This window comes from Pithys albifrons, chromosome 5, assembly GCF_047495875.1.
Source record: "Pithys albifrons albifrons isolate INPA30051 chromosome 5, PitAlb_v1, whole genome shotgun sequence".
NCBI classification, from domain to species: Eukaryota; Metazoa; Chordata; class Aves; order Passeriformes; family Thamnophilidae; genus Pithys; species Pithys albifrons.
In genome coordinates this window covers 36043739-36174328 of record NC_092462.1, presented here as the reverse complement: position 1 = coordinate 36174328, position 130590 = coordinate 36043739, and the positions used below count along the sequence as shown (strand labels likewise).

The 130590-nt window shown below is 37.7% G+C and overlaps 3 protein-coding genes across 3 annotated transcripts; 1 reads left to right on the top strand and 2 right to left on the bottom strand.

The window, feature by feature from the left end:
* Nucleotides 1–11801: 11801 nt before the first annotated feature.
* Nucleotides 11802–56402, top strand: LOC139672348 (probable ATP-dependent RNA helicase DDX60). The gene is made up of 40 exons (XM_071556212.1): nt 11802–11897; nt 12301–12357; nt 13030–13147; nt 13613–13961; nt 14522–14591; nt 16207–16384; nt 16528–16869; nt 17360–17467; nt 18827–18988; nt 19902–20060; nt 22268–22409; nt 23536–23700; nt 25065–25176; nt 25896–26011; nt 28150–28301; nt 29292–29544; nt 30384–30547; nt 32597–32749; nt 33042–33191; nt 33914–34033; nt 35418–35513; nt 36213–36328; nt 36829–36971; nt 37175–37284; nt 37392–37496; nt 37616–37744; nt 38501–38628; nt 40027–40182; nt 41428–41572; nt 42314–42466; nt 44388–44492; nt 45797–45997; nt 47023–47127; nt 48395–48533; nt 49191–49312; nt 50850–50997; nt 52089–52231; nt 53177–53328; nt 54650–54712; nt 54809–56402. The coding sequence occupies exons 4-40, from the start codon at nt 13628–13630 to the stop codon at nt 54909–54911; spliced, it is 5442 nt and encodes a 1813-aa protein (XP_071412313.1). The 5' UTR covers nt 11802–11897; nt 12301–12357; nt 13030–13147; nt 13613–13627; the 3' UTR covers nt 54912–56402.
* On the bottom strand, nt 56222–67961 carry LOC139672347 (uncharacterized). Its single transcript, XM_071556211.1, has 8 exons — nt 67259–67961; nt 65975–66061; nt 65556–65789; nt 63521–63543; nt 62527–62672; nt 61874–61965; nt 61677–61772; nt 56222–60234 (listed from the first exon to the last, which is right to left on the bottom strand). Exons 1-8 carry the CDS (start codon nt 67781–67783, stop codon nt 58483–58485), a joined length of 2955 nt encoding a protein of 984 aa, XP_071412312.1. The 5' UTR covers nt 67784–67961; the 3' UTR covers nt 56222–58482.
* A 1297-nt stretch (nt 67962–69258) lies between these two features.
* ANXA10 (annexin A10) lies at nt 69259–99051 on the bottom strand. The gene is made up of 12 exons (XM_071555169.1): nt 99034–99051; nt 89050–89131; nt 86541–86635; nt 81715–81828; nt 78763–78853; nt 78260–78339; nt 75495–75548; nt 75277–75370; nt 73758–73853; nt 73057–73115; nt 70856–70978; nt 69259–69990 (listed from the first exon to the last, which is right to left on the bottom strand). The coding sequence occupies exons 1-12, from the start codon at nt 99049–99051 to the stop codon at nt 69922–69924; spliced, it is 975 nt and encodes a 324-aa protein (XP_071411270.1). The 3' UTR covers nt 69259–69921.
* Between the last annotated feature and the right edge of the window lie 31539 nt (nt 99052–130590).

The window sequence follows — 130590 nt, the reverse complement described above, 5'->3', positions numbered from 1 at the left end:
AGTTTGTTTTGTCTCATTTACCCTACAAGGATGCAAATTTGTGTGCAAATATCTTTCAGCTGTCCTAATGGCTTTCTGAGTTGCTTTGAAGGCCAAAAAGTATACACTTTTTGAATTCATTTGCATTTTTTTATGTTTATCTCCCTAAAGAATACAGTATCCATATTTCAGAAAAGTACAAAGCTTGTGACTGAAATCCTTAACTGATAAATTCTGATATATTAATACGTGGATTATGTTGTTGCCACATCTTGTTCTTTAATCCATTCACTTTGTGCTGAGACATCACAAAAAGGTTTTTCATCCAGGGTGTGGCTGGGCACTGGAACAGGCTCCCCAGGGAAGTGGTCACAGCATCAAGCCTGACAGAGTTCAAGAAGTGTTTGGATGATACTTTCAGGGACATGGTGTGACCCTTGGGGTGTCCTGTACAGGTCTAGGAGTTGGACTTGATGATCCTGATCGGTTCCTTTCAACTCATCATATTGTGTGAATCTATGATTCTATAATATTGATACAAACTTCTCTGACATATCTTTAGGCCAATAGTTATTTCAATAGGCTCAACAAAAGAAAAAAGTGAAGGTGATATGTACTTTCTCATTTCAGTATTGTTTAAGTGAGCAAACTCTCAAGGATCATGGAATTGGATTAAAAATAATTATATAAAAGGAATTAAAAACAAATTAATTTATTATTTTTATTCTATTCAGAACTCTGGGATAAATCTAGATTATATATTGTTTGGGTGTTTTGTTTTGTTTTTAAAGTCAATTACAGAAGTAAAGAGATAGTGGCAAAATGCTGAGAAGAAAGAAGAAATCTCCAGTTTCTTGAGAGGCTCCAAACATCAGAAGGAGAAAATAGAAAACTACCAAGACAGTAAATAATACATAGGTAGGGGAAAATAAACATCTTTAACTCAAATATCAGTATCTTTTAGAATACATTTATATTTCTAAATATAAGCATCTAAGTTGAGGCACTTGGTTCTGTATTTGATATTTAGTGTCATGTTTGTCTGCATCCTCAGTCTCTTCAGTTACCATTGTTATAAATGGGAAGTAAGCATCTTAGCAAAGATGGAGATTTCTGAAGACTGCCATCAGAGTCTCTGAGCCAAGACATTCTGGCAGTTTGCTAGGACAAACAAAGTTCACCCTAGTTGTGCTTCTCCCCTTTGCCATTCTTTCTCCTGTCCCAGCTATGTGAGCTACCTCATCTCATGCTGTCTGTGGTACTTGTTTGGCTGCCCCGTGGGTGAATTTATAAAGACAATGCAGGAGAGAACTATCCCAAGAAAGATGTGAATAGTTTTCTACCATCTTAGTGACTTCAATCTGCAAATGAGTGGCAGAAACAAAACTAAAAAAGGGATGATGCTGCGTAGTTGTGAGTGGGAAATGTGTGGAAAGGGAGTGAAAGAAAAGAGCTGAAGTAGAGGTGTTATGAAAAGGAAATACTCCCGGCAGCTGCAATGAACTGTCATCAGCTCACATCACACTAACTTGTACTTCACTGTAAAATACATTGTGTGCAGTAAGATATATTGTGGCTTTTCCTCCCTCTGCTGCTCATCACCTGCAAGTGTAACTGTACTTGTACTGATGCTTGTATCAGTATGAGACTGTGGAGATGGAACACTGATGAGTTCAGGCTAAAAAAATTGCTATCCTTTTGGCTGCTTATATTTAACTTTTTTGTTCAGTGATCCATGTCAGAGCAAAGCCCAAGAAGTGCATTCTAGGCATAACCAAGAAGATGATAATCTGTAGCTTTAAGCATGCCTGTATTCAAATGCTGGCTTTTAATATTCTAATATTTTTAAAAATGTGTTTACGCTGCACTAGGAAGAGAAATACAGTGATTTGGCAAACTATATATGTTTCTTGGAGAAAGGTAATTTTGTTATCCATCACTACCATTTATATGCTGCATTTAGCTGTGAAGGATGTAGGTTAAATAGAAAGGAAAATGGAATTAAAATGTAAAAAAGGTTACAAAATTTATTTTTAAGTAGTTTCATGACCAAAATAGGTTTTCTGCTTATTGGATGCAGGAATGTTATCTAAAAAAGTAATTGAGATTCTAAATGATGAATATCTCCATATCATTTGGAAGAGTGTTCAAAATCAGAATATTTTGATAGATATAAGCACTAAATAGAATTTTTCTCTCTTTATTAATTTAAGGTATTGCTGAATTGCAGGTATCAAAGCCAAAGATATAAATATCAGAGTAGAAAAAATTTCTTAAGACATATGAGTGAAAAAAATTGCAAGAGCAGAAAATAATTCTGTTCCTTCTTGTTGTTGTTTCTGTGAAACAGTAGATTGAAAATAAGGCTTCCCTTCAGACCTTGTTTTGCCATCACAGGAAAGTCTGTTATTATATGTTGCAATGGGAAAAGTCAGGAAACATTGGCCAAGGCCCCACATAGGTACTCACTGCTATTACTGCTACAGCTGTTGATTCCTGTGAGAATCTTCTTCAAGTTAAACCAGAAAGCTGAATTTCATATAAAATCATGAAGTCTACTTCTCCCAGCAATGAAGTTCATCCACAAAATCTTTCCCCCTAAACAATTTCTCATTCCTGCTAATTTTAAGGTTTTGTACCTTGATGACAATCTTTCTTAAATGCACAGAATTGTACAGAATGTACTTGCTTAGTTTGTGAATGATAAAGTTGCCAATATTTTTTTATTGAGGTTTTAAACTGATACATCATAACAAGAGAGATCAGAAAATACATCACAGTAGGACTGTGCAATCATGTTATATAGATAAAGAAGCTAACTAATTTCAGCGATTTCAAGAAGCATGATTTTACTTTATGATGAGTTCTGTAGGATTAATGATTATTACAATAAATTTGCCTTTTGGAATCCTGAAACACTTGGATTTATTGTGCATCTCCTTTTATCTTATATTCTTCTCCTTTATATTTTTAAAAAATAATTTCAAAATCTCTTTATTATAAGATTGTAAAGAACTCATTTTCCTTTCCAGGGTTGAAGATGAGTATATGAGAAGGAGGTTTGTTTTAGATGAAGGAGCACACGGAATCCTTGAAAAACTCATGAAGTAGATTCTGCATTGTTGTCTTCAACTATTTCTTTTGTTTATAGGCTACAAAAGTGCTGGACTTGTTACAACCTTGTGATAATGAATATTAAAAAAATGGAAGTTGATTTTCCAATTTTTGTTGAAAAGCTGTGGAAATTAATAAATTCTTTGTATTACTTTTTAAGTTTTTCAATCAGTAGCTTTCTCAAGTAAGTGTTCAAGCTCATAATCATATTGACTTTGTATAGTGTCATGAAAAGGATAAACAGCAAAACTGAAAAAAACAGCAAAACATGCAGCAAACACCTGAGAGTTCCTAGAATTCTTTCTTATTGCACATATGGAAACTGCTAAGCTGCCAATACAGAAGTGAGAAAAAAAAGTCTATTCTTTCTTTTTGTATTACATGAAGACTTTGCAAAAAAATTTATTTTACATATGTTTTCTATTGTTATTACTGCCTCAATGTCTCCTGTCAGGTTCTGGTACTGGTATAGAAATAATATCTCTCACATGCAATAACAATTTTTCTCTCCTCTTTACAAGAAAAAAAAATTAAAAAAAGAAGTGCCCAGAGTAGTATTCCAGCTCTGTAGTTTTTTTGACAATGTCTATACTTTGCTATGTGTTTCTCCTCTCTACAGTAAGACAGAAAAAATAACAAATTGTAAATATAATTGAGGAGTTTATGACACTCCTTGGCTTCTTTGACACCCTGGCAAAGGTTTTCTGTTCACCATCCATACTGATACACTGTAAAGTACTGCTGTGTCTTGTAAGCCATGGTCCTTAAGGTCATTTAAAATAATTTTTATATTTTGGCACCAAGCTTGCAAATGTATGGGAAAAGACCATATATTTTAATTATTATTTATCTTAGGGTCTGCAGAAATCAATTGATTGAACACAGTCAATGAAAAAAATCCAAATCACAATTGGTACATATGCTGTTCAGAAAAGGGTTTATACAGCTCTTTTCAAAGATTTTATGCACATGAAGACAATTGTGATAGGCTGTCTTACATCTCTCTCTCTCTCTTTTTTTTTTTCTAACTGGTAATTGGAAAGGGTTTATTAAATGCAATAAGGGGGGTTTTATTGACTGGTGAGGTAGTCCAGTAACCTTTAGTACTATGGAACAAGCACACTTCATTTAAAAAAAAAATCTTTAACTGATGCTGGAAAAGAGACAGTGCCAACTGTTTTACTCAAAGCTCGAGAGTGATTGCTCTGTTGTCGTCAAGCGGAGTATGTACAAATGTTTATTGTGCCAAAGAAGGTGATAAAGCTGATTTTGCTATTGGAAAGAGCAATACAAAGAATAAATGAAGGCTAGAATATGCATTATATATTGCTTAACAGTCTGTTTAGTCCAGTGTTTCAGTAGTATTTCAGTCAACTAACTTGCACTTTCTCCCGTGATGTCAGAACTGACTTGCCCCTGAATATCCTTTGACCTTACAATTCACCTATGATGTAAATACATATTACCCTTAGATAGATCCATGGATGTGCACATGCTATTAAATATATAAAATGTGTAAATGAAAAATATAGAACTATGGCAATGTAAACCTTTACTGAATTGGTATCTCTGCATAATTTCACAAATTGACACCATTTCAGAAAGGTAAATAGTCTTAACTTAAATTCATCCCTGCTCCATTACACTATCCTTTTTCCATCTGACAGGGATTTGCATCCAAATCCAAGGTTCTGACGACCCACACCTTCTTATTTCTCCAATAATCACACCTCTATCATTTCATGATTGCTGTATTCAAGACCGCCTCTGCTGTGATTTAACCTCAGCCAGCAACCAAATACCATGCAGACACTAGCACACTTCCCCATCATGGGATGAGGGAAAGAATTGGAAGGAATTGGGAGAAAATTCATGGTTAAACACAGTTTAATATGGAAAGAAAAATCATGCACATAAGCAAAGCCAAACAAGGAATTTACTCACTCCTTCTGTTGGTGCAGTCATCTCCAGGAGAGCAGGATTCTATTCCACCTAACAGCAACTTGGGGAGAAAAACACCATCAGTCCAAATGTCACACCCTTCTTGCTTCTTCCCCAACTTTATATCCTGAGGATAATATCCTATGGTCTGGAATATCCCTTTGGTCAGTTGGGATCACCTGTCCTAACTGCATCTCTTCCCAACTTCCCATGCACCCCCAGCCTCCTCAGCAGCGTTGGCAGTATCAAAAGCTCAGTGTGAGCCCTGCTCAGCAATAACAGAAACATCCCTATATTATCAACCCTGTGTTCAGCACAACACCAAAACATCACCCACCAATCCTTCTCTGTTCATGAGCAACAGGCCCAGAGGACACTTTCCCTGGTTGGCTCCCTCACCAGCTGTGTCAGGAAGTTATCTTCAACACACTCCAGGTACCTCCTAGACTATCTTCTGTATTGGATTTCCAGCAGACATCTGGCAAGTTGAAGTCCCCACAAGTAAAAGGGCCAGCAATTGCAAGACTAATCCCTTCTGCTTAGAGGATATTTCATATGTCTCCTAATCCTGGTTGGGTGGTCTGTAACAGACTCACACCAGGATATCTGCCCTGTTGGCCTGGCTCTGATTTACCCATAAACACTTGACCCTATCATCACCATCACCAAGCTCTAGACCATCAAAATGTGCCCTAACATGCAGTCGTGGGACTGCTGTTGCCTGGGCTGCCCTGCATTGCCAGCGTGGCCATCAGCTGGGAGTGGTCCTGTGTCTCCTGCTCCCCAGGAGCTGCACGGATAGATTACTGTGACTGTATCATAATGAACTGCAATTACAGTGTTTGATTTGATTATAAAGTTTCATATTTTCTTCTAGCTGCTTAGAAACATAAATGTTAATTGTGGGTTTCTCCAGGTACTTCATAGTGATCTCCCGGAAGATTTTGCTGCTGCCTAAAATGACCTTAACAGCAAAACATGGGTGAACTTTGACTAGTTCCTACTGACTGATTCTAGAATGGCTGATATGAAACAAGGAAATCGACTTTCCTTTTTAGGAATTGGTAGGTAAACATTCTATTTTTATAAGCAGATATACAGTGTAGTTTCAACAAACTGTTGTATGGATTGCAGGAAGATTCAGAGGACTATCTGTGTTTGCGTGTGTGAAAATATAATCTCACATAATATCAGGCTTGCAGTGTCCCCATTCTCTTACCATGGCTGTTCTTTCTCTTATCAAAACCTATTTGCTTCTTGAATCCCCACCCAGTGCACCAATAAGCGTTTTGCTGCTGTTGCTGTGTTTGCATCCCTTTGACATTATGAAACTGAAAGAAAGAGAAATGCACTTTCAGTGTGGTTAGTTTATGCACGTAATCCATATGTAGTATAAGAGTAATCAGAGATTTCTGTAGGCTGCTGCAAATAATCTGTACTGAATTTGCACAATTATATTTACCAATGGATAGAACTTAGCCCAAATCTCTATGAACTTTCTTAAGGACCTAAAATACATAGCTCTAATGAAAAATTAATTTAAATTTTTCTGCCTTATATCGTGCACTACATAGATTTTTCAACTGGCTCATGCCACCAAGGAAAGAATCTACCACACAAAGCATAGAATTATAAAGGTATATATTTATTCATGCATCTGAGGCATCCCAGTCACTGGGGCACACTGATTTCAATTTTGCACAGAGTTCCCCACTCTTCAAGTGCTTGGATACAACACAATTGACTAATCACTAATAAACACATACACTCCTTACTACTAATCACAGCAAAAATTTTACCCTGAGCTGGAGGGCCATGACTGCGAGAATGATCAACTCCCAGCTGACCCTGAAATTGTGCAGGATCTGCTGCTCCAGGTGGATCCCTACAAGCCTATGGGGCTTGATTGGATTCATCCCAGTATCCTCAAATTGCTGGCTGATGTCATCACAAAACCTCTCTTGATAATTTTTGAGTGGTCTTGGGAATCCAGAGAGGTCCCAGATGACTGGAAGATGGAGAACATTGTCACAATTTTCAAGAAGCACAAGAATCATGACCCCAGAAAGTACAGGCCTGTCAGTCTCATTTCAGTGTCTGGTAAAGTTATGGAGAAGATTATTCTGGGAAGTACTGAAAAACACCGGGAGGACAATACAGTCACTGGTCACAACCAGCATGACTTCATGAGAGGAAAGTCCTGCTGATACAACTGATTTCCTCCTATGACAAGGTAACCCACATAGCTGATCAAGGGAAGCCAGCTGATTGAATCTTTTTTGATTTCAGAAAAGCTTTCAATACTGTCTCTCACAGTATCCTTCTGGACAGCAAAATGTCCAGCACACAGCTGGATAAACACATCATGTGGTGAGTGAGCAACTGGCTCACAGGTTGAGCACAGATGGTAACAGTGAATGGGGTAACATCAGATTGGTGACCTGTCCCTATTGGGGTTCCACAGGGCTCCATCTTAGGCTCTGTGCTCTTCAGCATCTTCATAAAGGGATTGCACATAGGAGTGGAAGGGATAGTAAGCAAGTTTGTAGATGACACAGAACTGGGAGGACCTTCTGACTCCCTCAAAGACAGAGGCCCTGCAGAGAGACCTCGGCAAATCAGAGGACTTCACAATTACCAACCATGTGAAGTTCAAAAAAGGGAAGTGCCAGATTCTGCACCTGGAATGGGGCAACCCTGGATGTTTTTACAGATTGAGGAATAAGATGCTGGAAAGCAGTGCCATGGAAAGGGACCTCGGGGTCCTGGTCAATGGCAAGCTGGATATGAGTCAGCAAAGCCATGGTAGCCAGGAGGGCCAACCATGTCCTGGGGGGCATCAGGCACAGCATCACCAGCAGGTCGAGGGAGGGGATTGTCTCTCTCTGCTGTGCCCTGGGACAGCCTCACCTTGAATATTGTGTGCAGTTTGGGGTACCACAATATAGGACAAACATCAAGCTCTTAGAGAGCATCCAAAGGAGGGTGATGAAGATGGTGAAGAGGCAGCTATAGGAGAAGCAGCTGAGGTCACTTGGTCTGTTCAGCCTGGAGAACAGAAGACTGAGGGGAGCCCTCATTGAAGTTTACAACTTTCTTGTGAGAGGAAAAGGAGAGGCAGGAACATCTCTTTTCTGTGGTGACTAGTGACAGGACTTGAGGGAATGGCCTCAAGTTGTGTCAGGGGATGTTTAGGCTGGGTATTAGAAAAAGATTCTTCACCCTTGGCAGGATGGTTGGGCACTGGAAAGGCTCGCCAGGGAAGTGGTCACAGCACCAAACCTGACAGAGTTCAAGAAGCATTTGGATGATATTCTCTGGCCCATGGTGTGGTTTTTGGGGATGGTCATGTGCAGAGCTAAGTGTTGGACTCAATGATCCTTGTGGGTTCCTTTCAACTCAGCATTTTCTGTGATTCTGTGATCACTAATAAAAATGATTGAGTAACTTGGAATTGTTCCTAATTTACAACTTTAGCTTGTTCATAGTAACTCTATCTTAACCCTAAGCAAAGCATTGTCTACATAAAAGCATGTGCTCATTTCCTATCCTTTCCTTTTCCAATGTTTCTTTAAGTGACCACTGAGAAATGTGATGCAAGTTCTATGCCTGGTGTTACACCAGGCAAGCAGAGGATTCCTTATAGCATGGCCTTTACACTTACTATTTAGAATCAAAGCATTACCAGATTTCTTATCACTACTTTTGTACTTTGTGTTGGTACAATAAGGTTAATGGAAAAAAAAATATTCATATATTTAGTTTAATCTTTGGAGAAAAATTTTCTTCCATGCAGATATATACTGGGCTTCCCACCACCTATGCAGAATGTAGGACTGGATTCCAAAACCAGCTGAGACACAACTTATGCAAAATATGAATTTACGCGTATATTTTAATGAAGAGAGTTTAGCTTAGGTGGCTCCTGACAGCTTCAACTGAGTGTTGGGGAATTTTTACTCTACCATTTGAGGCAAATTAAATACACATTGATGCTTAAGTAAAAAGTTATTTAATGAACAATACATTGGACAGAGTCCTACCACAGTAAGCGATTCTACAGGGAGCCTGCAAAGATGTGGCATGAGCCAACTCCTTATACACACCTGTGCCAACACCAGTCGTATAATTTCTAATCAATGCTGTCGCATTTTCTATTTTATCAGCAAGGGAATTTGTTCCCCCTTATTTAGAGTTGTTTCACTTCTTGCATTCCTGTTTCTATTGTTTAACCTGGTTCTGGAGTTATGCTTTCCCACTGCCAGGATCAAGTAATTCCTTGGTCTTAAATTACCATTGCTGAGCAGTTATAATTTGAATTTCAACTTCATAAGGTTTCCCAAGTAAAACTTTCTCCAGCTGTTTTTCTATACCAAATAGCTATTGCCAACTGCTCCATGATTTTAGGCACTCTGATTAACGCTTGAAAGAATGACTGTTGTGGATCCTTATCTCAAGAAAATACCTGTACTGGTCTCTCTCTGCATTATGTAGAGCTTTACTTTATGTAGATCTAAAAGCCTGTGGTGCATTGATCTTGGCCAACTGCCAGATGCTCACTTATCTCCCACAAAAGGAGGGGCAAGAAAATTGGATGGAAAAGCTTGTGGGTCAACATAGAGATGGGGAGACTGCTTACCACTCCCCACCATGAGCAAACCAAACTCAGCTAGGGAAAAAGTAATTCAATCTATTACCAATTGAAACAGATTTTGTTAGTGAGAAACAAAAATAAAATTTTAAACAACTTTTTGCATTGTGTTCCCCCTGCCTCTGTTCAGGACAACTTCACTTCATTCCTGACTCCTCTAACCCTTTCCCATCCCCTGTGCAGTAGAGGGGAGGATGAGGGTTGCAAGAGTTAGTCAGGACATAACAGGGTTTTTTTGACATGTTACATCTTCTCCACTGTGAGTTGACTCCATGGGCTGCAGCCCTTCAGAATAAGTCTCCTCCATTGTGAGCTTTCCACAGGCTGTGCTTCTTTCAAACCATAACTCCCTGTTCCAGCAGAGGTTCCTTCATGGGGGTACTAAACTTCTGTGTTTGCACTAGTGTTTCTTGCTTTTTTTCCTTTTTTCTTTCCCCCCAACTTGAAGTCGAGAAACCTCAGAATAAGGAACTGCTTATAGACAATTTATCTTAAAGCAGCAAAGATATTTATTGTGGCACCAGGAGCTAGCCAGCTCTTGCTGGACACACTAGCCCAACTTGAGGATGCAAAGCAAGCCATTTTATACATTCTAGAGGCATGGTTACAACACTGAATTATACATATTAACAAATTCTTTACTTTTCTGTGTTTGCTGATTTAGCTGCTTCAAGCATACAAAGTCCTGGCTCTAAGCTCCCTATATCTAGTTTAAACATCTAAGTTATCTGATTCATAGCCCAGTGGTCTCTTGTATAATACTCAATATTTTCTATAATGAGAAGACTTTGGTCCAAAGACTTTGGTCCAGGTAACTAAAACAGAACAAATTATTAACTAGTGTTTGTACAGTGTATTTCAGCAAAATAGGCAGAACAAATATTAGGCTTATTATCTCCTTCCAACTCAGCAGGGCAAGGTGCGTCAACTAAGTCATCGTTACCTTTTCTTGTTATCAGACTCCTCACTCCTATGCTTGAGTGTTTTTTTACTCTTCCTTAAGTATTTTTCATGGAGATGGCACCAGCTTCCTCAAGAAAGGAGTAAATAGCAAACCTAAAGTACACTTTCCTGAACCAAATGCATCTCTCAAAAGGATGGAGACTTGAGTTTAAAGGTCCATCTTCAAGACCTAAGTTATACTAAAAATTTGTTGAAGCACTGGGGGAAAGATCATTTTTCATTTAATTTGAGCAAAGGAAGTAAAGAGTTCCAATTGTTTTCCAGATTTCTACCTATCAAAGAAAAGGGAAACTTGCTGAGAGGAGGGAGCAGATGCTTATCTTGGCTAGTTAAACAAAACAATTCTGATATGCTGGAGGACTGCAGGTGTGTCACTGCGCTGTAAAATATATCAGTCTCATGAATTTCTGGAATATTATACAGGTAGAAAATAGAGAGTGGGAAAGACCTTTGATGTGCTTACATGGAAAGTGTCATGTCTGCAAGGGAGGCTGTTGCAAGACTGACCTGGAGTCTTGGGGAGTTTGGTTACATATGTAACCCCAGCAGTTTTTGGTGCTGTATCCTGCCCCAGTGTCTGATCCAAGGAGAAGCAGGGCTTTTCACTTCTTGCCAAGACAATTGGATATGTAAACTCCGGTTTCCTAAATGTTATTTCAATAATATTGGGTAGCCAGATGCTTTTGCAAATTACAGCTTCACTATTTTAAACTGATAGGGGACCAGTAGTGTTACTGTTAAAGGATTTGCTAAAAAGGAAATGCTAAAAAGGTGTGCAGAGTGTATCTCTTAAGTCAATTTTTGTATGGAATTTCCTACTTTAAGAAACGAGACTGGTACGAAAATAGATTGTAGTGACTAAAGGGGCAGAAATAGGAATTAGTGTTTTCTTCAATGTATATGCAACCTGTATTAACAATACGCTTAAGCAATGCAAGCTGAACGTCTCTAGGACCATTCGCTGAAGCCGTCTTGACCGAAAAAGCATAACCTGATGGTATTTAAACTCGCAGCTCTTCCCGGGCCGCAGAAATGAAACCAAAACTCGCTGGCAGGTTCCCTCGGGAATGGAAACCGAAAGCTGTCGAGCCGGGCGGGGCCGGCGGTGCCGCCGCAGGCACCTCAGAGGCGGGGCCGGGCCGGGTGCGGAGCATCCGCGGCAGCAGGACTTGTGCCAGTCGGGGCTTGCCTACAGCTTGTGGCTGGATTTGCCTTTGGAGTGGGGTCTGGGACTGAATCTGGGCCTGGGGTTAGTTCTGAGTGGGTCGTGGCTGGGTGTAGTCCTGTGCTGGGAGCGGGGGATTGGGGTTTGGGGATTGGGGTTTGGGGTAAAAGGGGGTTTAGATTTGGTTTAGGACTGGACAGCATGCTGGGGAGGAACGAACACCTGGGACTTTGTGAGGACTAGGGAGATCCTCGCAGGGTGAAGGGGGAACAGGAGCCCTGGCAGGGTGTCAAAGTCATCTGTTTTCCTCTGCCCGCACTGTAGCCCCAGGCACCCCAGATGCCAGTGTGTGCACTGCAGAAAAGTATGAAGTAGCAAAATATTTAAGCCTTGTTTGTTTTCTTTCTAGAAGGAATATAGTAGTTCATACATGAGTATGTACAGATACAGCTTTTCTTTCTTTGAATGGCTGACTTTACATTTTCAGACACGAAAAGGCGCTCTTGCTCAGAAGATTGCTGAAGTAGTGATGGCCATTTTCTAGGTAAGTGACAATTTCAGCATGCAGAAATACATGATTCACCCCAGCATAGTGTACCGAAGCCTTTGATGTAACTTTTCCAATTTTGATAACGACATGGAGAAAAGTCTCACGTTTATTGCTGCTTTCACAAAAAGTATGTGTGCAGGTACACAGAAGGTGATTTTGTGTAGCTGTATGAACAGCTGACATTTGGTGAAAGTGGGTATTACAGTTCAAGTTACCTTAAGCACACCCCTGCAATATAGCACACTGTGCACAGTATTTTACAAGTAGATTAAAAAAATGTAGTTTTGTTTCATTTTTCTGCAACTTCTGCGAGGAGTTTATACTAATGGAAGGTGAAAACAAAAGAAAACGGGCTTAGTTTTGTGTTTGTGAAATCTGAAACTTTCTTTTATTATTTTTAAGAAAGGTTTTAAGAAAAGCTGTAAGACTAAATATGACATCTAAAGATCATATAGTCCTTTTATAGTCTCAGGAAAATGAAGGGTAGCCATATCTAAGGCATATGAATATAGGTTGTACTTGATGATTTCAGAGATCTTTTCCAACCTGATTGATTGTGTGACTGTTGCAACTATAAGTACTGCCTGAGGCTGTCACCTGAGTGGAAACTAGAGAAAATTGAAGGGACTGTGCAATGTTATCCCAAGCTGCTTGTTTGTTCTTTAGCTCAAAGGAACTGAACATTGTAAGCTCGCGAAGTGGGGAGTTACCCTAAGCCTTACAGTTCAATGCTCACTCAAGAAGTCAGGAAAAGACCCTTCGAGAAGAAAAAAGAAGAGAAAAGGTAAAACTGAATTACAAACTAAGATTGATACCAAACCGTGATTGCTCCCATCATGCAATGAGGATGTTGTGGCATGTGTACTTGTGACTGGACTAGCATCAACAATGTGGGTACAAGTTACTTGAATCCGGAAAGATGAATCATTTCCTTAGAATGTGCCATGCAGCCATAGCTAATACAGCAAATTCCATCTAATGTACCCAAGGGTCTCTTCATGGAAAATGCAAAACGATTATGTAATGCTCCTCTTTAGTACATTTTAAGAAATACAAAAGTGATGTTTTCTTTGTTGTTCATAAAAATATTTATTGTTTTTAAAATGAAAATATGTCTCTCAGGGATGTTCACAAAATGCTTCCTGATTTTTCTTAATATTTATTCCAGTGTGATTAAAAAATAGGTAATTTAATGGTTAAAGCTGCAGAGCATGCAATATTTCCTGAAAATTACCTCTTCATTCCTCAGAGTTTTCTTATTTGGATGCCAGAATCAAGATCTGTGATGGATTCTGCAGAAGATAATTTCAAGAAAGTTGTTCATGTAGATGCAAATGAGAGTAATGGCAGTGGGTGTAGTGGCCATAAGAAAATAGGCTTCATTGCAACAAAGGAAGATGAAGACGGAGGGAGTACAAGTGACAGTGATGAGATGCATAAGATCAGTAACAAAATGGAAACCACTGTTCTTCGGATGTTTAAGGAAGAGGAGGATAGAGAAAAAGAAGTCAAAGACATAGATACCAGTACCATTGAAGAAGTGACACAGCAACCATCACAAACTGAAGACAAAGATTTCAGAATTGTCCAGTGTCGGGGTATGTTGGGGGTCGCCATTTATTGGCGTAGCCCTTAGTCCCGAGTAAGGGGGCAGTGTGAATGACGGTCAGAAGAGCTCAGACACAGCAGGCATCAGAAGGCTTTTGATCAGAAAGCTTACAAGAGTTTATTCAAGACAGTTTCACAGTTTCCTCGTAGCTCATAGTAGTAGTAGAAGTAGTAGTCATAGTAGAAGTAGCTATATTCTCAGTAACACCCACACCTTTTATATCCTCTCACATCCAACATGGCATGACGTTATTGGCTAGCCCATTCACCTCACGTTCACCAAAGCCTCTCATTGGTCACAGGACCATGCACACACACTACGGGTAGCTCTCTTTAAGGGAGAACTCTAAACTGGTTACCTTAAGGGAGGCACTCACAGGCACCCCTACAGTCCAGCATGAACATGAATCGCAAAGACCTGGTGAGGAGCTGTTAGTAGCATGAGCTCTGTGGCTTTTGTTGCATTATCTTAAAATTTGGCTCGTTTGTAATTAATTGAGGAGTTATGGTTGTATGTTTCTGTCAATAACCATTTATGTGATTATTTTAGACATGAGAAAATATCTTGGATTTCTGAAGTGCTTGAGGCTAAACATTTGGACGTTCCTATCAAAAGCTCAGTAAGTACAGTGGGATTTGTGGAAAAAAGTGCAATAAATGGTAATAAAAATAGTTTCTTTGAACTAAATAGACCTCACAGTGCAACACACCTTAGAGAAAGAAGCTATATGCTTATCACCTAGGTTTGTGGTAAACCTGGCGACATAAGGCATGCTTACAATTTCATATGTCCTCCAGACACATGAAGGAAGATTCCTAGTATAATAGAAAGTCTGCCCAAAGAGTAGGTGATTGTCTGCATGTTTTGGGAACTGATCTACAATTTTAACTATTGCAATTCATTATTTTCAAATTCTTTGTCATGCTTTTTTGAGTGCTTTTCCTCACATGTTTTAAGGCTACTACTTTTACTTCATCTAAAGCAGTTTGCCTACAAAATTTTCATTTTCAAATATACCTTCTGTTGTTTTGCATGTCAACTCTCATGCATGATCTTCTGCTTCTCCAGATTTGGATTCCTTTCCCTGCTTGACATGGGAAAGAATTAGCAGTATTGCCATTCACATTGATGATGAAGTGTGTCCTCTGGACTCTTTAGCTCACATAAGAGATTAATATTACAGGTAGACAATTTGAATGTGTAAGACAGAAGTTTTTGTTCATGGAAGGCTACTCATTGCATCAGATAGCAAACTGGGACTGTGAACCAGAGGCTGTTGATCCCCACTAGAAAGGAAAGCTAGGTCTTCTCAGGTATGGAACTAAGGTGAGTATCTGGCATTTTTGACAGCTTTGAAGAAAAAAAGCACATTTGTACTATGAGAGTAGGGATATTCTCATACTATACATTAGCACTGTAATATATAATAAACAATGTAGTATGTAATAGACAAACATGATAGCAGAGAACCTTTACTAGAAGGGTTTGTCTCTCTCCCTATGAATGTACAAAAGTTGTTCTGACTCCTTGGTCCGTCCTGGGTAACATATCATGGCGCTTGATTCTCATGGATTCTTGAAGGCTGAAGAATGCTGTCAATTCCTAAAATATATTAAAAACTAATGCTTATACTTGCCATCTTCAGGTGCAAGGGATTTGTGTAAATTTTGACCTAAAATTCACGAATGAAAATTTTATCAACTCATCTGAAATAGGAACCAGATGCAGAATTTTTTTAATTCTTTAGTAACTTGAAGGAATGTATTGTGATTGGATTGCATGTGCTGCTAAGGTATTTTTCTGCAATAGACATTCCTTGGATGACAGACGTAGTTGTTATTGTCATAATAGTTGTTGATAACTCACTTTTCTTAGCAGAAAACTCAGGCAGAGTGTCTCTCAAAATATATTTTGTGACTATCTCCTGGTAGGGTACTTCTTTTAGAAGAGATAACACTTCCTGGACAAGCAGACATGGGCAAGGGGTGCTGCATAACTCACCAAAAAACTCAGATGCTACAAAAGTATCTGGAATTGTAAAGGAGACAATTGCTAATACATTCAGTAATTGACAGGATTGCAAGCTATTTAGGAGTTAGATCCAACAGATGATTTGGTATTGATTTAATTTATATATTTAATGTTTAATGTATTAGTAAGCAAATTTCTTCTCTCCCATGTCCCCAGCTTTTCTTGGAGTAATGTTATGTACATATATTTTCTTTTTCTTTCAGATATGTCAGTCTGTTAAAAGACGTTGTTGAGTCTGAATTCTTTGTGATAGATGGGGATTCCATGCTACTTATGTTTATAGATAAGAAAACACAGTATCTAAACTTCTTCTACCAAATTGAATGCTTTCTGCAGGATTTCACTGAAAAAGGAGCAAAATACGTCATTACTTTCTTCAAGGTACTGAACAAATAACTTTTTTTTCCTGCTTAAACCATTGCATTGCTTCTAAACCAACCTGCTTGATGCTAATCAGGATTAGGAAACTGTTCATTGTGTCAAAAAATGTAACTGAATAATTTTATTGTTTTTATTTCCCACAGGATGCAGAACAGATGTACTTTCAGTATCCTCATTTTCTTTTCTTACGTACTGCATTGATCGAACACCTCAGACGTAATACAAGCATCACTGTTCATACAGAATTTTTCAATTGTTTGTCATCCAAATGGGAGATTTTCCTGAAGGAAAGCTATCCTTACTTCATCATTGTATCTGACACAGGACTGACCCCTTGCCAAAGAGACTTTTTGTCTATTTTAATTGCTCATTCATTGTCAAAGAAAATCAATGTTGTGCTTGCTTCAGGACTGGAGTATGATATCATTAGAGTTTATGGATATCATGTTCAGAATGCATATGAACACAGACTGTTTTTTCAAAAGGTAAGATATACCACTTGGTTGTTGGTTTGCAATAACAATGTCAATTTTACTTAGAAGATTTATTAAAATATCTGAATATGAGTATTTTAATTTACATATTAAAATTAAAGAATTGATATGTGGGTCATTTTCTTTTTTTTTTTTTTTTTGATCTACTGGTCTTGAAATCCGTAACAAGTAAACTTTGTGATTGGTGACAAATTCCTGCCTTGTTCTCTATAATCACATTTCACATTCTTTCTCCCTTTTGATATGATAGTCCCTAATACAGCCGTTCCCTTCACTATCATTTGTCTTAGTTCACTTATATTATAATATACCAGACAAAGACCAGCGTTTAGGCCAGTGATGGGATTTTAAAAAATTTATTCAGTTGTTTTTGGAGGCTGAGATTTGACTTCTATCTGAATGGTTTTTGTTGAGGCTAGTAATCCCTAATACACTGTATCTATTGACTTTTGCACATAACTTTGATTTCTGCATTTTTTAGTATGAACAAGATCTGCAATGCGCCTGTGAAAACCTAGTCAGGTACAAAGAACCGCTCATATGTCTATATGAACATCTCAAACTGAACCTGAAAAGCATACAAAAAGAGGTAACTTGACCTCTTTGATCCTTTTTCTTTTTTTTTTTTTCCTAACCAGAACTGGGACCTCTCTTCCTTATCCTGAAATGACTCCTCAGGTCTGAGAAGGTCTCCTCTGTGACCACTCTTCACAGCAGCTTGAAACTGTTCCTTTTTCAGAGTTTACTGTAGTAGAATGATTCAGGTGGAAGCTGATCAGTGGGATGTCACTGAAGGGATATTTCCATCTGAGCAAAACCTTTGTCTTGAAGAAGGTAGAAACCAGCCCCCTGAGTATGAAACATCATCAGTGGTATAATTATACCCTCAACCACTGTGGGGGCTGCGGCTACTACCTTCTGGGTGCACTGTGGCCATTGCCCCATCCTCATGGCAGCAGCAGTGGGCCAGAGTTAGTGCTGCTGTCGGCAGAAACCTCTCTTGGAGGGAGATGTCTCAAAATCTAGACCTCACTATTCCAGCTGCTAAGGTTTGCATACTCAGTTGACTATTCACAATCTGGGATTTTTTTTAATAGCTTGATTAGAGTTGTAAGAATCTGTGCTTGCATGGTTAAAGCAGTGGTTTTACAATATTTTAACTTCAAAAAAATTGCTATTTTTATGGTTCCATAGTCACCCTTAATGCTTAATATACTCTTTCCATTTTCCTGAGCATAAAGTTATAATGCATGTTGTGACCCTACTTCTGCTCCTGCAGATAACAACAGCAAGGCTTCCTTAGACTTCAGTGGTTGCGATACTAGTCTAGCAAGGTGATTTTTTCCACCCAGAAAAAACATGGTGTTACTCAGCATTTTAAAGCCTGGCTACTGTGTTTATTATGATTATCTTTTTCTGAAGCACAGTCAGTATTTGAATACCCCAGAAGCAGAAACCCATCAGGATGCAGAAAGGGCAGGGGCTGCTCCCTCAGGCTGTGGGAGGTCTCCTGTGGGGCAGGGCAGGGCCTGTGAGTCATGGCCTGTGCCACTGTCCCAGTCAAAAGCAGCACAGCTGGGGATAGCTGCAGCCCTGGGCATCAGGCACCTGCAGGTTGTCAGCCTGCAGGACTATGAGGAGCTGGAGACAGCAGTGCTGCTGCATTGCTGGGGCAGGACTGACAGCCCGAAAGGGGCTGAGGTGGGGTCTTGGGAAGGTGGGAGGAGGCTCCAGAGTTCAGACAGGGACAGTCAGGGCTGTTGGTGCCCTCAGGGACATGACAAAAAAGTGCAATTTTTACTAATGATTGTGCCTGCTTTTCATTCTGCAGTTTTTAAATCCTTTTTTCCCTCTTCTCTGAGGTAACTCTGTGCAGCATAAGAGTTGTCCTTTTTTTTATTTTTAATTATGGCAATAATTTATGCTATTCATGATGTTGTGACTACAGGTTTGCCAGGCTATTCATTTGTTGAAACAACTGTGGCCCGGAGGATCTGACATTCGCCGTGTGGTCTGTGTTCTTGCTTGTGCTGTGGGATTAAAAATATACAACACCATGCTGGGAGATGCAGATACTCCCATCGAAGCTAATGGAGTGAAATCAGCAAGAGTAAGAATGTTTTTAAGTATCTTCTCAGCATGGTGACCCTAAGCATTTTGCTAACAGGAAAGATAGCTATCCTTCTAGAGCTAAAGCTGGAGAGACCCAGATGCCTCCTTTGTGATTACACTCTAAGTGGTTCAGGTCAGATAATTGCTACGGCCACAACTTTTCAAAGGAGCATGGTGTCTTTGTGGGTGGCACTGGCGCCCCTGTCACAGTGGCTGTTCCTGGGAAAAGTTTTACCTTAGGAACGATTACTTTCATAAAAAGTTTCACCTTAAGAAGGTAGTTGTGCTCATTATTTTTCTTTTCCTAACCCTCAGTGTCATAGTAGCTTTTCAGCAGAATATGCTTTTCCTCAAGTTAGTGAGACATTTCAGTATAAAGGTTTCTTTCTACATGTTGTAATTTTTGTGACCATACTACAAGCCTTGTATTTTCATCACGTTGACACAGATGCAACGTATCAGTAATATTTTATGATACACATGTTCAGTAGACTAGATACCTACAAGTAGTTAGTGGAGCTCAATTTCTGTACTGAGTTTTTGCAGTGCAGCTGAGAAAAAAAGCATAGGCCTATATGTAGATATTAACTTTTCCTCTTAAAATAATAACATTTCTAACCAGGCACACTGATAATTGTTTCTAAGTTTTGTCTTGGTTTTCATAGTCATGTTCCTTTTTGGAAAAGAGGTCTTTTTTTTTTTTAATGTTATAACTGATCTGCATCTTCCAGCACTACAGTAATGTTCATTTTGAAATATGTGTCCACAAATAATTAAAATGCTCAGATTGTTTGCACAGATCCAAATTATTAGCTGCTTTAACAAAGTACATATCACTGAATTAAGTAGTGGTGAACACAATTATTTTACTGAAGGGCGTGGTCAATGTTTTATCTGTCATCTCTCAACAGAGAAGAAGTGAACCCCTATCTGCAGAAGAAGCAGCTGACCTTTGCAGAATGCAATGTCTTGCAGTGACATTTCTTCTTCATATGCCTCTTTCCCAGAGAGCTCAGATTAGGAACATGAAATTCTGCTGGACGAAGCAAGTTTTACCACTGGTAAAAATGGTATGTGTGGGACTGTCTCAGCTTCCCTGACATAAGGTGCAATTGTCATTTCAAATTTAATTTTCCTTTATATACCGCTTTGGTCTTTCAATGGATTTAAAGAACATAATGTACCTGCTGGAAGCAAACCCTTTGTTTGTTTCTGAAACTGAAATACTGAATGCTTTCTTTGCTTCAGTCTTCACTGTCAAGGCTTGCCCTCAGAAATACCTGACCCAGCTGACCATGGAAAAAGTCTGGAGGAATGAAGACTTTACCTTGGTTGAGGAGGTTTGGGTTAGAGACCATTTAGTCAAACTTGTCATCTACAAGTTTGCGGGCCATGATGGGATGTACGCACAAGTGCTAAGGGAACAGGCAGACATCATTGCTAGGCTACTCTCAATCATCTTTGAGAGGTCATGGCAGTCTGGAGAAGGTACTTGAGGACTGGAAAAACGCAAATGTCACCTCAGTCTTCAAAAAGGACAAGAAGGAGGACATAGGGAACTACATGCCAGTCAACCTCACCTCAGTCTCTGGAAAGGTGATGGAGCACGTCCTCCTGGAAGACATCTCTATGCATGTGAAAAACAAGAAGAGGAGAGAACTAGTCAGCATGGATTCACCAAAGGGAAATTATGCTTAACCAACCTGATTGCCTTCTGTGATGTGACAACTGTCTGGATAGATGAAGGGAGAGCAGAGGATGTTGTTTACTTGAACTTCAGTAAGGCTTTGACACTGCCTCCCATGACATCCTCATAGGCAAGCTTGCAAAGTGTAGGCTGAATGAGTGGAGAGTGAGGTTGATTGAGAACTGACAGAATGGCAGTTTAGTGTGGTTAGAGGGTTGTGGTCAGTGGCACAGGGTCTAGGTGGAGGCCTGTTACTAAGGGTGTCCTCCTGGGTTCAATACTGGTCCCAATTTAACTTATCCATCAGTGACTTCAATGTAGGGGCTCATGCCTCCTCAGATAATTCACTGATGACACAAAGCGGAGTGGAGTGCCAGTAACCCAGAGGGCTGTGCAGCCCTTCTGAGGGACCTCAACAAGTTTGAGATGTGCAGAGAAGAACTGTCTGAAGTTGAACAAAGGCAAATTTGGGGTCTTGTACCTGGGGAGGAATAACCCCAGGCATCAGTAGAGGTTGGGGGCCAAGCTGCTGAAAAGCAGTTCTGTGGAGAAGGAACTGGGGGTCCTGGTGGACAGCAAGCTGTCCATGAGCTGGCAGTGTGTCCCTATGAATAAGAAGGCCAAGGGTCTCCTGGGGTACATTAGAAAGAGCATTGCCAGCAGTTGAGGGAGGTGATCCTGCCCCTCAACTCAGCTTTATTGAGGCCACATCTGGAGTGTTTTGTCCAGTTCTGGGCTCCTCAGTATAAGAAAGACATGGAGATCTTGGGGCAGGTACAGCAGATGTTGATAAAAATGATTAGGGTACTGGAGCAGCTCTGTTATGATGACAAGCTGAGGGAGCTGGGCCTGTGAGCCTTGAGAAGAAATGACTGAGAGGAGACCTTGTTAAAGTTTATAATTATCTGAAAGGGGGTGTCAAGAGGATGGGGCCAGGCTCTTCTTGGTGCTGCCAAGCAATAGAACATGAGGCAATGGGCAGAAACTGATGCACAGGAAGTTCCATCTGAATATGAGGAAGAATTTCTTTGCTGTGAGGGTGACCAAGCACTGAAACAGATTACCCAGAGAAGTTGTGGTGTCTCCCTCATGGGAGATATGCAAGAACTGTCTGGACACAATCCTGTGCCATGTGTTCTAGGATGGCCCTGCTTGACCAGGGAGGTTGGACCAGATGACCCACTGTGGTCCCTTCCAGCCTTACCCATTCTGTGATTTTGAGAAACCTTTCCTGGTTCAGGAATCTTCTGAGCCACAAAGGAATACCACTAGGAGAATGTCTGGGGCAAAATATCAATACCTGACTTCTTGGACATCTCCAGTTAGTCAGTGTTGTTGTTAGGGTACTGGGCTAGATGGACTTTATAGTCTCATCCAGTACTGAAAGTTTGATGTCAGGCCCTTTTATAGTTTAAAATTATTATTGTAAATAAGAACTGTGAAGGTAGTTTTCTGATCACAGAGAAGTCAAGTAAAAGTGTGTTGTTTTTCGTGTCATTAAATATGTGGTAGTTAACCTTCCTTTGGAGATGCTTTGATACACCCACATATAAAGGTGCTCCATAAAAATTGTCTGCTTTATTTTAACAGCAACAGTTGTGTATGCATTTTGCCCTGGTAGAGCTGTGTGATACAAAAGATTGGAAACTGGATTTAACTTGCCTGCCTGATTTAAATGATGATTCACTGGTCATAAATCTTGCACATTACTATGAAGTCGAATACACTAAAGGTATTAATCATTGTTGAACCGTTTGCTTTCTTATATTTTTTTACTTTATTAAGCTGCGAAATGGGAATGAACCTGCTTGTATGAGCAGAAATGAGCAGTTTTCTAATGACCCATATAGCAATGGTTACATTTTATGGAATAATAAGGAAACATTTTTTCTGTAACCAAGTTTAGAAAATCACATATGCAAGTGTCTTACACCAGTACTCATTCAGAATAATTTAGCATGTCATGATGTACCACCTGTACTAATACACAGAATAGTAATATAACAATAGATAGCAAGAGTTCTGAGTCACTGTTACTGGGTATTCTCAATTCTGTTTGATTTTCAGGCGGGTTTTTATTAATTTGATTTTGTCCTAGTGCAACACTGTCAGACACTAGATTCAATCCCTACTGTTACTGTGACATTGAATAAACTTTTAATTTCATATGAGATTGATTCAGGCATTATCACATATTGTCTTAAAAATACATTAATTTGGGAGCTGGAGCTTTATGGACACCATCAGATGTGTTAAGATTAACACAAAAAGTTATCAAAGCTGACAGAAAAAGAAAATATGGAAAAAGATTTGTAGCAAAGGTTCTTTCAGAGTAATTGCCTGTGGGAAATCCTCTGCCATGAGTCTGTCTCTGTGATAATAAACGAGAACACTTTATTAATCTAGTCACAAGGAGTCCTATATGCACCTCAGTAAAGCAAGTGTAGAGGAGTTTTTAAAGAAAATATAAATTAGGAATATGAAACATTTGTTTTTATATTGATACTTATTATTGGGCACTAAAAGAAATAAATTCAAGATTCTGCCTTGCAGGAGGTGAAGGTGAGAGAAATTCTTCTTTAGCTGTAAAGCTTGCCAACGTCCACAGACAGTCTAAATCTGATGGTCTTTTCCAAAACTCATATTCTCAGGTCATTTAGTTATTTACACTGGAAATGTACAGCATTCTGTTCCAATTTGTTCTAGCAACCAAACCCTTATATAAAAGTGAAGTTTTTGGGCCTGATGCTGCATAGGTGAATATATATATTTTCAACTTGAGTAAACTCAATTTTAAAGCATCTTTCCTTTTTTTTTTTTGCCTCTTTTTTTTTTCTTCTTCTTCCTTTCTTGTGCAGGATTAGAATTCCAAAAGGATTTGGGGAAAGAAGTGGAGAATGACTACCAACTTTTGTGGGCCACTGTAAAGAAATTGTCTGCGATATACAGTTTTGGAGATGCTTTCCCAGTACGAAAAACATCCCAAGTATTTCTTGAACAGGAGCGGACTGTTGCCAGCAGAGGTACTGGCAACTCCACACGTTAGAGTCTTAAAAGTATGATCCTCATTGCTGTCACTAAAAGGGCTAGAAGTACTGGTCTGATTTTTATTTTGATCACAAATCTAATTCATGCTTCATGGATATTGTCCGCCACCCTTTCAGCCTACTGGCAAAACTTGCAGCTGATGCCAAAAGAAGGCTGACCTGGCCTTACTGGTGACATTCTGACTCCACTGAGGACAGCACAAGTATTGTTATTAACTTCGTGGGGAATTGGGTTTAGTTTCATGGCTACTACCCCAAATCTAATGTATGTGTTGTAAAAACATGTTACAAGTAGTGTAATACAAGTCATAGTTAAAAAAAGCATACTAAGTACTCATATTTAATTATGCTACAGGAAGACTGTCTCTGAGGAGCATCTTTGACATAACATTATGCAAATACTGGGCATGGGAGCAGCAAATTAAGCAAATTTATTATTGTTGCCTTAGTGATAGAGAGTCCAGCCATCACTGTAGCTCACAGTGCAGTTCTTCAAAGTTTTAGGAATATGACTCATCCATGAGCGTCTTAAGTGACACTGTCATCCTGTAGCCCATAATTGGGGAAAGGCATGATTGGCTCAGCAATCGTTTTCTTCCCTCTCTTACAAGATCTGTTCTGAATATCTGGAAGGATTAGGTAGAATTTTTTGCCTGATACCTGACATTGCTTGAGAACTGGCTTTGTTACAACCTTCAAGTATTTGTTTCAAACTTATGAAATGGTATAAATCTCTAGAAGAGACAGTTGGTAAGAAACTCAGTAATGGCTGGAATTCTACTTAAATTTGTGGGTGTTCTTCAGGTGGTTTCAAAGATGTCAAGTGGGCAAAGTGGGTTCTAGCAGGCAAAAAAGTGAGTTTCTTTGTTTTGTGTAGAATATTAGGGCATCTTTTGGCAATTGTATTTCCTACTTCTGTATCTCCTTTGGCCATCCTGAAGACTGAAATTGTGGCTAGACTTTCACCATAGGAAGGATGTGCAATGTTACTTGCAGTCTTTAGTCATGCAGTTTGAAACTGCATATTCAGAAGACTGTGATCTTCATAGAACCAGTGCAGAAATGCAGATGGATGTGAGATGGGATAGTTTGTAGCATTCAAAAAGCTACCACAGGTGTCTAAAATGGATCCGGAGAACAACTACTTGAAAGCAATACTGATGACTGCTTCATTCTTCTTTCCATGTTTGAGAAGAAAAAGTGAAGCTAGTGAACTGCTGATTCCTTTTAATTGCTGATTAGTTTTAATTTACAGAATTTAATTTATAATGTAACTTGGCAGAATTTTAAGCATGATATGCAATTATATATATTCTTAATTAAACAATTATTTTTTTCAGACTGTAAAGTCTATGAAGAAGAAATTCCTAACATTGGACTAATCCCAGTGAAATCTGATCTTGTTCAAATTTATGCTGGAGATGTTTTGAAAGACCTACCTGTTTTAAAATGGTACCTGTATGCTTTTTTCCTAATACAGTAACACTATATGGGCTTATTTTCTACTCCCTTGCACTTTGCATCCATACTATGCTAAATTTTTACAAATGTAGAAATGTTTTTTGTTATGCCTGGGTAAAATTTTAGGTATACATTTATATGTATTGGTATGAATATTAACAGAAAGGTCAGAACAAGAATGGTTGAGTCCGTCTGTCCATATTTTCTCATGCTGTTATTTGTTTGCATTATATCTTTGATTGTTAGTCTGCATTCTACAACTGTTTTTCTAAATGTAAAATTTGTGTTTGAAAGGCCTTGTCCTAACTTGAAAAGCTCTGACTGATTTCAGGAAAAGAAAAATATTAAATAAAAATACTGAAAAAAGTAAGAAGAGGTTATCCTTTACATTTGCTCTGCTATTTATGGAAGTGGGTTTTGTGCTATGCAATGAGTATTTTATAGCCAGTGTGTGAATTATGTAGTTACATTGCCTTCTGTGATTAATCTATTTGAAAATAAATGAAAAATGGGGTTTTACTTTGTTAGTATTTCTTTCTGAAAAATTGAGGCTATCTTGACATACTATATTTGGGGTAAAATTAAACCCTTTATTGGTTTTCTGCCACAATATAACTGTGTTTTGATAAAGACCCAATTTTCAAATGGTTCATTGCAGATGCTAGAAAACACTTTTAATTTCTGCTCTGTTTAATATTTATGTATTTCAGCAATGACCCTGCAATTACTTCACTTACTAAAACCAAGGAATATGATGAACTTCATCACTGGCATTCTGACAGACCTTTGACTGAGGAATATGAGCGAGTATCACACAGTGCTAATGGTAAGAATAACTAACACAAAGCCCATGGGCCGGTATTGCCTAGAACAGTATTGTAAAGGTTATCGTGGGTTTGCAGAAAAATGTTTCAGACAATGTTGGCAGCTGTACAAGTACCTGCCGAACTGGAGCTACTGCAATAGCCAAATTACACTGAAACTGATGTGCCTGTGCATTATGTGTGTGAATTTTGTATTATCTTACATAGATCTGAATATAACAGAATGAGTACTTATGGTCAGATGTTCATCGTGTATTCCCTTTTGCCTGCAAAATGCTTCAAATATTTATACAAACAAACTATGTATACGTGAAGTTTAATGTGTAAATATGTAGTTTGGATAATGGTTAGTAAGCACATTCATGCATGTGGAAAATTTGCTCAAATGGTTGAATAGTGTATGCATAACCAATCTTTGTGAACAGAATTAAAAGAAGAAGTAAAAGAGGTTGTCATGGTTTTACCCCAGTCAGCAGCTAAGCATCAGGCAGCCACTCATTCACTTTCCCCAGAGTGGGGGAGAAAATCAGAAGGGTGGAAGTGAGAAAACTTGGGAATTGAGATAAAGACCATTTCATAGGTAGAGCAAAGGCCATGCACGTGAGCAAAGCAAAACAAGGAATTCACCACTTCCCATGGGCAGGCGGGTGTTGAGTCATCTCCAAGAAAGCAGGGCTCTGTCACACACAACAGTTACTTGGGAAGACAAAACGTCATTGCTCCAAACATCTACCCATTCCTTCTTTCCCAGACTTTATTGCTGAGCATGACACTGTATGGTATGGAATATCCCACTTGTCAGCTGGGACCAGTTGTCCCAGCTGCATCTTATCCCAACTTCTTGTGCACTCCCACCCCCCTCACCAGCAGAAAAGGTCAGGATTCTGTGCCAGGACTGCTCAGCAATAACATACCTGATTTATCAACACTGTTTCCAGCACAAATCTAAAATACAGCCCATACCAGCTACTATGAAGAAAGGGAACCCTATTCCACTAAAACCAGCAAGAAGTAAATTTTAGTTTCTATTATTATTGATATTATGCATTATAATTTCCTATTAAATTTTTCCAGTTTGCAATACTAAGGGAAACAAGCCATGGACTTAGCTTTGAACTTATATTTACATTGGTAAATGTAAACTATATTGACTATATGATACTGGATGTAGCAGCAATTACACAAAAATTTCTCAGAAAGATATTCCTATCATCTGTTGCATCATGCAGTGAATGAAACTGTGAAAAACCTACCAGAAGTAGAGAATTCATAGATTACCATCAGTACTTCTAATGTTGATTATGGTTTTTATTCCGTGACTTAGAAATACTGTTTCCTGAGTGGGTATTTGTAGTACTTGGCCTATGAAACCAAAATTCAATCTGCTCTTCTTTTTGACTGGATGATTTTTGGCATTCTTCTGTGCACTGTGATTTCACTGGGAAGTTTGGAGAACATCACCTGCAGAATAGTAGCTAGAGCAGCTTTCATAATGTTGGAGCTGAAGGTTTATGACCAATCCGGAGGAGAAGAGGGCCCTCTCTCTTGCATGCCTTCCATGAATACTCCCACCTCCTGAGATGGGTCTTCACATTTAGAAGCAGAATTATTGTTTTGATTTTAGGACAGAGAAAGACAGATGCTTGAGTGTGGAAGTATTCATGTGTTCAGTTCAATATCTTCCATTCCCTAGCAAAAGTGTTGTTCCAGCAGATTTATTTATTTCTGTACTGATGGCAGACTCTTATTTTCCTGGGGAAGAAGTATCTTCTGATCATTTGACTTTCCTTCAGAAGACACCTTCCTATTTTCATGGACTGTGTGAGAAGCCTAGGCATTTTTGTGAAACTGTAGTAACTTTCAGACATCCTACTTTTTGTTTTCTAGTATTTTTAATGTGTGTCTAAAGTAGTTTCAATTTGGCTCTGTTGCCTGTTTCTCAAATAGTTCAAAGTACTGTTGGATTTCAGTGAGTCTTGGTAACCAGCCTCTTTCAAAATGTGGTTTTGTCCTTTAGGTCAGTGAGGAGTTTTTAGGAAATTTGTCCATTAACCAGGTATCTTTGCTTGTAACAGATTAGTCTGGAATTATATCAGAGACTTTTTTAATCAATTATATTTGTTTGTAACAAAATCCAAAGATCCAAAAGAAAGAAGAGAACTACAGAAGTTACAGACTTTTCGCTACCTTTATGGAAGCACTCTGGATAACAGTCCTTCAAAACTTATTGTATGTCAAGCAGATGTGTCAGGGAATGCTAAAGCTGCAGTCAAAAAGGCACAAAAAAAGCATGTGAGTATATTCAAGTTGGTCTTTCCAAAGATTTTTTCTACTATCCAGGAAAAGATTTCTTCTATGAGTCCCACAGTGGAAGTTTTGTATTCTGAATGCACTAGTAGTCCACAGTTGAAGAAATTTAAATTGTTTTTGTGCTTCAAATCTAATTAGCTAATTGATAAATATGTTTTTGTTCCTAGTTAAGCATCCTGATGTGTGATTATATTTTCACAGGCACAAGTAAAAAAAAAAAAAAAACAAACTATGAACTTTGTAAAGGTTAAGAGTTTTTGGCTCATGACCAGTGTTATAATGTGGAGTGAGGGAAACTGGATTTCATGAGTTTAATTTTACTTTAAGAAACTGTTGAGAAATACTGGAAAAGCCCCCACAATTCACTTATGTATTTCCCTGCACTGTTTGGAAACATTGTCGTGAAAGATCCTGTAGGTATTGCAATTAATCCTAACTATGTGACCATTGTCAGACATCACAGGGTATGTAGCATGTACTTACAGACAATACTGAGCAATGGTAATTTGAGCAATATTTCATAATAACCTGTAGTATGGATTACAGATTACGGGCTGTTGAATTACTACTAAAACTCTATATATAACTTTAACTTCAAGTAACTTTAAACTTACTTAACTTACTGAAAAGCATCCTAATATGATCAGAATTACTATTCGTTATATATGAAATAAAAGCTTGACATTTAACGTTTAGACATCTGCTATTGTGTTTTTCTACATTTGTCCTTTTATACTATTTGTGAAGCTTTATACTGAAGTTTAGGGAAGCTCTTTTGAGCAACATGTATGTTGGATTCATTATGTCTCCTTCAAAACGAAGTACTATTTAAAAAAATTCCCAAAACACAATGCGTCATACACATTAATTGAAAACTATAAAGCATCTGCTGTAATGAAGTGAGTAGCTTTCTGTAGATGATGCTTGGACAGAGTGATGATTATTTCTAAATATATTCATTTTATTGAATAGAAAAGTAAAGCGGAAATAATTACAGAGGAAAACAAAAGGCGGCTAGAAGCTAAGGAAGAGGAAAAAGAACAGGAAAAGTGGCAAGCTTTATGTGAGACAACTGTAAAGAAAATAAAAGAAAACCAGACTGTTGGAATAAATGCTTTGGAGAAGTTTCTCAAGACCCTTAAAAGTAGATCTGTGAAGTTCAGTGTAGAAATGACAGCACTATCAGCCTGTTTACAAGCGTGGAAGGAACACTGCAGAGAACAAGGTATGATAGCCAAATTCATTTTAGTAGTCAGCTTCCACTCACTGGACATTCTCATCTGTAATAATGACATGTAAATACAGCCCTGATTCAGAATCATGAAAGGTGTCTTTAAGTATTTACAGGCTCTGGTCCCCTTTTGCAATTTCAAGATCCTTTGGGTCAGATACTAAGCATCCAGTGAAATCAGATTGTAGCTATTTTCCTGTGTTGTTTGTAAACATTGCATACATAAATAATTTATTTAATTTACAGATCTTTAATAATTATGCAGCATGCACAGTAAAATGTATCTATATATATATATCATGGATTGTTCAATAGGCTGAGGTGGTTAGCTTGCAGTTTGAATGATGACAATCTGCACAAGAAATCTGCGTTACTATGATTAGTGACCTCCTGTTTCACCAGAATTAAGTTGTTCAGTCCATACCCTCAGTTAGGAGAGTCCAAACACACACTGCTCTAAACATGTTGAGAAGTATTGTAAACATTGGAGTGAAGTATGTTGCTAATAAGATTGAACAACAAATTTGTGCATCAGGAAAGTGGTATGGAGGAGGTCAGTTATTGCATAGATGTCAGAAATATGATTTCTTTTTATAAATAAAGAGTGTGCAGAAGCAGATAGACTTATTTGAGTTGTTAGTCTTCAGTAGCACTCATTATAGAGGTAAAAGGAGTGTGGCTCGTCTTTGTTTAGTTGTCTTTAAATAAAATTAATTCTTTTAAATATTGTGAGTTTGATTGGATGGCTAAGGTCTGCTCTAAAAATACCTAATATCAGAAGACTCTCAATGATACAATCAGCTCTCAGATAATGGTAGGCTTTTTTTTTAAAGGAAACAAATCTAAAGATTTAAGTAAAGCTGTTCAAGCCATGAGGAGAATTCATATCCTCCTTGAAAAATATCGAGATCTAATGGAGGAACCACATCTGCAAAAGCTGACTAAGTATTTGAAACTCCTTGGATTTGAGAATCTGGCATGCTCTCTCTCTGGCCAGGTAACTTTATAGTCTGTAATAATCCTACTGTGACTGGATCTGTAGCTGAATTTCAATGATGATTTTTTAAGCAATGAATAGTGTGTAGAACATCAATATTGAGCTTATTTTATTTTACGTTGTGGCATAAGATTTGAAACTGTCTATTCTTGCTTCAGGTATTAATCTTCTTTAGGTTCATGTATAATTTCTCTGATTGATTTGAGGGCTAGCTGCCAAAATAAACCACGTCCTCTTGAGTAAATTGAACTTCATATGGTTGGAAAGATACCCTTTGAAACAGACATCAAAATTAATTTGCTCTAGTTATGTCTCTCTGAGGCCTTAGACATGTCTGAGAGGTACCTGAAGTTCAGTCCGTCACATCCATTGAGCTTTGCATCTTAAAAATTAATATTAGAAGCTAAACAATGAGCAGCTGCTCTGTAACAGGTCCAAATGTTCTTCTTCAGAAAATGGAAATTTTTTGAGACCGTAAAGATGGATGAAAACTATTCAGTTTGATGTTATGGTATTCCTGATCACTTCTGAAGGAAACAGTTTCCGATACTGAATTGCTTGTCCTTATTAGCACAGTGGAGACCATCAGTAGCTGTACTGAAATTGGCCTGAAGTAATTTCTCCAAGGATTGACCTTATGCTTTTCTGCATGTTAGCAACCTGTCCACTGGCTGATTTAAGAGAGTTTCGTATCTTTATGTGTGGATGGTATGTTATTAGGGAAGGGGATACTAGAAGAAGGAGGCAGAAGAGGGAGTATGTCACTCGGACAGGAGAGAGGGTATGTAACTCAGCTTGGAAGAATATGAAGTCAATAGCAAAAGGAAGGAAGGTTATCTGAATTGTAAAACTAGTATCAGTCACTTCAGCATCTCATTTTTCAGGCTCAGTGGAGTTAGGAATTTTTGGAAGCTTATTTTTGGAGACTGTTTATCATCCTTCCTTGTGGTTCAGGATAGAGGTGAGGGAGCAAGTGAATCTTTTGTAAGAAATTTTCTTTCCTGTCAGAGTGGAAATTATTTGTCTTGTTTTCTGTATGAATTCAACTGGTACATGATGACTGCTTGTTCTATGCTACATAATTATTTTAAAGGTGTTTGCTGTTTCACATAAGGTATATTACATTTTAGGAAGTAGAATGGAAACATCCAAGGATGTCAAAAGTTTGTTATCAAGGTTTGTGATGCTAGAAGAAATATGTTGTCAAATTTATGTCTGGCTCAGAAGGGTTCTACATCAGTTGATGCTTTTTGGAGTTATTTTTACTTTTGCAAAGTTGGAGAAACTTTAGGAATAACTGAAATTTTCAGGAATAACTGAAAATATTTCTTTCAAGAAATTAAAGTTTTGAAATCTCCGTCCTTGGAGACAGAAAAAAAATTGGCTGAATACAGCCCTGAGTGACCCAGCTTAAAAGCAACTGTTTCTGTCATTGAGTTGTATTGACATCCAGATATACATAGAATTCTTAAGGTTGGAAAAGACCTCCAAGATCATCAAGTCCAAGCATTGACAACCTAAATTATTCAGTGATTTTCTGAGCTTCTAGTGTATGTTATACACATAGTACTTTTCTATACAGCCCTCAGGGTCACATGTTGTAACCAGATGCATCCATGAACATTAAATTTGATATGTCTTAGGGTACCCAGGCAGTGTTATTGAATTTTGTTTTGACAATGTGATTCGTTGCACAAGGGATCAGAGCAGAGTGAAGAGGAGAGACATAAATATATGATGAGAAGGCTCTGGCAGGCAATAGCTTGGAGCTTTTGACTGCTAGCCAGTTTTCAAAACCAACACCAACACCAATACTGGTTATGGAAGACATAGAAGTTTCAGAAGATCATCCCCTTTGAAAAGCAGTAAGTGTAATGCTGATGTAAGACTGTATGGTGTAGATTTCTGTGAGAAATTATTAAAAAATTGTCTGCACTTTTCATATATTTTCAAAGCTTGCAGAATTCAGCAGAGCAGAAGATGTGCAGAAGAGATTCTTAGTCTCTTTCTGCCTTTGAAACCAACTTGAATTTTCTTTTGACCTTATAGACAGGAGAAAGTAGTAAACAGAATAGAAGCAAATATGCTATCAAAGTGGGTTCAGCTCGCTTTCAGCTACAATACATGGATTGTTACTTGCTCAGAGAAGAGAGAAATGATCCAGATCCCCGAGTGCAACATTTCATACCAGATGCATGGCAGGTAATGAGACACAAACTCTTTGCATAAATTTAATGGAAATTATATTCTTTTTGTCTGTCAGACCAAATAATTGCAACAGACAAGTTATAATTTGTAGTTTCTTTTTTTCATGACTAACAATTTAAGAGGAAAGAATGCAATCATAAAACAAGCAGGTAAACTCTGACTTTCTGTACTGTAAAATCTGTATATAAAGTCTATATGCAGAAATAAAAGATGTTTTCACAGAAAGAGCACTCAATATAAACTTAATGACAAGAGACTTTGACATAAGTATCTGCTTTTCTCTTAGCGAGAACTTCTTGATGCTGTAGATAATAATGAGTCTGCGGTGATTGTTGCTCCCACTTCCTCAGGGAAAACATATGCATCATATTATTGCATGGAAAAAGTTCTGAAAATGAGCAATGAAGCAGTACTTGTGTATGTTGCTCCTACAAAGGTAAGGCCGCATCCTACTACATACTCTGTATACATGACTATGATATTTCTCAAGATGATTTGGAAACTGTTTGGGGTAACATGTTAGGCAATTTTATTCGATATGTATGTTTTATTAGCAACAGAATATTTACATTCTGTTTTATATTTACATTTATAAAAGCATGATTACAAAAATATCTTCAAAATATTTCAGCTCACATAGAGTTTTTGTATATTAATATCTGTATAGCTAGGGTCAGAAACATTAATACATACAAAAGTTCTGTAAGTAGCATGTTAGGTAAATGATGACAGTACCAAAAGTCTACCAGTATGATGAAAGTAGTGTTAGAAAACGTCAATGACTAAGCAAGTCATGTTTTTCTGATTGAGTTCACCTTTAGATTCTTCAAGGGGAAATTTATGAAACTGTAGATAGTGGGTTATTTTTTAGTGAGAATTCTATCCTAATAGTTAAAAACTGATTTAAGTGCTGACATACAATGTTTTGATTTCTTCCAAAACTTATTTTAATGTTCAGTGATATGATTTTTGGGTAGTGAATTGCATATGCTGTTATTCAAGAACAACCTCTATGGATTATTTTCTGTAAGTAAAATTAAAATTGTTTGTATTTGTACTCTGGTTGGGTATCAAAATAATCTTTTCATTTAAGCATCAGTCTGGATGCAGAAATGTATTTTAAACATGCAGTTTTGTTAATGATCTGCTTTGTTTAAGGCCCTTGTAAACCAAGTGGCGGGAACCGTATACAGTCGATTCACCAAGAGTCTTCCAGATGGATTGGCACTGTGTGGAGTCTTCACACGAGATTATCACAATGATGTCCTGAATTCTCAGGTATATATTTGTGGGTGTTTTAACATGTATTAATAATAACTACTTCTGTATTTCATCTGGCTTCTGAAAATGTTAATTCTAGTTAGAACAATGGAGCCATTACTTAATACAAAGTTCAGGAAAAATCTATGGGTATCTGTACTTAAGTATGTAAGTCTATGGCATACAACCTCACCTATTCATTCTTAGTGGACATGCAGGTGATTGCTTGCTCTGGTTAAAAGAAAAACCATTTTACTCCTTTGGTTACCAGCATACAGCAGATGCCTTACAGAAATCCAGACAGAACACATCAGTGTCTTTTCCCTTGTGCACTGGTGTAGTCACTCCACTATGAAAGGCCACTAGGCTGGTCTTACTGGTACTGGGGAGCCCAGAACTGAACACAGGACTTCAGGTGTGGCCTCATCAGTGCTGAGTAGAGGCGAAACATACCTCTGTGATTTACTGGCAAAACTGCTCCTAGTGCAGTCCAGGAAATCATTAGCCTTCTTTGCCACCAGGGTACTCTGCTTCCTTGTGCTTAACCTGTGTCTACTGACAACTTCAGGTCCTTTTCTGAAGTTGCTTCCCAGCTGGACAGCCCCCAGCATATACTGGGACATGGGCTTGCTGCTCCCCAGATAAAGAATTTTGTGCAGCTCCCTGTTGAACTTCATGAGGTTCCTGTCACCCCACTTCTCCAGCCTTTGGGTGACAGCACAACCCTCTGGCATGTCAACCACTCCTCCCAGTTTGGTGGCATTAGCAGACCTGCTGAGGATACCCTTTTCCCCATCAACCAGACTGTTAATGAAGATGTTGAACAGGATCAGACCCACTGTTGATCCCTGGGCTACACCACTGGTTACTGGCCTCAGATAGACTTTGTATCACTAATCATCAGCCTCTAGGCCTTGTCTTCCAACCAGTTTTTTAATCCACTCACTGTCTGGTTATCTGGCCCATACTTCAACAGCTACAACATACTTCAACAGCTTGTGGGAAATGCTGTTTAAAGCCTTACTTAAGACAATATCTACTGTTATCCCCACATCTACCAAGCCAGTCTTTTCATCCTACAATTTAGTGAAGCATGACTTCCCCATGATGAATTCATGCTGGAATACTCCTGATGTCTTTCTTATTCTGTGTTTGCTTGGAAATGATTTCCAAGATTAGTTGCCCCATCACCTTCCCAGGATGGAAGTGAGTAACGAGCCTGTACTTTCCTGTGTCTTCTTTCTCTCTTTCTTGAAGACAGCAGTGACAAATCACGCATTCATTCTTGCTTACCTTGAAATCACATACATATATATTAAGTGCTTTTTAAATATAGAATCTACTAATCAGTTTGGTTAATCAGTTTGCTTGAAAATAATGCTTTGCAAACTTTTCTTCTTAGATACTAGTGACAGTGCCTCAATGCTTAGAAATCTTGATGCTGTCTCCTCGTTGCCAGAAATGGACCCAACGAATAAAATATGTTATTTTTGATGAGGTAGGCATCTTTTAATAGCAATTAATTTAACAAATATAAGAAAAACCTTGAGCAAAAATGATGGTCACCTTTTTTTTAATTACATCCATTATTACTGGTAAAAAAACAGCTTTCAAAAGTACTGTTTCAGACTGGCTTTTCCCTGTTTGCTGATAGTGTTTATGTCATCCAGTGAAAGAACTTAAAATTCTGTTAGTCTTCAAGAGGACATACAATTCAATCAAAATTACCAGGAACTTCCTTTATGTCTCCCAAGCCAGTCAGCTGAAAAACTAAAAGCCACCACTGTAGTCTCCATGGCACAAATAGACCATTCCAGATTGGGATCATATACATTTCACATCACAAAGTATTTATCAGGCTTTCCAGGAAAAAGTCCATGATTAATCTTGTTAAAATTCCTCCTGTATTCTTTCTTGTAGATAGAGTTAATTGCTACTGATGCCAATGAGTATGTAAGGTACAAACAGTCAAAGTAGTGTTGAAATTTAGACTAATTTGCTATCTAGTTAAGTCTGAAGAGGGATTTACTGAACATTTGATTTGGATCTGTGGTCATTTGCTACAACATAAGGATTATTCACTTCTGATCTTGCCAAACTTCCAATTTTTGCAAAACACAAAATAAATCCTGTTATGAGTACATATTCATGATGAACATTTCTTCTTTTCTTTTAACCCTTTTTCTTCAAAACCTAGATCCATTGTCTTGGCGGTGAAATTGGAGCAGAGGTTTGGGAACATCTTCTGGTAACAATTCGATGTCCATTTTTGGCCCTCTCTGCTACTGTCAGTGACCCAGAACACCTAACTGAGTGCGTGTGGAATTTTATGGCCCATGGGAGCATATTTAAATTAGATATGAGCTGTTTTAGATAGACAGATCAGTTAGTATTGGAAAGACAACTGATTTGGAGTTACAGTGTTACACATATTTTGCTACCCTCACTCCCTAACTGACACAAAACAATACCATAATTCTTGCCTTTGTAATGAGAACACACACTTCTTATTCCTTCAGACCCCGGAACTAAGCTGTGCAGAGGAATTCAGCAGGCTTTTACATCTATTTGAATTGCCAAAGCACACTTATCCATCATCATTCAGGGAAAACACCTGTACTATATAATAAGGGTGCCATTTCACTTTTTTTTTTGCACCCTGGGATAAGCTGGAGAAAATTGCACTGAAGTTGGTGAGAAGGGACTGGAAATTCTAAAGGAGAAATTAAGCAGATTGTAGTAATCCATCTATTATAGCTGTACTGATTTTCTTAAAATATTTTTACTTTTTTTGTTTTATGTTTGCACTGTAGGTGGTTACAATCTGTGAAAAGGTATTGGCAACTTGCTGAGAATAAAATAGAAAGAAGCTCTACAAACTCTGAAAACTTTACAAAAAAATGTAAAGCGAAATCTAAAGTACAAGAACAAAAGAAATCGTATCGTGTTAGACTAGGTGTGTATCGCAGTATTCTGAGACTAAGAAATAAACTTTAGTGTGTTCTGTAAAAACTTTAATCATGGTATGTAAACGTAAGTGTATTGTGTTTTGTTTTGTTGTTTTTTTTTTCTTTTAAATAAGAACAAATCTTACAGGATTAAATACTTGCTTTTTCAAACAACGAAGTGCAACATGACAGCATTTTTGTCTCTTTGCAGTCTTGTATGAAGAAAGATGCAATGATTTGGAAAAGTACGTGTGTTCTCTAAAGGGCAGTGATTTTACAATTGAACATTATCATCCATGTGGTGCATTAACAGTCAATCATGTAAGCATAATCCTGGTGTCAGCATTGTTTATCAACTGTTACATTTAGGCAACATAGATTCTCTCAAAATTACTTCTGTAATTTGCTTTTGTTTAAACTCCTTGCAGATGGAGAACTACGGTATTCCTTCAGATCTTTCTCTATCTCCACGAGAGAGCATCCAGCTTTATGACACAATGGCAAAAGTCTGGCAACAGTGGCCAAGGGCACAGGTGTGTATACACAGCTGTGGGCAAAATATATCAAAATAAATAGATGACCAAGGACTAGAGTAAGAAAGTAAGAGATTAACAACTCTTTATAATAAGTTTAAATATTAATATTGTTCCAGGAGCTAGATCCTGAGGAGTTTCTCTCTTTCAAGAATAAAGTAGTAATAAAAAAGACAGATGCAAGGAAATATGAACAGGAACTGAAGAAAGAACTGAGCAAATGGATTGCGCTTGGCCAAAGACAGAAGGTAACAGTTTATAGAGGGCACCTTCTTAAGACAGTGTATGGTTTTAATGGAATAGTAATTATATCAATATATCAATATATTATGGGAGTTTGCTGCTTTACTTGAAAGATAAGCATTATTTGTAGCATTCCCGTAAGCATTTTCAAGGTGATATTTTCATAAGCATCTCTTAGAATCAGACTTCTGATACTGCTGTGAGATATCAATTCATGATTCCTTAGGGTACCTCCTAAAATTGGTGAGAATGTGGTACCCTTGTTCTGCTTTTTTAGTCTACCTCTTGTTTGTTGCTTGTATGAAACCTTCTGTGTAACCACAGACATTATATATGTTCCCATGTAAAAGACAGAAATTCAAGCAATTAGCTGGAAACCTACTCCTTGTTTGGAGACCACCTATTCCTATATCATAGAAAGGAATTTGAAACTGTGATTAATTGACAAGGAAAAAAAAAAATATCTGAGAAACCCACAAAATTCTTAAAATATGACACTTAGATGTAAATATATTTCATAATCAGTGTTAGTGATACTTTATTATTTGCACAGTGACGGTAGCAATGAATTCTATTTTGAGCTCTTGCCAAAGTCAGTTGATAACTTTCAGACCTTTTAGTCTGTAAACTATAAGTGACTATTCCAGTTCTGAATGATTTCAAAAAATCTGAAGTGATAGAATTTGACAGAGGAAAATGGAGTATTCATATTTGTTAGCCTCCAGCTGGAAGTAACCTCCACAAAATACTACTTTGATCAGGTAAACGAAGTACTGGAGCACCTTAAACCAAAGCCTGTGGAATTCTCAGAACAGGACAAGTGGAAGCATTTTGCAAACTTTGTTGAGAAATTACATGAGATGGATAAGTTGCCTGCCATATTTTTTATGTAAGTATATACATTTCATGTATTATACATGTGTTGCCTATATTTAGAAAACTGGAGACAAGCACTGATATGGCTTGGCAAATGCCATTTACGTGATGTGTAATACCTTCGCTTTAAAAATGAAGGTCTACGAGCTGTAACAACCCATGTATCTTTATGGCACTAAAGGTTTAGCTGAAATAAAACCGTGAGCATTTAATGACTGTGTGGAAAGAGTAGAATCCATGCACAATGTCTGCAAAAATTACAAGTAATTTAATCACATTAAAGTCAGGTTCTCAGTTGCTTTGCTCCAGTGTAGTCAGTAAAATTTGTGGAAAGTGTATGCGATCTGCTTAGAGGTAGAAATTATTTGTGTAAGGTCAGATTTGGCAGGGGAAAGGGTGAAATGTGGTCCTGTTAATGTATTAATTTGCTACATGATGAGGGTTCCACTGCATAGCCTCTAAAAATCTCATCTTACATCCAGTGACAATGAATCAGTCAACCTGGTTTGCATATGAGATGTAATTACCTAATATCAAACACACACAACTTAGATCCTACCAACAGTACCATTATTGTCAGTGATATTGCTAATATTAGTACATTAGGCATGTACTTCAATGCTGAACTTAATAAAAATAAGCTACTTATCAGTAAATAGCTGTCTAGTGCATATTCTTGCTGTAATAATGCATCAGAACAACAGTGAATATGGAAAGTTTGCTATCTCTGTCTGAAGCCTTGCCTGTCCTTGCATTAGACACAAAGATTAACATGTTCACTGCTATTTCGGTTCTCACATGCTGTGTGGGAAGGTGAAAATTTTGCTCCCGATCTTGGTGTCTGACAGATTTGAATGTGAATATTTTAATGGGTTTGGATGCAACCTCATTATATGCGTCGCTAGCATCATGTATGGTTTTAGTTAACATCATCTGCTTGCTGCAAGAGGAATGAAAGAAATTATTTTTGAGAGTGAAGCTGGAGAAGTCTTTGTCTCAGTTAAAATCCAAACAGTCCAATACTGAAAAAGCTATGAGGAAGAACAGCCATCTAGATGAAGAAAGATAGGCACTGATTCTCAGTTGGGTAGTTGAGAGGAATTAAAGCTACAGTTTACTTTATCTGTGTGTCCAAGTGTCTATCTCAGGGAAACATAGAGTTGAACACACTTCCTATGGATAACACTTCCTATGGTAGAACCGTTTTACCACTCAGTTTCGTACTAATAGCCATTTGAAAGTGAATGTGGACTATGAGTTGGACATGGAAAAAGGACAAGCTTCTAATGTTCAGATTCTAATTATCATCAGATGATAAGTTCACTGAACACTATTGTAATAGCATTACATATAAATTAAAACCTAACAGAGTTCACCTAATTGATGTATATTATATATTGTTTACTTCAAGATTAAACATCCATTCAGTGGAACATGCAGCTCTGACTGTATTCTTCAATTTGCTGAAAAAACAAAAAACTGTACACAGTCCAGATCCTGGAAGGGAAAAAGAACATTTCAGGGAAGAACTAAGAAAAGTGACCAAAATGCTAAAAAAATACCCTGAGTAAGTATTATGTGTTATTAAAAAGCTTGTGTATTATGACAGAGCATAATTTTGTAATAACTTGTTTCTGGGGATTGCACCTTTCAGCAGCATATTATTCCAGCTTGCAGTACAGTAGTCCTGTTCTTTGTGCTCTAATGCCCCGCCCTGTAGGAGCAGCTGAGAGGTGGGTATCAGTCAGCAGTACCTGCTGCAGAGCCAGGCAGCAGCAAGACTCCAGTGCTCTTGACACTGGGTGAGGTTCTGGCGCTACAACAGAAGACTCAAAGAGAGAGACCTGAGTATATGAGATTGGTCAGTTTGGAATAATTAACTATTCAGATACCAACCACATCAGAACAGCTCTTTTTCCAAACAGTAACTTTAGTCATGCAACTCTTAAAAACAGTGTAGCATTTGACTCTCATACTGGGTCAGCCGCTATGGGAATATATTTTCATAGTTCAGCTCCACCAGGGTCGTGGATCTGTGGAATACAGGTTCACTTAACTGGTGAGATCCTATTTGAATATTTGTCAGCCTTTTGCTTGGATTGTACTGTATTTTTTTCCCCCTTAACCTTTAATTTTATTGATTTATGATCATAGAGTATAGATTTTTGTAAGAGACTTGGCAATGAAATATGGCTATAGTTACCAGGAATGTCAGGAACCTAAAACATCATAGTTTTGTCCTCTTAATGATGACAATTTATGGCGCGTTCTTTGGACATAATACCATGGAAAAATGAACTTAGCTGACTTTAATATTAGAAAGTAAGAATTTGAAAATCCAGTAGGAATTTAGACACATATTTAGACACATATTTAGACATCGATGTTCCTTGGAAAGCTGCCTTTAAATAGTTTGCCCTCCCCTCTCATCCTCAAATCTTGACCTAAATCCTTACAGTCCATTACGTTATTGGCAGTAAACTCATCACATTTCTCTTTTAATTCTTTTATGAAACCTTTGCTAGCTTACAAATTTACTAATTTAATTGTAGTCTCTATCTTCCTTAATTTTAGTATATCACCATATCTCCTCCTCCCTACTTCCCTCCAAGTTACTTGTAGTTTTTCATATGAGCCACAACATGAAGCTGTTAGCATTATGAGTGGATTTACATTAACAGATCTACCTACAAGTTTGAGCCTACAGTTTAAAAGAGAATGAGCCTGCATCTTTCAGTATCCAAATATTGTGAAGTTGAGAAATGTATGTTGATTACAAAAAATAATGGTTTTAATTGTATATTATATACAGGGATACCAAAAAGTTGAGCCCTGGTAAAATGCAAAACATGGAACTTCTTATGACTAAAAAGAAACAGTTAGAAATGAGACTTAAAAAACTAACTACTATCCCTTCTGTGTGTACTTATGCTGATTATAAAGCAGTGGATGAAGATGTAAGTAGTAATTCTAACATGGTTTTATTTTTGTATGTCTAAAATGCATGCATTCATGCATAAATGAGTAAAAAGCTTATAATGATGCAACAATATTCATTGACTTCAAGAAATATCTGAATATTTCCATTTAAATGTGATTCCAACCTTAGATAACTTTATTTTTAAGATGTATGGATAACTTTCATTCTGCTAGATAAAAAGATGTTGACTTGTTCTTGTGATAGGAGTCCTGGGATGTATAATACAGTTAATTAATTTCCATGAACTACCAGTAATGCAGTTCTATTACTTGGTGATTTGACTCCTATTTGTCTGACTGAGTCATTAGTATAATGTATATGGCACGTTTTTGTACTTAACAAAATATTTTTGAGCCCTTCATATCGTAAAATACTAAATAACAATTATTTTTAGACTAAGTCTTAAAGTTCTGGTCCTCACAAAGCAAAATTTTCTTTGCTTTTCAATATGTTTATAGTAGTATATAAAAGTGTACTGAAGAGCTTGGATTTGTCACGATAATGAAGCTACTGATGGTATCCATCCACTTATGAAGACCTTGGTCTTCAGGGTCACTGAAGATCATGAACAGCTATATTTCCCTGTAGTGCTAGAACATTAGAGAAGATTCTTTTTGTTGTTGTTTCTTTTTGTTTTTCTTTTTTTTTTTAATTAAAAACACCTGGTTATGCTTCATACTTGTTGTGGTTAATAATTAACATTTCTTTTTATTTGTAGACTTTGAGTAAGATTTTTCATCGTCTTAGATTTGAGAGAAGAGGTTATCTGCAGCAAATGATGGCACGGAGGGGAATTGGTTATCATCATGGATCTATGACTACTAAAGAAAGACAAACAGTGGAGATGCTTTTCAGGCTGGGATATATCAAGGTTGGTGAATTCATATCAATTTTTTTTGTGTGTGTGTGTCTTAGTTTCTCTATATGTTTAATTTAAAAATATAGTGAAACTTTCACCAGTGGTAAAATATATTGCGTTGACATAAATGTTTTCAAACAAATGAAATAAACTAATTGAATAGATAGCTGTAGAACTTTATGTCTAACTAAGAATTCCTGTCCTTCAGATTAGAATATCATAGAATCATTTCACTTGGAGAATACCTTTAAGATCACTGAATCCAACTGTTATCCTAATATTTCCAAGTCCACCACTAAACCATGTCCTTAAGCACCACATCTACATAAGTTTTAAATACCTCCAGGAATAGTGACAACCACTTTCTTGGACAACCTGTCTCAATGCTTCACAAATGTTCCAGTGAAGAATTTTTTTCTAATACCCAGTCTAAACCTTCCCTGATGCAACCTGAGGCCATTCCTTCTTGTCCTATTTCTTGCCGCTTGAGAGAGGAAACCAACCTTCACCTTGCCCTCAACCTCCTTTCTGGTAGCTGTAGACACCAATAACTTCTCCTGTCAGTCTTGTTTTCTCCAGACTGAACAATCCCAGCTTCTTCAGCCACTCTTTATCAGGCTTGTTCTCCAGACCCTTAACCAGCTCTCCATTGCCCTTCTCTGAGCACACTCCAGCACCTCAAGGTCCTTCTTGAAGTGAGGGGCCTGGAACTGAACATAGGACTTGAGGTATGGCCTCACCATTGCTGAATAGAGAGGGTCAAGCACTTCTCTGGTCCTTCTGGACACACTATTTCTGATCCAGGGTGCCATTGGCCTTCTTGGCCACTTGGGCACACACTGGCTCATGTTCAGCCAGCAGTCAACCAGCACCCACAGGGCCTTTTTGACCAGGCAGCTTTCCAGGCACTATTCCTCCAGCCTGTAGCACTATATGGGGTTGTTGTGACCCTAGGGCAGGACCCTGCACTTTGCCTTGTTGAACCTTATACAATGGCCTTGGCCCATTGATCCAGCCTATTCAGATCCCTCTGCAGAGTCTACCTACCTTCCAGCATTCCTGCCCAACATGATGTCCTCTGCAATCTGACTGAAGGTGCACTCAAGCCCCTTGTTAAAGATATTAAACTGGGCTGGCCCAAATACTGAGCCCTGGGGAACAACCAACAGTAACCAGACACCAACTGGATTTAATTCTATTCACCACCACTCTCTGAGCTCAGCCAGTTTTTTCACTCAGCAAACAGTGCACTCATCCAACCCATAAGAAGTCAATTTATCCAGGAGAATGCTGCGGGAAACAGTGTAAAAGGCTTTACTAAAGTCTAGGTAGATAAGCTCTACAACCTTTCCCTCATCTTCTAAGTGGTGATGTCATCTCTCTTAGCAGGTGACACCTCTCTATACATGGTCTTACTATTAAAGACTGAAGCAAAGAAGCATTAAGTGCCTCAGCCTTTTCCTCATTCTTTGCTTTCGTGTTTCCCTTCCATTCAGTAAAAGATGGAGATCCTTGTTAGTCCTCCTTTTGTTTCTAATGTATTTATAGAAACAGTTTTGGTCTTTTACTGCAGCACCAACCAAGTGTGCTTTAGTTAAATGATCTCTATAGGATTATTATAGATTGTACTCTTTTCATGAAATATTTCAATTTGTGTTCAATTTCAGTATTATTTCAGTTTATTATTTATTTCAATTTTCATAATAGATGTGGTATACTTTCAGGATACAGAAGTTTAATATGCAAACGTAATAACAATATGAATTACACAAAAGAGCGAAATTCCTGTATGTTCATAGCTTTGGGAAATTCAGAAAATTATATGAGAAATTACAGTAAAATTCCTGTTGATTGAAGTTGGATATTACAAGTGTTGGACTTTTTTTTAACTTGGATATTGCCATTTCTAATAGATATGATTGATATTTTATAGGTAGTCACAGCTACTTCATCCCTTGCTCTAGGAATCAACATGCCATGTAAATCTGTTGTCTTTGCTGAAGATTCTGTCTTTTTAGATGCCTTAAATTACAGACAGGTATGGAAATAGAACACCCACTTTTTATCACAGGAACAGTATACAGGTACCTCTCATCATACACAAATTCAGAAAAAAACCCATCTTTTTTGCATATACTTCTAGATATGTTCTGAGTTTTAGCTGTTCATTTTGGTAATAATAATAGTTTAGCTAAGGTGATTTGGTAATGTTTCAGAACTGCCAGCCCACAAATAATGTATGTAATCAAATGACCTATTTCAGCAATTAAAACATTGCAACCGCCAAGTGAAGTAAAGGCATATATTTGGCTTTTAGTTGGAAAGACAAAAGCTGTTTTGTTCTAGTCAGTGTTTTACAGAATGTGAAAAATACGCTGTAAGAACATACAGTGTGGATGTAACAATGAAAGGAAAGATTATTGACTTGATTAATGGGGACATTTGAGTTCCTTCCATCTTTGGAAGTGGCACTCCACACAATCCGACGCAGCAATGTGTAGATGAGGTTGCAAATGCAATAAAGCAGAATGTCTGTTCTCACGGCACAACTTACTGGGTGGGCTGAGAGACTCTAACCTCTTCATTAGAACTTGTTTCCTGCTCTTGTGCTACTTTTGAAACCTGTATTTTCATGAATTGCTGCCAGTTTGCTTTATGATCAAGAGGCCATATAGGCCCTGTACTGTAGATGGCCTAACCTAGAAGGTAGCTCTCGATCTGTGCAATACCTGGTCCTGTGTGCATCTCTCTTCTCTTGCACATATATATACACACACACACACACACACACACACACATATATATATATATATGTGGCTCCAGCTTTGTCACATCATCCAGAATGAGGTGCAAGTCCCTACAATGGACCAGACAAAGAGGTGATCCAAGCAAGAGTATACATCCATAGAAAGGTTCTCCCTACTCTATATTCTCTGCTCTTTATTCATTCTGAGACTTCCTCTGCTCCAAATCTACTCAGACATTATTCAGAACTAAATGTAACTTGAAATCAAAGTTGGTGTGTAGATATAAATAAAGTTAAAACTTACTTTGGAAAAAAATAAATGTTAAAATGATATTTGAGAGAATGTAAATATCCTGGCCAGTGTTTAAGTCTTCTATCAAATTTGGATGTTCATACTGAAAAAAGTAAAGAAACACACCGTATTTGTAAACCATCTAGATTTGAGGTACAACATATTTTGCACACATTATTTTAATAATTCTGCATAAGTGCTTTATTAGGACTTTACAGATGGTATATACAAGTTAGGTATGTTTTATTAAAAATTAACAATAATATTGTATTCATAATATAATTAATAAATATTTTGGTTTTAGATGTCAGGACGTGCTGGAAGACGGGGACAAGATATTATTGGAAATGTGTTCTTCTATGACATCCCATTGCCCAAAGTTGAAAGACTTATCAAATCCAACATACCTCAGCTGAAAGGCCAGTTTCCTCTGACTATTTCCTTAATATTGAGACTCATGCTGTTGGCTGCAAAGGCTGATGACAGAGCAGATGCTAAAGCAAAGGTTTAATATTTTTTCTTAACTTCAATATAATGAAATTATAGTTTCCTTAAAATGAGTAGAAAATTATGCACTTCAGAAGTAAACAGCCTGCCCCACATGAAATTGTACGCTTTGCTATACTGCTTCTAGTACCTGTGCCATCTTCTCCACAGTATTCTACTGTCCATTGTCATGCATTTATTCTTTGCAATAAATTTTATCATCAGAAAGAATGCCACTAGCAGGAAGGTAGTTTTATTGACTGCTGTTCAATGCAATATTTGTATTAAACTGGAGAAACAGCAAGTCTTCCAATATTTAAAATTTTAGCTGTATTTGAAGAAAAGATGTGAACATATATTTCCATAGGCAAGATGGGTGCTGTGAAATGCTATCTCAGTTAAAAAAATGAGGAAATTCTATATATTACTCACTTTTTTAAAATATACATACTAAGTATCTGTAATCAAAGAATTCTTATTCTTGCCATTTAATGCACTAATTTAAGTAAACCCATGATAATTACAAATTGGCCAGAGATCTCCTCTTGTAAGTTTTAAGGAACTTTTACCTCCAGATGATCTGGTTTTTACATCCACTTTGGCATATAGAAAGTTATTTTCAAGAACTCACTAAATGAATTCAGACCCAAGTCTTAAGTCAACAAAGGAAATTGGTAAACTTCTGTGTTAAATCCTTATTATGTTAAAAAGGCATTATAGTGAAAGGTGCAATTTAAAAACTTCATAGGTTTAGTTTAATGATATTTAAATCCTCGTATTTTAGATCTCTATATGAATTTAATGTAATTAACTTTACAAGCCTCGGCATAAATTTGAAAATAAGCACACATTTGACAGAGGATAGACTTTTTCCAAGCATATCCAAAACTTAGGCATTCAGTTTACATACATTTTATATAACCCTCATACCGATTGATGAAATAAAGCATAAAAGCTGGATATTCATTTTTTTCCTTTGCAATATCAACATTCTGTTGGATTTCTGATTTCCGTTTTGCTTTCTTTTTCTTTTTTATTGACCAGGCTTTGTCAGTGTTGAAGCATTCATTGATGTCATTCGGAAAAAAAAGACATGCTGAAATGTTAAAAATTTATTTTATGTTTTCCTTGCAATTTCTTATCAAAGAGGTAAGTTTTGACTTCTTCCCATGAAGAATAGTTCTTAAATCTACAGATTCTTGTTTGTGTTAGTATGCTTTCATTTAAAGAACAACATATTTTTTATTCCATAGCAATATACTTTTTTTTTCTGTTAAAAATTTAAGGAAACAAAATTTGAATCCCTTCAGTTTGAGGTTAATTCTGAGCTACTGATGTTACGGAATAAATTCAATAGCACAGTCTATCAAATTACAAATGTGTTAGGAAAGTTAAGAGCTGTGCATTTATATTATATATGAAAATGCACGCATGTGAAGTGATAGGGGTTTAAATATACTAAGGATGACATGATTTCCAAAAAGCTGAGAGAAATTATATCTCTAACAAAAATTTAGGAAGTAGGCCTTAGATAAGACTGAAAATTAGTTGTACATCTCTCCGTAGTAATAGTTTCAGTTTGATGGATACCATTTTGGAAAATTGTTATGCAAGACTCCATTTTGGCTTACAGCAGTAAGAGGCATCAGTAATGTGATTACATTAACAAACCATCTGTGCCTAGGTTTCCCAGTTCTGCTCTTAGTAAGAGTCCTAACCAATATTTCTGTCTCCTCTTCTGGGTTTCTGCTATGTGTAACATCAGGAGCCTGATGCTTCTGTTGAAGAGAAGAATCTGATCATTGTGCAGGATAGATTAGCAATGGTTCCATAAAGTTACTGTTAGCATAAGAACTGGACAAAGCTGTCTCATATAGCTAGTATCCTGTCTCCAATAATAAGTGTCTTAAAAGAAGACAACTGTATAGCGATGATTCTCTGGATACTCCATGCTTTCTTACAGGAAGGACTGCAGAGTGATCTCTGATGGGAGTGCTGTCCTGGAATTTAGAGCCTTTAAAGGAGTTTTACTCCATGAGCTTGTCCTGTTGCTTTTTAAAACTATATAAGCCTCTAGCATCCAAACATCTTGCAGCAAAATATTTGACAGGTCACAGCTTGCTGTGCTTTAATCCTGTCAAACATTTAGGTTAATACTTTTTTCTTTAACGCAAGTTACATCAAGTCTTACTTTGATGACTGTATGCCCATTTCATTTGCAACATGATCTAAATCTTTGAGGTAAAAATCTATACTTGGAGAAATTTTTGCTGTTCACTGTAAATTCAATAGTCTTAATAGGTACCTTTGTATTAGGTTAAAAGGCTGTTCTTCTGAATATTCCAATTTTATATTTTTGTCATATCTAATTTCATCTTTTACAACTAAACTATTTTTTTGCTTTCAAATTAAACAGGGCTACTTAGATCAAGAATGTAACCCCAGAGGATTTGCTGGACTTGTGACACACTTGCACTATTATGAACCTTCAAATTTTGTTTTAGTGAGCTTTCTTGTGAAAGGTTTATTCCACAAATTGTGCAAGCCAATTAAAGGTGAATAATACTCCATGCATTGGAATTGCAATCTATGGCAGGCTCCATAACTGCAGTGATTCTTGGTGCCTTCTTGTTGCTGCCCCCTTTTGCTTGCCCCACCTTCCTCTTCAGATCCTTGGCCTCTTGCCTCTACACTGCATATGCTTATATTTCTGCCTGAGAAGGCCAAGGTACCACAGTGCTGATATCATGAACTTATATTTGCTGTTTGTGAAACATTCTTATGAGGTAAAAAGTAATGCCATACATAGAAAAATCAAGAATTCTGACTCCAGAGTAAGATTTGAGTTTTATATAGCAAATTAAATGGATGACTACTCTGAATATCAACAAAATAAAGTACCACTACTGTCTCATTATTTGAGTTAAATCCATTTTATGCACTGAGATATGGTACAATATGTGAACATACGGGATACAGTAATGATTTGTACATAGTATTAGTTGCTAAATTATCTACCATGATCTACTACTACCGGTTTTAGATCTAACGAATTGATCTTTATCCAATATAGTTTTGCATAACCTCTGTCATGACAGTGGCAGCTGTTGAAAAAACTCCTAAATGGGCATTGTTTATCGTAAGCAAAACCAAAAACAATATTTTTTTTTACACTTTCATATTTAATGCAAGTACTTTCTGTTTTGCCATAGGCTCAACTGTTTTTTCAGAAGATGTCCTGGAAAAGCTAGTTCTCATTCTAGCAAACTTATTTGGGAGAAAGTATCTTCCAGCCTGTGCAATGAAATACAAATTCAAATTTTCCCAGTCAAAGGTAGAGAAAGCATTTGTCTTTACTGCAATTTGTGTTGTGTACCACTTCAAAGAACTTGTTTCCTTTTGTCAGTTAGGCTAGTGTCATTATGGAAGTACAGGAACCTGGTGCTGCCCACCCAGATGCTTCCTTACTCCTCTATCTCAGCAGGTTGTGGGAGAAAATAGTATGGAGGAGCTCGTGGATTGAGACAAGAAACAGGGAGATTGCTTACCAGTTATGCTCAAGGGCACACCAGCCTTAACTCATGGAAAATGAAATCAAGTTGCTGCCAACTAAAATGGATCTTGGTAGTGAGAAACAAAGAATAAATTCAGTACCACCTTTCCCTGCCTCTGACATCCCCAGGCTTAACTTCACTCCTTCATTACCGACTCCTTTATCTCTCTCTTACCCCAAGCAGTGATGGCTGATGGGAAATGAGAGATGAGTTGTGATCTATTCTTAGCAGCTTTCTCTGCCACTCCTTCCTCATCCCATGTCATACCATCTTTAGTGTGAGTCCTGTCTGTGGGCTGCAGTCCTTCAGGATAAACCTGCTCTAGTGTGGGCTCTCCCTGGGCTTTAGTTCTTTCAGAAAACATTCAGCAGGTCTGATGTGAGGTTCTTCACCAGCTGCAGTGTGGGCATGTGCTCTGGCATGGTCCTCTCCCCAGAGATGGCTGCAGGGGAATCTCTCGTCCACTGTGCTCTCTACAGGCTGCAAGGGAATCCCTGCTTCATCACCTGGAGTACCTCTTCTACCTTCTCATTCTGCTAGAATTTTGTCTCCATCTAGGGAGATGAAGCTTTTTGTGACACCTACTAATAAACAAGAAGCACACCAGTATGCTCTGTGGTACATGAATTAGTGCTTTTTCAAAGAATGGGACAGTATGAGTAGGATGAGCATTACCATTAGTTCTGCAAAAAGTTAACTCACCATGGGTGCAGGCAGAAAAATGAAATATTTGCAATGTGCTCCTGTTGGCTCTTCTATGCAAATGTTGGAGGACACAGCTATGGCTGGAACAGCAAAGGGAACTTCTTCCATATTAAACTGTTTATGTGGCCAGTTTCCAGCAAGCATTATGGGAGAAAAACTGTTATTTATTTCTGAAAAGTGGTTAGTCATGTAGGAAGAATTACAGGACTGTTGTGGGCCATGGCAGCCATCAATCTGTCATGTTGGCAGGGAAACCTGTTGAACACCGAGACAGGCAAAACAAGATCTGGAAAAGGCACTCCTTCAAAAGTCCACTTACAGCTAGATAGGAACATCCTCACTAAAGCTGTGTATCAAGTACTCTGTAAAGAATTTTATACTTACTGTTTATTTTTGATGACTTTTCTGCTTGAAATTCATGTTCATCTTTAAGATCTGTTAATTCTAAATGTTCAGGCACTCTGACAAGCTGACTAAAGACTGAAACTGTACTGTTTCCTTCTTTCTACCAATATGCTATGTGTGTGCTGATACTTTATGTAGGGACCAGTGTAGAACTGACACTTTTGGTCTAATTATGTATATGAAGCAATAAACTGCATGTTATTTAAGGTCTTCCTAGAGGATCTGCCAGAAGAATTTGAAGATGCTGTAAATGAATACAACACTAAAGTGCAGGAAAATTTTGCTCATTTTCTTCTGACAACTGCCAAATTGGCTGATATGGAAAAAGAATACAAACTTCCACTGTCACAGACAGGTACGAAATAAAAACTTAATGCATGTTTACAATTTCTGAAATTGATTGTATTAGGAAATTCAGGTTAATTCTTATGTTGTAAAGAATAAAATATGACTTGAGATATAGTAATAAAGAGCTATAATTTCTGTTTTACTTTTGTTTTACAAGCATTATCAATTATATTGTATGTGGCAGAAGTTTTGTATAGAGAAAGGATCAATTTAGATGCTATTCTTCCAGTATTCTATAGGGGAAATAAAAAGCAAAGTGATTTTTTTATGAAAGAAAAAATATATTAAGTAAAATTATTGAATGAAAGCCTTTTTATCCAATCATCAGTGCATTTGCAGATCCTCAAATGCCTAGAACACTTAAATTGCTTTTGTAATGTTACCAAAGATTAGGTTTTCAGCATCTGAACAACCTTAAGGTTGAAGTATCAATTAAAGAGCATCACACATTTTTTTTAAATTGAGCTATTTATGCCAATAAATGATGTTCAATAAAAAAGCAATATGAAAAGGCAAGACTGTAAAACTACCAAGCAATATAGATTGCCATTTGAGTGAAAAATATTTAACCACTGCATAATCTCAAATTACTTCCTGCAAGAGAGATAAAAAAGCTATGTAATATACCACTATGCCATTGCCCCCGTCCTCTAAAAAAACATGCCTTCAAAAATACTATTTTTGCAGTAAGAAAGCACTACAAATATGGGACATCTTTTATTCTGTCCTTCAACAGAATAAAAGATGATGGTAAATTAAGTCTTCTAATAGTAACATTGCCTTTGTTTTTGGCATAACTTCAAGCTGTTAGCAATTCTGGCTACAGGTGTGTCAAGAAGAAAGGTTTATTCAGCAAGGAGGGGATTGTGACATAATCATTCTTACTCTTAGAAAGCTCTTTCTTATGCATTACAATCAGCTGAATAGAAGTTCTTAAGAACAAAATAAGCAAAGATCTATTAAGAAGGATTTAAGTTTAGAAGATTAACTCTATTTTCTATCATTATCTGCTGCACTGAAAACTTACCGCTTCTAAACTAGATTGCTGAAAGGGAGTTTGTGTCTCAATAACTTATGTTGTGTATGAAACTTGTCTAGATTTTACATCTCAGAATTGGCATGGCTCTCAACTAGCATCTTATTTGATGGACAACACCAAAAGAATATCTGCTATCTCACCTTTTGCATGTTTATCTGGAGTGGTTGATAACGATCTATTTCATGAGGACATTGTTAATAAAGTAAGTTATTTTTTCATGGAGGGCAAATTTTATTGGAGTTCAATGAAGTATTTTTTTAATCACAATCTTCTTCCCTCTGTCTAATATGATGGCACTATTTGCAAGTGTCACTCTTTAGGAGAAATAATTTGAAAGGTGTCAAAATAGAAATATCCAGCACCAAGTAGCACCACATTGTCACAGTGCAAGAAACAGAACAGACTGATGTAGGGAAAAAAAATCTATATTTTTCTTTCTGCAAGGTCTCTATTGCTTTTGACTCTGACTAGTAAAATACTCTAAAATTTCAAATCTTATCTTCAGTTTGTTTTCTCCATGTCAAGAGTTTTCATTTTTTATTTTTAAATCAACCACACAGTAGGCTCAAGGATCTTAGCAAAAGGATGCATTAAGGCATTGATTGCTTTGTAATTAGGATTGTGTCAGATAGCATATGAGTTATCTTAATGCTAATATACAACAAGATGTTTAATGTCAACTTGCATTTTCCTGTGGTCTTCTACTACGGGCTTTGCAGTATTAGGGAATTATCAAAACGCATAACTCTATAATAGTAAAAAATTAAATTCCTACGACTGAGGATTTGAAATTCACCATCATTCTTAAAATGTTCCATGTTTAAGTGTGATTAAGGAATTCAAAGCATCAGTGATTCTTAATAAATGATCTATGCATATGAGAAGATCCTAATCTAAAACTCAAGAGAAATCAAGTTGCCTAGTCAACCTTTAAATTACTCAGAACATCCCAGAGCTGTATTAGCAGTTTAAGTCACTTTACTAACAAACTCTCTTCCCTGTGTTAATAGTCTACCTGTACTTGTGCAGATTTTTGGAGTGGATTAGAAGGATGGAACTTTTCAGCTGTGGATCTCAAGGTTTAGGTTTGACAAAATAGGAATATAAACAAAACAACAGTACCTATTCAATAATTTTTTTTGTTTAGGCTGTCTTACGTTCTCTTGGAATTAATATCACAAACTGCCCCCTGCTTTATTTGAACAAGTATGACTATCAGAGAAGGAGGAGGCCACTCAATGCATATGCACTGGACTTTTATAAGCATGGTTCCTTGGTTACACTGACAATTGATAACTGGTATGTACTACCATTTATAATACTGTTAAACAGCAGCATTGTTTATAATACAGTACACAAGTTCATCTTCTTGTATTTAAAGCCTTCTCCCTCGAGAGTTTAGGAATGAAATCGCTGTTAAATGTGATTAATTAGGTGATTCTAATCAGAACAATTATAATACACATTACATGCACTGTTATGGTTAAAATATGAGAGTTTGGCATTAATGCCACATTATCAAGACACATGGAAATATATCAACCATAGAATCACATTCTTTGATTTTATCAAACTGATCTAGTAAAAGATGTCCATGCCCATAGCAGGGGAGTTTGGGCTACAGAATCACAGAGCAGCCTGGGTTCAAAGGGACCTTTAAGATCACTTAGTTCCATCCCCCCTGCCATGGGCAGGGACACCTTCCACTAGAATAGGTTGCCCAAAGCCCTGTCTAACCTGTCCTTGAATACCTCCAGACATGAGGCATCCACAACTTCTCTGGACAATCTGTTCTAGTGCCTCACTACCCTCACAGTAAAGAATTTCTTACTATGTCTAATAGAAACCTACTGTTACTCACTTTGAAGCCATTCCCCTTGTTTTATCACTACAGTTCCTGGTGAAGAGTCCCTCTCTGGCTTCCTTGTAGCCCCCCTTCACATACAGGAAGGTTGATATGAGGTCTCCTCCATGTGACCTCCAGGCCGAAAAGCACCAGTTCTCCAAGTCTGTCTTCGTAATGGAGGTGCTCTAGTCCCCTTATCAATCCTGTGGCCCTGGACTTCCTCCCAAATTTCCCTGTCCTTCTTATATTGGATACCCCAGACCTGTCTGCAGTACTCCAGCTGTGATCTCACCAGAGAAGAGGGGCAGAATCCCCTCCCTTGACTGCTGGCCATGCTGCTTTTGATACAGCCGAGCATGCAGTTGGCTCTCAGGGCTGCGAACACACATTGATGGGTCACACTGAGTTTTTCATGAACCATCACCCCCACGTCCTTCTCCGCAGGGCTGCCCTCAATCCATACTAGATGATCTTAAATGTCCCTTCCAGCCCAAACCCTTCTATAGTTCTAATATTTCAACATAATATTGATCATACTAAAAACAAAAACGTGATCATTACTAGGAACTGAGCTTATTAAGATCCTTTTCAGTAATCAGTGGTCCTTTTTGCAAAATAGAGTCTTCATCATTGCTAAAAAGCTTATACAATCTCCTGCTCAATTTAGCCAAGCAGATTTATCTGAATTATAGTGTTCGAGTTTACACAACCAGGTTTATCAAAGGTGAAACAGTTATAGTGCATATCAACTTAATTATTTTTTTCTTTCTTCAGGTTAAACGAAGGAGAAGCTTACTATGCCCTCAAGGATTTTTCACTCCTCATTAAGGCTATTGGGTATGATAAACTTGTACTTTTTAGAATACAATATACATTTCATTTTAAAAGCAACTTAAAATGGAATAATGCCTTTTTGTTTTTCTTTTTAACCAGAACAAGTTTGAGTGAACTGTGTGATGATCCAAATGATAATGTTCTACTGGCATTTAAACAACTGGGTGAAAACTATGAAGAGAAACTGAAGTGTGCTACCTGAAGGAAAAACAACCAAAGCAGCAGCACATAATACTCTTACCACACATAAAGCAGCCTTTAGGTTTGAAAGTTACTAGATCTATCAAGAATTTCAGAATAAAGCTTTAGTTAATAATCAGTAATACAAAGTTAACCTTTACAAATTGACATTTTAGCGGCTCTAATGTCAACTAAGTAATCATTTTTAATAGATTTCAAAACTAAGTCATTGTACATTATCTTTCAGTTGCACTATTTTTCAGACAGTGACATATATGTTAAGATAGCTCCTATTATACAACTATGTAGTATATACTGAACAAATGTCACAGTTCTGACAGCTTATGAAACTAGTTTCTCAGTAGGACAGCACTAGAAACTTTCATCTTCTTTGTCAAGGATGTTCAGCAATTAATTTGGCAATTATAGTAAATTGGGGCACTGAATTGGAGAACACTGTTCCTAAACCATGACAGCCTTATTTGGCACCCAATGTACGGCACAATGGGTTGAGAAAACAACAGATCTGACCAGAGCGGGTTGGAAACAAATTTGATGTAAACATTTGTTGTATTAGGCACAGAGCCACTGGTCACAATGTTGTTTGGTCTGTTCATGTTGGTGTAGTACCTAACCCTGTGTATGTTTCTGTGTATGCACTAAGAGCCCATCATAGTTCTCTTTTTCAGAGCAGGGAGAGAGATCAGGATTGCTTTGTTTATGTACTGTGCAGTATCAGTTTATGACATGATGACACCAAGGGCAGGGAGGGTCACTGGGGATGAGTATTCAGTGTTGCTGTCCTGCCCTGACCTCAGGCGCCACTGCAGTGGGAGAGGGGAGCGAGCAAGCAGCACGTAGTTTGGAGAGTCTCAGTGGGACCACTAAATTCAGAAGCACCATTCCTAAACCGCAACACTGACAAAGTCTTTGTTTGAGATCTCTTTAAACAGCATCAAACTACATGCACTAGGAGAAAACTTGCATGCGATCAGGTAGTGATGATGAGCTACTGACCTAACTGTTTTTTCATTCTAGGTTTTTAATGTGTGAAACATGATTATGACAGAAATGGAATATAGTAGTAGAAAAGATTACTTTAACTCTGCTTGGACAATAAAATTTACTCAAATGATTCTTTACTGTGTGGCAAATCATGCACAAATCTTGCACAACTGCTCCTCAATTAGGGGAGAAGTGACCTCAGACCTTCATATTTTCTGATACAAACGGAGTGATCTTTTTTTAGGTAAGACACAGTTAATTGACCAAGGAATAAAGTCAGAAAAGGACTCTATCATGTTCTCAGTTATTTGACCACAGCACAAAATCTGGGTGAAAACCAAACTTATTAGGTACTAATTTTATTTGCTGAAGACTGTAATGTCTCTTAAAGCATTAGTAACAGCAGTGAACATTTCACTTTTAATAATGTACATACAAAGAACCTCACTCCTGTTAATGGCTTTTAGGAAGGAGTCAATAGTGAAAGACAGAAAAGTCAAAATGAACACAGAAGCAACTTGTGAGAATATCAGGAAATGGTTAATTCTTCTGATTTAGTATCTGAGTCGACTGCAATTTTATTGTGACCTATTGTAAATAAAGCATCCTGCTTGCCATTTATCTCCCCTGTGAAACCTTACTGCTGAACTATAAGGCACTTGGACAACAATGCTTGAAAAGAAGTCTGAGAATTGTAGTGAACCCCACACCCACAATTTCTTTGAAAAACAGTGTATCAGTCTATTTGCTTTGTGATTCTATGATGGTGTCTTTTTACTAAAAAACTAAGTATCTGCTTAAATTTTAACTTTGTCAAATTGTCATGAAATAACTTACTAAAAATGAACAGAAGACATGTTGAAAAGAAGTAATTTTAAGAAACCTCAAAGTTTCTGATTAACCTAGCTCATTACGAATGAGCACATTCAACATTTTCTACAACTTTCTGGTAACAAATTTCATAGGTGCCTTTAACTCTCTAAAATTGTTGCATTTCTCTCAGATTTATTAGAGTGAGACCAACTTCCACCTGTGACACTCTGTGCCAGGATCATCTCACTCAGCCTTTGTTTTCTAGGCCTTTTTAACATTTCTCTCCTACACAAGCAGAAGAACATGACAAGAATGTCTAGGAAGCACAAAAATTCTTAGGAGAAAACTGAAATACATTAAAATTTAAGAGATGAAACATAAATAACTAGAAAACTAACAAATAAGAGAATTTTCACCACCTTCCTTACTATAATGCAGACAAAAAGGTATTCAAGTTTTACAAATACTAGAAACTAATTTTTCCCAGCACATTTAATAAAGGAATGCACTGCCACAGAAAAATTAAGGCCAAGAATTCAACACAAATAAAATTAGGTCAACATTTCCTAAAACAATAATTTATAAGTACTATGTTACAGGAAGTGTAATTTTAAGTGTTGCAGAGATTTAAATACAAATAATATTTCTCTTAAAAAGTTACAGAGATAATTTGAAATTATTGATTTTCCTAGTTGCCAGTGAAAAATTCTGAAGGAATATTAAATATTCCACATTTTGATTGAATACTTGCCAGTTGACATATCTATCTAATGCAGAATGAATTTAGTCTGGCACCGACTTTTGGTGAAGAGTGAACAGAAAATGAAATTGAGCTTTATTCTGAGATAGTACTATTGTCTGTATATTCCAATAACTAAAGCACAATTATCTCTTGGATCCAACAAAATGGTTAATAAAGTAAAAAAGATCGTCTTTTTATCCTCACTTTGTATTTCAGAGTAAAAATTCAATGAGTTCTGAATCATTTATACATAGAAGTGCTGTTTTCCCTTTTTCTTGTCATTACAGATTTAAAAGGAAATTTTTAAAAGCTAGATTCTCTTAATGTTTTTCATACCCAAGCTGTTGCCAAAGGAACTGTAAGTGAATTGTAATGTTTCCTTTTCCTAAAGGCAGCATTTCAGAAGTGTAGCTGACACCCTTCTGCAATGTATAACAACACTGATGCGATGCTTCACTTTCAAAAGTGCAAGAGAAATTACACTAGAAGTTGCACCTTCAATATACATGAAATACATCACAGAAAAACAAAAAAACAGCCAAAGGGAGATATGCAAAACAATTTACAGTAATGATTTTAACATCCTTTATTTTCCCTGTGGCTGTCTTCCCTCCCTGCCTGTGAGGTGAATGCTATTGGCTGTGCTCTTACCCACTGAAGCGTAAGTGCAGCTGTACCCAAACAGCAAAGGCATTGCCTCCTGCTGCCAAGGCTTCACCCAACCTTTCTGGGACACCTCAGCTCCCTGCATGCCTCAGTGGCACTTCTCAGGTGGTCTACATTCTTGAAGATACAGCGTTTATGGTTATACTTTTGTCTTGATCTAGACATGACATTTTTGGTTGTTGCCCGACTTTGTGATTATACGGTAAAAATCGCTTTATTGCATTGTACTTGCTGATAAGCAGTTACATTTCCAACACTGAGATACGTTGACTGGCAAGAATCAGAAAGAACAGCTATAAAATCACTTTGTAATGTGTTAAGAGCATTTATTTAATTCTAGCTTATTTAAGTACAGTTATCTTCCATTTCACTCCCTCTTAATGTCTGATTTCCTTCTAGTAGGCATTTTGTCTTTGGCAACAGAAAGAAATTCTGATGCATGGCTAGTATCAGTAAAGACAGATGTTTGACTTTGCTCCTCAGTGTCAGAACTGCTGTCACTTGGCATTCCTCCTGTCTCATTTACCGCATACACAGAATCTCCTAAAGACAGATCATCACATGTACCAGGAACAGAACAAGATGCGCTCTGAACCTGTATAGGCTTGGGTTCATCTTCCATCCTAGGACACACAAAGTTGTTTTCTGCAACAGTTTCTTCATCTTTTTTGTCTTGTTTTGTTGCTGTAGTAATTTGAGTGGAACATGCATTCTCATATTCAGCAGGAAGGACAACTGAACACAGAGGCTGACAACAAGCAGCATTACCATCAGCAATCATTTCTGCGCTTTCAGCTGGTTTAGCCGAGTTCACAGGAAGGCACGAGCCTTTACATTTTGGATGACTATGACTAGAAGCAAGATCTGCAGACTCTGAAGATACAGGCTTCCCTAGATTTAGAAGTGTTTTTTCAGGAGATTTCCTCTTCTCCTTTTCCTTTTCAGTTCTGTTTCCAGAAAAAAACATGGAAGAAGTCAGTGAATCAGAGGTATTTTGGACAATACCTCCAAATGAAAATACCGATGAAGGCAATGGCAAGTTACTTTTGAAGGGAAACACACAATTACTGTTGAGAAGAGGTGACTCAGAGATATCAATCACTCCAGCAGCAGTGTTGGTTTCTGAAGTACTGCAAGCTACAGTTGTGCTGGATTCTGAGGCATGAGGTTTTTGTTCCCATGTAACAGATGGTTTCTGTGCAGCATATCCTGCAGTTTCCCTTGCACAAAGTGTTTTTTCTCTCATGTGAGATGACATTTTTTTGTCAGATGGTTTCTCAGATCGGCTAAAAAATGAGGATGGTGGTAAAACCTTAAATGAATTGCTGACTTCTGATCCTGCAAACCAACCTCTTTCTGAATTGCCAAAGGGAAACAAAATATATGGCTTTGTGCTTTCTGCTGAGTCCAAATTAGGACTGGTTGAAGCATGACAAACTGTGGTTTTGGTCTCAGGATCATGTTTGTCCCAGTTATTGGTTTTATCCACATTATCATATTTCCCTAGATAAAACTGAGGGAAAGCACATTTCCTCTCTTGCTTTTTAAAGGAAAATGGACCTCTATCTTTAATAGATCTGGGTAATGAGTTGTTAGTTGCACTGAAAGTAAAAGGTACACCAGAAAGTTTCTCTGCAGAAACAGCTAGAGATTCTGAATTTGAAACAGTAACAGCTACTGTTGCTGCTGGGTTTACATCTGATGAAGTGCCAGAGTCAGTTTCATTCAAAACAGTAATTGCTGATGCCTGCACTGGCAATTTTTCTTTAAATAACAAGTTTTTAGAATTCTCTGAGAAGGCTGAAGTGGTTACTTCCTGGGAATTTCCCTCATGAAATAACTGTAAGTCACCATTTGTTTCAGAAGAGTTCATATTTGTGGATGGGATGCTTCCAGGAGAGGTTCTTTTGTCAAAGCCACCTGCTCTTCGCAGAGTTCCCGTTTTTATTTTATCTGTGTTACTTGCTTTGGTAGGTGAAGATACAAAAGGAGTTCCTGATGACTTATCCTTCGAGGCCTCAGCAGTTACAAATTTATACTTTTTATGTGCAGGTAAATTTTGTGTCTTGAACACATCGGTGACCTTCTGAAGTTCCATGTAGTATTTGTAACGTAACTCCTACAATGACAGTAAAAAATCCCATTATCTACAATGGCATTTGTGGATTCAGAGGTTATGAAACTCACATACAATCTTAAGACTGAAGTTTTCATATATTCTATAACAGCTATGATGTATTTTTCCATTGCTACTGGAAAGCAACAGAACACAAGTCATTAGAGAAAAAAGGTCTTTAAAAGCAATTTTAGTAATTTTGGCAATTCCAGTTTAGCCTGGAGAAGAGGAGGCTCAGGGGAGACCTTATCACGCTCTACAACTACCTGAAAGGATGTTGTAGCCAGGTGGGGGATGTCTCTTCTCTCAGGCAACCAACAGTGGAACAAGAGGGCCTGGGCTTAAGCTCTGCCAGGCGAGGTTTAGGTTGGATATTAGGAAGAAGTTCTTTACAGAGAGAGTGGTCAGGCATTGGAATGGCCTGCCCAGGGAGGTGGTGGATTCTCCATCCCTGGAGGTTTTTTAAGGTGAGACTGGACGTGGCACTGAGTGCCATGACCTAGCAATCAAAGTGGGCTTGGATTAAGGGTTGGACTTGATGATCTCAGAGGTCTCTTCGAACCCAAGTGATTCTGTGATTCTATGAACTGAACAAGATGCACAAGGAACCGTGATGACAAAGTAGGTTTTGAAACATGAAACTATAGGAAACTGTATTTAAAGTCACTATCAAAACCAGAAATAGCTAAAAATACTAACCTAGATATTAAGTCACAAATTCTCAAACTGTCATGAAAAATAGCCATCTGAAACCAATTTAGGTGGTGGGGGTTTTGTTATTATATATAATTGCATCTTTAATGGCAATAGAAAACAGATGTTCTCCAAAATAATAAAGCAAAAGAAAAGTAATTCTATATTTAAAGGACCTAAGCAAGTTTTTCATTCAATCATCTGCCACTTGTATTCTCAAAATGTGTAATGTGATTCACTGCCAGCCACAGTTCACTAACTGTAGCTAGAATTATTCTGTACAGAACAATACTCAGCAATCCACATGGAACTGCCAGTAAAAAAAATCTAGTTGTGTAACTACATCATTGGAAACAAAACAAAACAGAGACTCGATTCAGTTTTATGTCAAATTATATGGCCTTAGAAGATGGAATCCTATTATCTTCAGAAAACAGAACACAGGCAGATGACTTCTTCTTCATATAAGCACTGGGGAAGCTTATTTGAATTTGAAAGCGGCAGATGTGACTCAAAAAGCCACATTAAAATATAAAAGTAGGTATTTGAAGCCAGTAGTAAGATTAAGTTTCAGCTTTGTGAAGGAAAAAAAAAGCAAAATCCTAAAAAATTTAATACTTAGTCAGGTATCATTCTAGAACCAGAACGGTAACTTCCTAAGAAAAGCTTTTAACACAATTTTCAGTTATTTTGAAAGTTGCAACATAACATATAGTAACTTAGCCATACTTACAACAGATGTTCAATCATACCTCATGACTCATATCTTGAAATGCTGACATTTCTGATATTGACATAAACCGAGTAGCAAACCTCCTACCATCTGCTTCATCCTGTCCCACCACAGGCTGAAAAATGTTTTGCAGCAGACATTATATTTCATTTTGATAAGCCAAACCAGACAAAATAATATAGCATAGTGTTGTAGACCATGTAATCGATAACTTACAAGAAATGTGTTGGGTATATTCTTCTGGTCCTGCCACTGCTTCATGATATCTTTGAAGAGAGTTGAGTTCTCATTTCCTCCATAATGTAGATCTATTAGAAAGAACACAAGAATACTGATGAAGAGGATATTAAATATGGAAAACACTGAAAGGTTCCTGTGCACCCAAGTACAGATTCCAATTAAAAACAAAAGTCTAAGTGAAAAGCTAATCCTTATCAAAACTTCTGTAATATAAAGCAAAGGCCTGCATAAGAGGTTTGCCTGGAGATGCCTGCCTCAACAGAAAACATATTTTTCCATGAGGTAAAAGCATTTAATCTGAGCACAGCCAACATTCACATTACACTACAACCAACCCTCTTTTAGTTCAGCAACACACTTCTGACAGCAAGATACTGGCTGTATGTGAAAATTATGATACTTCCCCCAGATTCCGAAAATGCAGCCTAGGAACTTTCTAGAAAAAGTACATTCATAAAACTCATTTAAAAGCCCTCAATGAATTTATCAACCATACAATTTTCTCAGATGCTTTCTGAACACTTGCATGCTTTTGCCACGCAGATTGTTTGTTAGCAACTGGTTCCACAAGTTGCAGGTGTTCAGAGTGACCGTCCAAATCTTGTCTTCATTAAGTCCTTCTTCCTTACCTTTAACAACACCTATATTAGCAGGTGTTAACTCCAAAGCTATAATTTCATTAACTACAGATTTGATATCCATCTTCTTTGGCATATACACTGGTGGCTTTTCCCAGCTGGATGCTATATTCATCACGTCAAGCTGAGTTTTCATTCTGGAAAAGAAAAAAACCTAACCAACTTACAACACTTTTCTTTGTGTTTACATTCCAAGTAAATTACACATGCCTAAAATTAAAAACATATTTTAAAAAGAAATCACTAGAAGACATCAGAAAAATTAAGTCTCTGATGAAACATCAAGTTCCTCACATTTTTTTCTTAAAACTTATTGCTTGATGATTCATTCAAATTAGGTTTCATACACAATGAAAATTGTAAGAAGTAGTGCGTGTAGTTCAGCAAAAAGATTACCACTCTATACTTAGTGTACTTTCCCTGAATCTAAATTATACTCCTTTTTCAGAGAGCATTGCTAATGTTAGTCTGAAACACAATGTATTTTAAAGAACTCCATTTCCAAGATTCTTTCTTAAACTGTAAAAAGTTTTAATAAATATAATTAAGAATCTTTAGAAAGAAATTACAGGCTATCTGCACTACAAGCACAAAACCAAAGGCACTGCAAAATCTCCACACACACTCTTGCTCTTGAAAGATTTCCATAAAAGCTCAAGCATGCTTTTGTGTTCCTGAAGTCAAGTAACATATCTAAAAATATCCAATCTCCAAGTATTAATGAATTTTTCCATTTGTTTTTTGTCAGGCAGCCAATTCAAAGTTTGATTATCTCTAATCCCCATAGTCAATCCTTAAAATTCTTGACACATTTCCTAAAATTTGGAACACAGAGCATCCAAAAATCTGAAATTATGTCTTAATTACTCAATAATATTCTCATTTTAAATCACTTATCTGATGATATCCAGAGTAAATATTTTTTCAGTTTTAATCTTTAAAATAACACTGAAGAAAACAAAACATGAAAAAAATTAAAACATACCTTGTATTCAAGCCGCAAGCAACCTGTAAATAAAATAAGAACTTGTAAGATATGAGTTTTCTCCAACTGTCAAAAGAAGGTTATTGTTTTATCAAAACACCTGAGAGACTGAGTTGCCTGTCTTCATATCATGAAACTATAGGATATAGACCTGTTAAAATACTTTAAAAAAAACAACAAAACCCCCACCCCAAATCATTCCAATGTTAAAAAAAACCCCTTGAGACAATGATTTATCTTGTAATATTCTGTGTTAAAGACAAAAAGAACTCCTTCAGAGCCAAATGATACATTTAAATAACAATCCATATGGTTACCTGATCCATTTCAGATGTTTAGATATTTGCAAGCATTCAAATGAAAGACTATTTTGTATTTCTTGGCGAGGAAAGCCTCTGCTATGCGCTCACAATATGCTATTACACTATTGAAAAAGCTGCCTTTTAGTTTTAAATCCGGCAGATAATGGCACTAAGAAGTGCACTGTACTGTAATCAAGTGGCACTTCCCGAAGAACAGGCAATGAAAAGTAAGAAAACCTAACTAGATTATAGCTGCTTTCCTATAAAAACCTGGTGATCTCTCTGGACTGAATCTTTAAACAAAAACAAAGTATGGTTCTGGAGGGCAGGCAGGGAAGTGCTAAGTTAAAGAGGAAGAGAACAAATGGCAAGAAGAGGTAGAAAATGAACCGGAGGAATGGGGGAAAAGAGGAGGAACGTAAGAAGGAACAAAAGGCAAAGGTGGAGGAAGGACAAAAGGCATAGGAGAAATAGAAGAAGCAGGCAGAACATGAAGCAGATCAGGACCCATAGGAGGAAGAAGATGAAAACAGGATGTGGACAGAGAAGAAACACGGGGAGGAAGAAAAACAGGAAGAAAGGGAGGTTGAGGAAGAGATGTGGAAGTAGTGACATACTAATCACTGGAGTCACAGTAGTTCTTCCCGAAGTAGGAGCTGCTTTTTTAAAAGTGAAATTTTCCTTAATGAGTTGTTACCACATACTTAGTCAAACTCTTAGGTACTTTCTTAGCTTGCCATTTATCTGAAGGCAGCAAAAAGGCCCACTGCAGAAATCAGCAGTACACTGTGGTTTCTTATGAAAGCATAAGCCTTCAAGTTGACAAAAACCCCACAGACTTCAGGATTTAAGTACTTTGCCCCACATCTACCATCTTCCTAAATTCCATACAACTGCAGCCACAGTGTTTGACAAACAAAATTAAATAATCTACACTAGCTTAGGTAACAGTGAAAATTAGTTTGTGTCTTAGCATTTACTGCTAAATCGCAAACAGTGTTTTTTCTCTACAGTTCCCTTGAACACTATGAATGAAGACTTCCAGTGTCTTATATACACATAAGTGTATATACTATGTAGGCACAGTGTCTGTCTGTCAGAAGTACCTAAGCTTAGCTTTGGAGAGGCTGATTTACCACCACTGCACACCTTGGTGCAAGGGTTATGGCAAGCTTAAAAATCAATATTATCACCTTAGCTCAGGTACCTCAACACAGTACTCCACTGTGCAGCACAGACAAGTTAGCAGTTCTGCTCCAGAAAGCATTTTTAGTATCTTACAAGTTTAAAATGCAATGGAAGTGCTTAATACACAAAGTATTTCAAAATAAATATGAAAAACCAAAGAAATGTGAGACGGCTTTGAAGGCAGTACTAGTAATTAACTGTTTACCCAGCACCAAGGCAGCAGCCTATTTTCCCAGCTGGTAGCATAATATAGGAAGTGTTACAGCAGCAACTATATAGTCAATATTGATTTGTTAGTGAAGAAAAAAAGAGTCAACTAAGTGCACTGAAAATCACCATCGATAAGCTGAAAAGAAAGCTTTATCAAACTTTTCTAAAAATGAAAACCGTTGTTATAAAAAAGTATGAAATGTTAATTTTTGTCTGTATTTTTCACTTATTGAATTTGTTTTTCCTGATCGAGTCATAATCATAATCTACAATACAGCAGACTCTATTTGAGTTCATTATACAACTGATATCAAATAGAAAGAAAAGGCGATCACCTCCAGGAAACGCTGAGGATCACATTCATGGACAAGCTTTTCACAATCCTTCAAAAAATTCTCAATGGTCTTCTTGTGAGTTTCTTTCATTTTCTTCCACATCTGAAATTCTTTCTCTTTTTTAGCTCTTTGATTTTCAACATCTTCTAGTAATTGCTGCTTTTTCATTTCTAGAGTTTTGAAAATTTCTCCAAATTTCATTTCAATTATCTCCACATCATTGTTCAGCATCATCTAGAAGCGTAAGAACAGATGCAAATATAGAAGCAATGTCCACAGTGTGTCTTTTCTAAGTAACCTCAGAGCACATCTATGCCACAAGAAACACCCAAACGCTGTGTGTTGTGATTAACCAATCATGAGAAGAGAAACCAAGACACACATACACACACATATAATACACAGCATCTGTAACTCACATCTGTATCATTTGGCTGGTTTGAGATCTCATTCATCAGCTTCTCATTTATCATTCTCATTTGTTTCAGAGTACTGAAGAAGGTTAGCTGCAAGGCAATTGAAACACTTATTATGACTTTATACATTTCAATATTTATCTAGAATCACATCACGAAAGACAAAGAGCTAGTGGAGAGGGAGATCAGGGGTCTGCAGCATCTCTCTCATGAGGAGATACTGTGGCAGCTGGGCCTGTTTAGTCTGGGGAAGACAAGACTGAGAGGAGATCTCATTAAACCATATAAATATCTCAAAGGCAGGTGTCAGGATGAGGAGCAATGGCCATAAACTAAAACACAAGAAGCTCTACCTCAACCTGAGGAAGAAACTTTGGGTTGAGGGTGGCAGAACACAGAAACTGGCTGCCCAGGGAGGGTGTGGAGTATCCCTTTCTGAAGACATTCAAACTGTACCTGGACGCTTTCCTGTGTCACCTGCTGTAGGTGACCCTGCCTTAGCAGGGAGGTTGGACTGGATGATCTCCAGAGGTCCCTTCCAACCCTAACTATTCCATGATTCTGTGATATTTTATATAACATATTAAACAAAGGTTGCAATTCAAAACATCACTCCACGCAAACTGTAGGTATTTTGGCAAACCCCGCAACTAGTACAACCAATCAACCGAGCATTATGCCAGGAAGTTGCTTTCTTCATGCAAACTGTAAGGTGTCTTGGTTTTACATTTATCTAATTATTGCTCACCCAAATTATCTGTTCCTAAATATGTAATTACCTATGACACAAATTGCTATGGCAGCTCAGAAAGCCTATAAACAAAACATCTGCGGGTGAGTTTTTGGTGGTGGTAGGAGTAGCATCTTCCTGAATTTGAAACAACTGGATCCAAACAAGCAATAAACTCTTAGCATCAGCATTCCTTCAGCCAAGACTGCAAGTTTCTATATGAAAAAGCCCAACTACAAACCAAAGCAACAACAAAAACCCCCACAATTCTCTAGGTGCTTTGGTAAATTGGGTTCAGATCTGTTAATACTGCCTGGTCCCGTTCATGTGGTGGACACAGTGTGACGGCAGCAGGGGAAGGCGCACTCTGGCAGTCCGCAAAAACCTCCCGCCTCTACGTCAAAGCAGCACAATCCCTCTGCCTCTCTCCTGCCCACCACACTGCTGTTTTCCCGGCGGCGTTTCTAAGCAAGAGCAGCCCGTGCCCGCCTGAATGCCCAGGGTCAGCCTGACCTCCCAGCCAGGCCCCTGGCGCGGAGGGGAAGCCCCGCCCTTACTTTTTCTTCCTGGTACACCGTGCCTATGAGGTTGACGGAGTGGAAGATGCCTTGATGCTCCTCGGAGACGCACTGCCCGCACCCCGCCTGCCGGCACATGCGGCAGTAGAGCTGGACCGGCCGGCTCGGATGTTTGTGGCAGCTTCCGAGCGCCAGCGGGGAGAGCGGGTCGGACACCGGCCTGGGCCCCGACGCCGCCTCCCCGGCCTTGGCGGCGCCCGCCGTGCCGGCCCGGTACAGCCTGACCACCTCGGCCAGGGTGGTGTTGACGGGCAGGGCGGCGACGCCGCCGCGGGGCAGCAGGCACAGCTTCCTGCACAGCGGGCACGGCACCCGAGCGCACGGCGGGCTCGGGCCCAGCCGGGCCTGCACCGGCACCCGCTGCAGCTGCCGCAGGCGGGCGGCCTCGGCCGAGGCCAGGCACTCCAGCACGCAGCCCCGGCAGAAGTTGTGCGAGCACAGCGGCAGCGTCACCGGCTCCTCCAGCAGCGACAGGCACACGGCGCACGTCAGGCTCGCCTCCATCGGCGGCGGTGAGGAGCCGGGCGGCCGCCGCGCCGCCTGTTGCTGCTGTCCAGGGCCTGACTCGTCCCGCTGCCCCGCCGCTTCCAGCTCGGCGGCACCGAGAGGCGACAGCCGCGCCGCCACTGACCGCACGGGCGCGGGCGCAGAGCCGCTGCCAGCCGTCAACCTCCGCTGCAGCGCGCCCGCCCGTGGGGGGCGGGGCGAGGGCAGACGCGTCGGCGATAGGCGGAGGTGCAAGACTGACATGGCTTTTGTCCAATAGCAACAGGCGAAGCCAGCAGGGGCGAGGCGGAGGTTCTGGGGCCCGCCCCAGCCTGGCGCGCGGTTGCGTTCCGGGGCGCGCGCAGGGTCCTAGCGCCGCCGCCGCCGCCGCCATGCTGTGCCGTGCCGGGCTGTGGGCGGTGCTCCCGCCCCGAGCCGGGCTGTGCGCGCGCGCGGCACTGCGGGCCCGGCGGGGGCTGTCCGGGCTGCAGAGTTTGATAAAGCAGAGGCATCGCAGTGCCCCGAGCGGCTGTGCGAGCTGCCTGCAAAAGCAGAACACAACTTCGGATTATGATTGTCTCAGTGCTGGGAAACTGGGCAGTGACCAGCTCGCTCTCCTTGGTTGTTCCCCCTCCCCTCCACCCCCATAACCGTTCCCCCAGAGTTCAGGCTTAGCAATTACATTATCCGCCCCAACTGTTTTATAATGACGCAAACTCAAGAGGGGCTCGAATGAAATTATAAGTTTATTATCAATCGATAGAGCTGTAGCCTGAAGTCAGTATTTGCCAAGAAGCCAGACACCGCTGTGTGTAGCGTTAGTCCCACCGTGGGCTGAGGGGACCGGAGCGAGCGGCACAACCCCGTATGTGCGGGTTTCTGTGGCAGCGCTTTATTCAGTGTCACTGAGCTGCACCTGCACAAGCTGCCCGTGTACAATCATCCAGAACGGCTGTGTCCAGTCGGACACCTTGTGGCTGCGGGAGGAAAGCCAGGGGTAGGTAATTTCAGGATTACCACACTTTCACAGAATCACAGACTATTCTGAGTTGGAAGGGACCTACAAGGATCATCGAGTCCAACTCTTAAGTCAATGGCCCATACATGGCATTGAACCCATGACCTTGGCATTATTACAGCCAAGTTTTAACCAAGTGAGCTAATTTCCCTCACTTCTGTAAGACGCTGACAGGAGGCACATGCAGAGCAGCCGGGAAGTCCCATGGACGGGCTGCCCTGAATAGACTCGTGCTATTTAAAAGCAGCGTTTTCCTATGGCAGAGGGACCGGAGTGTGGGCTCTGCCGCCTCTCCTGTCCTGCCCGGGGTGCCGCTGCTGTCCCCCGGTGTTGTCCGGCTGTGCAGCCGCTCGGGCAGCCGCAGTCCTACCTGGTGGGAGGCAACTCCTGAATTAAAGCACCCAGGCCATCCTAGATACACCTCCGTGCTCTGAAGGTCCATACTCAATCAATGATTAAAATGAAATAGGCACAAATGACATTCAGAGTTTAATAATCCGGAACTTTGCTCAAAGCTAAGTAATGTTTTATCTTGCAGGATTTTCCAGTGTGTGGCACTGAATCAAGTGGTTTGGGTTCTTGATTCCAATTTTTTCTTTTGTTTCAAACAGAATAGGGGAAATGCCATTAAGTATGTGGGCTAAATGAAAGAGAATTCTGGTGAGTGACTGGGAACAGACTGGGGCAGATGCTTAGTTTGGTAGTAACTAAAACGATAATGTTCAAAAGCTTAAATTATGACTTTTAAAAAGCAGGAAAGAAAAAAAAATACTTAAAGGAAGAAAACCCGCTGCTAAAAGTAAATAAAGCAAAATATTTTTTCTTGCTCCAGTGTGTAAGTGAATAGGTTCTTTCAGAGCCTGTTGACAAATGTTTAGCATGTTGTGACATTTTGCCACTTGCTTCATTAATTTACATTAATAATAAACCCAGAAATATTAATTAGAACTAGGAGTAAACCCAGGTTCCTGCTAACATTTTTTTTCTCTCTCAAGAAAGATTTAATATTAGCAAATGTATAGTACTGATTTTGCTTTTCTGTTTTGTAAGGTAGGATTTCTTACAAGTAGTGCAAAATGTATAGCTTCAATTTCTATTTAAAATAGATTAGCACAGTCTTCAAACTTCATCTTCTTACTTAATAATCTTCTGCATCACCAGAACAGATAGCAAGTAAAGCCCTCTCATAATGTCCTGAAGCAAAATGCTGCAAGAAAAAAAAAATCAACATTTCTGTGACTATACATTTTCTGAATTTTTCTTCTCTTGGTGAGTGATAAGGACTAGACTGTTATAAGGTTTTGTAAGATATTACACTGTTTTCATAAGGATTATAGGCCAAGATTATTTTAATTTCACATACCTTGGCCTTTGGTTGCTTGGGCACTTAGAAACAAGGGTGGATCAAATCTGTTTATTACTTCTCAAGTTCGCTACCAAAAAATTGTGAGCAATTTCTTAAAGTTGCTGTGCATCTTGCAGTTGGATTAGAGTGATGTAAAAAAAGCAAAGTGTCTTACCAAGAGTCAGTTTTTTGTACAATTGAGCAATCTCAAACTTTGTTTTACGATATAGAACAAGAGTACTATCTAAGCACAAGAATAAAACCAGATATTTATTTCAGTTTTGCACAAAAGTAGTATCAGCCTAACCTTGCAGAACAGCATGAAATAAGATATTATCAATTAGTGTAGAACCATTCATGCAAACTATTCCTCAGCATACACTGTCCTGCCCTGTTTATACATTCCTTTTGCATTGGGGAGGGACAAAATCACAGAGAGGAAGTGAGTTGAGAGTTCTGCTTGCTTACTGAAGTCAAACTGAGGCACTGAAAATTCCCTGTTGTTTTTATACATGGTTTTGAGGTTTTTATGTGCTTGGAGATTTTTGCTTAGGTTTGGCTTTTTAGTTTTTTTGTTTGATTTTGGTTTTTAGTTTTTTGTTTTGTTTTGTTTTGTTTTAAACCGAGTAGTTAAACAGAGATTAGCCCTTTGTATTTTTCTGGTAGGACTTTGCACAGTCCGTGTTTTGCTAGTGCTGAATATATGCAAAAGTTTGCCAAAACTTACTTTAATGTCATGGAAGAGTGATTTCCCATATCTCTCTTTGTATCGCTGTCGTATATTCATCAAGTCAATCTCACTCCTGGCAATGAGAATCCTAATAACTGTTTTATTGTGAAACCCAAAGTCCTAAAATGAAAAGAGAAGATGAGAGGAAACTTGACAGTTGGGCAATATGTGTTTGCCTATCTGTATATCCTCATATTAATGTTTAATAGGTAAAGATATATCCATGTAGGGAATGTAGGTATATAGGATACTTAAGTTGTACCCATAAAGGTGTCCTAGACTTTAAAGGAGTCTAAGCATTCAAGGGTTTTATCCTATAGAGTTTTCATGTGCTCAAATGATAGAATTCATGTTACTAAATAACAGGGAGTCCCCACATTCCAGTGTTTTATCCATACGTCGAAACTTTAAAAAAGGAAAATCTGATGATCTTTTGTCAGTATCTTAGGAATTCAGTTTGTGGGTGGCAGCTGTGACTCATTATATTATAGAGTCCATTCAAACCATGCTGAAGTCAATAATGTGTTTTGCAAGAACTGCTGCTGCATGTGAATTCAGTGAGATTTTTAGCCATTGTTTTAGAATTTACATAATGTGTTCAGACAGTTTTATTTTTACCATTTCTAAATAAATTTTCATGTTGTAATTGAGTGGAGAATGAGGACATCTAGTGGCAAAGTAGTCAAAACAGGTTTAGGGCTGGTATGACGGATGACCAATTCAGATTCTTTAAAGTGAAATTGTAATGTTATCAACTAGTCACTGATAGTGAAATCTTGTTCTCCATAAAACAAGCAATGAACTGTGTTAAAAAGCTGCATGTAGAAAATATAATACATATTTGGTGGCTAGATTAAAATCTTTATTATAAACCATTATGGACTATGATTTCAAGCATTAGAATCCTGGGTAAGTTTTACTGTGTTGTATTGTAAATGGATGTATAAAAATCTTTTTGTCCATTATGGGAAAACTAGACACTAGTTTGAATTCCTACATTTCTTTTGACAATTTTCTGTGTTCATTAAAACACTGATAAATTACAGTAAAATATCAAATAAAAAAAGTAGATGTTTATTCTTAATAACTAAAAACTTCTTCCTGCATCACATACATTGTCTGAATATAATATAGAAGAGAACTATCTGTGTGATATTCCTTGAAATTTAAAACGGGGTTTTAACTTGAAAAACAGTCTTGATACATAACATTGAAATATACCACTTTTCCTGATAGTTGGTATTTACTGGTACTTTCAGCAAACCTTTTTTTGTGTTATGTGCCAGAATCTTCTTTTGACCACTCAACAAAATACTGCCTCTTTCTTTCAGCCCCTGGGATTTTTCTTGGTTCTTTGCTGCCATAGTTGTGGTTTTAGCTGAAACATTCGATAGCAGTGGCCGCATCCGGCAGAGGATACTGGGGCACTTTTGAAGTGCTGGTTACAGGTTTTGTTTGATGGTTCTGGCTTGGAATTCCTATCTGTGCCATTTCTGCTCTAAGGTGACCTCTACTCATGGCTAGCTCTTATGACCATCTTCTAAAGATTACACTTAAAAGATTAGGTTTAGAAGATTATACTTTAGTTTTTATATATCATAATACATCATTATTTTCACTAATGAATGAAAAGCAAAAGAAAGTGTCTTCAGTGACATTCCTCCCTAGCAAGAGGAATTTTTAAGTGTTTCTTTGCATTTACCCACATTTCTCCCTGGCACTAATTTATTTCAGTATGTTAGCACTTACACAAAAAATAAAAGAACCTGCATGGAGCCCCACAAGAAAATATGACAATTTGTCTTTATGTAACACTAATTTAGTATTTAATTTTTTAGCAATACTTATTAAATCTCTAGAGACAAAAAATTGCATCATAGAAAAAGTGCATATTGAGTTCTACACAGCAGGGGGAGATATCATCCATAGAAAAGAAATGTGTTCAATAAAAAATAAGTCGACAAAGTTGCCAGACAGATACTGTTTTAAGGTATCTAAATATTTAACCTTTTACTAATGCTAACTGTAGCTTAGGCACTACTGCTTTGAAATTTATGTAGGTATCAACAGTTTTAAAACATGCAGTCACACCTTAAATATTGAATAGACTCATTTGTAAGTACTTGTTTAAGAATAATCAAACAAGCAAAAAAAGGAAATCTGATTTTTATGACATGTGAAGAAGAATGGCTACTTACATGGATTGCATTGTAAAGCCTGTAAGCAAAGTATGAAGGCTTGTCACGAATACAGAGAACTAGGAGGGAAGAGTGGCAACAGGTAAACAAAAGATTATTATAAAACAACTCCTTTTGGTTTGAAATGCAAGGCTGAGTAGTGCTGTACATGCCTCATCTTAAAATTAAGCTACCAATATTCACTAACATAACTGTATTTATAATTTTAAAAGTATAGTACTTATTTTGGGTGGGTCCACATTGCTGTTGTATCAAAGAGGATATTACATATGAGGGAATACACTCATATGACTTCTTTGTAGAAATATTATTAGCTTTATTCTATAAATGAGGAACAAAGTCACATAAAGGATGAAATCTGTTTACATACCACCAAAATCCTGAAAACGTTTCCGGTTATTTAACATGGGTAAAATCAGCTGGAAATGCAGTTATGATTGATCACACAAAATTTGTTACAAAATAAAGAACAGATAGATACTAGTTCTGGTCAGTCAGAAGCTAGTGCTGCGTGGGTGAATTTTGAGATTTAAACAAGCATGGAAAAGTAGGTAAAATTATGTCTGAAAATTTAATTGCACAATATAGGAGGTTAAACTCGATAAAAATACCAGAAAAATAATATTCTTGATGCATAAGAGATAACATGCTAGATATTTATTTAGAGATTACTGCTAGTAAAAATAATATCCTTACATTACCTATTGCAACCAGTAATTCTTGAAAGTATCCATCGTAACATTCATTAATGGCATCTACTATGTCTTGCCCAGAGATATTTTGGAACTCCTGGAAAACTTGAGAGGGGGAGGAAAAGCAAGCCTGTTTCATTCTAGTTCATTAATAATGATCAATTTGCCTTTTTTTTCAGTTTGTTGCTTCCCCCGGTACTATAACAATTGAGTTTATTTTTTTAACCTTATATTCTCAGTTGTTTCATTATGTTTATATTCCCCAGGTAAAGCAATATAAATGAGTAACCTGAAATGGCTTCCAGGAGAGTCTCTCCCATGGTTCTTCAGTCTACAGTATAAAATGAATGCATGCCACAGCCTCTGTTTCACTGGAAGCTTTAATACATTCCCTATCTAGCAACATCTGTTTATGAAACGTGTAACAATGTCATGTCATTAAGGCAACTTCCTTGTTCAGCTTGGCTAAAACTGGCCAAAGAGTCACAAGAAGCTGTGGCTGGCATGAGACGTAACATGTCGGTATGTGGGCATGGGCACTCTGCATAATGCAGGTATGCAGGCATACAAATACACAAGGAGTTCTTCCTCCTTTAGAGAGAGAGGAAATTTTCGGTTCACTGCTTAGTACAAAACTTGTAGAGGACTACAGTACAGACAGAGCCCTCAAATCTCAGGAAGACAGCAGAACATAAGCAGGTGTGCTACATTATGTTAATCCTGTCAACATCGGCTGAATGAATTTGTTGATCCGTGATAGCAAAGTAATTCTAAGCTACTGTTAGGAGTTGACATAAGAAATCCGTCTGGCTACACAGTGATAAACTTGTCACCAGACAGTTTTTCCACTGCAGAGCAAAAACTTAAACTTGTCACCAAACAGATACAACAGGTTTCTTTCCTACAGTGGAAGATCTGAATGAGCTCACATGAATTCCTTGCAATCTGCAATTATGTCTGATTTTCTCTTTTAAATAAAAATGGCCCTTATGTTTCTGTGTGTATTTTATTACAGAAGAGCAATTGTGGACACTAAAGTGCTCCCATCAGAAACTTCTTTGAAAGTTCCAGGGAAAAGCTTCAATGCAGCAATGTTTTTTCACATCCATGTGTGTTAAAAATACTCCATCCCCATCTGCTGAGTTGTTTCCCCTCCTAAGACCTACTTAGGGAAAATGAAGTAAATCATTAAGAAAAATCTACCTCATCCTGTTGTGTCATGTGTAAACTCTGTGCAGCCATAACATTTGCCTTTCTTTAGTCATGCCTTCTTCCCTCTGTTATTAGGCATCCTGGTGCCTGCCTGTTCTGTCTACAGCTGTCAGTAGTATCAGGCAAAGTTCAGTTTTGCTTTACTTCCAAAATCCCATTAACATCAGTGGGAGTCTGAGAGCTCCAACAGTTCACACTTAGGTTTCAGGCTAATACCCTGCTGCATAGTGAGTGTCTTGGTATGCAAAGCATGGCTTTATTAGCAAGTCAGATTTTTCCTTTCCTCTCTGTTTAAACAGCTGAACTGCTGGATTACCCATCCACAACTGCTGGTGGCTTCTGTTGCAGAGAATCATTTGCAGCATGTTTTTGTGTTCGCCTGTTTTCTGCTGACATGCTTCCCATAGAATCTAAAATACCAGAAAAAGGAAAAAAAAGCCATGCAAAATGTTTTAAGTAAGTCCTAAATCACTTTTCAACATTTGTATTTTCTTTTTTTTAATGTTTGAGAAGTACACATATGAGCATATTTACCATTGCATCCTGAGCAGCTGTAGAAGGATCTGCATAGCCTTCCATCCTTGTTCCCTGGGGAAAAAACCAAACACATTTTCTTCAGAAGTCAAATCCTAAACCACTGTGAGAATATAAAGTTCTCTCTATATGAAGCTATGTTGGATTTCTTGAGATAACATATATATATATAGGCTTTTAGATTGGATAAATATAGTCCATGGTTGAATTTGCAAATGTAGAAAATATCTTTGTCATGTTATGTCTTCCTTTTCTTTAATAAGGGGAATTCTGGAATGACAAACAGTCGTGTGAGTGTGAAAAATGGCGGAAGTGGATAAACCTATCCCATTCTTAGTCCCATTTAAGTAAGTGTTTGCTTGACCACCATCATCCCACCACCATTTTCAGAATTATGGGTATTCTATTGCTTACTAGAATGTGTAACTGAGGGGAAAAGACCAATAAGAGTAACATTTGCCATTCACTGATTAGTTCTAATCAATATGCATATTACCAGAAGTATATTTTCTCAATTTTTTTTCCACATTGCACAAACCATAGGAGAAAGCTCATCAAATAATGGAAATTTTGCTTGCTCATAATCATTGTCTGAAATGAAGAACTAAGACTAGGCAATTGTTTGACAACATTGATACACAAAACACAGAAGAATACTTCTAATTTTGTCATGCATTTAATACTTTTCAGTTACACAAATCAAGTTAAATTCTTTAGTAAACACACGGTGAACTGAATGATATAGCTGTCGGAAAAAAGAGGAGAACACAACTATTGGAATTACTTTTTTAACCATAGCCATCTTGCAAGGATACAAATCAGCTTTGGTTACAGAACTCTTAGCAATCTCAAGCTCATATAAACACTGCCTTAATAATATGTGTTTGAAGTAATTTATTTTAAAATTTACAGTCATTTGACCCTATATGTGAAAGGGAGGATTAAAATTGTGTATTGGCTGTTAGCTTGAAGAATGACTTATTAGTATCTCTTTCTTTTAAAAAATATTAATTTATCTTTTAATTAAATGGTAAGAATTTCATGCAGTGAAATTCCTAGTAATAACATATATCACTTGAAGTAAATTTTGATGGAATGATTGCATAAAGTTACATACACAAGAAAACACAGGAAACAAAGAACAATAAAATAACTTAAATAATATTCTACATGAGTCAAATGACCACTTTCCCCAGTAACATTTGTATGATTATGTTTTACACTGTAGAAAGTTATATTTCAAAAAAGGGAATTAGAATAAAATTTGTCCCAGACTAGAATATTAGCCTGAATTTGTAACGATTAATTTCTTTAAGAAGGACTATAAACTGTAACTTCTAATATTCCCCAGGTTGGACATGAAAACTGTAAATGCAACACTACAACAATTGAATAGTTTGCTCTCCATATGTGGAGCACATTTACTTCTATCCATTGTCAGACATGTTTCTCAAGGTTTAATAGAAGTCAAAGCAAAGCATTTCTGAAAAAAGCATTAGAGGATGCATGAGAATGTTGCTGTAGAATAATCTTCTGTAAATTGCATGGTAAAGGAACTAGAAAGGATATATTTTAATATCACTGAGTTTTAATGCAAGATCATATCCAGACATGGGTACTTCAACTAACCATCTTTAAAAGTATACAGTTTAAATGAGTAAAGTTGAAATTTCCTGCAGCTCTTCTGTATCTTGTGAAAAATAGCAGATCTTATTAGCTAAGAAGTTGATGATTTCAGGCCACTTTATCAATATTTGAGGTTTCAAAAAATAAGGACTAATAATGTGTAATCTCAGATTATTTTAAATTTAGTTTGTTTGATGGGTAAAATCTGTCCCATGGTTTTAGTAAAGATGAGAAGTGAGGTTGCTTAACCTCAAGCTTTTAATTTTTAAGCAAGGAAGTATTTTCATTATTAGGGAAAAAAAATCCAACATGAGGAAAAAAGTTCTGTTTATAGCTTCTACATCTGACAGAACTGCTCTTTGTACTCAGTGCAGCCTGCTGCTATTTCAAATCTCAGTAGGAACTTTTTCCCCAGACATGCATATATAAGAATAGGGGATATACCTTAATGTATCTGTTATATCCTGACAGGGCTTTTGTCATTATTTGTTTTTGTCATTATTTGTGTATGAAAGATTTTTAAGATAATGAACACAGTGATTACAGTGGGAATGGAAGTTTATAATCTGATAAGGATGATCACTTTGTTGTATAAAACTAAAACCTGGTAAAACTGCAAAAGTTGGTGTATCATAGTGACACTTTGGTTGCCTTTGTGCAAACATGCTGTGATTTAGCATATGCATTAGCACATGGTAAAAAGCATCATGTTTAAAGTGGAGAACACTTTATTACTTTATTTCTTAGTCAAATGTGGATATATCTCCATTTTCACATAATGTTTCAACTGGATTATGATATATTTTAATAATGGAGAAAACAAGAGTTTTAATAATTACAGTGTCATTTGTCCATGCAAGTAGACTCCTTTTGAGATGTGGCAGATGCAGCAGAGGATCAGCAGCTGAATAATCAGGGGACTTTGTAAAATAACCATTAACCTTTGTCTCTATCTGATAGCCAAAATCTGAGTAGATGACTCTTCCTCATCTGATTTTCCCCCTTCTCTTGTTTGAAAGTGTAGCCCTATTGAACTAGCTTTAATACAGTCACATTAAAATTTAAGACTTCTCAAATAGTATCAAAAGTCATTATGAATTTTTTAGAAATCTAAATCATACTACTTGTTTTTACATTACCTGAGCAAGGTTCATGAGTGTATCTCTGAAGTGACCTGAAGTCTCAGAATCAATATCTTGTTGAAGATCATTATTATATTCTAGGTTAAACCAAAAACGTACAATGTAAATTACAAATGAACATGCTCTGCTTAGTACAAATGAAGATTATTAAACAAAGAGTAAATACATAGGATTCAAATAAGGATAAATAAATAGGATTCAAATACTTGTCCATTTTCTATAGTGTTTCTTCAACTGTAACCTGGGCAGGTTCTCAATGCACCTGGCCATGGGGCTGGTGCTTTTTCTGGCCCTGCTGGGGGCCCTCAGCTGCTCTTCCCACTCATCTGTCCACTCACCCACGTTGCTTCAGCCTTTGGTATGTAATTAGGGGAGGGAACAGGAAAGGGAACCAGTCACTATTGAGAAGTCATTTTTGTGGTTCTGTTGCTCCATGTGTGCAGATACACCCAGAGCACACATGATACAACTGCTACTGTGCTCTTGTTAAAAAACATTACGCATTAGGTAGGCTTCTTTCATCTGGAAGATCTCCATGTTTGATCTTGAGGCTAATATGTCAATTAGGCAGTTTTCTTCTGTGTCTACTCCCTGTGTGGAGAGAAGTAAATATTAAAAGATGTCGTATAGTGGAAACTACTGTTTTTAGAAGAAAGCAATCAGAAGCAAGAAAAGAATAGCAGTTTCTGCTGGAGCAGTGCCGACTGTACTTTAATGGTAAAATGATGTATTTCAAATATATTTCTACTTAATCTGAATTTCAACACATACATTAGCAAGTGGGGAATGAAGCAAAACTAGTGTTGATGGAAACATAATGGAATAATTTTAGAGCTTTAGTAAGAATTTAGGATTCGTTGAAAGAAATCAGATTCAGAGATTGAGCATACATCCCCAACAAGTGTTCTGAAGTGGACATTAGAACAGCTATTATGTTTGTCTTCTTTCTTTCTTTCTTTCTTTCTTTCTTTCTTTCTTTCTTTTCTTTCTTTCTTTCTTTCTTTCTTTCTTTCTTTCTTTCTTTCTTTCTTTCTTTCTTTCTTTCTTTCTTTCTTTTCTTTCTTTCTTTCTTTTTCTTTCTTTCTTTCTTTCTTTCTTTCTTTCTTTCTTTCTTTCTTTCTTTCTTTCTTTCTTTCTTTCTTTCTTTCTTTCTTTCTTTCTTTCTTTCTTTCTTTCTTTCTTTCTTTCTTTCTTCTTTCTTTCTTTCTTTCTTTCTTCTTCCTTCCTTCCTTCCTTCCTTCCTTCCTTCCTTCCTTCCTTCCTTCCTTCCTTCCTTCCTTCCTTCCTTCCTTCCTTCCTTCCTTCCTTCCTTCCTTCCTTCCTTCCTTCCTTCCTTCCTTCCTTCCTTCCTTCCTTCCTTCCTTCCTTCCTTCCTTCCTTCCTTCCTTCCTTCCTTCCTTCCTTCCTTCCTTCCTTCCTTCCTTCCTTCCTTCCTTCCTTCCTTCCTTCCTTCCTTCCTTCCTTCCTTCCTTCCTTCCTTCCTTCCTTCCTTCCTTCCTTCCTTCCTTCCTTCCTTCCTTCCTTCCTTCCTTCCTTCCTTCCTTCCTTCCTTCCTTCCTTCCTTCCTTCCTTCCTTCCTTCCTTCCTTCCTTCCTTCCTTCCTTCCTTCCTTCCTTCCTTCCTTCCTTCCTTCCTTCCTTCCTTCCTTCCTTCCTTCCTTCCTTCCTTCCTTCCTTCCTTCCTTCCTTCCTTCCTTCCTTCCTTCCTTCCTTCCTTCCTTCCTTCCTTCCTTCCTTCCTTCCTTCCTTCCTTCCTTCCTTCCTTCCTTCCTTCCTTCCTTCCTTCCTTCCTTCCTTCCTTCCTTCCTTCCTTCCTTCCTTCCTTCCTTCCTTCCTTCCTTCCTTCCTTCCTTCCTTCCTTCCTTCCTTCCTTCCTTCCTTCCTTCCTTCCTTCCTTCCTTCCTTCCTTCCTTCCTTCCTTCCTTCCTTCCTTCCTTCCTTCCTTCCTTCCTTCCTTCCTTCCTTCCTTCCTTCCTTCCTTCCTTCCTTCCTTCCTTCCTTCCTTCCTTCCTTCCTTCCTTCCTTCCTTCCTTCCTTCCTTCCTTCCTTCCTTCCTTCCTTCCTTCCTTCCTTCCTTCCTTTTAAAAAAATCTATTGAGGAATGCTACGGTATGTAATTGTCTAGCATAGAACTTGGTATTTAAGAAAAAGCATCGTGGCCATACATTTAGTTCTGCAAATCACTGTATTTCCCCCCAGGTTTTAAGGAGTTTTTAAACTTGAATTCACGTAAGATGCAGTGCATATGCTGCTTGTGATATGCACATAAATAGTGTTGGTGAATATTCTGCATTTGGGATAATGGGTAAACACATCAAGCCTGAACCTGTAGATACATATGGCCTTTTTACTTTGGCCATATGAATCCAGATGAAGATAAAATACTATAAGTTCAACTTTGAACCACATTTAGAAAAAGAAAAGTTTAGCAATCCTGTCAGTAATGTTGGTAAAATGGACATGATTCCATTGTTACCAGTGATCCTTCATCATTCTTTTAATTCTAACTGTAATAAAAACATTTCAGTAGCTCTAAAAAGTGCATTTATATAAGCATCTGAAGAAGGTAATACTTTTTTTTTAAAGGATTCTCAAAATTGGCAAGATAGATCATCTTACTCAAAGTCATATAATTTGTGCCTTATTTGTGACAGCAGACAGTAGCAAATATTCATGGAAAGAAAAGGAAAGCAATGTTGTACTCTGATATACCTTCCTATCTTTCAGGAATGGGCAATTCAGGAATTTCCTTAGAAGGATTATTTTTAATAGCTGACAGTGAACCTGTTTTCAAATAGATTATTGAAGTCCTTTATGACCTGATTTGTGCTTTTGCCCTCCACAATGCCCTGTGGGAATGAATTTCACCATTTAATTACATGATATGTGAAAAAAATATTTTTGTTTGTTTCAAAGCTTCAGTTGTGTAAGGAGCACAGTCTCAGTTCCTGGGAAGAAAAGAAGATATTTGCTTCAAAATGGGCAATCAGTTCAGTTTGACTGGAGTGATCATTGCTTTGTCACAGAGTAATTTGTAAATGTCTATGCAACAACATGTTCTGCTAAAGAAGTATGAGTCTTTTCAGAAGTGGAGTCTTAGTGCATGGCACTCGGTGTGCAAATAAATTTCATTTGTAGCATACACAAACACTTGCAGGAACAGGGCCTTACATCTGCATGTATAAATATTTCTTTGTACCCTGACTTTACCATGGATGTTAAGTGGGTTCTATTTTTTACATTACTAGAATATTATTTCTGCTAGTTTTAGGATGCCAATACTTCATATAGCACTGTATTTCTGAGGACCTAGTATACTCTGTGATAATATTCTACTCCAGTGTACTAATTTCTAGCAGCTGACCAATTCAATGTCAAAAAAATTAATTTAACATATGTTCAGTACTCTAATTAGTAACTGCAACTTTAAACATTTCTGAATTTGACAACTACCTTCAAGGCATGCCAGAGCTCATGGGCATCATAGGAGGCAGGTGGATACATCAAGCCAACCATGACTTCTTTGAAGTGATGAGAGAGATTCTCTTTTAGGTCTGTTATCAGGTCCTTGAAAAGGAAAAGAAACCATATTGGGAGGATTATTTCAATAATTGTACTTTATTATGACAGCTTAAAAATTATTAGTGGTTTTCTCAGTAAATGAATAAAGCTGAACTGTCAAAGATGAATTCTGGCTAAGATTAAGTAAAAAAAATCTTTTAAATAGTACCCGTTTGTTCTACTAAGTATGGGTAAGATAGGAATAGATGCATAAGACAGTAGACCACAATGGATTGTTGGTTTTCTGCTCAATATAATACAGAAGAAAATGCAAAATTTTAAGTTCAACTACTACTTATATAAAGTAAACAATTTAAGTGGAGGAAGGACTTCAGTCAATAAGCCATTGTGGTTTATGGTGAAGAGCCCTTTATTAAACACTGCACACAGTTTATATAGGGTTAAGGCTACATTCTATTGGGTAAATTAAACCTCACACCATCAAACTACAAACTCCAATTTGGTTATAATCCAGATCTCACAAGTCCAATGTTTTGCTGAACTCATCCTGGCTGTTTTCAGGTACATCTCTGGTGTCCCGTGAGAAAGTACTGTGTGAACTTCTGGGGAGTGATTTCTCCTTTACCAGTCAACAGCAGCTGTGGCCTTGTTTATTCTTAGCTGGTAGCTGCTTCAGCCTTACAGAGTCCATATAGACCTGAATTGCTCACTTTTCATTTTTCTGTACCAACACTTATAGTCTTGGAAAACTAAATATCGTGGCAGAGCTTCTGCATCTTCCCTTGGCATATTCCCTGTGCAAATCTAAGGGAGGTAAGCACCTTTGGAATCCCATAGAACACAGGGGATTTCTTGTGGATTTTTTAATGTTGCTTACCATGGGAATAATTTAAAAAATCATCTGTATTGCTCCTAGTACATAAAAATATCTGCTTTGGGTTGCTGGCAGGTTATGTGCTTCATTTTAAGTATATTTTACATTCAAACTAAATTCATTACTTTTGACAGATGCTGGTTTAATATTAAGTAACCCTGCTCTTCCTCATGTGTGTCAGTTCTTGTTTGCCAGGTAGCTGGATCAGAGTTTCCTCCTCACCCTCCCCATTCCTGGTAGCATCCTTCAAAACACTGCAAATGCCAAAAACTTACTTATTAGCTTACTCTTTGTGTTTCTGGAAAAGAATTTCTCCCCCCCCCCCACCCAGTATTTTGTGTGCACCCCTAGAGAGCTATCAGGTATGTTCTGATGTAAGTTTGAACTGAAAGGAGTACCAGAAACAGTTCCCATGTTTTCTGAAAACTATTATGTTTTCAGAGCTGCACCTTTCTCAGGCTTTTACTTTGGTTTTGATACATTTCTGAGTATAATTGATATGTTTCTGAATATAATTAAATTAGTAGCTAGAGTAGCAATGATGGAGAACATATATAAATGAAAAATTAAATTTATGATGAAGAAACATACACAGTCTTCAGTGAATGCAGATTGGATGCATTTGACAACCACTAAATCATACATGGAGCAGAAATTAATTCCTTAAGAGATTTCACTTCTGACAACAAGCCTGTGGGAAAATGGATTAATAATACAAATGGATACTATTTTAAAAAGTACCCCTGTAATCAGAACTAATGGAAATGAAGTATTAAAAAATAAGAAAAGACAACTCTAAGTTGTCATTATTTTAATTTCCTAATCATTTTTGCTATAAGAAATCCTTAAAGGCTAATTGTAAGAAGAAATCTTAAAGCTCCTCTCTGTGTTTGAATCATGCAGCCAGTTCAGGTCTTTCTTTTCTTTTTTTTTTTTTTTTCTATATTTCTCTCCTTTTAAGGTGTTGTCTAATGAGTGGGCATAGTGGCTACCATATTGAGCAGACTGAAGTGAAATTAAGAGGGAAAAGGATTGGACCAACAGTTTTACCATGAATTGAACTGAGAAGGCTAAAACTGCTGCTGTTGGCTCACTGCGTGTGTTCTGCCCCTGCAGTGTTTACCAGTCATAAACTGGGACTGCTGAATGGCACATTTGCTCAATGTAATATAGCCATTAGGACAGATCATATTCAGGGAAATGCTATCACTGGTGTGTGCTAAATTGTCTTCAAACACACAAACTGCTGCTGTTCAGGGCAAGATGCATTTATCCTGTCCAGCACTTCCTGCCCAAGATGGCAAACTTCTGAGGTATCAGTCAAATGAACCTCAGGGAGCACTAACCGGATAAGCCATTTCCGTGTGTCTGCTATCACAGGCGAAACAAAAAAAATCAGCTTTCTATTTAATCTCTGAACTACATTAGAGCTAATTTGTACTGAGCCCTGGTTCCACATGGCAAAGGGTAGAACAGAATGGGGTTTTTTTGAAAATTGTCAAGGGTATCTTGACATATCTTGTGTTATACCCAATGTGTAATGAATTAAATTAAAATTAAATTAAAATTGTGGGTCTATTGCAGTATGTTCCATGAGTTTCAGAATCTTCTGTAGCCCAATGTTGGTATATGAAAACAGTTTGCTTCACTGTCTCTTCTTCTATTATTCATAGATTTAGAGACTGACAAAGAACACTGAAGAGTTTTTTTGGCTTTTTTCATGTCTTCTAGATCTTTAGGTCTGTGGGCACTGCCTTTATAGCATTTCATGTTTACTCAATATTGCTAACAGGTGTATGAAGTTAAAGCTGGTATGTTTTCATACGGATGTATTTATTTGTTTATATTTTTACTTTTGATTTTAAAAGAAAAAACACTGCATCAGTGGTGAACAAGTCAATAATTGTTCTCTACGAATATGAAATATGGTAAATCATAACTCCATTCCTGCAGAACATTTGCCAGTTCTTCATTGCAATATCATGTGTTACCTCTAGGTCATCTTCATATATTAGAGGGCAGAAATTAAAGATAGAAATATGATATGGAACTTTTAAATGTTTTCCTTTGTTAAAATGATAGGTCCAGTTGAAACACTCTAGAGAAAAGGTCAAAACAAACCAGTCAGCTGCTATGGATGGAGTAGAGAAGGAACACTGTCCAGTGATGAAGGAGATAAGTGAACACTTGGAAAGAATGGGCTTGGGTTCTTTACTGTCACAGACACCTTTGGATAGCTTGATGTGTTTTTCTATTCTATAAGTAAAATTAAAACTCAATGAGGAATGTTACATGGATAAACCCCGAACTTGTGTGGTTTGTGTGTGTAATGGTGACCTAATAAATATCTCATAGTATAAAAACAGTCTTAATCATTTAGGTACACTGATTTCAAGCATTGCCACAGTCTTTAGAAGGTGGATAGCTGTGATTCAGTAATTGTTCTTTTAGGGTCTATTTAAAACATAGTCATCTATTCAAGGCTACATCTAAAATATCACAAATATTGTGTGTTTGCTTTTTTCTAACAGTCCAAATAAACAGATCTCCAAGAGATGAGTAACAACACAAAATCAACCCATTACACTGCTTAAATCCAGCTCTTTTTATCTCAGTTCTAGGAGAGTAAGTGGGTGTTTCAGCATATTTAGGGGTCAGTGATTTTGAGGTCTTTTGGTATACAGTTGGCACAAAGATTGTCTCTGGAAAACTTCTTGGCTACCCAAAGAAAATACTACACTGTTCTGCTGCTTAACAAACTGGTGGTGTAACAGTGCCACATCACGTGGAGTTTTTGAATGAACCATTTCTAGTTAACTCTAATCAAGGCTGATGGCGGTGTGGCAGCATCTGTGCAAACTCTTTGTTCTCATTCACGCTGATCGATTCAATGGCAAGCTGACACTGACCTTCAAGGAATTTTCCAGTGAGCCGTTAGTTTTATGGGCTTCAGCAAAAGAAGAAGAGTGGATTTTGTTTTGTTTGTCTGGCTTCTCTTAGAGGAAGGGTATGTGTAGTCAATTTAATCCAATAGTATCTATTTTCATACAGCACTTTTCATCTCTAGATTTCACAAGAATTTTTCAAAAGGTGTTGCTATTATTTTTGCCCTTAAATAGCTGCGGTAACTAAGGAAAATGCAGGCATTGCAATTTTCCCAAAATTACTTGTTGATTAGCAATAGTAGATCTGGAAATAGAATGAGGATATCCATCTCTGTGTATGTTTAAGAACTCATGTGACAAAAATTATATTGTTATATACAGTAAAGATGGATAAAATACATTTGAAAAAAGGCTAACTTTTTATGTCTTAAAAGTTTTTAAACACTTTTTCAAAGATTCATAAATTTAACATTATGCATCTCAGATGAGTACTGTGCTTAGTGTATGGATGGAATTACCTGGAATGAAGCCTGAGAATGTCAGTGCTTAAGACGAGAACATTAATCAGCGTGTGAGTAAGACAAAAAAGCCAGTAGCTGTTGGTATGGTGTTTTTCTTTGGTTACAATACGATTGTATTATTTATTCCAAAAACTTGAAAAATGTAATTCAGAAACCACCAAAAGCACACAGAGGAAGAAATAAGTTTGTTCAGAATTTTTGGTTTTGTCAATATTGAGGAATGAACAATAGAAGAAGAAACTTTGCATGTCTGTTTTTAACTTTGTGTTTGGCACATTATGGTTTTCTGCTGTGTAAATGTCAACCTGACACCGTCAGAGGTATCAATGAGTGAAGTTGTGTGCTAACCTGTTGGTGCCAGCCAGTTGTCTGAGAGGCTTTTGGTTTCAGTGGTTGACCTGAGAGAAGAGCAGACCAGCTGCACTGGAGGCAGGAGAGAAAGAAGTAATGAAAAGGTATAAAGTGACTGTGTCATACCCTGCCATACATGTCCCTGTATGCCTCAGCAATCATAAGCCGCTGGGAGTTGCAACGCTGAGTTAGGATATCAATCAACACATCTTTTTCACAACCTGTAAAGGAAACATGACACAGACTCTAAATTAATAATGTGTTGTTATTTACTTACATTTGTCATTGTTCATGTTTTGTTCAAGATTATACTAATCTCTCAGAAAAACAGATCAACATACTAAGATCTCCTTGGTATTTACCAACATCAGTTATATTTACTGTGCCTATGTATCTTGCACTTGCTGGCATAATGCCATCAAAAAGCGAAGTAGTCTGTTATTACCAGATGCATCATCACCGCTCTCAAGCTCAATGGATTTGAAAGCATCCATAAAACAGATAGGGGCTTTCATTTATTCAGAACTAGTCCCAGTAGCAGGATTTGTGGCTGAGCCTTGAAAGTCATACTTGTATGCTCTGTTCATATTGATTAAATTGTCATTTCAGGATAAGAGGTCTCTTTTATGGGGATGACAAATTGTAGTAAGACCATTCATTGAAAAACTTAGCTATATTTTCAGAGGAACTATATAAAATAGGTTACGGAGTTTTAAAAAATTTAGTGTTTTACCCCATTTCCAAAGACATTTTATTGAAGGCTACCTATGATCATTTGCTTGATGGCTGGAGTATACTGCTAAACTTCTATAATGAATCAGTATTTATTGCTTATGAAAAAGATGATTAGCATATTCAGAAAATTATTTTAGAATTTAAAAACTGGTTTTGCAACTCAAAAGTTGACTTTTGTTAGCTTCAGATGGCCAAACATTTTAGTGACATTCTGGCATAAATATATCTCCAAGTGTAAATCAATTGACTATGATGATCAGATGAATTAGGCTGGGAAGCACTGGAATCAGCTACCATCTGAATGGAGCAGGGTAATTTCTCAAGTTTCTAGCAGTCATTGTTATATGGGCATATATTAATATGTTACAGATACACATTCAGTACCTATTACACCTTTGTAAGGTGTAATAGATCATATAGTCATTAACTGTCATATAATCATATAGATCATATAATCTTTAACTGTCAGGTTCTATTCTGACATAAATGCAACTGGTCATTGAATGTTTTTGTTTGTTTTCTTTTTTTAAAGTTGGCACTGGAAGTCTGTATTTGCTCTTTACACAGCAGGTTTGGTTCTCTTCCTGCTGTATCATCTAGCCACAATTACACCAGCTTTTTAGCAAGACATTGAATTTTAGCAAGACACTGATTCATTTCCATCAAATTACAAAATGGAAGGATTACTGAAACTGTACGAAGGATTTATTTTTACTTTTTAGAAAATAATTATCACCAGGAATCCACACAGCTTACATAGTCTCTAAAGTCGAAAGTAAACAGGATCCAGAGCCAGGAAATATTTAGAAATGTAAATAACTCTACTCATTTCTGTAATACCACTGAGTGTCAGTGGGACAAGATATGTGGCTGAACCTCCTGAATGAATGTCATGTGCAAGATTCAGGCTCAGGGTGACAGTGTCTGTAAAGGATATGGTGACTTGAGCTCTACTGAAGCTGAAATGTTTATTTTGCCAATTGTCCTTGAAATTAGAGCTTTGTTCTCTCTACTTTGATAGGTAGATTAAAAGTAAGGTATTTACTTCTATTTATAGTATTAAATGAAGAATATCATCTCTGCATTTTCATGTTAGCAACATGGCATTAAACTGAAGTTTAGCAAAATGTTTAAAACATTTCATCTGTAGGCAACTTAGTCATAAAGATACTTCAGATACTCTTTGATCATTAATGCTCGTGCTTCTTTTGACATTGAGTCTGAGTCCTCACATTCTGAAAACAGAATGAAAGATTTAGTGCTGTATAACATTGTGAAAAGCCCAAGGTGTATAAAATTTCTGATACAGAAAACAGTTTCAATGCAAGGAAAATGTTTCAGATAGTAGAAAAATAGATCAATATTCTGACCCTTAGCAATAGCAACAATGTTCAACAGGACAACGAAAATCTGAACAGGGAAAAATGCTTTGGTGAACAAAGGTTTTTTTGTACATACACAGAAAGTAAAAACAACTCCTGAATCAAAGATAATAAATTCTTTAAACTTTCTGTTCCATCTATTTTTATTTCCTGATGACTGATTAATAGACTTACCAGACCTTGGTAATAGCTAACTGTTGAAATTACAACTAAAAACCTTCCATTTCTTGGCCTTCACTGTAGTGACATAATACAGATTCTGCTTTCTTGTTTTCTCAAGGAAGTGTTTATTACTTTAAGTGTTGGTATATATTTTAGATTAATCTCAATTATCTCTTAGTTCCTGTAAGTAAAAATATGTTCTTTACTTGGACATCATCAGTATGTCTTAGTGTGATTTCTTGGAGAATCAAAAAATAGATAGCAATACTTTTAATTTTATGTGGTTTTATTTTGCCTCATGCTTGTTATTTTATGAGACCTTTCTGGAAAAAAAGAAAATAGGTCAAGATACTCACTAATTCCCTGTAGGGCTCCTCCTAGCAACTGGGCATCCATAATAGGGTTAAAATTCAGAGCAGGAAAAATGGTTCCTTGTGTCTGCTGAAGGAGAAAGCAGACTTTAATTGAGGTATTTAACATTTATAACACTGCATATATAATTCTTTTGAAAACCAACAGTTATAACTTTAAATTATCTTTGGTTTATGGGATTAACAAATTGTCTGTGGCTAACTGAGGAAAAGAGGACACTGACAGAAATTTCAGATTTTTGAAGGAGTTACTTTAAAAAAATACTAATAGGGTAACATGCCCTTACACAAAGAAATACTTACTAGTAGACAGACATCCCTCTGCAGTTTGTTCCTAATGTAAATAAAAGGTCCAACTTTTACAACTGAACATACAATACCTAGTGCCTTTTTACTGATAAAATAATTGGGAAAATGCTGAGGAGAAAAAAAGTTTTGGAAACATGGAGATAAACATTTGCCATAGAGAACACAATGAGATTGTGCCATTTTTTAAAATCTTGATATGTATATATATTTATATCTAAGATGAATTGGCAGACTTGTCCTTAAGATATGCTCCATCTCATCTTCCTTTGTCAGTGTGGGAATTGTCTGTGTACACCGGGCCTGACTTGGCACTTATTGTATCTCTAGGATAGGGGTCTGCAGATATTGGCTTCAGAAACTGAGTTTGTAGCAGCTCTGCTGGTCAGAAGGGTCTCAGTGAGGAGGAGAGAAAAGGTAGGATAACTGTGCATTTATTTGAATCTTATTTAAAATGCTGGTGATGGCTCTTTATCTCTGCATCAGCTTTGAACAAGTTCAGTTCCTGTAAGGGTTAATTATCTCAAAGTATTTCCTTTTACACATTCAGGTTTGTGGTGCCACAGAATGAACAGTTAAAATCACTGATCTTTTCAGCATTTATGATACTTACACTAAAATCCAACATAAGTGATTAACTTAGTGAATGCTTCAAGGGTGGATTCCTGCATAATCTTTGGAATGAAATATTTGTGAAAGTGATTTTCAAAGTAGGCATAACCTTTTGGGGGTGGATTCCTGCATAATCCTTGAAATGAAACGTTAGTGAAAGTGATTTTCAAAGTAGGCATAATCTCTCAGTCTGAAAGGAGGAAAGTTTTAATAATTTCTGAATATATATCTTTATTCATGAAATTGATGAAATTAAAAAAGGAGTTTCCATAGATGCATATTTGCAAAAATATAATGGAGGAACTGATCATAGAAAAGACAGTTTTAAATATACAGATTTGCAGGCTTGTAAATTTTTGACAAAAAAATGCAACACAACCCTTGTGATGAATCTTTCAGGCGCACTAATGGATTTTTGAATGTGCTCTATTCTCCCTTAATTCAGCAGAGTTGCTGAATACTTCTTTGATAAAGTATTCACTGTCTTCTTATTTAAGGCTCACCATCAGTAGAATAAACCATATTCAATAAGCGTCTGTCTCCTATCCAGGATCTAAAACGTGATGCTTTTAAATAGAACCAAATTAATTATGAAAGTTCAGGTAAAAGCTTTTAGAAGATTCAGTATTTTTTTTCTTTAAGTAAAAGTTCTTTGTGGGAAAGACCTCTCACCCTTTTGTTGCTGTTTTGTGCTTAAACAAATTAAAATTTAACTAAAACTTTCTTATAGTGTACACATTGTGTTTGGCTTTATCTTCCATCTCACAGAAGACATTTTTGATAAGGATTTTCGGTGTACCTTGTACTTGGATTTTCAGAGTGGTTTCTCAGCGAATTCAGCATTCTGCCAATATATATCAGTTCTCTGAACTGAGTAGTAGAATTTACAGCATACAGGTTACCAGGGTCCGCAGGAGGAATTTCTGCCTAACCAATAGTGTATAACTCCTCCCATAGCTCACAGAGTCATTGTTGCAACATCAAGTACCTTGGAGAAAGTACTTTGCTACTTTGCAAGGTTTACGCAGTCTGACCTTTAGGAAGGTTTATCCCATCATAACCCATGTCAGTTTTTTCCTGTAATCTCGTCCATAGTTTTTGTCTTTGATTAGCCTGCAGAAGCATCCCTAGTTCACTGTATGTACTTAGTTTCAGAAAGTTTAGGTGTTTATTATTTATTAAACTTATTCCACCTATTTTCACAGAACTTTTGAAATACAGGCTCAAGCAGGTCTTGCTCAAGTTTTTAGAGATGAATTTTGATAATTTTGGGTCTGAATTCAATGTGATTACACAGTGATAACCTACCAGTTGCTGTGACTTGCAATGTTTGTAGGGGTTTTTTTGTTTGTTTGTTTGGGATTTTTTGTTTTTGTTTTCAGTTTGGTTTTTTTTTATCCAGTTGCAAAAAATTTGAGTGCTGTGCAATATTTACCATGGAAGGCAAAGTCAAGGAAACTTGTTGCAGACGGTTTGATTCTAGGATGTGCAGTGCTGTCTGTGCCTCTCTGAAGTAAGTGCTGTGCAGATGATCCACAGACCTGCCATAGAGGATGGGTCCTTAGTGCTGTGATGGCAGGTGGCACTGATATTGAGCCCCTCAAGATTTGAGTACCTCAGAATTTGAACCAAACTTGTAAGCTCTTTTTTAGCTGTTAATCAGTAGCTATAGCTGGACAAACTACGATTAAGCAATTCCATTGCGAATCTTGCATGCCTGGCTACTCTTTTGTTGTTTTAGGGAAAAGGGAAGACAATCCGAAGAGGAATGGTCTGTCTGGATGAGAGCCAAAAGATGTGAAGTCAGCAGAACTGGGCAGTAACTGGAGGGAAGGCAGTTCCATTGAGGGAGTTCATGACCACTAACTCATTGCCACCTACTCAAAATGGACTCCAGACTCAGATGTAGGTAAGAACTGTACATGCAGACTAATTAGCATGAGAAGCATGAGGTATAGCTAGCAAATAGGGGTTTGACTAGTAATTAACAAAAAAGTTATGTTGTTTGTAATCAATAAATGCTGATGCCTTTGTTTGTGAAAATGTATAAATAACATAAAGTTTTGATGTTCCGGTCTTTAGTGGGTTACCACCCAGCTCCCTGCTTTGCCCAAACTAGAGTAAAAAATAGAAGTACCTCGCCTTGGTGTGTGAATTGGCATTTGTGCAGCAGGTAATGAGCCCACCTTTGGGATAACAGCACTACTGTCCTGTGATGACAAGAGGATACACAGCAGGTGAGGAGGAAGAAACTTGCTTCTAAAACAATGTGGAAATTGAAAATAGTTTGCTTTTCTGAGCAAATGACTAAGTCTAATGCTCTTTATGGGAAGAGGGAAAGGGGGTGTAGATTTAAGTTGTTGAGCAAGACTGAATGCTTACAATAATCTCCTGTACTGAGACAAAAATGTGAACCTTATGGCAAACATTTTGTTTTGCAAAGATTTGCTACAATCTGGTCATGGTCATACTTTAGAAGCATCTGTGATTGCAACGTTTTTTAGCTCAAAATACCTCAAGAAATTGAGGAAATAAGTCAAAACAACACTCATATTGGAAAATCTGGGGTTCTACTTCCAGAACCCAGGGCCCAGGGTGTAAAATCATGTTCCCCTGTAAAACTAGACAGGATTGCCCTGCCTAAATATGCCTAGAAAATGCATAACTAGGCAGCAGTGTTCATGACTGGACAAACTGAGGGAACAGAGCAGTAGAGGCATTTGATAACTGAATAAAATTACAACAGATTGAATTTTGATCAGGGAGTAGGCAACTACATGTGAATAGATTGTTCCTTTCCATTATTTTTGGCTAAACAATTTCCACTGCCCCATTTTGAAGCAGGACATTTTTAGGGTTGATTGAACACTTGAGTGTAGTTACACATACTGCTATTTCGTTTCATTAATTTCCACTGAAGTCAGCTGTGACTGACTCCTGTAACAAAGTAGGTTTAGTCGAGCTGAGCAGGGGCACTGTGTCCATGGAGCTCAGGGAAAAATGCAGGATGTGACTGACCACAACTGTTGCAAAGAAAGCTGATTTTATCTCAGCACAAAGCGGATTGAGTGCAGCTATCAACACTTGAGAGGATGAACTGATGATGAGAATGTTTGTATCCCACTTCATTAAAAAAGTGTGAATGTCTTTCTAACTTAGCCAGGCCAGCATGAGGGGAGTGAATACCTGTATAAGCCAAACACAGAGTATAAAATACTAAACAGGTAGCAAAATAACTTGGAAGAGGGCAAAGGGCTTGAGTTAACTCAAACCCACATATTCTTTTCCTATGATGTCCAGCATTGCAGCAGTGAACATATCACAGACAGCAGTAATGTGGATCTCATTAGTATTACATTTGTGTCATGCTTTCAGTACATTTGTACTAATCTGCTAGAAAAACCTGTGTAAAATCACTTAACTTGTAATTATACATTACAGCTGCTGTGGGTGGAATATCTAAAAGAACGTAGAGCAACCTGTCTGACATTAGGATGGCCAGGTTTGAGTCTATGGCTCTTTCTGTCTTATTTATACAACATTTTTTCTCTGCTAAGCTCTGGAAAGCACAGGGAAATTAATAGTATGATGCTGTGACTTTTCTTCCACATACCTTAAGAAGGTCACTACAGGAATGAGCAGGAATTACACTTCATAACAAAACTAAAACTGCAGCAGTGAAAGTTGCATTGTGGTTGTTTTGGTGATGTCAGAAGAAGAGATGAGGTTGTTCTCGCTGAATATCATTTCTCTAAATACAATGTTCTCCAAACCACCCATACAAGTAAACAAAACTGTGACTTGGAAGTAAAAGGAATTGTTTTGTAAAATGAAAAAAGTAGGGACATTTTTAGATCAGTTATCATTCTTAATATTAGAACTTTATCCAAATCTCATGGATAGCATCAATGGAGGCCTTTTTATTGATTCAAGGGAGCTTTTGGGTCTCATGCCTTTAATAAGCGGAACTGTTTCACACCTTGTTGAAAAAAGTGAGGGAGAACTTTTGTTAATGGACAGTGTGGCATCTCCAAGAGGGTGAAAAGGATGGGACACTTGCCCTGTGAGAAGAATTTCAGGGAATTTGACTTAGCCTGGAGAAGAGTCAGCTTAGGAGGGACCCAACAGCTTCTCTGCCATGTCTGTGGGAAGACCATCAAGAACATAGAGCCAGCTGCCTTACTGACATGCATGAAGAATGAAAGGCAACAGTCATAAAACAAACCAGAGAATGTTCTGGCTGGATATGAAGAACATTTTTGACTGTCTTGTAACTCATCTCTTACACAGATAATCTTCAAATATCCTCATTACTAATATAGTGTATGTTCCCACTACCTTCACAATGAACCTTGTGAAAACTCATAGACTTTTTGTGGCTCCTCCCATATTTGCATATGTTTAAAGATATTCATTAGTACAGTGGAGAGGACACAGAAATCAAAACTTTTCCTTCAAGTTCTCTGCACTCACAAATGTTCATCCTCACAAGTGCATACACAGGTGTTTGCTTGCCAAACAGTGTCAGATTCAGTTCCTCAGGTTGGGTGCAAGATTGTGGATTCTGTGGATATTAGGATGGTGTATTGTTTGGAAATACAAAACCATGTGTATTCAATGTTTTCTGATATAAGTTGTTCTGTGAACACTGCAGCTAACCACAACTGATTTCTTTCAGATTCTTTTGACTCTGTCTTCCTACTTACTTCCTCCAGCCACAATAGCAGTTAATTTCCTCTCCTTGTTCCATCTACACAGTCAGTCAGGTCCTTTCTTAGACAACTACTGGCTAAGTAAAATGTGGTTTGTCCTGTGCCTGAATCCAAAGTAAGGATGTATTGCTTGGCTAATGGTAGGCCAATAAAATAAATGACTGCAGAGTTTAAACTGCTGTATTTTTTGACTGGAAGAAGAATTTGGTCCCCTCACCTCCACTGAACCATGTTTTTACAAAACTTCAGAAGACATTGCATTCCTCTGCCAAATATGATACAAATTCACTATAATGTTACAAGTTACTGATTGGAAAAAATGGATGGACAAATGCATACAAATACAGCCAGATATCCTGAAGAAACCAGAGGGTCATGTCTGGTATAGTCATTGAAATGATGTGAGGGATTGCACAATTTAAAATACTTTTAATTTTGATATCTGGATTCTGGCATCCCTCATATGTCATGCACCATTTAGCTGGAGCACCCATTGTGAGCATAGCATTCAGCATGGCAGGGCTTTCTGCATCTAAAACTCCTTCAAAGGGCAACAGAAGAAAGTTATTTCTGGGGGCAATTTGGCCTTTTCATGGGTTAGTTTTGACAAAATGATGTATTTGAGCATGGAGAAATGGCTTCCATACTGGCTTTCTCCTGCAGCATCCAAATGGAGAGGATATGTATTGTTCAGAAGGAAGAAAAACAACATTTTGCTTTGTTCTCACAATGTGTCCAAGCACCTAAAGGTAAGGCAAACAATCTCCATAGGAGATTCAGTTAGTTTTGACTTTAAGGATTTTAATCCTCTTTCTGATGTCAGTATACCCTCATCTACGAAAATACAGATTTGTTTCCACAGAGGTAGCCCATGTGAACACTTTCTACATATCTCTCTGTTCACACATGTTCATTTCACTCTCATATAAGGAACTGAGTCCACAATCAGCTGTGCAGACAGAACACAGACAAGTTTGTGTGGTGTTGATAGAATGAATAAAACCAACAAAAGATATTGGAAAGAGACTGAAAAATTTATAAGAGGTCTAAAAAGTGATACTTGCAATTTACCTTTCTTCTGTGCGAGAGCAAGAAAGTTACAGCTTTTCCTGACCAAAGTCATAAGCAGTTCAGCAACAGTATCAGTAAGAACTGAGACTACTCTTATCAAATTATGTGTAAAGTTCAGACGATTAAGTCTAGTGATGGAAAAAGCAATCTGAAGTATGAACAACCTTCTAATAATATTTGTTCAGTAAGTCATTCTGCTGATAACAAACAAAGGCAGACTCCTTAGTCTGAATGTTTCCCATAGGGAATGTCTACTAAAATAAAATGCTTGCTTTATTAGCTACATACTATGAGCTAACTATACTTTGGCGAAAATATCCTTTGTGTGCAACTTTAATAAATAAAAATTTCATGAGTATTTTGATTTGCTGTGAGTTTAGTGTATGTGTTACCTTTAATCTGAAAAATATATGTTACAGTAGTGGAAGGGATACTTCTAAACATCGAAGATTCTTTCTCCAAAACCTCCCATCTCTTCCTGAATGTGTATATGAGAGGTCACAGATTTCATCTGTTCTAATTTCTTGTAGTTTTACTTGTGGTCCTGCAGGGAGCCATTTTCTCTATGTAATCTCTGATAATGATGATGTCCTTAATTGCTGAATCTGGCAGAATTGCTGCCGTTAACAGTTTGTAAATCTCAATCTTGGGGGACTCCATGTAATTACTAATATGGGGAGCATAAAATATAGTGGAGGTCAACTCAAAGAACCAAGTACATTTTGAAAGTAATGCTTCCAATTATCTTTTTCATGTTTCCTATGCTTCTGAATTAATGGTATATCAATGTTTTGGGATTCCTTGAAAAATATTTTTAAGTCTGGGGCGGTCCTGTGGTTAAGGTTAGGGTTAGGGTCGTGAGTTCGAGTCTCAGTATTGACCGTCCCCCTCTCGCAGTTAAATGGCTCCCTGACATTCGATCCCGTCAGATCTCAGATGCTCAGCAGGGTCAGCCCTGGTTAGTACCGGGTGCTGTGACAGTCCTGAGGACTTCCCTGTCACTGTCCAAGCTCGCTCGGCCGTGGCAAATGAACCTTAGGACTTAAACGGTGGGGCCAGTTCTGCCCACACTGTGCCTCACCTAAAAAATCCATAGCGCAGGCTGTAAGGGCACACCCACGTGGAGAGAGCCCTTCCCACATCTTCGTTCATGAAGTTTGGCCATACATACATACATTTTTAAGTCTAAAGTGTGCTTTTAAGACTTCTTTAATGTGATGGCATCACCACTCAGTCCTGTGTAAGCCCTGTTTTCTTGTTTGAGATTTTCCAGAGTGATTTTTCTGCTTTTTTTTTGCTGAGTCTCTTCTGAGAAAACTGCCACTGCTCCAAGACTGACTTTATCTGAAAGAACCAGCAGGCACCCAGGGGAGAATGCTTACATGGGCTCTGCATGTCACCATTCTGTCTGGGCGCCTCAACAGAGTAGTCTGCTCCACTAATCAGGATCCAGTGATCTAGTTCAGAAAAAACCCTGATTTCTCTCCCTTTCCGCCCCACAACACATGGAAATGGGAATAAACAGTATAAATTTACTCAACCCATGAATCCATCAGACAAAGCCCGTAATCAGGGTTTCCTGATTTTCCTGAGACCGATATGCACCTCATTGTCTCAAGTTGCTTCTCTGCTTCCTTCTGGGATTACGAAAACAAAAGGCTTTATCATTGTATCTTTCCATATTTAGAAGAAGAGAGAATGAAGAAATGGTATTAACATCATTTATTTTGGAGTATTTTGGTGCAATTCAGAGAATCAGAATTAGGAACTTAAGTGTTCCCTCTGCTCATGGACTCCCAAAGTCTGACTAATGTGTAATGGTTACACTAAATTACACCAACACAGCTGTTGTAAACATCTGCCACAGTTAAGGATTATTGTCTAATCTATTAGATTTTCTTTGTAATACTATCAAAATATTGCATTATCATTAAAAATATCAAAATTGCCAATTTTAGTGACTTAACAGCAAAAGAATTTCTTCTGTAAGTTATTTATAATGTACTATCATTAATATTAGACAACGCACTATATGCAGATGCAGTGTCAATTATTTAATTACAATTGGTCTCAATTAATCAGTAGGAGAAAAGAAAGTGAATTTCTTGACATCTCCAGCTGAAACTATTCTACTACCTTTGTCAGGTAGATTTATTCTTGCTGTCTTCATTTAATTATCAGGAATAGATTACAGAATCACTATAATTGAAAGAGGGGGAAAAAAAAGAAACAAAGAAGAAAATAACTTTTTAGTTCTTAGCTGGTCGAGTAAAGAATGCAAGATCCCAAACTGCAGAAAACCAAACACATAAGTAATCCCCATTCAATAACTATTACTTTAGAAAAGCAAATATATGTAATATAATTTTATTAGAAGAAATACTTTAGTGATAAGATTGGCGTAGTCAACTATACTATCAATTAAAGTAAGGAAGGAAAAAATGTTTATCCTTTAGAAAATTCTATATTGATTTGTAAGTTTTTTGGGAATGTACATACAAAAAGCATTTGAGAGGAATGAATAATTATTCCTATTAGTAATAATTAAAATAAAGTCCTTAGTGAATATAATTATCAGTATGCCAGGTACAGAAAGCAATTTCCTATTTTATTGTCATGAAATAATAACTCTAGTATCTTCCAGAATGTAATTTAAAATTGCACTATGAACTTTTCTTAAAGAATGCTAATGAATCCATTTAATACACTGCTACAATTTTTGATGGGGAACAATAAGTAATATGTGTTATGGCCCTTGTAGAGGTAGCATTTCTTTGCTTTAAATTATTTTTCACATTGTGAACAAACCCAAATATTTATAAATGATAAATCTATTCAGTTACTTTATGCACTTACCAATGATCTTCTGAAATTATAAAGCCTCCAAAATAGTGCCAGGAATAGGTAACTCCGGAAAAAATTAATGTTTTTACTTTTAATACAGTTAGGTGATACCATATAATTTAGTTTCTAGTTGAGCAGCTAAGTGCAAGCATAGAAAAAGCCTTAGAAAGAGGGTTGAATTGTTTTTTCTTGTAAGGTCTAAAATTATGAGACAAGAACTAATAATTCTTTATATTTTAATCTTAATTTCAGACACGATATATACTGTAAGTAACACTAAGATTAGACTGAAATCACAAATAAATTAACTTCACCTGTGATTCATTTATACCAATGGAAGGAAATGGGTCCCAACATACGTGATGATAACTCAACAGGAATGAAAAATTTTGAAAGATTTCAGAGAACAGATCATTATACTCACATAATCTCCACAATACATTTCTGATACGAGTCTTCAAGTTCTGTTGAGATGGAAATAGCAGCTTTCCTAGATTAAAAGTAATAGTTCCATAAACTAAATTTTTATATATAAGTCTTATTCTGTTTTGGAGATTCGAGAGAAACCATCCAATCAAACTGATAGCAAGTACATTAGGCTCCAAAGTAACAATGAAGCAGAACACCTTTAGGTACCATATGTCCTTGGCTTTTATAGATTAACTGTATACTTAGTCATTAATCATGTATTGAATAAGTGTGATTATAATGTAGGTAAACAGAGTCATTAGTACGACACCCTCTGTTCTACTGTGTTGATTTTACGAATCAGGTTCAGCTAGTCACGAAATGAAACACCTACAGAAAGTGCTTGTGTTAATGATTTACTTCTCAGATTGGGTCTGGTCTAGTTCCTTTTTCTCCTTGTGCTGAAATTGCTCATCTCATCTCTTGTTCTAATAACTATTTATAGCTGGCATGCATAGGACAATGCTTTAAAGCCCCCTATATGTTACCTGGAGTAATCAGGTAGGCCTCAGTGGAACTGTGTGAATGAGGGTCTTTTCACACATGTTACAATTCACAAAATCCTGTGAATGGCTGATCAAAAATCCTGTAAAATTGCTGTCTTTGAGGACTTATACAGAATCTGAACTAGCTAACTGACAGCAAACCCATGTTTTTCAGAGCTAATAACATGTATTTTCCTGCTCATGATAATTATTATAATAAACCATTCATAAAATATGAAGTTTTCTCCCACACACTAAAAAAAGGAATATAAAATAGAGGAATATAAAAATAAGGGAGCAGAATCAGTCTGTATATCCTTTAGTGAAACTTGAATGGAAGGCATAGGCTACTGTTTTCCCTATTGGATACCAGCATAGCAAGATAATATTTTTCTATTGGTTGGACAGTAGTAGTAGCTCAAAATCTGAATTAAATTACTCCAAATTTTCTTGTTTTTCTTAATGTATCCATCACAGGCTTTGTAGCACTTATAAAAACTGCATTTTTTTTCTTACAGTTTAGGAAGGCTGTGAAAGAATGAAAAAAACCCACTTTATTTTGTAGCCTTAATATTTTGTAGCCTTTATTTTGTAGCAACTCTTCTAATAATTTAAAGTTGTCTCTGGGCTTGTATAAAATCAGCTGTATTGATTTCAGTTTAAGGTTTTGCATGTCAGCCTGTGTTATATGTAAAGGCCATGTGTGCATCCTTAGAAATAGTTGGAAGACTTTCACAAAGAAACACACGTGTGAAACATGGACTTCACAGTGGCCCGTCTTTACTTTCTCTTTTTTATTAGAGCTGTGGTAGGTATTTTACTATATTGTAATTGTTCCCAAGTACTTTGTATCTCAAGTGCTCTTTGAGGATGGCTGGGGAATTTAGTCCCACTGTACAGCTAAGAAAAATGATCTGCAAAGAACCTGGTCTGTCTGGTTAGAAATAGCACATGTGAGGTGCAGAAGGTGGTACCTAGAGCAGCATCAAGTTTCCTGTTGAAACATATTTTAAAGTAGTGATTAGAACACCTTTTTTACAGACTCTAATTTTACATGTATTTTCTTGCTGTGATTAGAATGTAATACAGTTAATCTCCAGTACAAAAGAAAATGGATTAAGTTTACTGTATTACATTAATGTTTTATTCTGCTTATGTCAAAATCTTCAGTGGTCAGGAACCACAGTATGTAAATAAATAGTCAAAATTTGTTGTTCTATAAAATACTAATACCTGGCACACAATATGAGGAAAGCACCTAACTAATTACTGAACTACATGTTATTTAATGAAACTTTCTCAGGAAAGCTGTGAGAAAGTCTAGAGAAAATGGGGGAGAAAGTTTCAACCTCCTTTTCCCTTTGAATGTCCTTTGGCTGTCCTTTCCTGCTGTATCCCCTCCAAGGGGAGAGGCAGGGCTTACCAGCAAAGAAATGAATAATATATTTGTCCACGTAATGCTCAGCAAAATGAATCCAGTGTTTGTGTACCAGAGTGAACATGTTGAACCTCACCTTCATGTTTTCTTCAAGACTCAGTGGGTCAGAGGTGTGAGTCAAATCTAGGGAAGTTACTTACCCTGTATTTTAGGGGAAAACCAAAGAAGTTGTGTTGCAAGGGCTTTTGTCAATCTCACTTTTGAAAAAAAAATTGACGACTTGGAGATACTGCAGACGACAGCAGCAATAATTTCTTATGCAGAAAGACAGGTAACACACAGTTTGTTTAGATTAAAGAACAGTGAAGGAGCCTTAACAGTTGAAGAAAAAAAAGATGTTGCAAGGGAAAGGGGAAAAAATAATTTGTCTTCCTGTTCACAGTGAACTGGAGAGATTGAAGTCCTTTTCTGTTTCACCTCCATTTAATCTTTGCAATTCTCACACAGTTATAGGGTGAGATTCTCATTACTCTGTGACTGGGCATTTCATTAGTGTTCTGGGCACCTGATTGTTTTCCGTCCTCTTTTTCTTGTTAAAATTTTTCATTTTTCAATTCCATCTTAATGTTCTCCTCCCTCACTTTGTTACCTGTTCTTTTTTGGACAATCTTAATTCTTTTCTGTTGAAGCAAGGAGAGGCCAGATCCCCTTCATCAGGTCCTCACAAACAATGGAATTTCTCACCTGTGCTTAAGGTTCTTTGTCAAACTTCCCCTGTCCTGATTATTGATGTGTCTATGCTTAGACTTTGCAACTGATCATTTCCATGTTACTCTATTAGAAACCTTAAGAAAAAATAATAAAACATAACTAATTATTATTAGACATCAATCTAAAAATTATTGAATTAAGAAGATGAGTAAATATTATTAAATATGAAATTATTATATCTGTTTTCCCTGAAAATTACCTTCTACTGTGTTGGTTACATATAAATTAAAAATAAAATTCACATTATTGGTATAATAATCTTTTAGGTATTGCTCTGAAATCTCATCAGTTAATTGAAATGCTTGTGCAGTATTACTGCAGTGGCAAGCAGAAATGCATTAAAAGCATGGGACTTTGTGCTGCTGAGCATGCAGTTTGTATGGTGGAAAGAAAATCTGATATAACTGGGGTTAGTGGAATATCCAGCTCTCACCAGAGCACAGAATGCATGAGCACACTACAGAAGTCAAGAAATATTGGTAGACAGGTAATCTCTAGCTCTAGTATCATAGTTACAACCTTGGTCCTTTGAAAAATGTGGTGGTGGGAATTTCACTAACTGTTTGAGCTTGTGTAGAATGTGTATGGAGCATGTGTAGAATCTTGCTCACCATGATTAAGTATTTGGAAGCAAATGAATCACTGTAGGACCTATGACTCAAATCCCAAGCCTGTATTTATATTACAAAAGGAACTTGGCTACTTATCTACCTGTTAATTCCCCTTAGGGTTGGCAGGGCCAAGTTCTGTCCTGTTTCTGAGAAAAGGCCTGAGCATGGTGTGTGTATGGAGGAAACAATTCCAGATAATGTGAGGACTGTGGAGCTCTGAGTCTACGCCTTGGAAGGGCGACTGCCAGCTCCCATTTGGGATGTAGGCATTGAAAAAAGGCTGACCATATGGAACAATGTAGGCTATTAAAGAAGAGAAGAACGAGACAGTAATGAAACATAGCAGTGGGCTTACCTTTCTAGAAAGAGCAGAAGCACTGTTACTTAGTGAGTGTAAAATTCTGGTTTCACCATTGTGTCAATGTAAATCAGACTTGCAGTTTCTGGTGGTTCATCAGTGGAAGAAACTGAAAAAAAATCATGGACCTACAGAGTGCTTCCCAGTCCTGAGCATCACTGAATTAGATACTGGGGAATTATACTAAACTTGCATTGATGTTTTTGACTTTCTACAATTGCTCTAGCTCAGAGTTCTACACTGTAAAGTACCCCTAAGTTTCATTGAAGCTGTAGTTGCTTAGGAGTCTATTGTGGCAATAGCTAACAGAATAGTTTTCAAAATATTTGCATACTTACCACCCCAAAATAATCACCCACACACTTGTGGCAAAGCTCTAATTCACTAAACTACCAGCTTCGCCACTATCAGAGGTGCAGTTCTAGTGGATGAGTTTTCCCCTTAGCTCCACTGCCTCACAAACCCCCCTCACATCTGACCCCTCAATTTTTTATTTTTTTTTATTTCTAGTCTTCTTAAATGTGCAAGCTACATTTAAGCTACTGTTAGGCAAGGGAGGGTGAATGTGAATACGTACAGTTGTCAATGCATTTGCAATTTTACAGTGTTGAATAGAGATTTGTTTTCAATGGGATGGATATAGAAGTCTTTTTTATAATTTTTAATTTTACACTATAGACTCTTCCTGCCACTGTAAATGCATTAATTTATAGCCTTGGTATAGCTTTTTCATGTTTAACGTATTTAGGTTATGTTTAAGACTGTGGTAGATATGTGCTACTGGTTTCCTAGGGTTCTGATCACTTGTTTTGGGGAACTGCTTGGAGCATGCTCTTCTCAACAAAAAGCCTTAGTCTTTTCCTGTAGATGAATACATTGGTTTTATATATTATTTAGAGGTATTGCTTAGATATGATTTCTTAATGTCATGCTGTGTTCTTCCCTAATGTTATTCTTGTTTTATGGTACAGTGCTAGTGTTTGTGGGTAACTTGTGTGTTTTAATGGTATGAAAACTGTTTCTGTAAATTTTTATTTAGCAATGCAAGCAGTTGGTATGAATTAATTTTGAGGAGGTTTTCTCACTCTTTGAACCTCACTTCCACCGATGAATTTACATGTGTTTCTAAAATTCTTATAACTGTTTTCCTGAATCTTAAAGAAATATTAAAGCAAACATCTGTATACATGCAATTTTAACACCTTTTATAATGAAGGACTCAAAATTTACATTCTGAAAACTTGCTAGCTAAATGAAAAATAGCTATATATTTCCAGCCAGGAAAAACTTTTCCTTAAAAGCTTATTAAACCTGCATACAAGTATTTCAGCAGAACTTCTGACACCTTTGGAATGGTTGTATTTGAATCACCATGGATGGATCTTTTTAAAGTTTCATACTGAAAGGAAAATCACATTATTTCAAAATATTTTTCTCTAGTACCATTATTTTCACTTTAATAAAACTTCCCAATTATTTGCTTAAAAATAAGAAAAAAGGAGTCAGCCAAGCTTAATTAATAGTGTCAGCATGCAACTTCAATGACAATGTGTAAGTTCCAGAAGAATGAGAATCTGACCTTAGTATTGTCTTCCTACAGACATTTCACTTTCTCACTGTGCACCTTTCTAGGAAGCACATTGTGTATGCCAAACAAGTAAAATACATATTTCTTGAGCTTTTATATTACCATGGCAACTGGTAATTGGCATTAAAAATTATTTCACTTAAAAAACTGAACTGATTTTTACCCTGTTCAGGGAGGATGTTTTGTTTTACAGAAGTCAGTTTTAAATGATCAGTCATGGGGAGCACAGTGAGCCGTGCAACATGAATGGAGGGAAATGTTATTATAATTGTTTTTATTACTTAAAAAAATACATATTTGTCAAACAAGTGTGTAGCGCTTACATTGCCTCAAAGGTTCAGTATACAGTAAAAACCATTCTGCTTTGTCTAATTTATTTTTCCTCTATTTGGAAGTTGCCCATTTTTATGCTTGATAGTATGTCTAATCCCATTTCCCTTGTTTACTTCTCGACTGCTGTATTTCCCAAGATTACAGTAGAACTGAGCAAAAGATTAATTAGTGAAAAGAATAGACATTGAAATGAGCAAATGAAAGGCACAGTCTTTCCACAAACAGTTATTTCCAGGTTATATCTCACTCTGAGCTGTATTCTGCATATATTAGCACTACTTAGTAATTTGTACTGAATTTTGGGTCTGTTTTTATCAACTTCAGGCTTTGTTGAATTTGAAAGTTAAACGATCATTTGCTTAAGTAAAAACTGTATGATTAACTTCATAATTTCCTTTTTCTATCAATGTCTTACTTCACAGAAGCATTTACTAATTGTTAGTATATATAGCACCTTACACTCAATGATTATGTTTCGTATTTTAATTTATTACATGCTGTCCACAGAAAATCAGAATTATTCCCAAATAAAGGAAATAATGATTGATTTGTATAATATTACCCAGGAAGCTGGTAGCAGAACTGGTAGCAGGTGTCAAGGCTTTCAGACGTTTAGGCAAAACTGCTCTCCTACAGTTAGCACAGATTCCCATTTACAGGAAGACTCTCAGAAATGATGTTCTAGTGAAAATAGTCTTGTGTGATGATGGGCTGACCAGAAGCATATCCAATTAAAGCTATTTCAGGCACAAATACCACATAGTCTAGTTGGTGTAAACTTGAAGAGCTTTGATTTGGCTCTGAGTGAGATGGCTATAAACTTAGGCTGAACACGGCACCAACAGCTCTGTGGTGTTTCTGGGATATGCAGCTGTATACACCAACTTCAGGTGTGTGCTGCGTCACACCAACTTCAGGTATGTGCTGCCTTCGTGTCTTGGTTTGACACTTTGGAGGGATGGAGATCTCAGAGAGAAATATCCTCACTTGGATTCAATTTCCCTAGCTTTGCCAGTACAGAGAGACACCAAATACGTGCAGATGTAACTGGAAAATAACTCTTTGCCAAGAAGAAATACTAATAACAGTACCTATAAAACTGTGTTAAACCAGCTGATGAGGAAAAACTTCCCAGGACCTGCCCACTGGACCAAAGCAAGATGGCAGCCAGCCTCCCCCATGCAGAAAAGCCACATGTGGCCACAGGACAGAGACAAGGTAGCCACCCTTCCATGTGGTTTGCCTTCCCCACATCCGGAAAACCTGGTAGAAACAGTCGGAGAGTCAGAACTGGGAGGAAACAGTGGATAGCCAGGATTCAATACAGACAAATGCTTGCATGGTGCTGAATTGAGGCTGTTGTGCTGATACAGGCAATAAGAGCAGGGCTGTGGCCCCCCCAGGTGACTGAAAGGACCTGCAAGGCACCCACTGGGTCTGTCAACAAGACTTGGTTGTTGCAATTCCAATGTTCAGTGGTCAAGGTAGTGGTCATAGTCTGGATCCATCAAGGCAGTGGTGGAAGCCCTGAAAGTCGGAATTATATACATTCAGATTCAGGTGGGAATGCCTCAGGTACTTCCCCTGGGGTGGGGAGTTTTACACTGGATGATATAATACTGTGAGTCACAGGATACTTCAGGAGTCTGACAGCTTCTAAGATGTTGCAGCTGTGTCTTGTGTCTGTGCATCTGAGTCCATTATGGCCCATTATAGTGGGCTCACCAACAAGAGATGAAAACCTTCAAGCTGGGTATGAATGTTCTAGGGAATGATCACAGCTGAGTCATCTGTGTCAGGAAAAGAAACGCTATCCCACCTCACAGGATTTGCCTCTTATCTTGCTTAACACCCAACTTGTAGTCTGATGTGTCAGATGTGCATACCTTCAGCCCCTGGCCTGGGTGGTCACTCTGCACATAGTTAGCAAAGCACATGACTGACTGAGCCATGTCCTGTGCAGAGAGGCAGGGTGGCAAGAGCCACTTCTGACACCAAGATTTCAAAAAGCACAGGAGCAGAGAGACGTGGTCTCCTTCATGCTTTCCCTTCCCTTGTTCGTGGTGAGGAGAGAGAAAAATCAGTGCTAGTTTGCCTTTTGTCTGCGGTTGGAGAGGAGGCTTTGTGTCATCTTTATAATGCAGAGTTAAGAGCAAAACTGGGCCAAAGTGGACCTGGAAGGAGGAAGGCATCTTCATCTTTGCCTCCTCCTGGGAAAGCAAGGAAAAGAAAGTTTTCTTTGTGCTCCCTCACTAGAAATGGAGCAGAGAGTGTTGCTATATAAAACTCCTTGTAAAAAAAGCATGAGTAGCTTTTGGGTGTTGCCGTAAAAGTCTGTAAAAAAGACTCCGAGCCAAGTTTTGTAGGAGATAAGATAAAGGGCAGGCACTTTAATGAGCAACCCCGCTCATCCAGGAATACATAGATGCGCACTCTTGCAAGCTCTAAGTTCTATAGTTTTTATAATATAACCTATTCAATCACTACTGTCCACATGTCCAGTTCCACCTCTGTCCCCTCCCAGTTCCCACCCCTGTTGAATTGGGGCTGGGGTCGTTGGGACCCTCTGTCTTCATCCACCTCCTCTTCTTCAGCACACAAAGATCTCTTGGATGCTCTCCAGGGCTTCGGGTCACACTGCTCCATGTTTATGTTCTCTTCTGATATGCTTTAATCAGGTACCTTGAGGAAGAGACTAAATAGCTGGCAGATCTTAGCTGCCTGTTCTGGAGCAGGGGTAGAGATAGAAGGACTTTATGCTACAAGCTGCTAAATATTAATTCACTAAAATCTACAGCATTACATCTACTGTGTTCCTAAAATCTACAAAATATGAAAATTGAAAAATTAAAAAAAACCCTTTCGGCATCATAGGGAAGAAAAGAACTAGGACACTGTCCAGGACCCCCGATCCTGAGCAATTCCACCCCAGGGACCATAGAACTAACCAACAGTCCAGTCTCTTATAGTGCCTGGATGGTCACTGCAGGTGGTCATATGTTTGAGTCATTAATCACTAGCAGTTCAGTCTCTTTAAAGAAGACAAAACACCAAAAAGCCTAAAAGGCATATTTGGGTAAAAGAAAAGGTGGATACCAGAATTTTTGTGTAGCCCAGGACAGTTAGGAATCTCTGTGCCACCCTTTGTTGAGTGACAAATCCAGCATTCTTGCTTTCTTCTTGTCTGGCATTGTTTAAGCAATTGTCTTCTGTACATTTCAGAGGGTGTGCACAGGTCTGCACCTGAGTCCTATGGTGGAATCTCTCTGAATTGCACTTCATATATTCTAATATAAACCACAGAATACATGGAAAGTTCTCAAGATACAATTGCCACGGAAATTGAAATTAACTGTATTGTGAAAAAGCAGATGAAGGAACTTGTAAAGGAACTTAAAGAAAAGTTTAGTAAACAAAGCTGTATTTTAAGAGGCAAATCCTGTGAGGTGGGATAGCACTTCTTTTCCTGACACAGATGACTCAGCTGTGATCATTCCCTAGAACATTCATACCCTTGTAAGGAGCCCTTACAAGGATCCATATTTAGAAAAAGCATAGTGTTTGCTTCTTTCACTCTTAAAATGTATGCAAATGCTTTCTTTTAATTTCTTTTCTTTTGAGTTCTTTCTTAGCAATTTCCCTCTAGTAATTTCTCTTTATAAATCAAAAGGCTAGAGTAATTAGCATTTTTAAGAAAAAACCCTAAGCTTTAGATATATTCACAATAGAAAGGAAATATTTGTATGAATTAAGGCAGATTTCTGCTGACATAGAAACAATGTCTGTGGTTCAGCACTATATGAACTATTTCTGTATTTTGACTTTTTTTTTAGTGAAGGTTAAGTTGTTCATAGGGTGGTTGGGCAGGAGAAATAACATTTTTGTAGAGAAAATTAATTTATGCCTGAGGCAAATGTAAAGTTACAGAATATAATGAAAGTGTGATATATTCAGGAAGTTATGTGGCAAGGTAGTGGAAATACGGATAAGTGGAAATAAGACTTCCTAGGAGTTTTTTTCTAATGTTTAAACAGGATTGTTCTAAATACTAATTAAAATATTCTCTTGTAGGAAGGTGCTATAAACTGCACAAATATCAGAGCAGTAGGGCTCCTAAAGCTAAACAAAAAATAAACGGCGGAGGAACTGGACTTCACACAAATCTATGAGATTCATAGTGAAGACATTTTATTACGCATAGCACACAGTTTATATATGGTTAGAACTACAGCTTATTGGCTAAAAAGAGTTACACAACACCACACTAGAAAGTTCAATTGGTTAGAACCCATTATCTCACAAGTTCCATGTTTATAGTAACTTATCCTAGATGTTTTCAAGAACCTCTTCTGTCTGCTGAGAAACCTAAGGAGCCTCTATGAGAAACTAACTCCTCCTAGCAGCTGTGACTTGTTTATTCTTAGCTGCCTTCAGTCTCACAGGGTCTTCTATAGATCTGAATTGCTCACTTTTGATTTTACTATAACTACATAAAGTTGCTCCCCAAAATGTTGTTGCAGAATGAAAAGGCAACGGACACCAAATTTCCTCACTACTAATTTGTGCAGATGGCAGCAGTGTTTCATAGCCTTCTTGATACAATGGTGTTCCAGTTTAAATTTAATATGGTGTTCTAGAAATACAGCTATACATGGATGAACTGGTTCTGATTAACACAGTGTTTTATTACTAACTTTATTAATTTCTTTCCTTATAAATCATAGACATGTAGTTTATCTGATAACAGTTTCAAAAATAAATCAGATAATTATATAATTTACTGAAAGCGCTTTGAGGGTTTGATATGTTGTTATGAAGAACACTTAAAAATTACTTTTTATATACAATGAAATGCTCATTGTGTTCCTATAGATGGAACTTTTAAAATGAAATATACCAATATAAAAGTCTTGTGAATTTGGGCAATTTGCTAAGGCTAGCTATGTGGGAAGATGTAGCTGTAACTTTCTACATTAATGATTGGTTTAAATGTTGTTAATTCTTGTCATGTGTTGTGAATTACACCAAAATCAGCATATACAATGAATCAGTGATTATAGACCACTGATTAACAGGGAAACTCATAAAAAACATAATGAATGTATGACTTGGTGTATGCTGGGCCATCAAATTACAGCACTATTTCCATTATGAAAGCACTTGATCTTGCAGAGGATGAAACATTTCTCTACTGCGTGTTTATACTGACAATGGATATTGCTCACCTTCATTGGAAGCTCTCAGAAAGAAGCAAAGTGGCTGTGGGGGTGTGCATAGGGCAACTACAATTTAGCTGGAGAGTGTAGTTTGTTTGTGAGCTTTTGTTTCTTGTGAGGGAACTTTTCTGTTGTAATGACATGCTTAAATCCATTATCACGTCTTTCGTGGTAAAGACTGAGGAATACAATTAGCAAGTTGTTTACAGCAGAGCTGAAACTGCTGTGACTAAAGTGTTATTGATAAAGTGAATGAACTTCTGAGAATTGTTTTCCAAAGATTAGTTTAATAAAGGTTTCATGTAATGCTATAACTTAGACTTGATTAGGTCCAATGTAAGGCTCAATATTACATTTCCACCATCAAATTGCTTCACATAAAAATGACATGATATTTTGCCTACATTATTCCAGATAGTTAAGCCTCTTCTTACTACTTTCAATCCTAGCAGTTCTATTAGCCTTGGAGCCTAGAAGCTGCTTGATTCTAAGCACTGTTGAAGTTCCATTTATTTGAATGCCTGAATCTTAGGGAAGGAATGATAATAACTTCCATGCTTAAGCTAGAAAAATTTTCTGCTAGGGAGTGAAGTCAAAATGGCGTAAGTAAAATGTGGTGTGTACAGCAGAAGAAAGAGTAAAATTAATGCTGTCTGCTTAATATTCTAGTGCCAGTCGTCTGTTTTTAAAATCTTTGCCGATGCTGATAGTCACAACTCATGCATAAACAGGAGCTGATTTTATCTGGCTTGTGCGTTTTGTGTGTGTATTCTCCTTGTGGCCTTAGTAACTGAAGTAAGGTCGGCACTAGCATATGGACTTGCATCTGAAAAAATAATATTATTTATGTCTACTATGCCTGATGAAGAAAGCTTAGAGAGATAGCCAGTAATATAAGCCTAACTTTCCAAAGTTTACCATGAAAAGGAACAATCATCTTAAACACCTTGTCAGTGTTGAGAACATGGCTGTTTTCTGTGATAATTTGAAGTTATGATTTCTGTATTTAGGTCATAATTTTCAGCATTATGAAAAAGAACTGATAAAACTCCCAAACAGACTTTGGAATGCCTGGTTTGTGTTCTTAGATATGCAATCAATAGGCAGAGGCCCCATGGGAAAGTTAACTTCCCTGTCTGTGTCTCTATCTTCCCTCCATAAGTGGGTATAAATATACCTTTTGTAAAGTTACTTATATGCTGTTCTTGAAAAGCATTAAATAAGAACTGATATACACATGTCTTTATCTTGTATGAAATATATTATTCTGTGAGTATAAATAACTTACAAAGTGAGAGGCAGAAAACACTACGTTAGGCTGAAAACAAACAGTATGAGCTTGATTTTCAATATCTCCATGGTAAAGAAGGTATGAGTCCCCTTTCTTTTACTGTTCAGTGGCAAATGAATATTTCATTGAAAGACCACCATTAATTTTTGAACACATTCAAAGGCAAAGTAGCCTGCAGTCTGCAGACTTTATGTACACTCAAACACAATTTTCATTATCCTCTGTGCATAGAATCTTATATTTAAACCTGAGAAGGTACACTATTGTACAGATTTTTCATCTTGCAGAAACTTGCACAGCTTGGATTATACTTCCTTCTCATTCTTTCCAAGCCATTACAGTTTTACCAAAAGAGCTTTTATGTTCCTGCAGTATTTAGGTCCTTCAACGCACATCTCTTCACAGAGAATAACCATTACTGCATGATGCAAGGAAACCTATTTTCCAGGTATATTTAATAAATATTTTCTAGTTCTTCCTTTAGACTTCCTGTCTTTTATGGGTTTAAAAAATATTACACAAATACTCAATAAGTGACCTACCCAGTAACAGTGTTTCTGTATTATGCTGACATTGTGCAAAATGTCTAATAAAAAGATAATTAATCTCTTCTGATTCAGTCCAAATTCTGCAAGATCTGTCATCAAAACTGTAGTCCATGATTCTCTTCTCTATTCAGTTTTTTTTCTGTTTTCTATTGCATACTGCTTCAAAACGTTGCATAGATGCCTCTGGAAAACATTCCAGCCTTGAATATTATTGTCTATGTTTTTGATTCAATGTCCATGCTTTGACATTTTCCTCATCACTGACTGATTGAATGAAAATTTCACAGAAGAGGCTGTAATTTGAATACAGCCTTGTGTTTACAGTCATGATAGATGTTTACCTTTGAACCTTAATGACCAACACTTTGATTACAGATGTTTCCATGTTTCTCTGGCCCTATAATATGTAAGAGTCATGCATTAACTTTCTTTAGCAAAGTACAAAATCCAGATAGGACACATAGGAGTGACTGCATCCATCAAGAACACTCCTGCTTTTCAGCATACTGTAGAATTAATAGTTCAGTCCATGATGAAACAGCTTGTGAGGAGACTGTGGGCCTCTCCACCTTTGTGCCAGAGGCTAAGACTGGGGGTGATAGTTGATAGCAACAAGTGTGAACACAGGAGAGACTTTCAGGACCTTGGGACAATTGGTTAAGGGATCAGGAGCACCAGTAATGTTTTCCTCTATTCTTCCAAGTACAGAGAATGATGGAGGAAACAGGATAAGCCAGCAGATCAATACCTGTCTCTGAGCCTGGTAGCACTGGCAGAATTTTGTTTTTTTGATCACGGGTTAGTTTGTACGACACCAAGCCTGCTGGTGACAGGCAGGGTACCACTGTCTCAAAGTGGGAAAAGGATCTTAGCTTAGGAGTTAGCAGAACTTACTGGAAGTTCTTTAAAATAGATTTGAAGGCAGAAAGTGATAAACCTAGACTTGGTAGAGGGGTACCTTGGGGCAGTACACCAGACTGACAGATTTTGTGCTAACAAGGTCCTTTGGTTTGACATCTCAGTGGAGGTAGGAGGTGGAGATCCATGAGGCAGCAAAGGCACAATGATTATTGATGGGTTAGAAACCACAAAAGTGCTTGAGAATGGTCATGTAGGAATTAGGACTTTCCACACTAAAAACAGACAGGTTCAATAGCCCAACTGAAGGGCATCTACACCAGTGCAGGCAGCATGGGCAACCAACAGGAGGAGCTGGAAGCCACAGTGCAGCAGGAAAACTGTGATATAGTTGCCATCATGAACAGATGTTGGCATGATCGCACAGCTGGAGTGCTGTAGTGGATGGCTATATGTTCTTCAGAAGGGACAGACAAGGAAGGAGAGGTGGCAGTGGGATAGCCCTGTGTGATGATCTAAAGCTTGATGATGTTGATGATAAGGTTGAGTGTTTACAGTAGGAATTGGGGTTACAGACCACCCAACCAGGATTAGGAGACAAATGAAATATCTTCTAGGCAGAAGGGATTAGTCTTGCAATTGCTGGCCCTTTTACTTGTGGAGGCCTTCAACTTGCCAGATGTCTGCAGGAAATCCAACATGTCAGAAAGGAAATAGTTTAGGAGGTATCAGGAGTGTGTGAAAGATAACTTCCTGATACAGCTGGTGAGGGAGCCAACCAGGGAAGGTACCCTGTCAGACCTGTTGGAACAGAGATAGACTGGTGGGAGATGTGAAGTTTGGAGGCCATCTTGGACACAGCAATCATGAAATGATAGGTTTTGATTCTTGGAGAAGTAAGGAGAGGGATCAGCAGAACTGTTACTTTGGACTTCCAGAAGACAGACTTTGGCCTGTTTAGGAGGCTGGTGAACAGGGTTCCTTGGGAGACAGTCCTGAAGGGTGAAGGAGTCCCAGAAGGCTGGACATTCTTCAAGAAGGAAATCCTAATGGTTCAGGAGCAGGCCATACCCATGGGCTGGAAGATAAGATGACAGGGAAGAGAGCTAACCTGGCTGAAACATGGGGAAAAAAAGAGAGATTTTGTCACCTTTGAAAGAAGGGGCAGGCATGTTGAGAGGACTACAAGGATGTTGTGAGTTTATGCAGGGGGAAGAAAATTAGAAGGATCAAAGCCCATTTTGAACTTAATTTGGTTGCTGCCAAAAAAGACAATAAAATATGTTTCTATGAATACATGAACTACAAAAGGAGTGCTAAAGAGAATCACTATCCACAGAATCACAGAATCAAGTAGGTTGGAAAAGACCTCTGATCATTGAGTCCAACCTGTCCCCTATTGGATGCAGACCCAAACATAGTGATAAAGGATGAGGAAAATGCTGAGACACTTAATTTCTTTGCTTCAGCCTTTAATAGCAAGACTATTTGTACTCTGAGTACACAGCTCCTTGAGCTGGAAGACAGGGAGCAGAGGGAAGCCCTCATGATCCAAGGGAAAAGAGTCAGCAACCTTCTACACAACTTTGACACACACAAATTTATGTGACCAGATGAGATCCATCCAAACATCCTGAGAAAACTAGTGGAAGTGCCCAGCAAGCCATTTTCTATCATTTACCAGCAGTCCTGGCTAATCAGGGAGGTCCAAAGTGATTGGAAGTTGGCAAATGTGACACCTATCTACAAGAAGGTCTAGAAGGAGGAATCATGGAACTACAGCCCTATCCTTGGTGCAGGGGAAGGTCTTGGAACAGATCATCCTAAGTGACATTATGCAGCACATACACGACAACCAGGTGATCAGGTCCAGCAAGCATGGGTTTATAAAAAGCAGGTCCTGCTTGATCTCCTGTGACAGTGGCCCACTGTGAGGGACTGGATTAATCTCAGTGGATTGTGTCAGAACAAACTGTGTGTGTGTGTGTGTGTGTGTGTGTGTGTGTGTGTGTGTGTGTGTGTGTTTGGGGAAGGGGCCCAGATGGAAGGCACGTAGTCTGCAGCCTAATGGCAGCACAGAGCCCACATGGGGCAGCTGTCAATTAAAAGGCCCATCTGGTAGACCACCCACACTATGCACCCCTGGAGCCTTTGATTGGCTGCACCACCCCTCACTCTGTCCTGGAGGGCACTGAGTGGTCAGTGAGCCAGATGTCCCACCTGGAAGGAATGGCCATGGTAGCCAAAGCACATAAATACAGCAGCACACTCCTATTTACATGGTAACTGATAAAGACTTATCTGGTAGATGTAGGGCAACACATTCAAAAAATGCATTAATTTTTGCATTACTGAACCAGCAGTTCACACATAATTTTATATAATGATATTTCTGAGTATTTTTAGATACTGCCTGGAGAATCCTGTAAATTGTAAATTCTAGCAAAAAAGGGGTTTGAGGACATCACAGACATTGATAATCCTATGAGTAAAACATTAGAAAAAATATGTTGATCTTAATTTACAATGGATAATTGGTCTTTACCAACCAACATAATGGATTTGATTTGTCTATGGCTTTCATTAGGCACTGTGGCTTCTTATGACTTCTTCCCCAGAAAAAAAAACGAACTGAAGACATTAGGAATCCTATGAAACAAGTTGCTGAGTGAAATTCAGGTTTGCTTAAGTCCTCCTGTCAGAGGATACATTAACTTTTCTCTCAGATTTAAAAATTGCTGACTTTGCTGATTTTATTTTCAAGCTAACATCTGTTCTCTTGATTTTTGGCTTCTGAGTAGGTATTTCTTCACAGCACATTCATGTTTGTAAATGCTTTTATCAGAGTGTCACTTTTGCTTCCTTGCAAAGAAGGCTACAGGCAGGAGGTAGAGGTGGCAATTCTGTTTTGTAGTACAGCTGAAACCAGGTCATGAAGAAAAAAGTATCTGAGAAATCTTTCTTCTTTCAATGGTGATTCACAGGGTTTTCTAGGAATTAAGTTGGATGGGTATCTGTGTTGTATCAGAGTTTTGGAATCAAAAGATAAGTTTAAACAAACTTAGACAGTGGTCTGTAGCCAGAGGTGTAATTTGCACCTGCTTGCATGGGGGCATTGAAGCAACTTGTTTCTGCCTGGCATGGTTCTTATATTGCCTTGGTGGCAGGCATGGCTGGTTTTGATAATGTTTTTGCTTGTTAGTGCAGTAAGTGTCTTGAGCAATAATGTAGCATTGGCTGGTGTTGATGTAAGCTTCTCTTCCTCTCCTCTGTTTTCTTGTTAGGAGAGCTTTTTTCCCTGTTTGTGTTGGTATGTTTGGGCATCTTTAGCTGGTGCTGAAAAACTGTGAGTGGTATATATACAACTCAAAAGTGTAAAGCAATCTGAGTCAAGGTAAGGCAGCTGTGTTTTGTCAGAGGTGGGCCTTGAATTTGTTAGACAGCTAACCACCAGGTTTGTAGGTGGTGAGGAGCTGACAGCAAGGATTGCAGAAGGCTTGCAGCACAGACCCTTGCATGCCCTGAGTCTAATCTGGATGTGGGATGCTCCAACAGCAAAACAACTTCTCAATTTTAGAAGTACTGTATAGGCTATTAATTAGATCACTGAGACTAAAGTAAGTTACTAGGCAAGGTTTAACCTTGAAAGGATGGTTTTATTTTATCCTATTCATGTAAAAATGAAAACATTCTTTTGAGGAAGATGATTATGAAAGGAGAGCACATAATCACATTTCAGAATATATTTGTTTGCTTTAGTTTATTCTTGATTTTTCTTTATTTGCTAGCATTCTCCTCTTTTGGAGAATGACAACTTAAATGCACTTTTATACTCCAAAGCTGGAATTGGCTGTGAAATTCTCCCCACCATCCCTGCTTCTACTGCTAAAGTGCTTTTTGTGCATCCTCCACTCACATTCCCTGGTAGAGTGTAAGAAATGCAAACTAAAACCAGCTTAGTGAATCGTGCTATTTCTTGCTCAGTCTGTAAAACATGAGCCTCCTTTTCAGTCCTGTAAAGGATTTTCACTTTTGTTTCCCCAGCAATGATTAGGCAATGAGAAATCACAGGATAATAGAAGTTTTCTGTTCAGTTGTCAGTTCCTCCCCTCCTTATGCAATCTTCTGAATTAAATCTTCTGTTGTGTCTCAATTAGCAGGCATCTTTCAGCTTGCCTGGCTTCTTCTAACTCTCTGAAGATAAAATGGTAAAACTTCATAATCACAATGGATAATTAAGCAGGGAAACTTGACGTCAACACCCATGTCCAATTAGCTTCACTGTGGTCTTTTCTGAGGGGCCTGTCATGGTAACGTGCTCATTACTGGAAATTTAGCAATGGTCCATGTGCCTTGTGCAGATCACTGGGAGCCAGGATCTTCATACTCTTATGGGACTGATCAATATTAGGAGCCCTGGAACTATTTTCAACGAAATGAAGCCAGTTCCAGCTAAAGTAAGTTTCTCAGTCTTTTCCCCTGAGGACAGCCACAGTCCCTGGCACCCTAGTTAGCAATTGACAGTGTAGGAGGCTTGTGCTTTCTGGCACAGGAGGGATCAGCTGCTGCACTGTGAGCTTCATGCAGTCCCTGTCCTATAGTCCCAAAATTTTTCAGCTGCTCCTGATTGTCCCAGTAATGCAGTGTAAACCCAACCCCCATCAGCATTGTTTCGTGAGTGTAGAAAGAGCATGGTACATAGTGAAGTTAAGTTTCTTTTATAAAGACTGTCCTTATCTTCCTTACTTTCTGATGACGTAAGTCAGGGTCTGTGCTACAGAGAAACTCACTATGAGAGCTGCTTATGTGGCCTAATACAGAGCAACTGACTTAGAATTACAGTTCTGAAGTACTTACCTATGTATTTGTGATGAATAATATTACTACTGCACCTCAGGTGCTTTTGTCACTTTGTGCAGAAGCATCTTGAAAGAGCTGAGTAGGATTTCGAGTAGCAGAAGAATTGAGAGACTCTGAATTTTCCTTTAAATTTTGTAGTTCATGGTATTTGGCTTCTTCTACAGTGAAAGGAAGTTTGAGGGCAAAAGGCCTGGAGACATTATGACTTGATCTTCAGTAACAGACTCTTGGTTGTGCAGCTGCTGACATATTGGTCATTTAAAAGCAACACTTAGTGTACTACAATTCAGGGGAATTTGGTATGTTGACAGAAAACAGTGGAAAAATGTAATACTTAAATATGCCTCAAATTTTTTCATGAAAGAGAGCTTTCTTGGTAAAAGAATTTCCTTTTAGGTTTTATCAGGTACAGTAGTTAGGTAACCAACATGTTTGACATCGTCATCCTACGGTTTACTTCCTTTTTTTTTTCTTTTTTTTTTAAGTATAATTTTCAATTCATGCCAGCATAGTTCTGATGAATATGGATTAGCTTAAATTTCTTTAGCTGCAGGAAGGGTACAACTTTGCTGGCTTTGGAACAGAACTCTGGAAAAGTAAACACCTGAATAGAATGTACTTGCAGAGCAGCAGCTTCCAAACCAGTGTAGTTATGCAGCTGTGTAGTGACACGTGCTGTATTGTGTGCAGTTCAGCAGATGGCTAGAAACGCTGGGTTTGGACTTGCTGTTAATGCTTTTAATCTCTGTTAATAACGCTGTGAAAATCTGCCTATATTTTTAAAGTTATCTGTATTGTATATAAAGTTAAACTACTTTATAATAATATGCACTTTGTGATGATCTGGGCAGTGCTTTAAAAGAAAATTATCCAAAATGATGCATCAGCCTGTTTATTAGATAATTGCACACATTTTGCTAGTTAATGTGCAGTAGTGCATTGGCGTTTTTCTGGCAATGCTTGTGCATTCAAAAAGGGTAAATGGAAGCTGCTGAATCCTTAAGGTTGAAGTACAATGTGTGACAACCATTGTCTCTATCCTCCCACAGCTATGTAATTATGAATACTAAGTATTGGAAAGGAGGATAAAGCTACTTCATTATTCTGTTAACATCCCACTTCTTTTTAGCACAGGAAAAAAAAGTGTAGGCAACAGAAACAAATGTTTTATTATTTATCTGAAGGGGGAATGACACTAAGGGCTTGTAATTATACCCCCATGATTGAGTCTCTGGCTACAGCTATATGCTGAACTTAGCCACTGTCTCCAGTGCTGAAAAGAGAAGGTAAAAGAAAAAAAGAAAATTTCACTTAGGGGGCTGGCAGATAAGTTTGGTGATTTTTTCTTTCCAAATCTGGGGTATTTCCAACTACTATTTCTTTAGTTATGAAAGTATAGTTGGAAGGGAAGGAAGTGAAAAATCCAGCAGAGCAAATGGTATTTTCCTTAGGGGGAAGGTAGAGCTTCCGTGAGATTTTTGGGGGAAAATTCCAGAATTAGATCATCAAGCAGCATGCAAGCAGACCCAAACCCACTGAGCCACCTTATGCTTCTGCAGTGACTGGTTATGATGAGGAGAAATAGTCAAGGATCCAAAATACTGTCTTATATTCATAAGCATTTCACTTGGTATGTGTAGATGAAGAAATAGCAATAAGTTTCAGCATCCACTGCGTATATATCCTTTCTATGTAGAGATATGCCACTTGAAACCTTGCCTGATAGGCTAAAGTGAATTCTAGGTACTATTGTCCCAAAATTTTGAAGTGAGAACAGCTTACAGTGATCTAATTGAAAATTTAAAATCTTTTTCTTTTTTCACTACTCTCATTTGTGGTTCCCAAACAAATAATTCTGAAAATCTTATTCTTAACAATATTATCGTGAAGTTGAACCCTAATATGATGTTAATGTGATGATATACCAGTGATTTTGTTTCTGAGATTTCAGAACTGAAATGCATGATATATAGTTCCCAAATCTGACTTTCATGCCTAATTAGGTATCCTGATTTTCTTCCTTTCTAGCATCTGCCTTTGAATCTTGGCAGGGGCACCTATAAAAAATGTATATGAACTTCTCTTCATTTTAAGACTTGGCTACTAGTGATTAATGAGTTAGTTAAAAAATCCAAACCAAAACTCAACCATCAAAAAGCATAAAGCTGCAAATAACTGAGTCTGTAGCTAGCAGGTTTTAAAGCTTAAAATACAGAAGCAAGTAGCAAATAGTAGTTTTGGAAGCAGAAGCTTTTGTTTCCTATTGTGGGTACAAAGTTAGAACTGAACTTTTATAAGATAGAAATATCTTATAAAGTATGATGAGATCCCAGTGAGCTGAGAAGGCCAGTGTGTCTGTACTTGGCACACTAACACCCAATCCCTATTTCCTTGGTACAGGTGAGCAGCTGGTCATCCATATTTGGCTTACTTTTGCTCACTGTGGCATGTTTTCTTTGGGAACATAGATCTTTATTGCTTGATCTGATTTGTATTAGTGAGCAGTAGCAGCAGAGTAAAAGTGACTACCTTGACAAGTCTTTATTTACAACAGGTCAAAAAAAAAAAGAATTCTAAACTGCTGCAAATTTTGCTCATCAGTTCATTGTCCAGAATAAGGGAGGAGGAAAAAGAGATTAAAATATGTTGCTATATATATAGGTTTTATATAGTTTTTTGTAGCTGTGCATTAGTTAATGCATAATATTGGCTTAATAAGATACTCAATAGACAATAATAGGTTTTAAACAATGTATGTGCTTTTCCCAAGATCTAAATAGCTGAGTAAAAAGTTAAAATTTTGGGGTGTATTAGCTGAATGGGTTTATTGTTAAGTATAAAAGGGTGTCTATTTGTTTGCTGCATTTATTTATCTGAGGCAAAAGTGTAAATGAGGATAAAAGTATCCTATCTGCCCTGTTGCATGGCAGGGACAGTGTGATGCTCACAAAAGATAGCAAGAACTGGTTTTTGCGATATAGATCATGTGTACACAATGCCCACAGAGTTCCTGTGCTGTTCCACTGCATCAGAAAGCTCTAAAAGCCATGTATTGCTACCAAAAATCAAGTATTAGAAGAAAATGACAAGCCTTTCAGCCTAGTCTTTGCTTATGTTATGGGGGTAGCCAGTGAATCTACTTGTGTAAATGTAGAGATTTATTGGTACTGTGGTAACATGTAGAAGCTCTAGCAAAGACCATGCAAAACCAAGGAGGTTTCCTTATATAGCATTTCAAAAAAAAATACTGTGTGCGTGAAAATCAGTCCTCTTTGTCCTGTTAATTACCCTATGTGGACTGAAGTGACTGACTTGAGGCACCATTTGGTTCTGCTTACCTAATTATTTTGCATTACCTAACTTGCATGTTTCACTGGTTACTTAATGGTCTGTAAAATGATGACATGGGCATTTTCTACAGATGTTACATGATGTGTTTTTTACTTATACAACATCAGTTTATTATCAATGTGTACAGCTTCTGAATTGCTGCAGTTCTGCTCTATTACTCTCTGTAAGAGCTACATGGGTATATCATACAATCCGTAATTAGGAGAGTGTTATTTTGCTTAGGCTTATAAATATTGTGCTCCACTTCTGCTTTCTTGTTAAATATTTGCACCAGATTTGAGCTGACTGTAGTCCATTAAGCCTCACTAGCCAATATACTGCTACTGTGCACACTCATGTCTGAATTCCCCAGGAGCTGAGGGGAAAGATGCTGTTAGTGGTGCAACCTCAACTGGCTTTGTAGAAGTGGAGCATCTACCTTTGCAGGAGAAGTCCTCTATGGGCCGGGTATAGTCAGCTGACTACATCATACAACAAAACAAAGAGAGCTAGTAAGTTTCTTGTTTCTTCATTAGGAATGTTTATTATAACTGCTTAATAACAATAGTTATGACTAATTAATGGGGCTGGAGAATGAAGAGGGAAAAGGAAACAAATTGTACAAGGATTCATGCATATAATTTGTGATTCTGAGAGCGTTATGCTTTCCTTTGCTAGTGTGTTTATGTGTGTCGGGGGCAAACAAAACCAATCATAAAGGTAGCTCCCAAAATACCTTTTCTTTCTGGAATGTCTAGAAAGAAGTATTTCCAATATCTGTAGAATTCTGTGGCAGAGTGTATTTGAAATGCATTGTCTACCCCAGGATAGCTAAAAAGAGTATGCAACTATTTTTTTTTTCAGTGTTCTGACAGTACAGGCACCTTTTATGACCTGACTCAATACTAGAAGGGATAGCTTATAGCCTTAACTATCTGACCTAAATCTCATTGAAGGTAGGGGTGAACTCTCTGTTCTTCTGGTCCTGTTCTCAGTAACCAGATAAGACCTTGTGATCAAGTCCTTGTATGCCTTAAACTGATAGAGACCTATTATTTACTTCTCAAAATTGTCTTTAATTTTCACCGAATTCTGTTTCCTGATGTTGACCTTCTTTTGCTCTGTTTGTTAAAAACCTAATTTTGTCTATTTAAGCAATAACAATTGTGGCCCTGGGCAATTTCAAGGGATTAATGAGTGATTGAGTGGGTTGATGGCCTGAGGCAATGACTCAGGGCCATTAACTGCATCTAAAGAAAATGTATCAGGAAATATTTTAGACTGAAGTTGTTGCTTGGCAGTCTGCAGCTGTGCCTGAATTGAGGAAGGGTCACTCTATGGCAAAAACAATTACCTATAAAGTTTGAATGGGTTTATTAAAAGATACTATTACAATTTTGTTTAATAGCAGCTCTAAAAGGCCTGAACTCAAATGGGGATAAGACAGGAAAATGGAATGGTTTGTTTTGCAGTGTGTTCTGCAAAAACACAGTAATAAGTAGTTCTCAAGAAGTTTTTATTGGCTCTTTAAAGAAATAAGAACATATTGTAAAGGTTCATCAAGCAGGTAATTCCAGTTTCTCCTATACTTTTAAATATTGCACTATTCAAAATAGATCTCTAAATTGGAATTGCCTTCCAAGAGTATTTGATATCCATGACCTTTTAAAATTACATTTATAAGTTTTTAAATATTAGCAAAGAGATATTCACATGCATAAGAATTAGAGACATTGATTATGTGTGTATGTAGATCTCCTAATCGATAATGTGTTATAGGCACTGAATTTATTCCCATAAAACTGCTAGAAGTAAGGTTGTGTACTTCCTCCAGTTTACAGATGAGAGACAGATTGTTTGAATGACCTGACAAAGGTGAAAAAAGTTACCTGCAGAACATGCAGGATACTCATCCTTGGTGCTTTCCAAAACTTAGTTGGATAAGACCCTGAGCATCCTGCTCTATCTTCAGAAGTGGCTCTGCTTTGAACAGGGGCTTGGGCAAGATGATTTGCAAAGGTATCTTCCAACCTGCATAATTCCCTGGTTCTTTGCTTTTATGTATATGTGACAAAGCTGGGAGTGGAGATTTAATCCTGTTGGTCCAACAGGACCTTGACCAAAACACTGTATAAATATCATTGTAATCTACTTCAAATCTCTGACTTCCAGTGGGATACAGGCTTCTAAAATTTTTAGTAGATTTTGAAATCCCTCCCTTAGGTGCTTTGCTTCCTTTTTTAAGCTAAGGAGATGCATGCAAAACTAAAATTAGCGGTTATGCTGATGTTTTTGGTTTTGCTTTTGATGGTTTTAATGTTGGCATTTTACTTTATTTTCAAAAACTGTCTTCACTGGAGATTCTCTTTTGGAACAAATTCCTGAATTTCCTGGTTGGTCATAGGAACAAACGTTAAATGGCTTTTGTCAAGTTAAGTGCTTGAAAAGGCATTTGGAAATATTTCTGTGTGCGAGCAGTGAGTTTGTAGCGTAGTGTACCTCCTCGCAAGGCTGCTATTTCAAGTGTACTACCACAAGCCAACCTGTTCTTGTAGAGCAAAACCCATTTGCACTCCAGCCCTGCAGAGCTGCTTTTCTATTCTTACACTTCATATTCTTGTTTCTCTCATGTAATATCTTTAATGCACTGGGTTTTATGTCTATAATGCCTGTAACTTTTGTCCAGGAATAGATGTCAGAGGTAAAAAACATTTTCAAAACCTGGGCGAAGGATTTAATTAAAATTTGAACTGAGCATGTGTACATTTTGATTTGTTTTTCGCTTTTTAGTTTTCACTTCTCTTTCTGACTTGATGTGAAAAGGGACACGATGAGACACTAGGAACAGGTATCTCATATGAAAGAGCCATAAATATCTATACCAACTGAAGAATTTTTTGCCTAGGTTTTTCACTAGCATTGCATCCACAGAACTTGGGTGAATACAGGTCACTAACCTGTTTGCTGCTTGTCCAAATCAAAGCCTCAGTGAACAGCTTTTGCCAGATGTTCAGCAACCATCAAAGTAACAGTTATTGTGCATCTTTACTCTCTTGTTAACGCACACTTAAAAAAAAAAGGCAATGTGTTACATCAGTATTTTGAGTTTTCTACTGTCTGAATTTGCAGCTTTCTGAAATCTCATTCTTTCAGACTTTGAAATGCAACAACACTTTTCTTTACCTTATTGAATGTCCAGCTATGGAAATATTTCCCTCCTGACAAAACAGACTTCATTCAAGGAATTATGGATACTTTCACCTGTTCTATTTTGAGACTATTAAAACTCCTTGATTAGATATGTGAGTAGCAGACAACATAGAGCTGGTCCACATACCATATGAGTATTTTTTAACTAAATCACTGCAATGAGTTAAAAAAGTGGACACAAAAATCTTAGAGAAGTGATCCAAAGCTACTGGATAATCTTTATTTTTGACTCAAAAATTCTTTGAGGTGCCTGTTTAAGTAGGGAAGCTCTTACTAGTTTCTTAGGGTATCTCCAGTATTTACCAGATCAGTCTACTCCTGATGGTTATGTGGTAGAGGATGACAGGCATTAAGTGGTCATTGTCTCTTCTATTCCTTTGTTGGTTTCAGCTGTAGTAAATGTCTGTCACATCTAGCTGTAAGGTATATTTCTATGTGGGATCTACTGAAGAGTAGACAGATTAGATGTATTTGTGGATTAGAACACTGTTTTGTGTCTGTTTCTCTCCAAACACCACCTGCATGTATTTTGGTGTTACTGCGGAACATAAAGAAAGCTGACAATATTTAACTAAATTTAACCACAATCCACAAATGGAGATTTGATAGCCCCACTGCCTTTGTGACTGATACACCTGATTATTCTGATTTGCATTCTTACATTTTCTCCTGAATCTCCTAGAGTCTTATTTTTTTTTCTTATCGCCTTGGTAACTACAGGCTTGATCCCGCAGGTGCTTCTGTGAACACACCAGGTCTGGAAGCCCTAGCCCTGCTAGGGTGTCAAATGGTATCTGTTTTGCAGAGATTATGCTTGGCTTCATTGCACAGATGTTGAATGAAGATATATATGTTTCTCTTGAGACATACTGTTTTCCAGTTTCACTTTTTCTCTGACAGCTCTCATGAGAAACCAAAGCTATGTTGTCAGTGTATCTGCATAACAGCACATAAATTAATGAGGTTTGACTGTATTGCTTGAAAAGGAAGATTCTTATCCTGGTTTCATTTATGCCAGGTGATGGCAGTAAAGGGCCTTTGCTCTTTCAGCATATGCCATGAAGTACAGAAAGCCTTCAGACTCCTAGCCTGCCTCCAAGGAAAAGAACTCACTTCTTTTATTCCTGTTCCTGTCTTGCAGCTCGTAATGACATCCATCATGAGATGGAAAAACAGCATGGCTTGGGTTGTAAGCTGTTTGGGTTTTTTTCTCGTTCTTCATAAATGTGTTTTTCACTTGCCTTTCTCTGTAAAGGCTCCTCATGCTGTATATTCTAGTATAACCATTCAATGTATTCCAGACAGTGCAAGCTGTAGTGTTTGGTTTTGATTTGAAGATATTTAAAATTGACCCTGGAAGTTTAGCATAGTCTTTGTGTTAAGGGACAGTGTCCCAATAAAGCTGTTTACCTGGTATTTGTCACTCAGGCAAATGGTAACATAGCAATGTTATGTCAAAAACATTTTCAAAATGAAAAGCCTTACAGTGAGCCTGGAGTGTACCTGCTGGAAATGGAACAAATCAGCCATTCACAACTAATGTTTTATTGATGGTCTAAAGAAAAGGAGGGGGAAAAAAGGCAGACCGGAAAACACAAATTAATTAAGCTTGGCCTTGAAACTTCCTTTCTTAGCTTACATTTAATGAGCATAGGGCAGGATAGAAAAGTGACAAGCTTTCCACTTCTCTAGCAAGCCACAGCAATGCCTGTTTAATAGAGAATGTGCTTCACCTGTGGTTTTGATTACACAGCATAGTGCTGTCATGCCACGCGAGGGTGGGGGATGAGTTAAATATTTTTCTTGTGGCAAAACAGGTCTGAGAGCATATGCCAGAATACCTTCTGCTGTAGATTAACTTCAGGGAGGGTACCTGGGTTTGTGGAAAGGTCTATCTCAAACTATATGTAGCTTCAGATGAGCAGTGCTATAATATAAGTCGCATGTTTTGACAAAGAGGAGAATGAACATTTGAAACAAGTTCTGGTTGTGTCCACTTTCTGAGCTTTGGTTTGCATTGCAGAGTGGTTTCCCAGAGTCCAAACTGATTTGGGACAAATCTTAAGTAGAAAATGTGTTGTAGAAATTTATCCAGTGTACTCTGGTCACAACAGAGTTGGACTACAGTTGTTCACATTTTTGTTTTCCCAACACTTCACAGCGTTGGTGTGCAGTCACCACGCTGAACTAGTCCATTAAGATCTCTTCTTTGTCATATTCAACTGTCGTATGAGAAGCTGCAAGCTTTCCCTGCTTGAGTTTGGTTGTGTTAGATGTCATTCAGCTTGTATTATTTCAGTTTTTCAGGTAATCTTTTTTTATTTCTCCCCAGCACATTCCTGCTTTCACTTGTATCCTTGTCAACTTTGTGCAGCTACTTAAACCTGTTTAGTAGATATCTACTGCTCAGGCCAAGGCCATGAGTGTAAATATTAAATAAGATTGTTCCCTAAGTCAACCTACTAGGAACTGCAGTAATAACATTTTCTAGGCTGAAATTTGCATTTTGGCCTGGCAGATTATTGTGGCTGATGTAGTAGTCACCTTGATCTTGTGCAATAAATGGGGTTAGTATGTATGTCACAGAACTTCAAAAGAAATATTGCAAAAAACATTGAAACCTGGTTTTTATCAAGAGATTAATTACTGATGTACACTGTCAGAGAGCAGCAGGGGCTGGCCGCTCCCTAAGGACTGGGAAGCTGAGTATGATGGCATGATCCTTGCCATCTGGATGAAGCAAACAGGGCAGACCCAGAGCTGGCAGACAAGCCCAAGTAACATTTGAGACTTCCTGCTGGGTTTGTAGTGATGAGGCAGACCTGAGGTTAGACTGGAAAGTCAGTCCACAGGTCAGGAACCATGGGGTGTGTGGTGGAGCTGGGAACTGCTACTCCCCTACAACTGCTACCTGGGGCTGAGATGAAGTGGACTCTGGTGCCTGTGGTGTGGGAACTGGCCCCCAAAAAATTTGGCCATGGCCATTAAGACCTCTAGGTGTCAGGTCTCAGGTTACATTCAGTTGCTGATCAAGCTTCCTGGTGATTCGCAATATGGGTTAGCGGGCACGGTGGTATTTGGTTGAAGGTTTGACTTGATGATCTTGAAGATCTTTTCCAAACTTAATGATTCTGTGATTCCATGATTCTAATTAAAGGTGTGAAAATAAACATATATGCATACTGTGAGGCTGGCTGTCTATGAAATTTCCTGGTCAAATACCTATAGATAAGGAGAGTGTTTGGGGCTATAACTTTATATGACACAAAATAATTCTTCCTAGTGCAGTCTTTTAGTCCCTATATATTTCCAGAAAGAGGAAAGGAGGAATTGAGAAATTACAACCTGATTTCTTCTTCTGTGTTAAAGGTTAAAGAGGTTTGTTTACATCTGTTTTCTTAATTTACAGAGTAAGATTTCCTCAGTGGCTATATGCCTAGGCTGTAAATATGTATACTTACACCAATAAGCACACCCAGGAATGTTTCTGAGCACTGACACCAACTAACTGTTGTGGAATAGCCTGCAGAGCGATGTAGATCTACAGTTACAGATATCAACATAAAACTGATGATTGATTTCTGTTTAGCATGTCATAATATAGGAAGACAAGCCAAATACTGTACTTTGAAATAATTTACTGTGAGGTCAGTGGGATTCATGACCTTCAGCTGCAGGAAATTAATTCCTTTGAATTGTTACACACCAGATCAGTTATCATTGGGTCAGGATCACCTTGTGGGGTGTGTGTGTGGAGGGGAATGGATGGGTTGAACCTCCCAGAGGTGGGGTGTTGTTTTATCCCTCATGGCAGCCCCTGGAGCCCACATGGCAAAGCCCCAGAATGGCTATCAGTCACAAACAGCCCGGGAAAACTATAACACCCCACACCTCCTGGAGTCCCAACCCAGGCTTAGATTGGCAGGGACAGTGAGAACACGGCCCCTCACCCTGGCCTGGGATTCCAGAGCAGCTGGGGGGGGGTCAGAGGCCCCTCCAGGGGGGAGTGACCATGGTAGAAAAAAAAAGCAGACGTGAGGTTTCCATTTGGCCTTGACCTGCCCTCCTGAAGTTTATCAACATATGACTTCTTAGTGGTAAATGTATTTTTTTCTTCTCTTTTTTTTCTTTATTATTTCTTCTCTTAATATCACTTCCTTTACTCTTTTCTTCCTCTTGTGGGTAACTTAAACACCTATTTTCTGTATTTCATTACAGTAATGGTATTTCACTTAAGCTGTACGAGGTTTGTGTTTGTTGGGTCCCACGAAGGTTCCCTACTCTACAGCAATGCCTGCTATCTTCAGACCCTTAAGGGGTGTAGAATGCTGCTTGGAGAGAAGCAGAGAAGTCTGTTGTTCCTAGTAGCTTGTTGTAATGTTTTTGTGAAGTTGTGTGTTGCTTCTGTAAACCCTTTTTGTCCAAATGCCTATTTTTCTCACCAATTTAAAAGAAATCTCTTGGAGAAAAGTGTGTAGCTTGTTCTCCGCACATGAACTCAAGGTAACAAAGAATCAAAGACTTTGCAACAGTTTGTGTGGGTGAAATCTCTTGAAGTCTGAAATTAAAATGTACACCCAGTAAATCGTGGAGCTTCTGGAACTGGTTGTAACAGAATTAACAGAAGCTGGAAAACAGGCTAAAATAAAAGTTCAAGCTTGAATATTTTTATCGTACCAACTGATCTGATAGTTTTCTTTGACTGAAAGGATGATTGGCCAGTCCAAAGAAACTGAAAATAATTAATATGTATAGATTTCAATTAATCATTTGACATTGTACAATATGGGAAAAGCAGTAGGTAGATTAAGATGGAGACCGAAATAAAATGTGGCAGTTATGTATGGAATAGATTAAGCAGGAAGTAGGTTATGCTGACAGGGAAATTACTAAAATAAAGGGAGCTTTCATGTGGTGTTCCTTTGAGCTTGGGGTTGGGACTGATAATATTTATTAACTTTATAAGTGATTGAGGCACAAAAAGTACACTTTTTAAATGTACTGCTCTATGTGTTCTTGCAATGTGCTGACAGATCCTGAAGAAAATGTGTTGAGCAATGGCAAAAGAAGCTGGACAGCTCTGTGAACTAAAGCACCTAAAGCATGATGTAGTTGAGTAATAAATCTAATAGTACAAAGGACAAAGCAAGTACTTAAGGATTAACAGTAAGGATTAGTAGTAAGACTATCAGTTCTTATTCATATTTGGAAGAGATGGAGTCTAACTGGAATGAGTAAAAATAAGGATTGGGAAAATAAGTTTGTCTCTGGAAATTTGAAAAAGCTTTCTAGCTTGGCAAAATAAGGATTGAGAAGCATGACAGTCACTGAATATTTTAGAATGGTAAACATCATGGTTAGTGAAGATAATTTTTAGGTAACAAACAGTGTTGACATTGGAAGAAATAAGTGCAAGTGGTGCATAAATATATTTAGGAAAAATATAACTAATTTGAGTAGCAGTAGTAGTAGGTTTTCTGACATTCTGACTGACATTTTGGCCACCAAGGGTTTTTATAATATGGTCTTAACTTGTTTGACAATAAACCAGTATACCATGAAGGACCACAGAATACAGTGTTCTCAAAATCAGAGATACAGTCCCATTTATACAGAACAATGTTATTGAAGTATTTGGGAGAGAAATCAAAGCATTTGAATAGTTGCTTTCCCCTTTTTTATTAATTATTACTGAATAATTAAGTTGGTCTGTAGAAGAGAACTTTTCCTTAACTTTTGTTTCAACTTTTTTTATAACTTCTCTATAGTTAGAACTGCCAACTGCTGTTACCCTCCAAATTCTTCTGTGGGAAGAAATGGGACACACCTCACATAAAGCCAAGAATTTATTGCTGACTGAAATCTTAATAGTCTAATCCAAGAACCGTTACTTGTCCACATGCGGTTATTACAGAAAAAGAAAGAATACATCTATTCAGAAAAGTTTAATAATAGGGAAAAAAGACTTGAAATTATTATTCACATGCTCCTTAGGAGGGAAAGAGTCAGAAACTGTTCTTTCTCTTCCCTTACACTTCTGGGACAGAAAGCCAGTGGTTTCATTCAGGTGTTGGTGAGGGTACAAGAGTGGTTTTTCTCAACCAGTTTGCTGGGAATAATGTTGGTGTTGATGATTTCTTCTCTGTGGCAGGATCTGTGTTTTTTGTATTTCTGCTAACACACTTTTATGCTTTTACATTTTCTTCACCAGCTGTCATTCATTGTTGTGCATGTTCACTTCACATCCAAAGTTTGTGCCTTTTACCTGTGTTAGATTCTACTTTTTTTTGTTTGTTTGTTTGCTAAGCACTGTTTTGTCCAGTTGCATGTCCACGTTTCTTTTAGTGACCACTGGGGAGTGGTTTATGGCTGCATGGTTTCAGTACCAGGCCTTTACATCATCTTTTATTTTCTCATGCCTGTACTCCTCTCTGCTCCACTATTTTTCTTCACTTCTCAAGCCTCTGCTAGTACCCTAGGCCTGTGTTTTTCTGTATTATTGTTATCCATAAGTGTCATTCTACATGGAATTATTCCTTGTTATTTCTGCATATAGTTCATTATTACAAGGCAACACAGTTACACCCCCTTCACCCTAAACACAGGAGTTCATGTTGCAACAAGGTCTTTAGGCAGCAGTTACTGGCTAACAAACCACAGCGAGGGGGAGGCAGGC

Bases quoted from the DNA above. Each gene is read 5' to 3' on its own strand.
- ANXA10 (XM_071555169.1), bottom strand. The intron at 81,829-86,540 runs GTATGACACAGT...TTCCTTTTCAAG, and splicing joins ACAGGGACATGTATGGCAGG to GACCTGATAACAGACCTAAA. The intron at 75,549-78,259 runs GTAATGTAAAAA...TTTTTTCCCCAG, and splicing joins CACTCATGAACCTTGCTCAG to GGAACAAGGATGGAAGGCTA.
- LOC139672348 (XM_071556212.1), top strand. From the start codon at position 13,628: ATGCCAGAATCAAGATCTGTGATGGATTCTGCAGAAGATAATTTCAAG. The intron at 35,514-36,212 runs GTAGGCATCTTT...TTCAAAACCTAG, and splicing joins AATATGTTATTTTTGATGAG to ATCCATTGTCTTGGCGGTGA. The intron at 53,329-54,649 runs GTATGTACTACC...TTCTTTCTTCAG, and splicing joins ACACTGACAATTGATAACTG to GTTAAACGAAGGAGAAGCTT.
- LOC139672347 (XM_071556211.1), bottom strand. From the start codon at position 67,783: ATGGAGGCGAGCCTGACGTGCGCCGTGTGCCTGTCGCTGCTGGAGGAG. The intron at 63,544-65,555 runs GTGATCGCCTTT...TTTTATTTACAG, and splicing joins ATCCTCAGCGTTTCCTGGAG to GTTGCTTGCGGCTTGAATAC. The intron at 62,673-63,520 runs GTATGTTTTAAT...TTTCTTTTCCAG, and splicing joins GCTTGCGGCTTGAATACAAG to AATGAAAACTCAGCTTGACG.